Source organism: Hippopotamus amphibius, chromosome 8 (assembly GCF_030028045.1).
Source record: "Hippopotamus amphibius kiboko isolate mHipAmp2 chromosome 8, mHipAmp2.hap2, whole genome shotgun sequence".
Lineage (NCBI taxonomy): Eukaryota > Metazoa > Chordata > Mammalia > Artiodactyla > Hippopotamidae > Hippopotamus > Hippopotamus amphibius.
In genome coordinates this window covers 20,016,305-20,127,367 of record NC_080193.1, presented here as the reverse complement: position 1 = coordinate 20,127,367, position 111,063 = coordinate 20,016,305, and the positions used below count along the sequence as shown (strand labels likewise).

Genomic DNA, 111,063 nt, shown 5'->3' with positions numbered 1-111,063 from the left:
CATTTATAGGAAATGTCCAAAAGAGGCAAATCCATAGAGACAGACAGTAGATGCATGGTCTCCAGGACCTGGGGGAATGGGAGAATAGGATGTGACTGTGTAATGATGGTTTTGGTGTTTTTGTTTGGGGTGATGAAAAAGTTCTGGAACCTGAGAGTGGTGTTGGTTGCACAACTGTGAATGTATTGATAGTTAATGCCACTTTAAATTAGTTAGAATGGTGAATTTTACATTATGTGTATTTTATTACAATAATAAAAAAAATTCACAGTGAGACAATTAGAAAAAAAAAGTTGGAAAAGGTAACCGGGGAAAGGGCCATAAAGGAAAAAGGGTTGAGAAATACTGGGGTAAAGACTAGTTTGTGCTTCAACATATTAAAAATTGGCAGCCTTAAAGCAAATACCTAAATAATACACCTTTTTTTAAAACAGTGAGGGGGAATTCCCTGGCGGTCCGGTGGTTAGGACTCAGCGCTTTCACTGACATGGGCCCGGGTTCAATTCCTAGTGGGGGAACTAAGATCCCATAAGCTGAGTGGTGAGGTCAAAGAAATAAACAAAACAGTGAGGGATCTTGTAGGCCCTTGAGGTAAGCCACCCCCCTTTTCTCTTTCTAACCCAGGATTGGGGTGTGTTTTTCCATAGCCCACAAGGCTTTGAACTTAATCACTGTTTCTTGTCTAACTCTGTGTAACCTGGGAAATTCTAGGTTACCTGGGGTAACAAACGTTATGTAAGCAACCAAAGTAAGTTTGCTCTGGAAACTATCAAGCCTCACGTAGGCCTGAACCATACTGTCTTAAGTCAAGTCCAAATACCATCTGATGGAAGATGCATTCTTACTTTACGTGGCACAAAAAGAATGTGCACCCACTACGGCAAACTTCTTTCTTATCACCTTAAAATTTCAACTGGGGGGCTTCCCTGGTGGCACAATGCTTAAGAATCTGTCTGCCAATGCAGGGGACACAGGTTTGAGCCCTGGTCCGGGAACATCCCACATGCTCCGGTGCAACTAAGCCCGTGCACCACAACTGTTGAGCCCATGTGCCACAACTACTGAGCCTGAGTGCTCCAACTACTAAAGCCTGTGTGCCTAGAGCCCATGCTCCACCACAAGAGAAGCCATCGCACTGCAACGAGGAACAGCCCCTGCTTGCCACAGCTAGACAAAGCTCTCGTGCAGCAATGAAGACCCAACGCAGCCAATAAAAATAAATTAATTAATTAAAAAAATAAAATAAAATAAAATTTCAATTGGTACTTTTAGTCTCGGAGGTTGTTTTTGTTTGTTTTGGTGTCGGGTTTTTAAATTTTCTATGTCACTCTTGTGCATATAAAAAGGAAAACAGAAATCAGTTGATTAATGTCTTCCTGCTTAGAATTTGACTCTTCTGATCACTTTTCAATGCAGTCACACTGAGGTCTGTATTTTTCACTCACCTTCGTCCTCTGTGCCTGGAGAATGCCAGTCACGTGGCATTTCTTTTTTTTTTGGCACACGGGCTTCGTTGCTCCGCGGCATGTGGGATCTTCCTGGAGCTGGGATCGAACCCGTGACCTCTGCATTGGCAGGTGGATTCTTAACCACTGAGCCACCTAGGAAGCCCTCGTGGCATTTCTTAAAAGACTGAAAAGCCATTGGCACTGGGTTCTTCTGCCATCCCAGGAATCATGCAGGGGAGCCTCCTTTGACTCCTCCAATGGGAATGTTGCTAAGCGTGTTTTATCCTCTTCTTGCCTTGCCCCACCTCCAACACCTGGATTCTTAGGAGTGAAAAGAGTGCTCCAACTGTTTACCAGAACCATTGACACCCATCCTGGGCCTCTGAATCCCCACGCTTTTGGGGCTCACCTTCCTGCAGGCAATGTCCATCACTTCAGGACTGCTGCATCCACAAAAGCAACAATTAAAGCACCAGCTATATATGCAGCTTATTGTATGTCAATAATACCTCAATAAAAGTTCTTAAAAAAAAAAAGACACCAGCTATCTATTGTTAGGTACATTCCAAGATGTTAAAATGTGATGAATAACAGGGACTTCCCTGGTGGTCCAGTGGGTAAGACTCTGCACTCCAAATGTAGGGGGCCCAGGTTCAATCCCTGGTTGGGGAACTGGATCCTACCTGCATGCTGTAACTAAGAGTTTGCATGCTGCAACTAAAAGATCCCCCATGCCACAAGGAAGACCCGGTGCAGCCTAAATAAATAAATAAGAATAAATCTTTAAAAAAATGTGATGAAAAGCAAAAGATACATTTAATTTTTTTTTAATTTTTAAATACTAGAGTATCGTTGATTAACAATGTTGTGTTAGTTTCAGGTGTACAGCAAACTGATTCAGTTGCACATGTACATGTATCTATTCTTTTTCAAATTCTTTTCCCATTTAGGTTGTTACATACTATTGAGCAGAGTTCAAAAGATACATCCTTGCTTACCATGATGAAAATGGTATGCCAGGAAAGAGAAGCTCTAGAATCATCCCCATTCTCATGATGCAGCCTCAGTTGGTCACTGCTCTGACTTCTGTCTTCTTTCAGGGTCTCTTGGCTTCTGCCCATCTCCAACAGAGGTGTCTATTTCTTGCATATCTTGGATTCAGACTTCCATAGAGAGCAGACCCGACTGGATCGTTGTCACTGTCCAGCATCTTCCCTGATATGACTGAGGTCTAATAGTCACTATCCAATGGGAGTGGGTTGAATGGTGATCCTCAAAAAGATAAGTTCATGGCTTAATTCCAGAACCTTAACTTGTGAATGTGACCTTATTTGGAAAAAGGGTCTAGCGACTTCTGGCCTCCAGAACTGTCAGAGAATAAATTTCTGTTGTTTTAAAGCACCAAATGGGGACTTCCCTGGTGACTCAGTGGTTAAGAATCCGCCTGCCAACATGACAAATTCGGTGCATGGCAACACGCCATGCAGGTGACATGGGTTCGATCCCTGGTCCAGGAAGATCCCACATGCTGTGGAGTAACTAAGCCCGTGCACCACAACTACAGAGCCTGTGCTCTAGAGCCTGCATGCTGCAACTGCTGAAACCTGTGCACCGCAACCAGAGAAGCCACTGCAATGAGAAGCCTGTGCACTGCAACGAAGAGTAGCCCCCACTGGCCGCAACTAGAGAAAGCCGGCACGCAGCAGCAAAGACCCAATGCAGCCTAAATAAATAAATAAACAAATAAATAAATAAAAAAGATGCCAAAGAGAGAAAGTAAAAAGTAAAATAAGGTTTGAAAGCTAGATAAAAGGTAAACAACAACATAAATCACCGAGTGTGTGGTGATTTGTGACAGCAGCCCCAGGAAACTACTATGCAGTATAGACTGCCTTTTTGAGCAAAGCTCATGTACTAGGTCAGCCCACAGCTGTCAATCAACCAATGGATGACTCCCCTGGGCTGGTCTAGTCAACTGAAGATCAAATGGTGACATGACATGGTACTCAAGCCATGGGCTTCTCTCTCAGCACAGCATAGGTGACACAAGGATTGCAATTTGATGTTTAAAATTTTCCCCACTCTGGCCTTTATGGTCTAAAACAATCCTTTGTTTTCAAACCTAGTATTATTTTTCTCATGAACATTCCGTTGAAAACAAATTAATCCCTAGTATGCTCTAAGCAGTGTCCCTTGAAGCCTGCACTTGGCCTTGCTGGCTAATTGAGGGACTTCAGTGACACTGGCTGATGTCACCACTTTCTCTTAACCACTCATTGCAGGGAACTGCTGTGGTCTTTCCTTGTGTCTATTGTCATGGAGGATCCAGTCAGAATACTCTTCTAAACTTTCATTGTACTTTCATTGTGCTTTTTTTTCCTTCATCACATTTATCACAATGTTGATTTTAAAATGACCTGCATAACCTCAATATTCATAGCAGCATTATTTACAATTACAAAGAAATGGAAGCAACATAAGTGACCACCATCAACAGATGGAAAAGATAAGGATATGATACACACACACACACATACACACACACAATAGAATACTACTCAGCCACAAAAAGGAAAAATATTTGCCATTTGCAGCAACACGCATGGACTTGGAGGGCATTATGCTAAGTGAAATAAGTCAGACAAAGACAAATACTGTATGATATCACCTATAGGTGGAATCGAAGAAATACAACAAAGTAGTGAATATAACAAAAAGGATGGGGATAAAAAAAAAGGATGCAAACTCACAGACACAAAGAACAAACTAGTGGTTAACGGAGGGGAGAGGGAAGGGTGGGGAGGGGAAATACAGGGTTAGGGGAGTCAAAGGTACAAACTATTAGATATGAAATAAGCTACAAGGATACATTGTCCATCAGGGAATATTGCTAATATTTTATAGTAACTATAAATGGAGTATAACCTTTAAAAATTGTGAATCACTATATTGTATACTTGTAACTTATAGCAACTGTACTTCAATTAAAAAGAAAAAGAGAAAAGTAATTATTGATAGGTAAAAAAATAAAAATAAATAAATACAATGATCTGCAGAATTATTTATTTAACCTCAATCTCCTCCACGGTACTGTTAGCTCCATGAGGAGAGGAGCTAAGCTCTCCGGTGTACCATCATCTCCCGACGGCCTTGCCCAGAGCCTGACACACAGTAGGCACACAAGAAATATTTGTGCAATAGACAAAGAAAAGAATTCCATACGGTTTGATGGTGGAGGCAAAGGCAAATCTGGGTACATTAATCAGAACCTATTCTAATGTGTGTGTGTGTGTATATCATATCCTTATCTTTTCCATCTGTTGATGGTCACTTACGTTGCTTCCATTTCTTTACAATTGTAAATAATGCTGCTCTGAACATTAAACAAATGGGAGTTCTCTGAAACACATTCCCAGAGTCTCTGCAAGGAAAACACACCCTGAATCCACCAGGGTCCTTCCTCTAGTAGTTTTTTTAAGAGTTTCCATCTCATACAGGCTTCGTTGTCTGCCATGCTGTTTGTCATAACCCTAGTTCCCACACTTCTTCCTTAAGACAGCTGCTTGCAGAACAGCTGTCTTAAGGAAGACAGTTGTCTAAACAACACCCAAAGGAAAGGCTGCTTGGAAGGTAGAACAGACAAGTTCACACCCTTGAACAGAATACAAATTGCTCTAACAATACGAGGAGGGATGGTTGACAGAGAACTTGCATACCTGCGTCATGGTGTTCACGCTCAGGGTGTCACCACCTTCCGAAAATGGCCCTCTTCCAAATGACAGCGTCCTTCGGAAGTGACTGGGTTCCAGCCCAGCTACAGGGTGTGAATCTTGATTAGTTTTAGCCAACCATGGTGGTCTCACTTTCCTTGCCAAGGCACTGCTGTAGGCGCAGAGATGTGACACAATTCTGACTTATAGGATGTGAGGGGAAGTCTGAGAATGTGTTTCAGAAAATTTCCCAGTAATTCCATTCCTAGGTATATGCCCTGAAGAACTGAAGATCAGTGACTCAAATAAATACATGTACAGGCGTGTTCACAGCAGCACTAGTCACAATAACTAAAAAGGTAGAAACAGCCCAAATGTCCATCAACAGCTGAATGGATACACTAAATGTGGCATATCCACGCAAAGGACTATCAGAAAAAGGAATGAAGTTCTGTTGCATGCTACAGTGTGGGTAGACCTCAAACACATTAGGCTAAGTGAAAAAAGCCACACAAAGAGCCCCATGCTGGGACTTCCCTGATGGCCCAGTGGTTAGGACTCCATGCTTCCACTCCAGGGGGTGAGGGTTCCATCCCCAGTCAGGGAACTAAGATCCTGAATGCCATGCAGCCAAAACAAAACAAAAAAAGGCCCTATATAGTATGATTCCAATTACATGAAATGTCCAGAATAGGCAAATCCTTAAGGACTGAAAGATTAGTGGGTTTCCTAGAAATCAGAGAGGAGGGAACGAGGAGCGGCTGTTTAGTGGGTATGGGCTCTCCTCTGCGGGGTCATGCACATGTTTTGGGACTCGATAGAGGTGGTGGCTGCAAAACGTTGTGAAGGTACTAAATGCCACTGAACTGTGTGCTTTTAAAATGGGTAATTTTATGTTGTGTGAATTTTACCTCAATTAAAAAAAAAAGAAAAAAAGGACCTTTGGAAATTTTTGCCTAAGAATGTAATGTTCAGAGCAGCTGAGTCTTTCTTTTTTTTTTTTTTTTTAATTTCTGGCCGCACCACAGCATGTGGGATCTTAATTCCCCAACCAGGCATGGAATCCATGCCCCCTGCCGTGGAAGCGTGGAAGTCCCAGCTGAGCCCTTTTGTGAGGAGAGACGCTAAGGCCAAGCCAGCACATTAAATGATGGCCAAGTGGAAAGATGGAAAGAACGTGGGCTTGATTACATCACTGGCAAGTTCTGGGAACTCAATATGCGAATTTCTGATTATGCAAGATAGTAAATGCCCTCTTCACTTAAAACAATTTCTAGTTAGGTTTTTTATTACTTGCAGCCAAAAGACCCCAAGGAAGGTTCTGAAAAAGCAAGGAAAAGGTATTGATTTTATCCAAATGGGAGCAAAAATCACAAGACTAACAGTAGTCACATTCATGTGTCTCTCCCTGGAGAGACAAGATAGCATCATGAGTTGCTACAGCTGAAGTGAAAGAAACAAACCTTTTCAGCTTTTAGGTAGACAGTTAATGATAAAGAATTCTGAAGTGCAGTTAATTCTCAGGGTTAAGCAAGAAACGTGTGTGTGATCACCAAGATGAACCCAGGTCTCATACTGTCTCAAGGCAGTCTTAGTATTTCAAAAACAGGATAGGGACTTCCCTGGTGGTAAAGACTCTGTCCTGCAATGCAGGGGACACAGGTTCAGTCCCTGGTCAGGGAACTAAGATCCCACATGCTAAGGGGCAACTAAGCCCATGTGCCACAACTACTGAGTCCACATGCCCTGGAGCCTGCATGCCATAGCCAAAGATCTCGTGTGCCGCAACGAAGACCCGGCACAGCCAAAAAATAAAAACAAATAAATAATCAGCTTAAAAAAACAAAACAAAAAAACCCGGATGGACTAGCTTTAAGTGCAATATTTAAATAGTTATAGAGTTGTGGGCTGAGTACTGCAGGCAAGATGAGATCACTAGCCACGCCACGGAGTTTGTGTGGCTTCTCTAGGGATTTTTTTTTTTTTTTAATTTTTTTGGCTGCCTTGGGTCTTCCTTGCTGCACGGGCTTTCTCTAGTTGCGGCGAGTGGGGGCTACTCTTCATTGAGATTCAAGGGCTTCTTATTGTGGTGGCCTTCTCTTGTTGCAGAGCTCGGGCTCTAGGCTCACAGGCTTCAGTAGTTGCAGCACATAGGCTCAGTAGTTGTGGTGCATGGGCTTAGTTGATCCGCAGCATGTGGGATCTTCCCTGACCGGGGCTCGAACCCGTGTCCCCTGCACTGGCAGGCAGATTCTTAACCACTATACCACCTGGGAAGTCCTTCTCTCCAGATTTGAGAGCTTGGCATTGAGCACTGAAATGTGACCATACGTTGTGGAAAACTCATGCTTTCTCTGTGAGAAATGTCAATTCTATGCGGTGAAGGTGAGCCCTTCCCTTTTCAAGGTCAGGTTGACTTTTCTGCATCACTAGGCTGTGATTGGGAGAAAGCAGAGGAAGATAAGAGGATCCCTCTCCACCTCCTTTCCCTCACTTTTCCATGGTTCTGGAAAGTTCTGGCATAGGCCACCTGTTGGGCTGCACCCGCGGGCCAACAAGCCCTGTGCTTCCCCAGCTTCAAGAGCCCGGAGTCAACAACATATACATCAGTGGTTTAATGGATGCGGGAGCTTACATGTCTGAAGGACGGTCCTAGAGCGACAACCCACCGGGCGCAGCAGAAGACAGGCAGGACATGGTGGAAGTCTTTGCTCGTGGGGGGAGGGGAAGTTACCAATTATAAGGAGAATTGACTCACAGGGGCTCATTAGTTACCAGGGAAACCAGCAGAGGGGCACGCCCCTCACTACCCCCTTGATAAGAACAATCGCTAGCTGGGGCCTGGGGCAAGTACTAGAAAGGTCAGTCCTGTGCGTAGGGTGTGGGTGAAGCAGGCACTGGTCGGGCAGGGGACGGACAGAGAGCAAGAGAACAACCATCTTGAGTGGCCTGACCACACACAACCTTGTACGTTTCCTGCTCTACTCCAATGACAGAAAGCTTTCAGAAAAAGGATAATGCAGCTGGGTGGGCTTTTTTTAAGGGCATTTAAAGGCTAATATTAGACATTAATACTTGAAGTGTGGTTGGATTTGATCGTTTTTTAAATTTGTTTTTTAATTTTATTTTTATTTTATTTATTGGCTGCACTGGGTTTTTGTTGCTGTGCACGGGCTTTCTGTAGTTGAAGAGATCAGGGGCTACTCTTTGTTGTGATGCACAGGCTTCTCATTGTGGTGGCTTCTCTTGTTGCAGAGCACGGGCTCTTGGCGCACAGGTTTCAGTAGTTGCGGAGTGTGGGCTCAGTAGTTGTGGCACACAGGCTTAGTTGCTCCGCAGCATGTGGGATCTTCCTGGACCAGAGATCAAACCCGCATCCCCTGCATTGGCAGGCAGATTCTTAACTGCTGCGCCACCAGCGAAGCCCTGGATTTGGTCTTGTTCTTCCTATATTTCTTGGCATTTAGTCCTAAGTCGTGTAATGTGTAAACTATGAAAATGAGTTGTCGCCTACGGTAAAAACCTGGTTCACAGCTGATGGATTAAGGGAACTAGGTCCTTCGCCCATGCTGATTAAGGTGCTGCATTTGTCTATAAATGTTGCAGGGTCTTAGCCATCATGGAAATGAATTAAGATGTATCCCTCTGAGAATCTCTAATAGGGACATGGAATTACCTTCCTCTCTGTCTTTACATCTTGGTTGTTTTTTTTTCCACTCAGCTGGGAATTCATATATTCAATGGGTCTTATCTCTAAAGAGGTGAGTTGTTTATTCAAGAAGTCTTGAATCGCCTGGAATGTGAGGTATTTCCAAAACAATGAATGTGTGCTTAAATAAAAGGAAGCAAAACACAGAATCCTGCTGACTTTCAGAGGAATGCCAGGATAAGGACATGAGTTAAATCTAAACTACCGCCAAGTCCTTTGGGCTCTGCCTATGAGCCAGCTGCAAAGAAAGGGAAAGGAAAGAGGAATAAAAATTGTTTTTTTGAGACTTGACCTTCTGGTTATTTGTATCCACTTTTGAAAGCTGTTGATTCTTTACCTTTTCTATAAATTCAGTGGGATAATTAAAATGCATATGAGGACTTCCCTGGTGGCGCAGTGGTTAAGAATCCACCTGCCAATGCAGGGGACATGGGTTCAGTCCCTGGTCCGGGAAGATCCCACATGCTGCGGAGCAACTAAGCCCGTGAGCCACAACTACTGAGCCTGCGCTCTAGAGCCCACGAGCCACAACTACTGAAGCCCTGCACACCTGGAGCTCGTCCTTTGCAACAAGAGAGGCCACTGCAGTGAGAGGCCCACACACCACAATGAAGAGTAGCCCCTGCTCGCCACAACTAGAGAAAGCCTGCACACAGCAACAAAGACCCACTGCAGCCATAAATAAATAAATAAATGGGGGGGAAAATACACATGAGATTGGGTAACATGACCAAAACCACAGGATCCAGAGCAGAGGGCTAGGTTCTGGTTTAAAACCCTGAAAAACTCCACCAACGAGGAAAACACAACTGAAACATACATTGTTTACTAGTCAGAATCAGGGATGAAAATAAGTAAAGACTTAGCCATAAAAATCCAAAAGAAGTTGTCATCACCTTTCAAAAGACTATGGTTCCTATATTATTCAGCCCTAAAAAGGAAGGAAATTCTGACATGTGTTACAACAGGATGAACGCAGAGGACATTATGCTGAGTGAAATAAGCCAGTCGCAAAAGGAAAAATACTGTATGATTTCATTTACATGAGGTCCCCAGAGTAGTCAAATTCATAGAGACAGAAGTAGAATTGTGGCTACCAGGGGCTGGGGAAATGGAGAGTTATTGTTTAATGGGGACAGAGTTTTAGTTTTGATACCGAGCAGGGCCCTGTGGGTCTCCTGGGCACAAAGCCTTTCTGTGTCCCCTATTTCTTTGATTATAGGAAAACAGCCTTCGTTCAGCCTCCATGACCTTCCCTGAGTTCCAGTGGGCAGAGTCAAGTAGTTGTTAATCAGTGAAGGAAGGGGATGCATGAGATCTGGGAGAAACAGTCAAGAGCAGTCTTGGGGCAGGTCCTGTTTCCCCATCAACAATACACACACCAATACCTTTGAGCTATTTTGCAGAAGTTGAAGCCCCCTCCAGGTGTGAGAAGTTAATGATGAACGATGGTATGCTGCCCACAAGCATGTAGACCCCAGACCAGTTGGACCTGAAGGTTGGTGACGCTGAGTCCTACTTACTTCACCACTGACCCATCAGAAGAATGCAGGACTGTTACTGCCTTCATCTTTATCGCCTACCCTTGACCACGAGCCCCGACTATAAGACCTCTCCCTAGTCCCCAGAGAGCGGGGCACAGTCCTTGAGGTGCTAGCCTACTCTGTTCCCCCTTTGCCTGGCAAAGTAATAAAGCTATTCCTTTCTACTTCTCCAAAGCTCTGTCTCCATATTTCTATTCGGCATCGGTGAACAGAGGCCAGCTTTTTCTTGGCAACAGTTTTGCAAGATAGAAAATTCTGGAGCTGAATGGTGGGGATGGTTGCCCAAGGATGTTAAAATACTTAATGCCACTGAATTGTATTCTTTAAAATGGTTAAGATGGTAAATTTTTTATGTGTATTTTATCACAATTAATATTTTTCTTTAATGGAAAAAAAAGTAAGAATATTGTTCCTAATCTGTACTGGGAATGTTCTGTGTCTTGATTTGGGTGTTTTATCATTTACATAGGTGCCAACGTTGTCTTTGTGAAAACCCATTGTGATTTCCGTACTTTTCTGTACATTAGTTTACTTCAGTTAAATTTATAAGATGACTGTGGAACTTCCCTGGTGATCCAGTGGTTAGGACTCCAAGCTGTCAGTGTTGAGGGGCTGGGTTTGATCCCTGGTTGGGGAACTAGGGACCTAAAAGCTGTGTGGCACGACCAAAAAAAAAAAAAATTTATAAAGTGATCGTTTCTGATCAGTGGCAAAGTAGAGAGCTCATTGTCACGTAGAGTATATACACTCTGTCTAAAGACAGAAGCAGTAAAATTTGAGGAAGGAGGTTGGAGGGGTTCCAATAGTGTCGTCCCCCCGCCCCCCATCCACAATATTCATGTCCACATGGAACCCGAATGTGACCTTACCTGGAAAAAGTGTCTTCACAGACATAATTAAGATAAGGATTAAGATGAGATCCTATTTAGGATTAGGGTGGGCCCTAAATCCAATGACAAATGTCCTTATAAAAGACAGAAAAGCGGAATTCCCTGGCGGTCCCATGGTTTAGACGCCACGCTTTCACTGCCAGGCTAGTCAGGGAACCAAGATCCCGCAAGCCACATGATGTGGCCAAAAATAAACAAATAAATAAAAGACAGAAGAGGGCAGAGAGACACATGGAGAGGGCCATGGGACGATGGAGATAGAGATTGGAGTGACACTACCACAAGCCAAGGGACACCTGGAGCCACCACAAGCGGGAAGAGGCAAGGGAAGATTTTCCATTAGAGACCTTGGAGGGAATGCGGTCCTGCTGATACCTTAATTTTGGACTTCTGGCCTCCAGAACCCTGAGAGAATAAGTTTCTGATGTTTTAAAGCCCCAGTTAGTGGTCATTTGTTTTGGCAGCCCTAGAAAATGAATACAGAGACATTTGAGGCAAATAGAAGAGAAACTTGAGTGTTCTCCCACTGCCTTTCAAGAGACCTAACCAAGGAGGCTGGATGAAGATGATGTGATCGCATAACTTGGTCACTGGCTTTCATCTTTCTGGTTCTTTCTTCCTTTCTGTCTTTTTTTTTTTTTTTTTTTTTAATTTATCTATTGGCTGCATTGTGTCTTCATTGCTACACTCGGGGTTTCTCTAGTTGTGGTGAGTGGGAGGCTACTCTTCAATGTGGTGTGTGGGCTTCTCATTGTAGTGGTTTCTCTTGTTGTGGACCACAGGCTCTAGGCACACATGCTGCAGTAGTTGTGGCACGTGGGCTCAATAGCTGTGGCTTGCGGGCTCTAGAACGCAGGCTCAGCAGTTGTGGCGCACGGTCTTAGTTGCTCCATGGCATGTGGGATCTTCCCGGACCAGGTATTAAACCCATGTCCCCTGCATTGGCAGGCGGATTCTTAACCACTGCGCCACCAGGGAAGTCCCCCTTTCCCTCTTAAGATCTCTTTCACTCTTCCATACAACCCTCATCACTTAACATTTTCTTTTCGCTCTCGCTAAGCCCAAAATTTAAAATGAAAATATAGAAAAATCCCACCAGTAATCTGGATTGAACCAGAAGCATGGAACTCGCTGAGAATAGGCTACCCACTAATATACTAGCATGCAAAATTCTCTCTCTTTTTTTTTTTGGCCGCACCACACATCTTGTGGAATTTATTTCCTCAACCAGGGATTGAAACCAGGCCCTTGGCAGTGAGAGCACGGAGTCCTAACCACTCAACCACCAGGGAATTCCCCAGAATTTTAATTTTTACATGGTAAACGTATGAATGATTGAACTATTACAATCAACGTTGTATACTGTGGTTGGTTGGTTAAGAGTCATCTTAGAAAGAGAGAGATTGAAGCACCAGCATATGCGTTCATATCATTTGATGACAAAAGTTTTCCTAGATATTCTGGCTGCATATGACCAAAAACATCAGCTACTACAGGGCATGTGATATTATGGGGTGGGAAGAAGAGGAAGAAATTTTGTAAATTACCACTTCTTCTTTTGGGGTATGAAATAGAGTATGGGCTATGAGTAACACATCCTTTCGACAACGTATTAAGTCTATATAAAGAACACCGGAAAAAATAAGTTGACAATAATCCTGGTTTTGAGATCATGCCATTTCTCCTGGTTCATCATATTTTTTCTTTGAATGCAAGGAATATCCTAACACTTCATATGCAGATAGATAATCATATAAATAAGATATTCTCTTAAGTAATTCAAGGAAGTTGGATACTGAGTAAATGTCATGTAAATGTCAAGTAAAATAATGAGAGGGAGTTGGGACTTCCCTGGTGGTCCAGGGGCTGAGTATCCGCACTCCCACAGCAGAGGACCTGGGTTCCATCCCTGGTCAGGGAACTAGATCCCACATGGTGCAAATAAAGACCCCGTGTGCCGCAACTAAGACCTGACCCAGCCCAATAAATAAATAAATATTTTAAAAAAGAATGAGTGGGCGTTAGCTAGGCTAAAAGGGAATGGGAACAAAGACTTGAAACAACATGGTAGGTGCAGAGAATTGCTCCCAGAAACAAGACAGACAGTGGAAAAAATCTGATTATAGAGTCTTAACTGACGTCTTAAGAATGAGTAAGTCAAGGGTTTCCTAGGCGGCGCAGTGGTTAAGAATCCACCTGCCAATGCAGGGGACATGGGTTAGATCCCTGCTCCAGCATGATCCCACATGCCTCAGAGCAACTAAGCCTATGTGCCACAACTATTGAGTCCAAGTGCCACAACTACTAAAGCCCATGCGCCTAGAGCCCATGCTCTGCAACAAGAGAAGCTACGGCCACGAGGAGCCTGCACACCACAACAAAAGAGTAGCCCCTGCTCACTGCAACTAGAGAAAGCCTGCATGCAGTAACGAAGACCCAGCACAGCCAATAAATAAATAAATATATAAATTTATAAAATAAATAAAGTTTAAAAAAAAGAATGAATGTCAATATGTATACATATTGAAAATAATTTTTAAAAAATCCTCAAAAAGTATCATGGTGGTTAAAAAGCTATAGGACATAACAGTATTTTTTATAATAGCCAAAAGGTGGAAACAACCCCAATTTCCATCAGTGGGTAAGCAAAATGTGGCCCAACCTTGCAATGGAATATTATTTCACCATATAAAGGAATGGAGTGCTGATACACGCTACAGCATGGATGAATCTTGCAGCCACAGAAGGCCACATATTGTATGATTCCATTTATAGGAAATGTCCAGAATAGGCAAATCCACAGAAACAGGGAGTAGATTAGTGGTTGCTTGGGGGGGAATAGGGGAATGGTAGCTTAAGGGTATGGAGTTTCTTTTAGAGGTGATGGAAAAATGTTCTAAAATCGACTCTGATCCGGGAAGATTCCCACATGCCAAGGAGCAACAAAGCCCGTGCACCACAACTACTGAGCCTGTGCTCTAGAGCTTGAGAGCCACAACTACTGAGCCTGCATGCTGCAACTACTGAAACCTGCACACCTAGAGCCCATGCTCCACAACAAGAGAAGCCACCTCAATGAGAAGCACATGAGAATCTCTCCCACCAACCAGAAGAGTAGCCCCCTCTCACGGCAACTAGAGAAAGCCCGCGCACAGCAACGAAGATCCAGTACAGCCAATAAATAAATAAATACATGTTTAAAAAATGGATTGTGATGATGGTTGTATATATTTGTGAATATACTCAAAACTATTGAATTGTATACTTTAAATATATGAATTGTATGGTATGTGAACTATATGTCAATAAAGGCTTTTTTTTTCTTTTTTAAGCTGTAGGATTACTTACTAATGGAAAGTCAGTTTAGAGTTTATATTCTTGGGTCCTATGGACATTGGAAGGAGAGTTCAAAGAGAGAAATTGCTCTAGAAATGTCTTCATTTCCTTTAGAAAACATTCAGCCTTGGTTGTTCTAGAAGCACAAACCCTTGTTTTCTGGTTGCTGTTGAATATGTAAAGAGTGCCAGAAAGAAAGAAAAAACCCATTTTGTAGCTCTCTAATCTTTTGTCAAGTTTATGGTAAGATTTAGCTGTTGTGGGTTAAGATTTAGAATTTTGCTCTGCATCTCAGTTGAGATCACATAGCGTGATGGACACTGGATTCTGAGATTTTCAGGTATACTGTGCATTCAGCTCATCCACAAATCTCAAGTCAGGGGTGGGGGAGGAGATAAGCCAGAATGGAAGACAGGATGTTTGTCCTGGCCTTTTTTTCCCCCTTCAACAAGAGTATTGTAAGGTCTCCCACTAGAATGGCTAAAATTAAAAGGACTGATATACGTGCACTCCAATGTTCATTGCAGCACTATTTACAACAGCCAACACATGGAAGCAACCTAAATGTCCATCTACAGAGGAATAGATAAAGAAGATGTGGTACATATAGGCAACAGAATATTACTCAGCCATAAAAAAGAACAAAATAATGCCATTTGCAGCAACATGGATGGACCTAGAGATTATCATACTAAGTGAACTAAGTCAGACACAGGAAGACAAATATCACATGCTATCACTCATATGTGGAATCTAATTTTTAAAAATGATATAAGGGACTTCCCTAGCGGCCCAGTGGTTAAGACTCTGTGCTCCCAGTGCAGGGGGCCTGGGTTTGATCCCTGGTCGGAGAACTAAGATCCCACATGCTGCAACGAAGATCCCAAATGCCAAAACTAAGATCCGGTACAACCCAATAAATAAATAAATAAATTTTAAAAAAATGATACAAGTGAGGGAGATAGGGATTGCTATATATATATTACTAATAAGAAAATAAAATCAAATTGTACACTTTAAATATATGTAGTTTATTGTATGTCAATTATATCTCAATAAAAGTTCTTTAAAAAATGATACAGGTGAGCTTATTTACAAAACAGAAACAGATTTACAGATACAAAAACAAACATATGGTTTCCAAAGGGGAAACAGGGAGGGGAGGGATAAATCAGGAGCTTGGGATTAACATACACACACTACTGTATATAAGACAGGTAATAAACAAGGACCTACCGCATAGCACAGGGAACTATACTCAATATTCTGTGATAACCTGTGAGAGAAAAGAGTCTGAAAAAGAATTAATATATGTATATGTATAACTGAATCACTTTGCTGTACACTGGAAACTAACACAACATTGTAAATCAACTATACTCCAATAAAAATTTTAAAAAATAAAAATAAATACAAAAAATATTAAAATTAAATTAAAATGACCGATGATTCAAAATGTTGTCAAGGATGTAAAGCGATCTCTCTCTCACACATGGCTGATGGGAGTGTAGATGGCAAAACCACTTTGGCAAGACTGTTTGGCAATATTTACTAAAGCACTTCCACTCCCGGAAATACACTCATGGTCAAGTGAGGGCTTCTGTCCACCAAAGACACGTACAGGAGTGTTCAGAGCAGCTTTCTGCATAATTGCCAAAAACTGGTAATAACCCAAATATCTGTCAAGAGTAGAATGGATAGGGCGGTCCAGGGGTTAAGACTCTGTGGTTCCAACGCAGGGGGTGTGGGTTTAATCCCTGATGGGGGATCTAAGATCCTACGTGTCCCTCGGCAAGGCAAAAAAAAAAAAGTAGAATGGATAAATTAACGTATATTAATACAATAGGATACTCACAAGAATGAATTACTACTCTTGCTACACAAAATAATGTAGATGAATCTTATAATGTTGAGTAATGAATTCAGACTAGAGTAGATGCTGTAACAGCCCATTTGTATAAAGTTCAAAACCAGGTAAAGCTAAAATAATCTATGTTGGTAGAGCTCAGAACAGTGGTTATTAATGGGGGGGCGCGCGTATGCTCTGGGAGGGGGCACAAGGTAGTCTTCTGGGGTGCTAGAATGTTCTATATTTTGATTAGTATTATCACTATACAGATGTAGAAATAGGTAAAAAGTAACCCGGTTTTGAACTTGAGTTATGTGCTTTATGGTATGTAAATTATACCTCAATATTACAAGAGTATTGCAAAGTAAAGTTGTCTATCCCAGTGGTTTCCAAAATGGTGTGCACGGGACAGTGCATTGGCTGTAGGAAGAAAGTATTAGAATCTCTATTTCTTCCTCTTTTTTCACTTTGACCATAGTTGATTTACAATATTGTGTTAGTTTCAGGTGTACAGTTTTGGATTCTTTCCCACTACAGGTTATTACAAGATATTGAATAGTGTTCTTATTTCTTCTTTTCAAAAGCTGTACAGAAGGAATATATATTGGGAGTGTGTATTCAAGAGTTTTTACTGGGGCTTCCCAGGTGGCACAGTGGTTAAGAATCCACCTGCCAAAGTAGGGCACATGGGTTTGATCCCTGGGCCAGGAAGATCCCACATGCCGCGGAGCAAACTAAGCCCATGTGCCCCGACTACGGAGCCTGTGCTCTAGAGCCCTCAAGCCACAGCTATTGAGCCCATGTGCCACAATTACTGAAGCCTGCATACCTAGAGCCTGTGCTCCACAACAAGAGAAGCCTCCTCAATGAAAAGCCTGCGCACCTCAAGGAAGAGTAGCCCCCATTCACCACAACTAGAGAAAGCCCGCGCCCAGCAACGAAGACCCAGTGCAGCAAATAAATAAATAAATAAAAATTTTAAAAATTATTTTAAAAAAACTTTTTACTGACAGGCATGCAGTAAAAAAGCTGGGGTGGGGGCGGTGGGCGCTAGTCTATTATACATCAACATTCAAAAAGAAAGAACCGGTTGGTTACCTTAAGCACATCCGTATGCTTACTTGGCTACTTCCATCTGGACAGACATGATTACCAAACTATTTAGTCTTATTCTCTTACTTAAAGATAAGTTGTCAAAAACTACCCAAGGGAGGGGTCCAACGTGTTTACATAAGCACAGGAAGTAGATTCCAAATCTCTGGGCCCCAGAAGAAACAGTAGAAAGAAACACTGACTATCCTACATCTTGTGGGACCAGCTTTTCCATCCCTAGGAAGGGCAAGCAGAGTGCCCCACTAATTAAATTCTCTACTACAACTAGTCAAAGCAATGCTATTGAGCCACCTCATGCCAAGTCAGAGATGATGAAAGACTGCATGACTCATGAAAATTAAATATAGTCTTTACTTATTTAGTTGTTGCTAAATTCCTCTTTTTTTTTTAATGTGTAACAAGTTTCCTTCATTTGTTCCTGTGACCATGAGACATTCAAGGAAGGAAATTTACCCTGAAAAATTAGTAGCTGAAATTCATGCATCTCAGACATACGTATGAAGAGTCTACTACGTGAGGCACGGCTCTGAGGTTTGGGGACAAAATAATGCATAGTGAGACAATCGATAAAGAAGGCAACAAAGATACCTTTGAATAGTTTTGAGAAGGAAGTCCATGCCCTAGCATGTGACTGGGGATGGGAGAGGGTGGCCAGAGAAAAGGGGAGAGTGGTAGGAACTGAGGTTGGAAAGGCAGGTGGGCTGGATTCACTTCTAAGCCATGGTATGGATGGGCAGGTAGCACTGAGTGCTACAGTTTTTATTTATTCTTATTTTTATGTTATTTTATCTTTCTTGAAATATGTAGCACCCCCCAAATTACCAAATTAGTAATTTTCAAAAAGCAGAAATTAGAACTCTTTTATGTTTATACATGTAAACAGAGTTTTAAATGTGATTACATCACAGCACATACTCACTTCCACCATATGACTTTAAATTATGTCAACCCAGAAATGCATTCCATCAATGAGATCCATGTTTTAAACTCAGTGCTTTAAAAAATGTGGCCCTCCACAGGGGGTGCCTTTTTCCGATAGATCTATGGAGAGGAGAATCTTTTTATAGAAAATCTTCCTAGGGAGTGTTGAGGAAAAAAAAATTAATCCATAGTCCATCTAAGTAAGAAATGAAGGGACTTCCCTGGTGGTCCAGTGGTTAAGACTTCACCTTCCAATGCAGGTGGTGCAGGTTCGATCCCTGGTCGGGGAGCTAAGATCCCACATGCCTCTAGACCAAAAAGGCAAAACATAAAAGAAAAATCAGAAGCAAGATTGTAACAAATTGAATAGACTTTAAAAATGGTCCACATCAGAGGAAAAAAAAAAAGTGAAAAGTTTTACTCGAGCCAACCTGAGGATGATAAGCTGGGACATGTCTCAGAGAGCTCTGAGGACTGTTCTGAAGAGGTAAAGGGGGAGGTTAGTATACACGTGATTTTGGTGAAGGGGTACGTGCAGCCAAGCACACATCTTGGTAGAAGGTTGCTGCGAGTCACCGGGAAGAGACATCTTAGTGGTTTTAGTGCTTTTCCAAGTATGGGAAGATGCAAGAAACTGGGTTCACAAAATTCTCTCCTGAAAATATCTATTTGAGGGCCAGTTCTGCCAGTTTTCCCAGGGCACACAGTGACTCATCGCCATCTTTCAGGGTGTATTGTAGGTCAGTGACTACAGCAGCTAATGACTTGATTCTTATAGAATTGGATGGTGGGCATCATTCTTTATAACACCTTCCTTTCAGTCTTAATTGCAACCAAGGTTTGGGAGGCATTTTGTGAACAATTTGTCCCATGGTACTATGAATGCTTGTTCCCAGGTCAGGCGAGCATTTCATTGATGGCCACTCAATGTGCTATTACTGGGCAAGGCCCTGTTAACTGTAACCAAACGCCTCTGGACTACCTGTCCTACTGGTCTGTTATGGTCCAAGAAATGGTTTCTTCTTGTTGCTTCTTCCCATATCTAGATCTACACTGTTACAATCATTCATCTTATAGAACTATATTTTGGATTAAGTCACCTAGTCATCATTAATTTTTTAAAATTAATTAATTAATTTATTGGCTGTGTTGGGTCTTCATTGCTGCACGCAGGTTTTCTTTAGTTGCGGTGAGTGGGGGCTACTCTTCGTTGTGGTGTGTGGGCTCCTCATTGCCGCGGCTTCTCTTGCTGCGGAGCACAGGCTCTAGGCATGTGGGCTTCAGTAGTTGCAGTACGTGGGCTCAATAGTTGTGGCTCACAGGCTCTAAAGTGCAGGCTCAGTAGTTGTGGTGCACAGGCTTAGTTGCTCTGCGGCATGTGGGATCTTCCTAGAGAAGGGATCAAACCCGTGTCCCCTGCATTGGCAGGCAGATTCTTAACCACTGCGCCACTTAGGAAGCCCCATCATTAATTTTATGAGGCCCAGTCACACATTTGGTAATACAAGAAATAATAATCTTGTAAAATAGGCAGAATACAAGAAATATAGCTAGTAATATTAGTAAAGTCATAAGTATTTAAGCTAAGAACTTCCATTAGGTGCGGCCCAGTATCTCCCCAGGTCCTCTGACCAGTCTGTTCTGCATCAATCTTTTTTTTTTTAATATTTAATTTGGCTGCATCAGATCTCAGTTGTGGCACGTGGGCTTAGTTGCCTGTCGCATGTAGACTCTTAGTTCCTCTACCAGAGATTGAACCTACATCCCCTGCATTGGAAGGCGGATTCTTAACCATTGGACCACCAGGGAAGTCCCTGCACCAATCTTTTTTTTTTTTTTTAAGTTTATTTATTGGCCGCATTGGGTCTTCGTTGCTGTGCATGGGCTTGCTCTAGTTGCGGAGAGTGGGGGATACTCTTCGTTGTGGTGCGTGAGCTTCTTATTGTGGTGGCTTCTCTTCTTGCGGAGCATGGGCTCTAGGCGTAAGAGCTTCAGTAGTTGTGGCACATGAGCTCAATAGTTGTGGCTCTCAGGCTCTAGAACGCAGGCTCAGTAGTTATGGCACACGGACTTAGTTGCTCCACAGCATGTGGGATCTTCCCAGACCAGGGATCAAACCCGTGTCCCCTGTATTGGCAGGCAGATTCTCAACCACTGCACCACCAGGGAAGCCCTGTACCAATCTTTCCAAGGGAACCAATATATTGGCATTTTACATAGTGGTCACCAAAGATGTCTGCACATACAAGGCAAGTAGTGGGTCATCGTGACCCTTTATAGGATTGAGAAAGGAATGGTATCTTCTAAGGAGTTACATGGCTCGTGCCAGAAGAAAAATTGAGCTTTCTGACTGAGTGGGTATTTCTGCCATAGGGGAGGTCTGGTTATGGGTAATACAGATGCACAATGCACACTAAAGAGGCCAAAACAGAGAAAAAGTTTCAAATTTTTCGTGTCTTAAAATGTACTTAATTAATTAATTAAATTTTTTTTGTTGTGCCATGCTGCATGTAGGATCTTAGTTCCCCAACCAGGGATGGACCCTGCACCCCCTGCAGTGGAAGTGTGGAGTCTTAAGCACTGGACCACCAGGGAATTCCCATAATGTGAATTTTTATTTCACCAAGATCTTTGTTTCTAATTTGAGCAAAGGTGCCAGCGTGCCTCAGTTGGCAACTTGGATTTTATGTTAAGTGACAGGGGGAGCCAGTAAGAAGTGTGAAGCAGGACATGATGAGATCGGGCTTATGTTTTAAGAATATACTTAGGGAAGGGAATGGAGCGCGGCTGTACGGAGACAATAGTGGAAAAATAAAAATGATCATGGCTAATAAAAATGTAACAAAAAGGACCCTGGCTAATCATGTATTTGAACTTAAATTCAAATATATTTATATTCCAAAAATCTATATCTTTGGCATATCAAAAGCCAACCCGTTACCTATTAGAACTTGCTCTTCCACTAATTTATTTGATGTTTTCTAATCTAAAATTATTTTGGGGACCTCCCTGGTTGCGCAGTGGTTAAGAATCTGCCTGCCAATGCAGGGGACATGGGTTTGATCCCTGGTCTGGGAAGATGGCACATGCCCCAGAGCAACTAAGCCCAAGCACCACAACTACTGAGCCTGCGTGCTGCAACTACTGAAGGCCGTGCTCCTCAAAAAGAGAAGGCACCGCAATGAGAAGCCCGAGCACCACAACGAAGAGTAGCCCCTGCTGATCACAACTAGAGAGAGCCCGTGCACAGCAATGAAGATTCAACACAGTCAAAAAAAACGTTTTTTATTGTATTGAGGGTTAATTGACATATAACATCAGTTTCAGGTGTACAACATGATTCAATATTTGTATATGTGATGAAATGATCACAATAAATCTAGTTAACATCTAGAACTTTATTGTGAACAATGAAAGCAGTGCTAAGACTGGGAGAGAACTCCTTTTTAGCCCAGCTGGAGTCCCCGAAGCGGAAGGTTCATTTCCATTTGTTACCTTCTAGTGCCACCACTTGACCCTTTCATTCCTTGCACATTTGTGCCCAAGAATAGAATCACAGGCTTTTATGTGTGATCTCAGCCTTATAGTTAGTTTTCGTAAGGTTCAATCACATAGATATTAAAGAAATAAAATGTAAATACTGAGACACTATTTTCACCTATCAAATTAGCAAAAAGTTTAAAAAATAAGACTGCCCAACATTGGGAAGCCTACAGTAAAGCAGACATTCATGTTTCTAGTAGGAATAGGCTTCTGTGAAGACCTTTCAAAATGCATGCAGTTTGGCAACTTGCACCTAGTCTGTAAAATGTCCTTTAGGGACTTCCCTGGCAGTGCAGTGATTAGGGCTCTGAGCTTCCACTGCAGGGGGCACGGGTTCAGTCCCTGGTCAGGGAACTAAGATCCTCCAAGCCACACAGCACAGTCAATTCCCTTTGATCTGGTAAATCTGTTCCTGGGAACATATCTTAAGGAAATAACTCCAAATATGGAAAAAGCTTTGTGAAAAATATCGGTGTAAATTTCCAGAAGAGAACAAGTGGGTGACCATCTACACCTCCTGCAACTAGGAGGTTTACAGATGAGGGGATTAAGGCTTTGAGATGTTATATAACTTGTCCAGGATCACACAGCTAGGTGTGTGAGCCAGAGGTTGAACCCCAACTTGTTTTTTACCCAAAAATCCATGATTTTAATCATATTACGCCAAGTTTCCTGTAGAGAAACAATATTTTTCTCAACAGGAAAAAAGAAAGGCAAATGAGTTCTAGTATTATTGAATTCAGTTTATTCACAAGTAGAGCAAAAGACTACATACAAAGGCAGGCTAGAGGTGTGATTAACGTTTCTGTGCGCTGGGTCCCGGCTGTAGGCTTTCAGCTCCACACCGCCCTTCCAGGCCAGCCTCCGTCCTGCCCTGTGCTGCCGGGTGGGGGCTTACAGCCTGCAGACTGCGTCTCCCAGACTCCTTGCCAGATGGCTTGTGTTCAGTCCTGTCATTGCTTGGCACTGGCACGAGAATTAGAAGGTTGCAGAAAGTAAAACACTGCTTCCTTTCCCTTCTGGAGGTGGCTTGGCAGTGGCAGCGCTAGCTGAGGAGCAATGAGGGGAGGAGGCTAGGCCTCCGGAACAGCCGCACCCCCAACTCAGAGGCAAACAGCTTTAAAAAAAAAAGAAAGAAAGAAAGAAAAAAAAATTTATTTATTTGGTTCCGCTGCGTCTTAGTTGCAGCTCACAGGATCCCTAGTGGCAGTTCTAGGGCTTCTTAGCTGTGGAATGCAAACTTTTAGTTGTGGCATGTGTATGGGATCTAGTTCCCTGACCAGAGATCGAACCTGGGCCCCCTGCATTTGGAGTGCGGAGTCTTAACCACTGCACCACCAGGGAAGTCCCCAAAGCAGCTTCTGATGTTAGGGGAACAGCCCCTCCCCTTTAGCTCCTCCAGCACCCCCTCTTCATCCCCCTTTTGTCTTTCAATCCTCTTGACACCTTTGTAACCAATTTCTGATCCTCAATTCTTCTCTGCTTCAACTACCTAGAGAGGTTTCTGTATTTCTGGCTGGCCACTGACGGATATGCTCTGCAGCAAAGATTAAACACATATTTACTAGAATGACATTAAAAAGACTGATATTCTCATCTATATAGGTAGAAGAAATAGGATATAAGTGGTTGCTTTTCTTACGGGGGGAGCAAAATACTTTCCTTCATACAGAGTGCAAAAAATTGATAGTCTCTATAAGTTATACTTGACACTGGGAAACAAAAGATTTATTAATTTGGGATATGAGTTCTTTATGAGACAGTTCTTTTTATTAAGCATCTTAGTTATTACTTCTCGGCAGACATTTGACAATAGCTATTGCATGCAGATTGCACAATTTAAACACTGTAATAAATAGGGTCAGTTAATAGATTCCAAACTTCCTCTTCTTCTTCTTGAAAAAGGCTTTGATGATCTATTATGATCCATTAAGAAAGACCTAAATGGGAAGAAACACAGAAGCATTTTTATGAGTGTCACTTAGTTTTTTAAATAGAAAATGGTTTGATAAACTATAGAACTTAAGACAACTGTATTGCTAAAAATTTACATATGAGATTATTTTGCATTTTAGACAGTAGAACTTAAGACAACTGTATTGCTAAAAATTTACATATGAGATTATTTTGCATTTTAGACAGATATGATTGGAGAAAAACAGATACATTTTAAGGGCCACAAATCTGTCTCCTGAATCAATATTCTTCCTTTTTGAAAAAAGTAACCTATGCCATCGGGCACAACAGACTGGAAGTGAAGGGAAGTTATTATTTTTTTTTTTTTCTCATTTTTATTTATTTATTTTTTGGCACACGGGCTTAGTTGTTCCGTGGCATGTGGGATCTTCCTGGAGCTGGGATCGAACCCGTGACCTCTGCATTGGCAGGCGGATTCTTAACCACTGCGCCACCTAGGAAGCCCTGAAGGGAAGTTATTAATGGATGTTAACAAAATGTAGGCTTATTTTAATACTTCTGATCTGCACCAAGGAAAGAAAAAACCACTAATAACTTAATTACATTTATTAAAACTATGAAAATATGATCAAATTAAAATCTTTAGCTTATATTTAAGTTCAGAACAGGAATAAAAGTGATCTACATGCATATTTTATACACAAAAACATTTGGAAGAATGTATACCAAAATGTTAACAGTGACCTTCTCTCTGGTTACTGAGATTTCAAGTGATCAGTTTTTTTGTGATTATTTTTGTTCTTCCATATTTCTTTTTGTTTTTTTATAGTCAACGTATATGTCTTAGCTAATTAAAGAGGAAGGAATGAAAGCAATGAATATTCAAGCACAACTAATCAATGCCCTTTAAAATTTAGCTTGTCAGGGAATTCCCCGGTGGTCCAGTGGTTAGGACTCAGCGCTTTCACTGCCATGGGCCCGCGTTCAATCCCTGGTTGGGGAACTAAGATCCTGCAAGCCATGCAGTGTGGCCAAAAATAAATAAATACATAAATACATAAATAAACTAGAATTTAGTTTGTCACTTGCTTCTGTAGTAAAAACAAGACTTCATGAGGAGTCGTGATGCTGGAGAGCAGCGAAAAGCCGCGAGGGCCAGATCTGAAAACTGCAGGCCGCCCGGGTGCAGTGCCTGGCCCGAGGCCACGTGGCTGCTTCTCTGCACAGTTGAGAGTGGAACCCAGGCCTCGTGATTCTTGGTCTGGGGCCCTCTCAGACAAAAAGTGAAATATAAAAATACATGCAGTCATGCATAAAAATACATTTATCTCCTGAACAGGTTGGCTTGATTTCAAGACCCTAGACATAGAAATGGTGTCAGGTTAGAACCCATAACTGGGCCAGATTTACCTTCAGAATTTCACCGGGAGTGGCATCTGGTGGTACAGGTTTCCCACAATGCTTGTAATATTCAGTTACAAAGATGGACGCTTCATTTAAACTATGAAATCAGAAAGAAGAGGGGCATGAGGAAAGCGTGGGGGTGATAACTACGTTTGCCATGGTGATGGCTTCACAGCTGTGTACATATATCAAAATTATCACATGAAGTATGTGCAGCTGATTATATATCAATTTTACCTAAAAATATACTACTTGTTCATAAATGACAACCTGCAATTATGGTTGGATCACAAGTGGTAAACAAGCAGAAAGAAATCCACAGCGCGGCACTGAGAAAGGGACCTCTCCCAGGGACTGGCACAGTTAGAAAAAAAGTAGGGATGGACTGGGAAATATTTCAATCCTGACTGAGCTTTCCCTTTCTTCAGTGCCAGCCCATTTCGCCCTTCATTTTACTCTCCAAATCCCCTCCCAACCCTATCTTAGGAAGCTTACTATTTCTAAACTTGTGGGTGCTAAAAAATTAGATGATCAAGCTTAGCAAAAATTATGCTACATACAGCTATCGATTCTCTCTGGTCAGGTGTCTAAGGAGTAGAGTTGTAACGCAGGGTTTTAAAGCAGGACTGTGAGACACCTGTTTTGAGAGTTCAGGCAGCTTGATTGATTGTCTGATTCCAAATTCATGTTCCAAGAGATCTGGTTACAAGACAACTAACCTCTGAGTATGTGATAGTAGCACAGTAGTGACGCTACAACTTAATATTTGGAGCCTTTAATTACAATCAAATAATTATAAAACTATTTGATATTTTTATCCAAAGTAAAGATAGATTTTAAGGAATTTCTACATTAGGTTGTTTTTTAAAAAATTTTATTAACTTACCTTAACTCATTTGCCAAATAGTTCACTAATTCAGTGATGTTGCTGGTATCCATAATAAGTGATTTCAACAGTGGGAAGTATTTTGTCTTTGCCAAAATCCCAAACTCCTTCTTATCTATGATATTATTCAGCACCAGACTTCTAATCTACAGAATGACAGGTGTCACCATATGCAAAATGTGTTAGATGCCACATCCTATTCAATATCAAAACATTTCTGACAAGTAGAAGTTAAATTATCATCACATTGTGACTAAGCCTCCTTTTCGAGGGGGTGGGCATGGGGGAGGGGCACTGCTTTGGTCCATTTCAGCAGACAGTGAATACATTAAAAGTTGCTGCTAAGCACTTTGGGACTTTTTACGAGGAAACCTATTCACAATGACAAGCTTTGAAGGCTACAGATTTTTCACTGAGCACAGCAGTAAACAGGACAGCCTGCTTTTTAAAAATTTACTGAGGCTTTAATGAAAGCAAAATAATTGTATATATTAACAAACAGATTGAGATAGTAAGTTTTCAGCTTAATCTTGGTTTGGGGTAAATTTATTACCTTCTAATATCAAGTTTTTCATAAGAAAAGGGAGAGGAAATTGCCTCTTACTTGATGTGAAAACCCTGCCAGCTGGCCAGTGTTCATATGCTCCTCTAACTGCTGTAAAATGATTTGAGGGTCACAGGAGCCCAGAAAATTCTAGAGAAAAAAATCAAAACATAATGAATGGAAAAGTATAATTACTACTAATTTCTGTCAAACCTGGAAGGTTTTCATTTTTAAATTTGAAATATCTTCAAGCATATCTATTATAGGAAAGACTGCCTCTATCAACAACAACAAAAATTATTGAAATAAAGGAAAAAAGCATTTTACAAATACCTATTTCAACAGCAAAGAGTTGTTCAATAAGCATTTTGTCATTCTAAGTGCCAAAACGAATCTATTTAAATACTGAAACGCTGAAAAGCATCAACGGATGAGTTTAAGAATAGTCAAAAATGAACAAAGTCAAAGATAGGCACAGATGGCTCTGAAAAAATGCAACGAATAGAGCAAGTGACAAGAAAAAAGCATGCGTGTTCGTTTATATAGATCTCTATGTACTGGCTTATCTACCCGTGAGGAAAGAATTGTAAAACATTTCAAAATGCTTTCTTCTATTTATTCTATAGTATAAAGGGGATGGGAGTTATTTTTAAAAGTTCTGTCCTCAGAACGCTCATGGTGCCTTTGTTAGACACCCACACACAACCTGACTCTTCTCCCTTTTATCTCCCACATCTAATCACCAAGTCAAGCTGCATCCTCTCCACCTAGTTCATTTCTGCTGCCACCACCCTACTCTGGGCACTTACCCCTCAAGCTTCCCCTGCATAGCCACAAGGTGGCTGGATACGAATCAAGGGAAATAAATTCCTGTAAAAATGCACTAATTCCCAGGAGTTTCACTTCTCGCCCCCTCTCTCTTCCGATCAAGCCCACGTGGATTATTCCTTCTAGAATACTGCCTGATCATTTCACTTTACTCTTGCAGGAAAATTCACTGTTCCCCACTGATAAAGAATAAACTCCTCTTAAGGCATTCCTCAGACAAACTTCCATCTGACTTTCAGTCTTACCTCCCACTAGACCCCCACACAAATCTTCCACCCCACTCATGCTTTACAGGTTTGGTGAAAAGAAAGTACAGCCTTTTGCAGCGGACATGCAAGCTGAGACCGTCCACATCCTTGGCGGCCCCTGAGGAATAATTTGCAAGATACCTTTATTTCCTGCTGCCTTTTTTCCGAGTGGGGTGTGAGCATTAGACAGGCTAATGCAAAAGCAGGAAGCTCTAACTGGACATACTGCCTGGCCACTCTGATCAGGTCAAGATCATCTGAAACTGGACATCTTCAAGAGAGCACATTAATTAGTTAATAACCTCTCATACTCACTAGATTATACTGGCCTTCCTAGTTTTCCACAGTGGTTACCTGTCTATGCTTTCAATAGTTTTAAACTTTAAAGTGCTGGTGTATAATGTATGCCTAGTAATGAGTAACTCAAGCCTTTTATGACATCCTTCGTGGAATATGACTGGATCTACAGGAACACAGACTTCTGACTGCAGCTATAATTGTCTATACATGGCTGAAGACGGATACTTAGAAAACTCAAAACCTGTGAGACAACACTATGATTTATGGTAGTCACAAAAGGTACTCTATACGTATACTCTATACGTATGTTAAAATGATACAGATTTTAGAGAATGCATATCAAATATAAGTTCCCTAGTAGCACTGCACGTGGAAAGTAGACATTGTAAAAATAATAGATATTTTATTTTCAAATCAAGTGGTATGCTTAACTTCCCAAGAAAAAAGAATGACTCAAAAGGAGCGTTTATTAGAAAGCAATTTTATAAGCAACAAATCTGATTGGGGTGTGTGTAGGAAAACAAATATTTTACTTACTCTAGAACAGCGATGAGACTCTCACAACAATCTGACAGCTGGTTGGGGCTCAAAGGACAGGATGCTGAAAATAAAAATGAACAATAATGTGTCTATGAACACAGCTATAAAATGCTACTGTCAATGTGTCAGGGGAGAAAGGTACCTGAAAGCAGTGGTATCTGAACCACACGCTGCCAGGCTCTGCTGAAGTAGGGAACCTGAGGAAACAAGGATATTGAAGAATCTTGTGAACTTCTTTATTTTGCACTCACAGAAATATATACACTTAGAGCTTATATTCTTTTTGTACCTCAATAATTATTTTACTTTTGATTGAAGCAGAATTGACTGATTATATTAGTTTTGGTGTAGCACATACAGATTCTGTGTTTTTGCAGATTATACTCCATTATGTTATTATAACGACTATAATGCCCTTGATATATGAGATACCCTTGTTGCTTACCTATTTTACACACAGTAGTTTGTATCTCTTAATCCCATACCCCTAATTTGTCCCTCCTCCTTTCCCTATCCCCTTTGGTAACCATTAGTTTGTTTTGTATAACTGTGAGTCTGTTTTAGAGCTCATATTCTTAATGTTAAGATCAAAATCAGAAGTTGATATCTCCCTGTTCTAGATCATCAAGATTCTAGAAGAATTTTCTTCATAACTGTATATTTCAAGATATTAACATATAATCTTGGCTGATTCATTATTATTATGTTTTGCTCTGCAAAATATCCTTATTTATTTATATTTTTAAAAATTGAAGTATAGTTGATTTACAATATTTTGTTGAAACTGTTTCAGGTGTATAGCACAGTGATTCAGTACTTTTACAGTTTATACTCCACTAAAAGTTATATAAGATAATGGCTATTAATTCCTGTGCTTTATACCACATCCTTATTGCTTATTGTTTTATACATAGTAGTTTGTATCTCTTAATCCCATACCCCTAGCGTGCCCCTCCCTGCTTCCCTCTTCCCTCTGGTAACACTTGTTTTCTCTGTCTGCGAGTCTGTTTCTGTTTTATATATATATATATTCATTTGTATTATTTTTTTAGGTTCCACATATAAGTGATATTACACAGTATTTGTCTTTCTCTGACTTTCTTCATTAAGCATAATATTTTTTAGGTCCTTTCATGTTACTGCAAATGGTAAAATTTCACTCTTTGTTTATGGCTGAGTAGTATTCCATCCTTCCTTTCTTTCTATCTATCTATCCATCCATCCATGTATCTATCATCTATCTATCCACCACATCATCTTTATCCATTCATCTGTTGATGGGCATTTAGATTGCTTCCATATCTTTGCTACTGTAAACAGCTATGAACATTGGGGTCTGTGTATTTTTTCATGATTCATTATTGTTGCATTTGGGAAAAAAGTGTCAGAACTCAACTCAGAAAACAAAATTTATACTAAATCTATTATGCGTCAGACATTGTGCTAGAACCATAGGAAAGGGGGAAGGAGAGAAATAATTTCAAGAAGTGAATAAGGCAACACATAAACTTCCATCAATAGGAGAGTGGTTCAGTAATTTATGATATATCTTATTCTATATTTTACAGAATAATTGAGTTAAAAATAATGAAATACCTCCAAAGATTAAACATAGTGTAAGACCCAATAATTCCACTCTTAGGTACACACTCAAGAGAAACAAAAACGTGTGTTCACTTATACACAAATGTTCACAGAGCAGTATTAGTCATAATAACCAAAAAGTGGAACCAACCCGAATACCCACCAAGTGATGAATGGATAAATAAAACGTGGTCTTGCCGTATGATGGAACATTATTTAGCAATAGAAAGGAATGATGCACTGATACATGCGATGATAATGCAGCTGAACCTTGAAAACATTATGGTAAGTGAAAAAGACACAAAAGGCCACATAGTGTAGGACTCCATTGATATGAAATGTCCAGAACAGATAAATTCATAGAGACAGAAAGCAGTCTAGTGGTTATCAGGGGCTGGAGGGAGGGGGGAAGAGGGAACGAATGATCACTGATAGATACATGGTATGTTTTCAGGGTGAAGAAAATGTTCTAGAGTTAGATGGTGGTGATGGTAACACACTTTGTGAATATACCAAAAGCCACCTAACTGTACACTTTAAAAGGGTAATTTTATGTGTGAATTATATCTCAATAAAAAAAAAAAGATCTATATATGCTGATATGAAACAATCTCCAAGATACTATTGTTATGTGAAAAAAAAATACTTTGTCTAGAATGTGATTGCATTTATATGTACAAAAATGAATACACACACACACACAACACACACATGCATGTATACACACACACACATCTGCTTATATGATAATAGGATAGCTCTAGAAGAAAACAGAATAAATTGTCCACAGTAGTCACTTCTGGGGAGATAATTATGAAGGGAAATGGTAAAGGAAAATTTTCATGTTTTATTCAGTATATGTTCTAATTCATTAAACTAAGAATAATTTATATATTTCTATATACACATAAAATAAGTATTACATATATATAGCGATTATGTGTATGAACAACACATGAAATTTAGAAAAGGTGAATAAAACACGATCTTTGACTTTAAGAATTCTCAAAGTGCAAGGGGGCAGTCGAATGTGTGATTAAAATAAATTATACCGTGACCAGTGTTAGAGTTGAGCCAAAGTGTTTTGAGGTCATAAATGAAGATGTGATTCATGAGGCCTGGAGAACTGGGAGAAGTGATCCTCGAGGCCTCTTGGAGGAGGCAACGTCCAAGCTGAGTATTCCGGGTCCAGGCACTATTTTAAAGGAATGGCATCCTGCAGCTTCACTGAGGAGCTGACTACTTAGTTCAGTGTACCCAGCAGCCGCAAGGCCGGAGGGCATAAAGATTAAATTCTATAAAATTTTCTTTAGAAAACTACATACCTGCCATAAAGAACAGATGCTGGAAATGGCTGTTAAAACCTTCCTTAGATAAGGAATCTGAAAAAATAAAACACAAAAGTTCGGAAGACCACCCAAATGGAAAATTCCAATGTGAACTATAGGATTCTTAAACTTTCACAAAGAATATTGGTAAAATTTATCTGCCATGAGGACCGCCAGAGATGGTCAGTTAAAAATTCACACACATCAATGAAATTGAGTAAATTTATGTCAGTTTTGAGTTTGCATTTCCTCTGGCCTAATGCCAAGTTTTTTAAGTTGGGCGTGAAGCCAGTGAGAGTGTTTTCAGCATACATCTGTTCAATAACAGGTATCAGTGCAAAATGTCTAGGAGATGCTGTGTAAAACCTTTAAAATATACTGCAGTCTAGGGCACTGAGTCTTACTTACCATACTGAAGCCAAGAAGCTTTTGCAAGAGTCCATTCCAAAGCTGCAGGTCATAGATTTTGTATTCTAGACAAAGCTCAGTCACCAACCTTACCGCCTGAAGCAGGGGAAAAAAAAAAATCATACTGTTTCAAGACACCAGTAAATCAAACCACCTTTGGAAAAGGTAGGGCAGCTGAAGACAAAACATGCTATAGTCAAGGTGTGTCTATTGTCTAATTTCAATGAAGGCCGTCCTCTCTCTAGGGAAAGAAAAAAAAAAACTATTATTTTTCTTTTTTGCTGTTACGGACTCACACACAGCATCTCAGGCTCCCCCTTCTCCCCTCTTTGTTTCTTTGGTCCTAGAACAGTTGGCCTGTTGGCCCCACACCCTTCCTACCCTGGGCTCCAACTGCCTCAGAGACTACATTCCCACCGGTAACTAGAAGGAAGAGAAACAGCACTCCGTGCACAGGGACAGTCTGTCTAGATGAGGACAGGCAGGCCTTGGGGAGGGATTATAAAAGTATTCCCTCCAGTAGGTAGTGATGGCTTCAGGCCTCAGGCTTTCAGGGAGAGAGGTAAGGGGGCTTCAAAGTTGCCTTGTCACTTGCCAGGACGGGAAAGTCGGGAAGCTCTCAGAGCAGCAGCCCTGTTCAGGAAGCCAGAGTTTCTCTGGTTCTGTCCTTCAGGAGTCTGAGTGGTGGCAGGCAGCTGAGTGAATACAGCACCATCTGAGAAGACGGAAGTCCCCACCATCAGATGACCCAGTGTACATACCATGGATTCGTGGCTGTGGTTTTTCCATAGACCCTTAATCATTCCTTCTTTAGGACTGTTGGAAAATAATTCGTACGTGATGGGGATATTCAGAGCCTCGAATGATGCCAGAAAAGTTATGCATTTCAAATAAGATCTGGAAAACAGAGGCACGTATGGGAATCATCCTCACCCGCCACATTTACGTTTAAGATAAAAGCCAACACTTGGAAATATTGGGCCGGTTTGTTAAATGTCTATTTTAGGCTTCTAAATATAGTCATGAAATATTAGAAAGAAATCAATTTGAACAAGATGAAGAAAACGCTCAGTTTCTAAACATCTCAAGGGAAATAAGATGTTCTTAAAGGCCTGTTTCCCCTTTGCCAGAACGTCAAGGACACTCAAGGCAACAGAACTGTGTTGACACAGCCCGTCTAAAGTGCTCTTCCGAACTAAGGGACTTAAAAGTTATGCTTCCAAAGAGCAATCTGTTTTCTATTAATACAATTTTTAAAATTCCACTTACTTCACTTCTTCAATGGGTTTTTTGAAGAGAGATTCTATAGTTTCCTTGTCAGCCAAATAGAGGAGACACTGCAGGGCTCGCGTTCTGTGGGCGAAAGTGAGCTGGTGCACACCTAAAGTCTGTAAGACCAAAAGAGGTTTGCAGAGCTGCGCCTGCGTGTTGTAGTTGAGTTTCAATCTAGGTAACATGAACCACATCAGTTTTTAAAAGAGTAAAGTCTATGTCTGCCCTTAGGGAGTCAGTGGTTCTTAAAGTGTGTTCCATGGACCCCTGCGTGGGGGCTGGAGGGCTGCTTGCACTCTTTCAGAAAGAAAAGTCAGAACCACTTTCATAACAATACTATATGGTACCTGCCTTTTACACTGTGTTAATATCTGCACTGATGGTGCAAAAGCACTGGTGGGTAAGTGGTAGGAACACCCAACTGCTGTGGCAGCCACTGCACTCTTCACATTTGCAGTATTGAAAACAAAAGAGACGTCCACTTCAGAAGCTTCTTGATGAAGCAATAAGAATTCATTTTATTAAACCTCAACTCCTGAATACATGACTATGAGCTCACATTTGAATACATGTTACTATCACTCAATCAAAATGTATTCATTAATGTTCTACGTGACTAAATGGGAAGTACTCGTAAAGCACACTGCCGTGCAATGGTTATTTCAGGGAAAAGCCCTTGTATGACTGAGCTGGGAGCTGAATCATGCACTTTTCAAAGAACACCATTTGTACTTGAAAGAATGACTATCAGATAAACTACTATGCAAGAAAAAGAAGGGACACCCCCTCCTTGCTGTCAAGGACATACGATCAGCATCTCAGCCTCTCCCCCTTTCTTCCTTCTATCCTTCTATCTACATTTTTACTCCCCTCTGTTCCAACTGCCTCAGAGAGCATTTCTATATGCAAAAGCCTGGAGGAAGGCCAAAGAGGTTGAGTTGCCTTTAGGGATAAGGGAAGGTCATCCCTAGAGTTTAGGGGGGAGGGGGTGTGACAGGTCAGGCAGGGCCTGGAGACCAGGAGGGAGCCTTCTCTCAGGCCAGCTGGTTGGGGCCTCTGGTATTAGGAAGCGGCTGGACCAGAGTGTTAGAACAGTGAACATGGAGGACCCGTGGGGACTGTCAACAGGTGCATCATTCAGTTTGCAAAGCAGGATGTTTCAGAAGCCGGCACTGAAAAGGAACTCGGCAGATACTACAATCCTCGTCTGTAGAGTAAGACGTGCTTTGGGTGAGTACAGAAACGAGCATTATCTTAATCATCTGTCAATGGTAAGTATGCAGGAAAAAACACGTTAAGCTTAGATGCAAAGATGAGCTTTGAATAAGTTTTTAGAGCTTACAGTTGTAGCTGATGTTGCAAAAATGAACAGCATTCTTGAACTATAATCAATTGGACGAGACATAAGGAGATACAGGACTCTGAAAAAAAATACATTTAGATTTTAATTTAGTGATAGATTAGCAAAACAAGAGAACTGTTTTACTGTCCACAGAAAAAGTCATTAGACATCCCAAACACAGGCCTGAAGGGCGATGGGTCAAGGACATTTTTACTTTCCCCTTTAAAGGATACTTCATCTTTTCTTGAGTTCCTTCACAGCTAAAGAAGATAATAAAGACAACAAATGTCAAACCTCAGTCTTCTCTTCTATGAAATGGCTAGTCAACCTCTGATAATTTAAATTTTCTCCAGTTCATAAATTGTAACGCAAATCATAGCTGCAAAGTACATTGAACACTACACATGGAAACTTCAGGTTTAGTTCACAGGACCACGTTAGTGGCATGTTTTAACCTCTGGGCTCAGGGGACTGGCCCCCTCCATAGAAGGGCAAGACAGATCAGGTGTACTGGAGGAGGGAGGGGTGGAGACTTCAGTGGGAAAAGGCAGGAAGTTAGGAAACTGGCATGAAGTACCTTTCGGGATTTCCTTCTTGTGATTCTCTCTCTCTCTAAACAGTTTCCCTCTAAGCCTTTCCATGTGGCTGGTTCAGTCCGGCACTCTAGGAGCTATCTCTTGCTTAGACAAAGGTGCTCCTGCCCTTAAAGGACTAAGCAAGGATGAGGGGATGCCCGGAGGAAAGGAGGCCATGGAGGGGATACTAGGCCAGTTCTGTCCAAACCAGCAAAAATTCTTTTCCAGTGTTTATCTTTCCACATCCTCTCTTACTATCAGATCTCCAGGGCTGATGTAGGGTTGCAGGGCTTCATGAGTGACCTGAGCTACTTTTGGCCCAGACCAGAATGGCAAAAAGCTGGCATGCATGCCACCACTCCCTCTCAGTAATGGGTTACCACGTTTTCTGATCTGAGCACAGATATAGTCTTCTCAAGAGAGCAAGCCACAACCAAACAGACTTAGCGCAGTACGTGACACTGACGTGCCTTTCTAGGTCTCAGTCTTAGGCTAGAAGGGAAACAGGAATCCTAGTGGCCCATATCTGAACCAGCCTAGCTCCCCAGGGAGAGAGAACATGTAGGGGTCTGGGGCCAGAGCCCTAGCTACAGAAGAGTTTTCTTTTGCTTGAGGTACATTCTCTGCTAAAGGTGTTCTAGCAGGAACTCACTGGGGGTTCAGAAACTCTGGATCTTGGTTATTTCTTATTTATTCCACCGAAGACACTTAAACACACTCACAGCCACATTATCAATGAATTGATTCTTCTCAGAGGTTCTGATCCAAGTTATACCAAGAAAGTCTTTCTAAAACCAACATCTAACACATTCATTGGTAAGATTCCTATTGGGCAACAGGACGTAGATAAACATAAGGAAAGGAAGAATACCTTCGTAGTGCTTCATCTTCTTGAAGTTCAAATAATTCTGATGGTGTCTTTGAAAAAGTGAGAAAAAAAAGTTAAAAATTGAAGAAGGTTGGTTGACTATATAAGCTTATGAAAGTCTACTAGATGAAAAAACGCAATATAAAAAAATTATATTTACAGGAGGGGGGTGTAGCTCAGTGGTAGAGTGCGTGCTTAGCATACACGAGGCCCTGGGTTTAACTCCCAACACCTCCATGTTTGATGATAGCAAAAAAAAAAAAAGATTCTTGCTTAAAAAATGGGTTTACTCACATTCATTCAGTCAACAAATAAGTACCGAGCACTCACCACGCACTAGGCATGATTCTGGGCACGTAGGTTGCCTGAGTGAATAAAACAAACATTCCTGTCTGCCTGAAGCTTTCATTCACTGGGTAATTTTTAAAAGGAAAGAACTCCATGAGTTTTACGAGTTGTCCATTAATTCAGTATATATGGGGACTTACAAAGAAATGCATTAGGTGCTATATATATAAACACAGTTCCTGGTCTCAGGGGCTTTCAGTTTAGTGCTCCAGATTTATGCCCAAATTAAAACATGTGGGTTTGAGTCAACCACAGATTCTACGTGGCCTGGATATGCTCCTAACTCCTCTGTTTCCACTGATACACAGTCCTTGCTCTTGGGAAACATTCAAAAAATACTTGTTAAAGTGAATGCCGAGTAATGTAAAAAACACTCGTTGAAAATCTAAGGGGTTCTCTGGGGGCGCAGTGGTTAAGAATCTGCCTGCCAATGCAGGGGACACGGGTTCGAGCCCTGCGCCAGAAAGATCCCACATGCCACAGAGCAACTAAGCCCATGTGCCACAACTACTGAGCCTGTGCTCTAGAGCCCATGAGCCACAACTACTGAGCCCATGTGCTGCAACTACTGAAGCCTGTGCACCTAGAGCCGGTGCTCTGAAACAAGAGAAGCCACCGCACTGCGAAGCCTGCGCACCGCAAGGAAGAGTAGCCCCCGCTCACTGCAACTAGAGAAAGCCCTCGCAGAGCAACAAAGACCCAATGCAGCCAATAAATAAATTAAGTAAATAAATAAATCTTCAAAAAAAAAGAAAAAAAGGAAAATCTAATATCCTATTATACTATTTGTTTATAAATAGAGTTTCTTTTTTCAAGGATATCTGCCTAGGTGGATAGAGGAATTATAGAATCTCCTTTATTAAGTTCTGCCTGAAAACTCAGAAGAAACAGTGCAGAAAATTCTGCAATTTGGATTGCTGAATTCCATCATAAATTTAGATGTTAATGATATTATTTCTAAAAAACTCACATTATGTGCCTCCGTAACTGATACCCTGAAAAGAACACATCACCTATAGAGCATTGCTGCTAAAAATCTATAACCTGAATCTAATCATGAGAAACATCAGTAAACCCAGAATGAGACACTTTACAAACCAAACGGCCTGCACCCTTCAAAAACGTCAAGGTCCCACCACAGATAAAATAGATTCAAGTAAGGATTATCAGTTGAGGCTAAATCAGAGTATATGTAGAGTGCAGGGAAGAATCTGAAGAAGAACAGGATATTACACTGTCTCAAAACATCTCCCCTAATAATTGGAAAAGGAAATGTAATAACTATGTGGTAGAGAAACAGACAACAGCGTAACCAAGTTATCTAAGTTAACATCCCTTAGTAGGGCAAAGAAACATCGTGTGCCTCCAAATGTCATGTCAGACCCTGGGAAGGACATGCTATCACTCTACCCAAAATGCATAACTCCAATCTTATCACAAGGACACAGACAAGCCTAAGTTGAGGGGCACCTGACAAAATAACGGGCCTAAACTGTTCAAAAATGTCAGTGTCATGATAGACAGAAAAATTATGGAAATGTTCTAGAGGAAAAGAGATCAGAGACATGACAGATAAATGTAACATAATCCTGGATTAGATCCTGGTCCCAGAGAAGACAATTGCTATAAAGAACATTATTGGCACAACCGGTTAAATTGTAACATGGACCATAAATTCAAGTATATATACACATATATATGTATTTTATCAATACTCCATAGAAATTGTATCAATATTAAATTATCTCATTATAATCATTATAATGTGGTTAAGTAAGAGAAAATCCTTGTTCTCTGAACTACACACTTAATTCTTAAGGGGTAAAGGGGCATGACATGTAATTTACTCTCAAATCGTTCAGAAAAATGTTGTGGGTAAATATGTTATAGGGAGAGTGATGAACCACATGTGGCAAAATATTAAAAACTGATAGATCTGGGTGAAGGATATACAGGGAATTCTTCTATACTATTCTTGCAACTTTACTGTACCTTTAACATTGTTTCAAAATAAAAAAATAATCACATGAATCTGAGTCTAAGAACAGGCCACTTCTTTTATACAAGAATTCATCTGAGGGACTTCCTAGGCGGCACGGTGGTTAAGAATTCATTTGCCAATGCAGGGCACACGGGTTCGATCCCTGATCCAGGAAGATCCCACATGTGCGGAGCAGCTAAGCCTGTGGGCCACAACTATTGAGCCCATGTGCTGCAACTACTGAAGCCCACACACCTAAAGCCCGTGCTCTGCAACAAGAGAAGCCACTGCACTGAGAGGCCTTCACACTGCAACGAAGAGTAGCCCCAACTCGCTGCAACTAGAGAAAGCCCGTGTGCAGCAACAAAGACCCAATGCAGCCAATAAATAACTTTTTATTTATTTATTTTATTTTATTTTTTTATTTTTATTTTTTGGCACACGGGCTTAGTTGCTCCGTGGCATGTGGGATCTTCCTGGAGCTGGGATCGAACCCGTGACCTCTGCATTGTCAGGCGGATTCTTAACCACTGCGCCACCTAGGAAGCCCAATAAATAATTAATAAATTAAAAAAGAGAAAAGACACAGAATGATGAGAAATAATAAATTGTTTAAAAAAAAGAATTCATCTGAAATGATCAATTAAAAGGTAGAATGTTTCAGCTATATTTCAGTAAAGAAAATACTGGCAAGTTAAAAAAAAAAAGGTAGAATAGCAGCAAAACAATATCTAAAGGAAAAGAAAAAGTAAACAACCCCATTGAAACTCATCAGATAACAGAAGGTACTAAAATGCTCAAACATTGCTTCTAACATTCTGTGCTCCTAATTAGAAGTCACATCATTGCGAGACAGATAATTAGCCTTTGAGAAGAAGCCATTGGCTCGTACTCAACAACAGACACACTCAGAGTGAGCACTTACTTCACCAGGTTTGGCGGACGGGCACAGCCACTTTTCCAACAACATGTCCCAGACTTTCTCCAAATTAATTTCATTGACTTCAGCTATTTCTTTAGCAGCCGCGTGAATATCTAAGGTATTAAAGATAAGGAATTAAAGAAAGAAAATCTCAAGTTTTCAATGCAAGATACCTGGGCATCAAAAGGACTGATCTCCCTGGACAAAAAGATAAAAAGGGTTTTGCCCTCACCAGGATAATCTTTGCCAGATGAATTCTGAATTCTTTCATTTATGCTGGGATGTTCGTACAGACTGACAATGAGATGTGCTGGTTTTCCAATCACTCTTAAATACTCTGCAGTGTTCAGCTTGTGGGCTATGAGCACAGCTTCCGTGCATGACCGCCGGTACTGAATATGAAGCTTCTTCAACAGAGCTTCAGCTTTTTCACGTGTTTCATCCTTTTAAAAAATGCCAAGAGAAAAGAAACTCTTGTTTTCTAAATCTTGAGTGAGACTAAGAATCCATCTTTATCAGTTAAGGTCCTTCTCTGCCTTAGTTACATCCTTAAGTATCTACACCAAGCCTCATCTTTCTCCATTTTAGGCACTCAACCCTTGAAAACACCTATCGCCAGGGTGGGATGAGAAGTGATGCTAGGACAGCACAATTTAAATTAAAAAGAAAGTGGAGCCTGCACCCTAATGTTCATAGCGGCACTACTTACAATAGCCAAGATATGGAAACAACCTAAGTGTCCATCGACAGATGAATGGATAAAGAGGATGTGGTATATATACATAAAGGAATATTACTCGGCCATAAGAATGAAATTTTGCCATTTGCAACAACATGGATAGACCTGTAGAGTATCATGCTTAGTGACATGTCAGACAGAGAAAGATAAATACTGTATGTTACCATTTATATGTGGAGTCTAAAAAATAAAACAAATGAATGAATATAACAAAACAGAAGCAGACTCACAGATATAGAGAACAAGCTAGTGGTTACCAGTGGGGAGAGGGAAGGAGAGGGGCAACATAAGGATAGGGGAATAAGAAGTACAAACCACTATGTATAAAATAAAGAAGCTGCAAGGATATATTGTGCAGCACAAGGAAAATAGCCAATATTTTATAATAACTATAAATGGAGTATAATCTATAAAAATTTTGATTTTTATGTTGTACACCTGAAACTAATATAATCAGCTATACTTCCATTAAAAAGAAAAAAAAAAGAGAAAAAAAAAGAAAGAAAGACGAGCCTTCAATCTTGTAGTTGAGACACACCTGAGATGGGATATTCTGAAGCCACCTCTCGGCTAAATACAGGCAGAATTTCAAACTGGACATTTTGAAGGAACCTAAAGAGATAAAGAAAAGATTTATAAGCAAATCGTAATCCTTTCAAGACAATGTATTTTAGTCAAATTAGACAGTTTTAAAACAATGACAGGAAGGCATAGTCATAGTAAAAAACAATTTAAACAGGACAGAAGGATACAAAGTAGGAAGTATAAGTCCACAGAGGCCCATCTCTTCAGCTTCAGTTCCTATGCCCTAGAGCCTTACACTCCTCCAGAAGTTTTCTCTCTCTCTCTGTGTGTGTGTGTGTGTGTGTGTGTGTGTGTGTGTGTGTGCGCGCGCGCGGATATTTTTTCAAATCAACTACATAGTATTCTATGAATGAGCTTTGTTTTTTTAAACCAGTTCCTGACAAATGAGCATTTAACAAAATTAGTTGTTTTCAACTTTTGCTACAACTAAAAAACATGGTAATAAGTGCCTGTGTTTGTATACTTGTTTGATCATGCGACAACAGCTAAGGATTCACTGACAGGAGGAAGTATTAATTTACACTCAAGCTGAGCAATACCTACGTCTCTGAGCCCCAAGCGAGAAGCACGGTGTGCTGCTTACTTACTTCACGGGTGCTTCTTTAACGCACAGCAGTGCCGCAAGTGAGGAGAGGGGGCACGGAGGTTTCTAAGCTCCCATACTGTTTCTCCTTAAAGATCTGAAAGGAGTACAAGTCCCCAGAACAACACAGCCGGCCATTTTAAGCCCAATTAAAGGAAGAACCCATACCTTCTGGGACGTCCTGGGCCAGACTGATGGCAATGGCGACAGCCCACTCCGGGTTAACTATAGATAATAAGTAGGACTCGATGGTTTGAGTGACCTTAGTTATCTCTTTGTTAATCAGTGTTGAGGATTTCGCTTGTGTTAACTGCAGGAGCTTGGGCTTCAGTTTTTTTTCAAAAACGTGTTTGGCTGTAGACACGTATAGGGTGTCCAAAGAGAACTTCAAAGAAAGGAAAAGTTAAGGCTGACTTATGTGCTCACCTTTAAGGGCTTTACATGAAAGCAGCATAAAATCTTTCTGAATGAATTACAGAATAAAGATATGACTTTTATGACTTTTAACCCATTACCTTCATTAATTTAGAAATTAAGAGCAACGTTGGGAAGGATTCTTCACTGAGTTCTGTAGCTAGAAATGAAACAAAGATGGTATGATTTACCTATGAAGAAGGTTTTTGGTTATTCAGTACAATTCATAAGAAGTTAAAGAACATACAGAGAATTTTCCAGAAGCTCTGTGCTGTGCCGAAGAATATTAGGTGAAAAGGCAGTCTAGTTTGGGCAGCTGATGGCAAAGTTATTATGTGCTCCAACATATACTGATATTCTAGGTCCACTGGAGGGGAAATTCTTCTGTATGACTTCAAATGTTTCAGAAGACTCAATGCCTATATTAAAATAAAAAAGTATTTTCCTGTGAGATTAAACCAATCGTTCAGTGTTTTAAAATCATCTAATTCTATACTATCATACGGTTCCATTCCTGGGACAGTCTTGTTTTCATAAAGATGATCAAAACCTTTTGTAGTGTTTACCTTTAAAACTATTATGCTATTGTTTTAAACCATAACTTTTATGATCATTAAAGAAATTATACTAGGGGAACCCAGTGGAACCCTGTTGTTGGTGGGATGTTTTACAAATGAGAGTTTGGAAGCTCTCTATGCTCTCTTCAAATAGTTTTAGATATATCTCAAAAATACTTGATTTCACTTTAAATACATAGGCAGTAGATCTAAAATTAATCCTTTATATTCTCTCTTAGGTGTATATCTTACATTTTGGGGGCTTATACAGCTTATTATTTATTTATTTATTTTTGGCCACGTGGCTTGCAGGATCTAAGTTCCCCAACCAGGGATTGAACCCAGGCCCTTGGCAATGAAAGCACCACATCCTAACCACTGGACAACCAGGGAAATCCCTGAGGCTTGTATAACTTTTTTTTAAATTAATTAGTTAATTAATTAATTTTATTGGCTGTGTTGGGTCTTTTTTGCTGTGCACGGGCTTTCTTTTTAGTTGCGTTGAGTGGGGGCTACTCTTCGTTGTGGTGCGCGGGCTCCTCATTGCTGTGGCTTCTCTTGTTGCGGAGCACTGGCTCTAGGCACGTGGGCTTCAGTAGTTGCAGCACATGGGCTCAATAGTTGTGGATCATGGGCTCTAAAGCGCAGGCTCAGTAGTTGTGGCACACGGGCTTAGTTGCTCCGTGGCATGTGGGATCTTCCTGGAGCAGGGCTCGAACCCATGTCCCCTGCACTGGCAGGCGGATGCTCAACCACTGCGCCACTTAGGAAGCCCTGCATAACTTTCTGAATCAAACCATTTTCTTTTAATTTTTAAAACCCAATTTAAAAATACATGTAAGTTCCTGTGACCAAAATTTGTAAAAGATAGGAAGTTACTGAAACTACTGAAATAGAATTGAGTCCAGGACCTATCTACTAGTATAGAAAGCTAAATTTGAATCTGGGTCTCACATGCTTTGGGTGTGGTTTTTTTTGCCAGATGACAAATATCTTTGCTTAATTCTTCTAAATCAGTCTTTTAGTGACTTTGTACTCTTGGCCAGATTTAAACTGCCTAGTAGAGCAAAAACTGGATTAAGATAAAACATGGAGGGACTTCCTTGGCTGTGCAGTGGTTAAGAATCCGCCTGCCAACATAGGGCACATGGATTCGATCCTTGGTCCAGGAAGATCCCACATGCTGCAGAGCAACCTGTGTGCCACAACTACTGAGCCTGGACATCACAACTACTGAGTGTGTGCCACAATTACTGAAGCCTGTGCTCCACAACAAGAGAAACCACTGCAATGAGAACCCTGCACACCACAACGAAGAGCAGCCCCTGCTTCCTGCAACTAGAGAAAGCCTGTGCACAGCAATGAAGACCCAACACAACCAATAAAAATAATTATTTAAAGAAAAGATAAAACATGGAGAGCACAAAAACTCTTTTTACTTCTGTATCCCTTTTAAAGGAAAGGAAATAGAGTAAAAAATGTACAGTTTAAAGGGAGCTCAGAGGACAGTCCAGAAAGATACTAATTAACAGTAATTTTTTAAAATGGTCCAAATAAAAACATAATTTTAAAACCTATGATATATTTGTTATACCTGATTAATATTAACGTTGGTTATCTTTTCATCAGCTCTTTCTATGACTTTCAGGACAACTTCGATCATCTCATAGTCATAGGGATCCAACTGTATAAAAACAAGGATACATCAAAACTGGAGAAGACGTTGCCAGGCTGGTCGATGGTTTTATTCAGTTATGTTCATCAGCACAGACTACAAATATAACATCTCAGTGCACTATAATATTAAATTAGATTATTCTTTAAAAAATGAACATTTTCTCATCTCTATAATTAACTATTAGAATAAACATATATGCTTTAAAATGTCTCAAAAGCTATTTTCTAAAAAACCTGTATGAGGCAACGTTGTTTCAATAAAGAGAAATGTTCTTAAGGTACTAAAAACCTAGAAAGATAAACATATCAAAATTATATAATTTTATAAGATTTTTAAATTAAAATTCTATTTCTTCCATTTATGATGGAAAAATTAGAATAGGAGAAAATTGACCTTTCCTTGAAAATGACTTAACTACAAGTGTGGGCCTCTAAGCAAAACCTTTTCAAAGCATTTCATTCCAAATATAACCATATACTAAGATACAAGAGCTAGCTGGGTGGCATCTATATATGCTTATAAAAAGAAAGGAAATATTCTCTTTGTTCTGTTTCTGCCCACACACCATTACTTTAAAAAAAAAATTTTAAATGCCAACTAAATTCACATGAATAACAATACTGAACAAAGTGGGAAGATGATCTCTATAGTACATAGAAATTCTGAGCAAGTCTATATAATTTTTGGCTGAATTACAAGCAAAACACAAAGCTGAAGTATTTCTTGCTGTCTTAGAATTTTATTTCCCCTTCCATTCATCTTCACTCCCCCATCAAACTACCCTTTGACCTAAAGGTTTCAATTCTCAGAAGATCTCCTAAAAAAATAACCAGACAAGAGGGCAAATATGTGTGTATGAAGATATGCACTGTAACAACTTATAATAATGAAATTTACAAACAATTTAAATGTCCATTCATAAAGGCCTGGTTAAATACAGGATGTTTTATCCACATAGTGGAATAATAAATATGTATCTGCTAAAAACGAGAGATGTCTATGTATTGACATGTAAGGAAATATGTTAAATGAAAAAAAGAGAGTAACAAGATAGTATATTTAGTCTAAGATATTCACCAAACTATTAACATTTTTACCTATGGGAGTGGGGTTGTAGGGAAATTTCACTTTTTGATTTATACCTTTCCCTCCAGTTTGATCTTTTTCAAAGAATGTGTACTATTTTTAAAAACCTGGGAAAAGGGGCTATTTTTATTTTAGGGGAAAAGTGCTATATCAAAGTATAATAAAAATACAGAAATCTAAAACTTTTTGAAAATTAATAGTTTACAAAAAATATAGGACTTAACATTTCCAATTTGTTACTATAGATATCTGATTAATTACGGGTAGAAGGGATGTTTGAAACGACTTGATGTATTCATTTCACCATTCACTGACCTTATGCAGAATTCCACTAAGACTGATGACCAAATCTTTTGTGCTTGTCAGGAAAGGAACCATTTCGACGGCTTTGGCCAGGAGTTTGGAACGCTGTTGCTTTATAGATTCTGTGCTTGCGTCTCCCTGGCTCTGGCTGGCATTAGTGTTGTGGAGGAGTGTTTCAATGAACAGCTGAAGAGCTGCATCAGAGTCCAACTGAAATGTGCTGAAATAAGTATTTAATTACACATGAATCTCCCAAAATGCATGCATTTGTACACAGAGTTTCTCACAGAAAACTTAGGTTTGCACTCCCACCACTGAAATCCAGCCCTTCCATTGTCAAGTCTCATAATCAGATCATCTACTTGTTTTCAAAGTTAATTATTGCCTTTTAAAAAATCAGAAGGACTTCCCTGGTGGCACAGTGCTTAAGAATCCGCCTACCAATGCAGGGGACATGGGTTCGATCCCTGGGCTGGGAAAATCCCACGTCTCGGAGCAATTAAGCCCGTGTGCCACAATTACTGAGCCTGTGCTCTAGAGCCCACGAGCCACAACTAAAGAGCTCATGTGTGACAACTACTGAAGCCTGTGCACCTAAAGGCCGTGCTCTGCAACAAGAGAAGCCACTGCACTGAGAAGCCCTCACACCGCAATAAAGAGTAGCCCCAGATCACCACAACTAGAGAAAGCCCATGTGCAGCAACAAAGACCTGATGCAGCCAATAAAGAAAAAGGTATTAAAAATAAAATAAAATATCAGATATTCTTGGTGGGCATATAAACTGGCAGAATCTTGGAAATTTGTAATAAAGTTGAAAATATATATTTATGTCCTTTAATAGAGCAATTATACTTTCCTACACGTCACAAAAGTAGCAAAGACAAACATATAGGATATCCTGCAACAACTGCTTGTAATATTTAAAGACTGGAAAGAATACTCATCAATAAGGGGCTGGTTAAATCACTTATTCAAAGGAATACCATAGAGTTCAGCAGATATGAGGAAGAGCTATATGTCCTAATCTGAGAAGACATTATTTTGTTAGGTGAAGGATACATGCTACAAGATAAGGTACAGTTCTGGTTTTGATAAACTTTTAAAAATGCATGTTAGTAAATGAATAAGGAAAAAAAAAAAAGAACAATATAGGCCAAACTCTCTTAACAGTGATTATCCCTGAGGAGTGGAATTCTGTGGGAATTTGATTTTAATATGTTCCATCCAAATTAGGAAAAGTAGTATCTTTAAAAATTAAGAATCAGGTTAGTATAGACAGATCGACAACTGAAATGCCTTTTAAGCCCTATTACTAAGATAGGGATAGTTTAATCTGCTAGGCAGAATGACTGAGACATCAAGAAGAGCCTTACATATGATAATTTTCAAGTCATTCCCTGAAATTCTAAAGGTCATCTAAATTTATTCAGTGGGACTGCCTGAGGCAAGAGAGTCACCGTCACACAAATAAAAATCATCAACGCCATGTAAGCACAACGATTATGAAATGAGCCTGACATAATTATAGCTATTTAAAATTTCAGAAAGGGGGTCAGTGCCAGAAGACAACAGGCAAAAATCTACCAGGAGTTCAAATTAATAAAGAAGAGGGAGTGTGCGTACCTCGTTCTGGATTTGCAGCAGTCCAAACTGAAGGATGGCATAGTTTTGTTACATTAGAGTGCAGCTATGTCACAGCTAGTTAGAGCTGTGAGCAGCCTACAGTCCCTGACCTGCAGGTCCAGGGTGGTGACAGCCAGGGACATTTCCCCAACACCCACAAGGACAGAGAACTAGATCCCTGTCTGGTGAAGAAAGGCACTAAGCAGCCTCATTATCAAGAACTCAGATTACACCCATCTGCCACAAACCGGATGAGGGTCACAGCACGCTTGGTATTTTAGAAGCAGTCACTTATTATCTGACCTTGTGCAGGGCACCTAATATGGGTTTGTTTCCTCATACATAAATTGGTGATAACATACAATAAAAATTAAATGAGATGATGTGTGAGAAACAGCTTTGAAACTAATAATGGGCCAGCAAATTTAATATCTAAATTTATCAGATAAAACTGAAATGATTGCCAACAAACACATGAAAAGATGCTCAACATCACTAATCACTAGAGAAATGCAAATCAAAACCACAATGAGGTGTCACCTCATACTGGTCAGAATGGCCATCAAAAAATCTAGAAACAATAAATGCTGGAGAGGGTGTGGAGAAAAGGGAACCCTACTGCACTGCTGGTGGGAATGTAAATTGATACAGCCACTACGGAAAACAGTATGGAGGTTCCTTAAAAAACTAAAACTAGAGCTACCATATGACCCAGCAATCCCACTACTGGGCATATATCCAGAGAAAACCAAAATTCAAAAAGATACTTGTACTACAGTGTTCATGGCAGCATTACTTACAATAGCCAGGACATGGAAACAACCTAAATGTCCGTCGACAGATGAATGGATAAAGAAGATGTGGCACATATATACAACAGAATATTACTCAGCCATAAAAAGGAATGAAATTGAGCTATTTGTAGTGAGGTGGATGGACCTAGAGTCTGTCATATAGAGTGAAGTAAATCAGAAAGAGAAAAACAAATACCGTATGCTAACTCATATATATAGAATCTAGAAAAATGGTGCTGATGAACCTAGTGACAGGGCAGGAATAGAGATGCAGACTTGAGGACAGCAGTGGGGGAGGTGAGGGGGTGGGGGAGCTGGGATATAGTGAGAGAGTGGCATTGACATACATACACTACCAAATGTAAAATAAGATGGCTAGTGGGAAGCTGCTACAGAGCACAGGGAGATCAGCTTGATGCTTTGTGACAACCTAGAGGGGTGGGATAGGGAAGGTGGGAGGGAGGCTCATGAGGGAGGGGATATGGGGATATATGTACCCACAAAGCTGATTCACTTTGTCGTACAGCAGAAATTAACACAATACTGTAAAGAAATTATACTCTGGTAAAGATTAAAAAAAAAACAAAAACAAAAAACAAAATGAAACAAAAGAAACAACTGAGGTATAAATTACAAATCATTTGAGCCTCCTAATCACAATAAGCTGTATCTATAAATAATAGTCTTACTTTTTTAAGTTATTTAAAAAAAATTCTCCCTAAATCATACTTTTCACTACTTTTTAATTTAAGATCACCCTGCCCCTAAGTTGATCTGATTTAGAAGTTTAACTGCTCAGAAGAATACTCCCAAAATTCCCTGATCAGGTGAATCATCTGGAGCTCCTGTTAAGACCAGATTCCTGGGCCTCAGCGCAGACCCGCCAAGTCAGAACCAACAGAGGGATGCAGGAATCTGTATTTTTAACCAAGTGCCTGAGGTGATGCTTATCATGAGGCAAGTTGGGGAAACGCTAAACAGTGAATTAAAAAGGTGATATCATAAGAGAATTTAATCTGGTTTGGATTTACTCAGTTTGGGTTTGAGAGAAAGAAATCAGAAGTCATGGGCCACATGTAATAATCACTCCTATCACTGCGTTCTTGCATCGGCGTTACCAGTTTGCTAAGCTAACAGCAAAAATACCACTGAAATGTAAAGAATTACCTGCAATATTCCAGAATGAGGCTTGTGTCCATATCTATATTCTCCACAAGAGCTTTGATGAGGTCTTTCTTGGTGAGAAAATGTTGCCTGAAAACTGGCTGGAAAGAAATCTAGAAATAAAAAGAGCAAAACAAAACCCCTGCTAAACTGAAATGTATCAGAATAAGGGCACCATTGCGACGCGCCCTTTAACTATCCATTTTTACAGAGAAACATGTTTCTATAGCTCCTCCCAACTTTTACTTTTATCACACTACTTAACTCGACCATCGCTTTGAAATTTCAGGCATATTTGGCTAGAGGTCCAAAATCTCTCTTAGTCACACCTAACCCCTGGCTCTTCGTTGGTAAAGTATGGTAGTCAGCAACAAATAGTCCTGTTCCTGCACAGGAACGAGGCTTCAAAATGTACACTATTTCTACAGAGGTTACACTCCCGATAAATCAACTATTTGCAAATAAAGTAAGGGCCGGGACTTCCCTGGTGGCACAGTGGTTAAGAACCCGCCTGTGAATGCAGCAGACATGGGTTCGATCCCTGCTATAGGAAGAACCCACATGCTTCACAGCAACAAAGCCCATGTGCCACAACTACTGAGCCCGTGCACCTAGAGCCCGTGCTCTGCAATAAGAGAGCCACTGCACTGAGAAGCCCACTCATCACACTGAAGAGTAGCCCCCGCTCTCTGCAACTAGAGAAAGCCCACGCACAGCAACGAGGACCCAATGCAGCCATAAATAAATAAATGAATGAAAGAATGAATAAATAAATAAAAGGTCAAAAAAAAAAAAGAAAAAGAAAAAGAAGGGCCACTTACTTCTTCCTGGTAGGAGTTTCTGAAGCTTAGTACACTTGTACACACATTTTAATATTATCTTTAACCAAACAGCACAAAAAAAAAGTATGAGGCTAAAGGGTAGGCTTGGAATACCTTAAATGTCAATTAATACTAGATACATTCCTATAATGAGAAGGCTAAGCAGCTGAAATGTCAAGCCTCTTCTAATTTCCTTAAAAATATAGTAAAAAGAAAATGAGGCAAAAGGTCCTTATTTCTTTGAAAGCACCAATGTCTGTACTTAATGTAACTAAAACTTATGAGTCAGTTTATATATAACCTCCCCAAAAGTAAAGGATAATGAGTTCTTTGTTTTAAATTTTCCAACTGGGTAGTTATCAGAATGGATGAAACTTCATGGCACTTGAAGGATACTCACACCAAGTTTACTAAGACGAATACCCCACTGGGCATCAGTACTGAGTTCACAGAACTTAAGCTCCATTTCTATTTCCTGATAGAGACTGGCTAGCTGAGAGCCCACCAGAGATATTGCCTAAAAAATTAAAAGAGAATTAAAATTCAATTGCAAATAGAATATGTTCTAATACTTTTTATCCAAAACCCAACAATAAAAACCATAATCTTTCTTTAGCAGATGGAATGTTACATATTGCTTTGTACACCGTTATTACTTATACAATACTTAGGTAATTCAGCTTTTAGTGTGATGCCATAAGTTTAGTCTGGATTTCTTTCATAAGAAAAGGCCAAATTTGAGCTATAAATTACAAGTAAAATCCCCATAAAGGGCAAATTTTAAAACAAACAACATCAAAGACAAGTTCTCCATCTGCTAAACTTGTCCTGCGAAAAAGAACTGGCTCATGGGTCTAAGGTTTCCAATACACTAGAGTAAGTATCAGCAGTGAGGTTCTATGGCTGCACGCAGATTTAAGAAATAAAAAATAGAGTCCTCTCGGTTGAGCAATGCTTGGGACCTGAATATACATTCACTGGTGTGTCATTAGTTAAGGAAGGGCTGGTAGAAACCATGTGAGTTAGCTTGATGTTTCTTCTGCTTCATCTTTAAGGTCTTGTGGCATAGCCAATTTTATTTCTTCCCCTGAAGCTTTCATAGTTCAAGAACAGAAGGTGTGATTCTTTAGGTCATACCAATATTTTGTCGTAATTCTGCCACGCTTTATCTATGAGCTTCCAGAGATTTTCAAAGACTTCTTTTTGTGGTAAGAGAGTGCAGTAGCCCAACGCCAAGTCAAGATCCACCAGGCGACAATTAAATACCTGTGGGAAGAGAGCATCCGGAAAAGCAAATTCCTCACAATCAAAACAGATTTTAGTCTCTGAAGGCTGATTTGTACTCAATTTACGTTTAGGCCCTATGAAAGAGCAAGCGTTTCACGAAAAGTTACAGTAAAATAGTTCCAACCTGTTTGCTTAGTTTTCACGTCTTTTATCATTATTACAAATTTAAGGAGAGAAACTCTAACAAGTGCTATGTGACACAGAACCCTTACCTTCTCTCCTGGATGACTACTCCATCACTTCTCTTCAAGTCCCTGACGTCCCCTCCCCCTCCTTACTCTTACCCTCAGCAAGAAATCAGAAGCAACCAGGAGAGAGAAAGAAAAAAAAAGAGCTTACCACAAACACATACTCACTTTGTACAAGAGTGTTGTGGCATTTCTCCTGATAAACGTAACAGCTTTCTCTTTCAGTTCCATAACAACATGCCTGGATTTCACTAATGTGGCCTCTCCTAACAGCTTTTAGAAAAGAACAAAAGAATCCTCAGCTCCACTTCTATGCATTGTTCTGAAAACTCTTCTTAAATATTAAGGAACTTTAAAAATTCATCATTATATGCAAAAAGTATTGACATTTAATCTATAATGACAGGAAACTGGGGCTTTTGACTGGGAAAGGACAAAAGGGAACCTTTTAAAATACTCGGTACCTTGATTGTGGTGTTGGCAAATACATTGGTTGATATACTTAAAATACATGCATTTTAATTTTGAAAGTTATAAAGTTTATTTTTTTAATTGGCATTTAGTAAATATTAATAGAGTAGTATCAATAAAAAATGAACGCAACTCCCTCTGAGACCAGCTTCATAAGGAAGTTATCAACAGGTAGTCTGTCTTCTAGAATCTTTTCAATGATGCTGTTAGGTAATAATAATAATTATTCAGGCCCCCAGTAAAACAAATAGCATATCAATAGTTTTGACCCAATGTGGTCACAGGGCTTGGAGTAAGAGGACTTACCATTGCAACCAAAAACCTTACTTACTTTACCTCCCTAAATCTGAGTTTTCTCTTTTGCAAGGTGGAGTCTCTCAGGTTTGTTGTAAATATTAGGTAAAAAAATTGTGTGCAAGCACCTTGAACTATACCTGAATCTTTGTAGATGTTCAACAGATAATTCATAAATTTGACAAATTACCCATTTCCTTACTACAAAGCCAAATAGGAAAATATGGGCGCTAAATTCCTTTGTTTGGCAGTGCTTTTGTAACTATATTTGTGCGAAGTGAAAGTATTTGTTCTCAAAACTGTACCTTGTCACTCAAGCTGGCATTCATGAAGTTTGACACAGAGTGCTGAAGACAGGTACCAAATGAACCAACTACAAATTTTAGGGCCAGCTCCCATTGGCTAGATTCCTGAAGGTTCTGAAGCAAGGCAGAGATGGAATTGATAATAGGTGACATAAGGCTGTCTCCTGTGAAATGATAAAAGAATTTTACTTGAGTAAAAGTATTTTAATATTTAGATTTTTTTAAAACAAAGAAAGACCATATTTGGAAATTATTTGCAAGGATAGCCTACTTCAATGCAGGTAATGGTCATAGAATTGATCTCAAAGTTAGTAAATTTAAGAGTTAACGGGCTTCCTACGTGGCGCAGTGGTTGAGAATCTGCCTGCCAATGCAGGGGACATGGGTTTGATCCCTGCTCCAGGAAGATCCCACATGCCGAGGAGCAACTAAGCCCGTGAGCCACAACTATTGAGCCCATGTGCTGCAACTACTGAAGCCCACGCGCCTAGAGCTCATGCTCTGCAACAGGAGAAGCCATGGCAATGAGGAGCCCACGCACCACAATGAAGAGCAGCCCCCGCTCACTGCAGCTAAAAAAAAGCCTGCACGCAGCAACAAAGACCCAACACAGTCAATAAATTAAAAAAAAAAACTTAAAAAATAATAATAATTTTTTAAAAAAAGAGTTAACATGAGGATTGATCTAAACCAGAAAATAGCTAACTACATGGATACTGAGGGACTTTGATTGTAACTTGCCTATTTTGAGAAGCTTAAATCATTAGCTGAAGAAAACACATTTCTCTACTTGGAAGACCAAAATTTATGAACAGATTCATAAAAGTTAACACTGTAAGCCAAATGACCCACTCTCCTGACCTTCTAGAAGAGTAACAATGCAACAGTAATAACTAAGAAACTACACTAAGGACATTATATCAGATTCATGTTCAGGATTTCAAGAAATTTCTGTGTTGGCGTATTTATACAATCATAATACAACGGTCATATGCTTCTGATGTCAAGTACCTTCACTGATGGAGCAGTATGGTAAACTTGTAGAATCCAAGGGATATTTCTTGCTTTCTACAAAAGAGAATAAATTCAATAGAGCACACAGTCCCAGAGATACTTTAATAATGTGCTCTCATCAAATGATGTTCTAAAGCAACCTGCTACTTAAAAAAAAACAAAAACCAAAAACTTTAGTATACATGCAGAAGAATACACATCCAGACCAAGACACATAACACTAGTCCCATTGCCCCCTTCCAGTCAACCCCCCAAGGGTAACCACTACCCTGATTTCCAACAGCATGGCCTCCTTATAGCCCAACCTTGTATGAGGGTGAGTCAAAAATTGTCTACACGCTGACTGTAGCATTTATAGAAGTTTTAATGTAACCAGAGTACAGATAATTTTTGACCCACCCTTGCACTTTACACTTTGTGTAAATGAAATCATGCAATATGTATTCTCTTGTTCCTAGCTTCATTTGTTCAGGATTATGCCTACAAGATTCACCCATGTTACTGTGTGTTGTTCTAGTTCCAGGCCTCTACAGTCTAAACTTGGACGAAGCGGAAGTACACAGGAAAAAAACAACACCAGTGAGATTTACCAGCTAGAGGCACAAGTGATGAAATCAATTCATAGATGACAGGGAGCACCATCTGTGACTCAAGGACTATCCCGTCTTCACTGAAGAAGTCACAGTAAGACCACTCCTCATATGGGTCTTTATAAGTTCCAAAAGAGGTCTAAACACCAAAGCAACACAGAAAAGACACAGATAAGGTCACTCCGGGACACAGGTACCCTCTTCACCAAGCAGAATCCAGAGTCAGGTCTATTAGAGCCAAACGCAGTTCTGATGGTCAGATACAACCGTGTAGTCTGTTTCTTCTGGTCTATGGCTTAAAATAATGCCGCTTTAAAATTAAATTGTTGGGGACTTCCTAGGTGGTGCAGTGGTCAAGAATCCGCCTGCAAGTGCAGGGGACACGGGTTCGAGCCCTGCTCTGGGAAGATTCCCACATGCCACATAGCAACTAAAGCCCCTGTGCCACAACTATTGAGCCTGCTCTCTAGGGCCCGTGAGCCACAACTATTGAGCCCGTGTGCCACAACTACTGAAGCCCATGCGCCTAGAGCCCGTGCTCCGCAACAAAAGAAGCCATTGCAATGAGGAGCCCGTACACCACAACAAAGAATAGCCCCCGCTTGCCACAATTAGAGATAAGCCCGTGTGCAGCAACGAAGAGCCAACGCAGCCAATAAACAAGTTAAATAAATTTATTTTAAAAAAAAATTAAATTGTCATTTAGGGAATTCCCTGGTGGTCCAGTGGTTAGGATTTAGCACTTTCACTGTGGGGGCCAGGGTTCGATCCCTGGTTGGGGAACTAAGATCCCGCAAGCTGCGCAGCCAAGAATAAAAAAAATTAGAAAAAAAATAAATTATTACTCTGGACAATGTCCAGAGATGCCTTGTTTGAGGCCCAATGTTTCAAAAGACAGTGTAAATTAAAGCTAATAAATGTGACTAGAAAAGAGAAGTGGTCTCATGCCCTTAAGTAGTTCTCTGGTCTAGAATAAGAAAATATAAGAGGTAGAGTCAGTATTTTTATAAACTATGCAAGTGATTTAAAAGTGGTGTATAATGGATTGGGGAGGGGTTTTGTTTAAGGAAAAGAAATTCAAAGCAATTTACTTTCATGAGAATTCCACAGTCATCCATTTGGCACTGTCTGGAAAGCTCTACTGCCATTAAAGTATATTTACAGAGTTCTAAGGCATCTAGCAAAAAATCTGGAAGAAAATGGAGAAAAATCATTAAACTAATATTTTATGTGTTTAGAATAACAAAAACAATCTTTTAATAATTACCATTCAAGTCTAAGGTAGGTCACAAAATAGAGAGAAAGGTTTCCACACAGCTTTGACTACCCTAAATAACACAGGTCAACATTTGTCTTAAGCGTGACTGGAAAGTAAGATCAGATATGGGGAGGGAAGGGATTTCACAGTCCTCTGAAAGTGAATATTGTCAACTTCCATTGACATGTTCAATGTCCATCAGAAATGACATTGTTAATTTTGGAAATATTTTAAAACAGTAATCCCCATGGAAATTCAATTATAGGTGTCCCTTTGTGAAAAGGGATAACAATTGCTTCTCTCCCTACTGCAGTGTCCAACTGTATGGAGACAGCATCAGACAGACAAGTACAAAAGGAAGCAGAGAATATAAAACTATGTAGATTATACATCTTGTCACCTGGACTGCAGATGGTGGCAGCCTGGCACGCTAGATCATGTATCTCGGAAGGAAGATTTAGTCCTGCGGGGATTGTCATTGGAACGCCGTTAGTCAACATCTGACAAAGCTTCTGACACGTCAGGAACAGCAACTTCCCAGTGTCGGTGCTGCAGTGATACTTAAACAAGTCTCTTTGGAAGAGAGGAAGTGTCAGAAGTTAGAATACTCATGTGGAATGCAGATGCATTTGCCTTTCCTGGATTAATAAAGAACCGCTAACAACATTTACAATGTCTTTAAATGTTTTCATGGTATACAGCGTGCTTCGTTTTTTAACTTGCTTGGGATACTGTTAATTGTTGCAGTGCAAGGTGACCTCAACTCAATGGTTTGGTTACATGACTATGCGGGGTTAGTTACTCAGTGTCTATGCCACCACTTTCTGACCCAGACATCCAAAATAGGCTTTCAGGGTGAGAAATCAGGAATCACTTCAGTGGAAGTGAAAGGGCCACCAGCCCTATTCTCATCACCGAAAAAATAAGCAAAGCCTGTGCTGCTTTCTGATGAGCTGTGTGATTGGGGGACCCGGAACTCACTTGCATTTTCTCAGCGCCCCTTCCACGTTCCCATCATTCAAGGCCCTCAAGGTCAGCTCGGCCTCCAGCTCTTGCCTGGACACCTGCAGGGTTAGTGCTTGTCGATGCAGCTTGGACTCGGTGCTCAGCCTCTTCACCTCGGCAGTCGCGGGCTCTACTGGCCTCCGGGGTTTGTGTTTGGTCTGTGCGACTTGGTGAGCTTTAATGTGCTGTTCCCGGAGCTCTGCTACCAGCGAACTATTGCTGTAATCTTCAAATGGAAGAAAGACCTCAAAGTTCTCCTGCAGCAAGGCAAGCGAGACAAAGCCACCACGTCTGCTCATTTCACATGCGGTTGAAAATCATCAGTGTGTCTCAAACCTCTCTTTATCACCTGTCTCCTTTGTAAATTAAGAATTTAAGACTCCATATTTCAAAAGTAATTATATAAAGGTTGGAAAAAGGGAAAATATCACTTTAACCCAGGGTTTTCTCAAGTTCGGCACTGCTGATGTTTCGGGGCCTGGTAATTCTGTTGTGGTAATTCTGCCCTCACCCTAACCCTAACCCTGAACAGGAGGAGGGAGGGATGAATTATTAGGTTTGTGTGATTCTACCCTGATGGCTTGAAGAAGCCAGCTTTGCTCTTTTCTGTAATAACTCCTGATTGGCTGCTAACTCCAGACCTAGAATTTATTTTTCTGTCGCAATAAAAAAAAAAAGTCCTACTGAAGCCCAGGGAAGGACACCAAAAGGTAGTGGGAGTAAGTGGGAGGATTAAGACCTTTTTCTTTGACATCACACTTTAGAGCAGGGTTTCCCAATCTGCTGGATGATTCTTTGCCGCAGGGGCTGCCTGTGCACAGGAGGACGTTTAGCAACATCCCTGGCCTTTCCCCACTAGACCTGGCACAAGGAACGGTCCATGAATGGTAGCATGACAAATAAACACGACTTTGCCTAGATCAAAACCATTGCTTTAAATTACCTGTAACTTTCAAATTTAAGAAGAACCTGGAGAAGTTAACTTATGCTGACTCCTGGGTGCTTTACATGAAGACAGCTGTTGTTTAATATGGAAGGTCTCCAACTTTTGGGTTGTATCACCTCTTTACATTTTTAAAAATTGAAGACCCCAAAAAACTTTTTAAGAAGGTATCTATCAATATTTACCATATCAGAAATTAAAAGGAAAAATTTAAAATACAAGCGCATATAAAAGTGCACAAACCAGACTTTCTAGGTGGCACAGTGGTTAAGAGTCCACCTGCCAATGCAGGGGACACGGGTTTGATCCTTGCCCCAGGAAGATACCACATGCCACGGAGCAACTAAGCCCGTGAGCCACAACTATTGAGCCTGCACTCTAGAGCCCATGTGCCACAACTACTGAAGCCCACACACCTAGAACCTGTGCTCTTCAACAAGAGAAGCCACTGCAATGAGGAGCCTGTGCACCACAATGAAGAGTAGCCCCCGCTTGACGCAACTAGAGAAAGCCTTTGTGCAGCAACGAAGACCCAATGCAGCCAATAAATAAATAAATAAATAAAATTTTTTAAAAAATGCACATACAATCAGCCTTTAGAGCGATGATATTATCATGTCATGAAGCCTCTGAAAATGCACTATACTCTCATGAGAGAATACAGATGCAAAAAACAAATAATTTCTTATTTTTGCTGTAAATATATTTTTAATCTCATGGATTCCCTGAAAGGGTCTCAGAGACCCTTGGGATCTCATGGGCTATACTTTGAGAAATAGTGGTACAATAAACTGTGAAAAGTTATTTCTTCTTTACACACTTTGAGATAATACAGTTGAGAGTTAAATCTGCCTGTGTGTTAATTTCAGGTTTTCACAAAGAGATCCTCACATCTACCCAATTTCCTATTTGATGAAACTTATCAGTTAACCCTGATAGCCCTTCTATTTACAAAATCTTTTCACATTAGGAAGGCCCTGGAGCCAAAATAAAATTAATTTCAAACTTCAAATGTGAAGACAATCACTTCAAAGTTAACAGAAATTGATTTTCAAGAAAAAGTGAATTCCCTAGGGACTTCTCTGGTGGTCCAGTGGTAAAGAATCCAATTTCCAATGCAGAGGATGCAGGTTCAATTCCTGTCAGGGAACTAAGATCCCACATACCTCGGGGCAACTGAGCCCACGCACCTCAACTAGAGAGCCCATGTGCTGCAAACTACAGCACCCATGTGCTCTGGAGCCCATGTGCCACAACTACAGAGAGAAAACCCACACACTACAATTAGAGAGAAGCCCGTGCACTGCAATGAAAGATCCTACCTGCCACAATGAAGATCCTTCGTGTCACAACTAAGACCCAATGCAGCCAAAAAAAGAAAAATAAATTAAAAAAAAAAAAGTGAATTGCCTAGAATGAAACTATATAGAAAAAAACTTAAGACATTATGAAGTAGACAGTAATCTTTTGGGCCAGTTTCTATAGACAACTCACTGTCTTTCACAATATTTTGAGACACTGTGGTGCCTTAGTTTCCTCATCTATAAAGGAGAATGATAACAGTACCCTCTGTGGGGAGCTACTGTGACAATTAAATAACACATGCGAAGCCCCTGGAATGATGTCTAGTACATGGTAAGGACTGAATAAATGACAGCTCTGTTAACCACCAATCAGGGCCATCGGAGTTAAATAAATAATCTATAAAGATACTTTAAGCCAAACTAGATTTTCAAAAAGGCATAAACTAGAATACAACTGAAAAAGAGAGAGCAGTTCCTTAAAAAGCTAAACATAGAATTACCATATGATGCAGCAATTCCTCTCCTGGGTATATACCCAAAGGAATTGAAAGCAGGAACTTAACAGATTTTTGTACATCCATGTTCAATGCAGCATTATTCACAGTAACCCAAAGTGGAAACAACCCAAGTGTCCATCAAGAGATAAATAAACAAAAATGTGGTAGAGCCATACAGTGGAATACTATTCAGCCAGAGAAAGGAAGCAAGTTCTATACATCCTACAACATGGATAAAACTTAAAAATACTATACTAAGTAAAAAAAATGGCAAGACACAAAAGGACAGATGTTTTATGATTCCACTAATATGAAGTTTACAGAATAGGCAATTTTATAGAGATAAAAAGTAGATTAGAGGTTACCAGGGGCTGCAGGCAGAGAAGAATGAGGAGTTATTACTGAACCAGTGCAAAATTTCTACTTGAGGTGCTGAAAAGTAGATACTGGTTAAGGTTATAGTTGTACCATACTGTGAATGGAGTCAATACCACTGAATTGTATATTGAAAAATGGTTAAAATGGCAAATTTTACATTTTGTGTACTTTACCACAATTTAATCAATAATGCAATACACGAAAACCCAATGAATTAAGTGAAAAACACTTCAAATGGATGAAATGTATGGTAAGTGAATTACATCACATTAAAGCTGCTTTAAAAAAGTGAAAGAGGGAAAACCAGTATATCTAAAGTCCCTGAAGGCTAGTGCAGAAAATTTTAAGAAGGAATTGATCATCTATGTCAAATGCACTTATTAGTCAAGTAATAATGTTCAACATGGCTTAACATCTTTACCTGTAAGCTCACAACAGTTTTGAATTGTTTCAAGCTTTCTTCCCATTCATCCTTCTTCTGCAGATTGTCTGTAATTAAATTTTTTAAAGTTATAGCAAACATCCAAATTCTGATATTATCTAAATATCTAAATATTGATATTACATTAAAATTTTAATTCACATTGGTTTTCTGATCTCAAGTCTCCAGTAGTTCTTTTCAGATTCTGACAGAAGACAGTTTAAGTACAAAAAGAAATTTTCTGAAATGAATTCCATATTTTTTTCCCCAAGAGAATTACTTTGTTAATTGTTTTAAATACAAGGTTAAATGTTTTATCCCCCCAATCATAACCAAATGATAAGTGAGCAGTGTGAGTAAAAAGTGCAAGGCACCAAAGAAATCTAGTCCAGCATTAAACAGTCACTGAAGCATAAACACAAATGATGAGTTGATCTTAGATGCCTCTGCTCTTACACTACTAATCAAAAGAATAAGGCAAGGAAGCCTCTCCATGAAGAAACATGTGTGGAATCAAAAAAGACAATCAGAGCCAGGAAGACTGTGGGTTAGGATGGGAGATGTCATTGATGCCCCCTTCTGAAAAGGGTCAGCTTTAGAACTAAACCAAGATGAGGGAATAGAGATGGAAACTACCTTTCTGAATGTCGCACAGTATTTTAAGAAGATCTACTGATGTCTTCGCTACAGACAGTCTCCATGCCTTGTCCTAAAAAGAAAAATGCAAAATGAAGTCCATTTCATGTATTTGCCATTGTATATGTAGTGCATATATAGACAAATACATAAGAAGCATGGAATCAGAATAAACAATAAAAATGGCTGTAGAGTTGAGAGGCCTGTGTTATAGGGAGTTGGACAGCCAAGGAATGGATCACAATTGAATAACATATAAGCTACACATGAAAAATACCCATATGGACTCTTGGATATATGATTTAGAAATACCACAGAATATGCAAATCTCCTTAATTACCTTTCAAGCTACACTATAATTAACAGACATTTGGGTTTTGTTTTGTTTTTTTAACAGCTTTTACTTATTATTTGAGAAAACATCTGGAAAAGATCTCTGGGACATCCCTGGTGGTGCAGTGGTTAAGAATCAGCCTGACAATGCAGGGGACACGGGTTTGATCCCTGCTCCAGGAAGATCCCACATGCCTCGGAGCAACTAAGCCCATGCACCACAACTACTGAGCCTGTGCTATAGAGCCTGTGAGCCACAACTATTAAGCCCATGTGCCACAACTACTGAAGCCCATGCACCTAGAGCCCATGCTCCGAAACAAGAGAAGCCACTGCACTGAGAAGCCCTCACACAGCAACAAAGAGGAGCCCCCAATCGCCACAACTAGAGAAAGCCCGTGTGCAGTAACAAAGACCCAATGCAGCCAATAAATAAGTAAATAAATTTATATTTTAAAAAAATCTCTGGAAAAGTTAAAAAAAAATAATTAACTTGTTTAGTATAAAAATCAGTCAGAAGTCTAAGAAATAATCATTATTCTCAAGATTAAAAAAAGAATTTTTTTTTAAAAGATGAGAAAAACCAAAAAGGGAAAAGCTTTAATTGAAAGACATGGTATGCATAAAAGCTTAGTAAGGGCAGGGTCCGTACAAAGTACTCAGACATTTTGACTATGGGTTGCAGCTGAAGCTGGTGGTTGAGAACACAGACACTGGTTTTAGAGTTTGAAATGAGGCTCTGCCCCTTTCCAAATACCCTTGGGAAAGTCACTAGTTTTAAAGTTTTAGTTTCTAAACTCAATCAATAAGGAGCTAACAATAGGGCCCCCTTCACAACTTTGTTCACAACTTTACTGTGAGGAAGAAACGGACAATCCACTGGAGGTATTTAACCTAATGCCTAGTGAACAACGAGAGTTTAATAAATTTAGGTGTTAAAAAAAAAATTTTCCCTAAAGGTAAAAAAGTATTGAAGTGGACCACTGAGAGAGGCCGGGAAGTAAATATCTCCAAAGGTTTAAAACACTCAACTATGTGACTTTCCTGGTGGCACAGTGGTTAAGACTCTGAGCTCCCAATGCAGGGGGCCCGGGTTCGATCCCTGGTCAGGGAACTAGATCCCACATGCAGGCCGCAACTAAGAGTTCGTATGCCACAACTAAGACCAGGGGTGACCAACCAACCAAATAAATAAATAAACGAAAAAAAACACAAGAGAAATTAGAAAATATTAAAAAATAATAATAAAAAAAATAAAAAAACTCAACTACCCTGGATACATTAGGTTTTTGGTCCCTTATCTCTTTAAGGTGAATTAGCTCTCTGGAAACTGTTTCTAAGTTTCAACATTCTATTCTCAGATTAGATTTAGGTTGGTTCTGTGGCTGACACTACTTGATCCACTACTTGATCGTAATAACTGTGTCCCATATGATGCAAAACATTGTTTCCACTCCAAGGTGTTATGGACAACTCTTTATGTAAAACAGAGACTTCAATTAATCCTTCTGATCTGCAGATCCTAGATAGTATTCAGTGTGGGCTCAAAGCCTCTGCTCCAAAGCAGCCGTATTCATTTTTTTTCCTGTATGGTAAATTTTCTATATAGTAAACAGGAAATTTACTATTAGGTCATTCGAGCAGTAAGAAGGGCAAATACTCATATTTGTAAGTCTGTCTTTTTTATCCTACTGACAAATATCCATAGAAATTGGATTTATCTACATTTTTTTAGTGAAAAATCTCACCTCATTAGAATCATCTGGTTCTTCCTGTAATGCCAGCTGTGCCCATATGATTACTCTTTCTGCAGTTTTCTGAGCTTCAGCAGGAGGCAAAGATCTCAACAGAAGGATACAGTCTTCACCCTATAAACAGAGTTTGAAAGGAAGAAAAAAACAGCTGGTACCTGCAAAGGATGATTTGGATTTACCTCTTACTTTTCTATTTAAATATGAAGAGACATCATTTTGAAAAATAGACAATTGTTCCATGGTTTAAAAATCTGAAAATTCTGTTTTGAATGACAGCAAACATAAAAAGTAAATTAAAATACTACCCTCTGTACTTTGTAGTTCTTATGTATGCCTATAGTTTTAGAAGTATATAAAAATAAAGACAATCAAAAACACAAGAAGAAAACCCACATCCTATTCTGGAAACAAAGGGTCCTACATCATATATAAAACAAAGTCTGAGTTCAGTTAACTACCGAAGACTGAGTTAACTAACTACCAAAGACTATGAAAGCTCATTAGGTATTCACAAAACACTTAAAAACAAACAAACAAACAAAAACTATAGATACAGGCCAATCTAATGTCCAATGTTGGTATAACTTTGTGCTTGTCTATTTGGATAATTTGATAGTTAAATCTTTAAAAACTCAAAACAAAGAAACTATATAAAAGTACAACATAAAGCTTTCACACCTGTTCTCTATCAATCAAGTCAATAATCCTGAGACTGTAGATTTCATCTTTAGGCAACATATATGCTTCGGCCACCTTTAAAGCATCTTCTAAAGAAGATGGGACATCTTGTTTGAGAATGTATCTGACCACTCTCTGAAATAGAGACAATACATATTTCTTTGTCATGCAATCTCACAGAGAACCCAGAAATCATTTGTTTATATAATTAAAACAATGCAGCAAAAACTAAACTGTATGAAAAATTAAAACATGATTTGTATTCTGAATTTAATGACAGTCCTTGCTCCCTTCTTTTTTCCCCCTTAGCTTTACCGAGGTTTAATTGACAAATAAAAATTATATATATTTAAGGTATATAACGTGATGGTGTCATATACTCCTTTAGCTTCTTAATATACTAACTGTTGTCTTTACTACTCTAATAACCAAACACAATTCATATCCTATCTAACAAAACGAAAGTAGTGAGGAACCTAGCTCTGTTAATCTTTAAGAATATAAAATCTGGTTAAATTTCCATGTTGTTCTAGAAGTGGAACAAAGGTGTTAAAAGATTCTTCAATTGCTGTACTTACCATTATTTCCTTGTTTAAGAGATTCACCTCCCTTATTCCATAGCCTCGTAGCAGTTTTTTCATTTCCATTAGTTTGTAACTTTCCTGTAACAACTTGACTCTAAAAGTAAATTTATTGATATTAATATGGACTGTCTTTTTTATGAAATACTAAGGGACACAGTAAAGGATAGGAAAACATATATGAATTTCAACTCAAAACATGAAGTTTATCCAACACCAAAAAAGATGTTTGGTAGACTGTAATCTTACTTGGGATGGTCCATCTCTAAGTGCTGTTTCACCAGCTGTTCCACAGCTGCACTCCAGGGGACCACTGCTGCATACATTATCTTGAGCACAGCATCAAATATGAGCTACAAAGACACACACACCGACAGTGAAGAGCCCTCGGATTGACTTTTCATGCAAATTAATGACGCAGCCTCATCTACAGTAGGGGTCTTGTGTCTATTGGATGGAAGCTTGAAAATATTTCACATTCTGACTGCAAAAGCATATATTTCTCCCAGTAGTCACACACAAAGGGCAATTTTATTATTTAGAAAAATTCAGAAGAGAATTTTCTCTGCTGAAAGGTATGTCATATAGCTCTATTACTTTGTATAGTCCCTGTGTTTAAAAATATTCTCCAGGGGCTTCCCTGATGGTGCAGTGGTTAAGAATCCGCCTGCCAATGGAGGGGACACAGGTTCGATCCCTAGGCTGGGAAGATCTCACATGCAGTAGAGCAACTAAGCCTGTGCACCACAACTACTGAGCCCGAGTGCACAACTACTGAAGCTCAGAGCCCATGTTCTGCAACAAAGAGTAGCCCTGACTTGCCACAACTAGAGAAAGCCCATGAGCAGCAACAAAGACTCAATGCAGCCAATAAAAACAAATTTATTTCAAAAAGTAAATAAAATAAAATTTAAAAAAAATAATTAAATTAAAAATATTCTCCATCATTTTGTTCACATTTTATAATGGTGGCTAATAACGTGAATTCAAAATAAAGGTGTATGATAAACAAAAAATGTCTCTGTTTGTAAGACCATAGAAACACCTGGAAATGTATGCATCCAGTTGTCCATTTATTTCTGGGGGTGGGAATGAGAAGACTTTTTTTAATTTTCATAACAAAAAAGGATTATGGGTGGCTTTTATTTTCTTTTTATTTTTTTTCTTTTTACACAAATTCTCCCTAACAAATATGTTGCTTTTGTGACCAGAAAAAAAAGTTTTAAGAAAGGATGCAGTGCTCAAAAGGAAAATCTATATGATCATTATTTACTTACGTCTGTGTCAGATAAACATCCTATGACTGCCATAGCTTTTGCTTCCCAAGCTGTATCAAAGAGTGAGGTGAACTTTGAGCTGCATCTCTTCAATAAATCCTAAAACGGGACAAACATTTTTTTTTTATTTAAAAATCTCACTAAAACACACACACACATATAAATATAGATAAACAGCTTTTATGGATGTGTAAAAAACTAAAAACTTCTACTTAGCCATGAATGTTGAACAATGGTCAACAAGTGCAAAATTGCCAAAACTTTGGCCTTTGGTTTTATGTGGTATAGAAACTTTGTTCATATTCCTATTATTTCACAACAACCATTTGGAGAAAGTCCTAACATTATCCCATTGTGCTTAAGGGTACCAGTCAATTAGCAGCGGAGTTAACCCACATTCTTAACCAATATAATATGCTGCTCAAATCATAATGGTAAAACATGACATTCCTTAAAGCGTTAAACATTTAATACACTGACATGCTGCAAAGATCCAGAAAAAAAGACTAGAGCTAAAGAAGAAGTCACCTCTATATATAGAAGGAGAAGTTCCTCTTCCTGCAAGTCATGTTCCCTCATGTAAACTCTTATAAACTTCTTGAAGACAGAAGGAATAAGCTCGGGGGCCAGCACTTTATCAAACATTCGGAATACAATGGTAGTTTTATCCTCCTAGATGTCGAAATAAAGATGGTGTAAATGCAAACTCTAGCTGTGCTGGCTATGATAAAATAATAGTAATCCTGATAAATTCAGACTTTTACCTTCTCAAAATCAGAGAGGGTCAATCTGCAGTTGTATTTCCTATGCAGTGTGATTAACTCTCGCAGGTTATTTACCAAAGTCCTTAACTGACATACTTCCTCCATATTTTGATAATCCTTATAAAACAAAAGTAATGAAGTTGTTAAAGATGTGAAATAAAAGTGTGAGAGGGAAATACAAATAAGAGGAAATCTGCAACTTATGCCTTTAAATTTTGTAGACGTTTAACTAAAATTAACTAGTACAAGTTAACAGATCAGAATCCAACAGAAATCTAAAAGAAATTTTCTTAAAAAAATAGAAAAAACTATAAATATTAGTGTAATATTTTTTCAGAACCCCAATATACTTAGGTACACAAACATCATGTAAATGGTTCTCAATGTTCCACACATATAGATCATGACTGGATATAAAGCGATGACATTTCCTAAAGTTACATACAAGAAATAGAATTTTCAATTGATAAAAGGCAATTAGGAAAAAGACAAAGTAGTGTTTTATAGCAAAAGGAAAAGCTCTTCTGTGGAGAAACATATCTAGTGATCAATATACATTATATATTATAACATATATTGATTATCAATATACTGCTTGAAACAAGCAGAAAAAATTGCCATCTTCTTAGCAGCACATAATCAGTAAGTATAATTAATAACAAGAATCAGCTATTATCAGAAAGCAGGAGGAAATTTGTTATTTATTTTTGGGCGTCAGAAACTTAAAGAATAAATGTAATTTCATAATGTATGTATGATGTTACAACAAGTCATACCTTCCGGTCCTTAAGTACTCTATACTTCAGAGTTGAGATTATACTGAGATGTCTCAATATGTTAGTTTATAAACTAAATTATGGTATTCCAACAAATTTTTTTAAAATACAAGAATATGCTTTTTTTTTTCAATAAAATGAATGCCTTCTAGATTTTAGAAATCTGAAGGGAAAAATAAATGAACTTAAGAAATTTAGAAGGCAAATAATAAATTCAGTTCATTAACCTCAAATTAACATCATATGTAACTTCAATATTCCTGATCTTAGTTCTCTATCTAGCATTGCTATTTTTTTCAGTCAGTCAGAAAGTTTCAGATTTTTTTCAATTTGATCTTTTAAAAAATTCTTTTGGTACTTAAGCCATTATGACTGTTGGAATGTCTAAGAAATGCAATCAAAACTGGAAGTAGTTTACTACTTTAAATAAAAGAAGTAAACCTGATTGATACAGACTTTGAAAACTAATCCTAATACATTATTAAGTTTTGCCCTTTTAAAGGACTATGAGGGACCTCCCTGGTGGTGCAGTGGTTGAGAATTCACCTGCCAATGCAGGGACACAGGTTACACCCCGGTCCAGGAAGATTCCACATGCTGTGGAGCAACTAAGTCCGTGCGCCACAACTACTGAGCCTGTGCTCTAGAGCCTGCAAGCCACAACTACTGAAGCCTGTGCACCTAGAGCCCGTGCTCCTCAACAAGAGAAGCCTCTGCACTGAGAAGCCCTCACAACACAACGAAGAGTAGCCCCCGCTCGCCACAACTAGAGAAAGCCCATGCGCAGCAACAAAGACCCAAAGCAGCCAAAAAAATAAATAAAATTTTAAAATATATAAATAAAATAAATAAAAATTTTAAAAAAGGACTATGAAATGCTAATAATGCATACAATCCTAACTAGACTACTTAGGAGTATGTTTTTATATATTGTTGCCCTTTTGGTTGGCTCAATAGAGAAAAACAATGCATTAAGATAGGTCGAAGTGCTAACAGAAACATAAGGAAGAAAAAAAGCTAATTTTCCCTTTTGCGGATTTTAAAAGTACACAACAAAAGAACATACAAAAAGAATATTTAAGAAGTAAATATATGTCTAAATACACACAAACCCTTCAATCTAAGTTAAATGTTTTATTACTAAAAATTTGTTTTTCATATCATACCAAGGAACTCCAATACCAAGAGGACGCCAATCCCAACGCATCTGGTTTTTCTGCTGTAAAAAATACCTCTGCCAGTTGAAGCCCATTTTCTGGCCAGTTTGCCTTTAAAAAAATATTAGAGAGACCATTTAAAATAATGTTTTATGCCATAGGGAGTACTGGAAATATCTTTTCAGTGCTAATTATACTGATGTTACCTTATCAGTTAGTTCAAGGTTCCTGGCTGCTTGCTCCAACCATTTTGCAAGAATTTTCTGAAATAGATATATCATATAAAGTATTGGTACAAATAGATAATCACTGAAATAATTTAAAACCTCCATGACAGTCTTTCAAAAGAGACACTAAAATGAACTAACTAGGGTTAGCATGACTTAATCTCCAAAGATACAATGTAAAAAACAAAATAGAATCATCAAGAGTGGAAACACTGACGGCAACTTACCTGTCCCTCAGGTACAGCCCTTCTCACAAATGGGATCACATCATTTTTAAGCCACGGACAAAGCTTTTCCAAAGAGACTGGTGTAGAAATTGAGTTGAGCAAGTTCTCAAGCATTTTCACATCAAATCTGCTTTCAAAGTTTGCCTAAATCATACAGAGTGAGAAACTAAGATTTATCTGACAAATTTAAACTTGATAGCCTCCCAAGAGGGAAAGACCTATTAGGAAGCCATTTCAAGAACTATCTTACTGGGACTTCACTGGTGGCACAGTGGTTAAGAATCCGCCTGCCAGTGCAGGGGACACGTGTTTGATCCCTGGTCTAGGAAGATCCCACATGCCGTGGAGCAACTGAGCCTCCGAACCACAACTACGGAGGCCCATGTGCCTAGAGGCTGTGCTCTGCAACAAGAGAAGCCACCGCACTGAGAAGCCTGTGCACCACAACGAAGAGTAGCCCCCGCTCACCACAACTAGAGAAAGCCCGCACGCAGCAACAGAAACCCAACACAGACAAAAAAAATAAAAAGAGGGAAAGAAATATTTTACTGATTTAATAATGACCCCTAAAGGTGATTTACTCTGTACAAATGCTTTGAGTTGGTAGCCACAAATTCCATGAAACCTCATCGCAGTGAGTACTAGTTAATAAATCAGAGGCAGAGCAACGGGCCGAGATGACATTCTAAGGAAAACTTCACTGGAGGTGACAGTACAAACCCTTTAATAGCATCGCACTCAGATACTGCTCTTCGGACCTAACATTCTATATCAATACTAAGGAGATTGAGAGCTGCGACTGTAATGGGCAACCCATTACCACAACCTGAGCTGCAACAGGACTACCCTCTTCACCAATCCAACATAAAAAAGCCCATCAATAAACTGCTTAAGAAAATGTTACCTCTTGAGCTAAGTTTAGGAGCTAACTAGACTCTGAATGATAAGTTCCTATTTTATCTTTATAATATTTCCTCTGAGTTTATATCATCAGAGGATAGTTTTCAAACCATCTAAAAACACCCCACTGCCCTGTCACTCCTGCCACCCTATTAGTTTCCAACACTGATTCAATCACCTCGCACAGGAGCTATAAAGCCATTAAAAAAAAAAAGGCAAAACAAATTACCTGATGTCTCAGCCAAAGGTACTGTGCACAAACAAGGTTTCCTTCTCTTAGCTGTAAAAAAATATCCTTAAGGTCATCTTCATTACTCAGAAATTCAATCCAAGAACTACCACTACAAAGTCAAAGAGAGGGAAGTTAGTAGTCAAAAAATAGATACCAAGGTTATACGTTACAAGTGGATATCATTATGCATTTTAACTAGGTTTTTTTTTTCTTCAAAGAGTTAAAAAAAAAAAAACACTCAAAGATTATACAGTGAAAAGTAAGTTTCCTTCTTATCCCAGATCTATAGAACTCCTGTATCTCCCCCAGAAGCCATACCTCTTCTTGTAGGTCCATCTTGAGATAATCACTACATATACAAGCAACCATTTTTAATTTTAAAATGAATGAGTGTTTTACATATACTATTTGTACTTAAAGAAATTCATTTTATATCATCTTGGCACTTGTACCAAATGAGCACATATAGACATTACTCTTTTTAAGGACTACATACTACTCCATGGCATGGATTTACTGTAATTTAACTACATCCCCACGGTTGAACATTAGCATTATTTCCAGTCTTTTGCTATAACCAACAATGCTGTAGTGACTACCTAGTCCTAATTAAAGCTCAGAAACAGATGATGAATACTTCCTTAAAATGATAAAAAGACAAAACCCTATAAGCCTGTATCATACTTAAATGATAAAACAAAATAAGCATTTTCACCAATATCAGGAACAAGAGAAGGATGCCTATTTACCACCATTATTTAATAATGTTCTACAAGTACCAGTCAATGAAATTAGGCAACAAAAAAAAAAAAGAGGAAAAAATGAAGCAAAATTATCATTATTTGCATATATAATTATATATTCAGAAAAAACAAGATCGATTGAAATAGTACTACAAGTAAAAAAGGAATTCAACAAGGTAGCTGGTTTGAAAGTAATTTAAAAAAAAACAATATTTTCTATATCATTTTGAAAATATGATGGAGAAAAGTCACATTTATAATAGTAGGGGGAGAAAAAAAATCAAATTGTATAGTTTAAATACATGCAGTTTACTCTATGTCAATTATATCTCAATAAAAGTTCTTAAAAAACAGTAACAATAGTAGGGGGACTTCCCTGGTGGTGCAGTGGTTAAGAATCTGCCTGCCAATGAAGGGGACACGGGTTCAAGTCCTGGGCAGGGAAGATCCCACATGCTGTGGAGCAACTAAGCCCGTGTGTCACAACCACTGAGCCTGCACTCTGGAGCCCAAGAGCCACAACTACTGATCCCATGTGTCACAACTACTGCAGCCCTCGCACCTAGAGCCCATACTCCACAAGAGAAGCCACTGCACTGAGAAGACCTCGCACTGCAAGGAACAGTACCCCCAGCTCTCCACAACAAGAAAGCCATGTGCAGTAACGAAGACCCAACACAGCTGAAAATAAATAAATAATATAATAGTAGGAAGAAAGATAAAATCAACAAAAAAATTGTACAAAATCTACATGAAGACAACTGATACCACTCAGGAATATAATAAAAAGGACAGAATGAGTAGGAAGACACATACTGTCCTTAAATACTGATATGAAGATTTGATATTGTAAAGATACTGGTTCTTCCCAAATTGATCTTAGGTCCAGCACATTCCCAATAAAAATAAATAATAAAAAATCCAATAAAAATAAGATTTTAAAAAAACTGGATAAGATGATTCTGACTCAAAGTGCCATATAGAAAGAAGAAGCCCCCCAAATTCTGAAAAATAAGAGAAGTATGGTAGGACTACTCTACCACTTAATAGGACACTTTAAAGCCACAGTAATTAAAACTCTTTGATACTGGTGAATGAACAGAGAGATGAGATCAAGTGAATACAATTATATTCCAGAAACTTAGATACAAGTGATAATTTTAGCATGAGATTAAGGTAACATTTCAATCAGCAGTGAAAAGGTGGAATGTTTAATGATAGTATTGGGATAGCACAAGGAAAAAAATAAAGCTTCCTTCATTGTTAGTTTATCATGATAAATAAACTTGTCTTATCTTTAAGGTAACTATATCTGGTATTTGTCAATAATGATATTCTTGGTGCACATATTAGTATATCTAATAGGATTAATTTCCAGAAGTGAATTGCTAAAGCAAAGGTACATGCATTTAAATCTGCCTTCCAAATGTATTAATTCCAATGGATGATATAGGAGGTGCCTAAAGCTTAGCAGGAAAGATAACATTTTCCATCATTCAACCTCTTAGAAACACAAATTCATTCAAAGCAATGCAGTATCTTTTATGACATTCCAAACTTAAATCTAATTCATAATCTAGAAATTAAAAACAGGGAATCAGGACTTCCTAGGTGACACAGTGGTTGAGAGTCTGTCTGCCAATGCGGGGGACATGGGTTCAATTCCTGCTCCGGAAGGATCCCACATGCTTCGGAGCAACTAAGCCTGTGCACCACAACTACTGAGCCTGTGTTATGCAACTACTGAAGCCCACGTGCCTAGAGCCCATGCTCCACAACAAGAGAGGCAACCATAGTGAGGAGCCTGCGCACCGCAAGGAAGAGTAGCCCCCGCTCGCCACACTAGAGAAAGCCCTCATGCAGCAACGAAGACCCAATGCAGCCAATAAATAAATAAATAAATTTATTTTTTAAAAAATGAGGAATGTACACACCTGAATTTTTCTCGTCCAAATGCTCCATAAAAAGTAGTCAACTTTGCATGAGCCCTTAGCACCTAAAAAGAAATAACTTGATAGTCTGAAGGTTGTGTGCAATAATATCAAGATAAAAAACTCAAAAAATTAGGCACGCTGTTTCAGAAGTCTTACACACACTCTCATTTTATCTCACATTACAGGTCAATTCCCATAAATATGACTGCCTTTATTTAGTGCAAAACAAAACAAAACTTGGAATAACGGGAACATTTCCAACCACACTCAATGCAATAAAACTGCAAAGAAGAGAAAGGTATTTGTACATTAATTGTAGGTGCCTTTCAAAATCAATTAGTTTTCCCACTGACTTATAAATATGCCCTTATGGTAAAAACTAGCTGGATTATACTAAACATTTACTTTGAGATAAGAGTTAAAAAACATATAGATGGTCTCTGACATGCAATGGTTCAACTTAAGATTTTTCGACTTTACGATGGTGGAAAGGCGATACACATTCAGTAGACACCATACTTTGAGTTTTGATCTTTTCCTGGGGTAGTGATAATACACAGAGGATGATACCCTCTCGTGATTCTGGGCAGCAGCAAGGAGCCACAGCTCCCAGGCAGCCACATGATCACAGACAACAACTAAGACCCTGCACGACCGAATAAGTAAATAAATATTTAAGAATACATAAATAAATACATACATACATACATATATACATACATAAAATAAAATAGGCTTTGAGTGAGATGATTTTACCCAACTCTAGGCTAAAATAAGTGCTCTGAGCACATTTAAGGTAGGTGAGGCCAAGCTATGGTGTTCAGTAGGTTAGGTGTATTAAGTGAAATTTTGATTTACGATATTTTTGACTTAAGAATGGGTTGGTCAGGATGTAACCCCATCGTAAGCTGAGGGAGATTTGTATGTTCATGTGCACACACGTATTTTTGGCACCACCATGACGACCACCACAGTTAACAATTATTTGAGATAGCAGGAACTGTGCAAAACGATTTACAAGAAATATTTCACTTGACCTCAAAATAACCCTGTAAGTACTATTATTGTTCCCATTTTGCAATAAGGAAAAAAATGTATTAAAATAACTTGCTCTTGAATTCAAAAGTATATTGTAACAGTACATCCACCCCCAAATTAACCTGTAAATCTAATGTAATTACCTCTTTTAAGCCATCAGAATAGACAAGAACAGTTTTATCTTCTTTCTTCAAAAGCTAAGATGGATAAGAAACATGGTTAGAATATCGGCTATATTAGGTTTTTCATGAAAGAAGATGGATTTTCTGTGAATTAAAGGAAAAAAATCATCTTTAAAAATTAAATTGCACTGAACTGAGATGAACAATGAACAATAAAAAAGCTACATATCTTAAAAATAATGCATTTTATGAAAACAGCTCACATTTTGCTTATCTGTTACACCTTGATTTTAAGTAATATAACGAGCAATGACCTTAATTCAAAGGTCTGGGAGGGGAACAACCTGTAGCAAAAATGGCATCATTTGGAACAGCAAAAAAATACACTTTAAAAAGATCTGTGAAGGAAAAAGAATTCAGTTTTTTGCAAGTTATTTCTTTTGCATAAAACAGACTAACATGTACAAACATTAGAAACACTTACCCTGGTTTTGGCATAATTTAGCATTTCCTGGGTTGTTTCATAGGTTATCCACTGAGCCTCCAAGCAGTAATTCACCACAAATTCATCATCCTGTTTCATAAATACCAGATTTGGTAAGGCAACGAAATGTTGATCAATCCATGAATGTGAATATTCTAGTATATGACAGGGAAAACACACCTGGATTTTATGTAGATTTGCCTTAGCTTCATCTACAAGTTTCTGCCATTCGGTCTGCTCACTAGTGTCCAGAGAACTCAAAGCTAGTTTCTCCAATATATCATTTGACTTTACTTTGTAAACAAGCTGTAATATAAACATGCCACATCAAGAAACTTGAAGCAAAATAATGCCTGTGAATAACTTCTTATGCTGCATGATGAAACAAATGTGAATATTCATGTGGTTCAAGAACAAGCATTAAAGAAGCATTAGATAACTGGAAGGTAATCCAAATTACAAAGAGTTATGGAAACCATTTCTACTGAGTCCTCACTAAATGTGACCAGGGATGCAATAAGAGCTTTACGTGAATTATCTCAGTTAATTCTCACAACAGCCTATGTGAGCATTTGGGCCTCATCATAACCCTGTGGGGTAGATACTAAGATCCCTATTTTACGATTGAGAAAACTGAAGCTCAAGAGAGGGTAAGTAATGTGTCTGAAATTATGTTGTTCAAAAGTGAATGGAGCTGGTTTTTAGAAGATGACCACACGATTATGTCTCATGTCTAGTTTTCTGAGTCTATCAAAGGTTCTTCAAAAGCTAGAAACAGCCTGAGTTAGATAAAGCCAAAATTTCAGGATGCTTTTTTATAAACAAAATACTACTTTGACATGGGCTCTCTGGTTCCAAAAGCTAAACATGACATGAAAGAGCAGTTTCTCTAGTTGTGCGTCTCCACTCCCTAAAAACACCTTTCACTGGTTTTAATTTTTTGCTTCATTCTCGCTTTTTAAAAATTAGTTGTGGGGCTTCCCTGGTGGCACAGCGGTTGAGAATCCACCTGGCAATGCAGGGGACGTGGGGCTCGAGCCCTGCTCCAGGAAGATCCCACCTGCCACGGAGCAACTAAGTCCGTGCACCACAACTATTGAGCCTGCACTCTAGAGCCCGTGAACCACAACTACTGAGCCCATGTGCTGCAACTACTGAAGCCCACTTGCCTAGAGCTCGTGCTCTGCAACAAGAGAAGCCAACAAAATGACGAGCCCGTGCACCACAATGAAAAGTAGCCCCTGCTCTCCACAACTAGAGAAAGCCAGTGTGCAGCAACAAAGATCCAACGCAGCCAATAAATAAAATGGATTAAAAAAATAAATAAAAATAAAAATTAGTTATGAGACTTTCAGATGTTCAAAAAGGTAATAATATAATAAATACTCATGTACTTATCACCTAAATTAAAAAAAATAAAGCACATTACTAATATAGTTTAAGATCCCTTTCTCTTTTTCCAAATATATCATCCTCCTACCCTGAACCAGAAGTATCCATTATTCTAACTTTGGTGCTTGCTACCCCACTAATTTATTTATACCTTTACTCATATATTTCTAAACAACCTACAGAATTGTTAAAATGCTACTCTTTTTTAAACCTGTTTGTTTTACATTGAAGTATGGTTGATCCCCATTGTTGTGTTAGTTTCAGGGTATAGCAAAGTAATTCAGTACATAGACATGTATCTATTCTTTTTCAAATTCTTTTCCTATTTAGGTTGTTACATAATATAAAATGTTACATTTTTAAAACAACACACACATGGGTACCCACTACCCACTTAGGAAATACTAGTTCTTCATTACCATCAGGCTTCATCCTTCACTAACTTCCAGGATTTTTTAAGGGATATCAGTGAATTCCTAATCACCAAATCCAACAGATAACTTTCATTTTTTATACTCGATTTTATTGCTAGTATTTGCAACTGCTGACCACTCCCCACTAAACTGTTTGTTTGCTTGCTTGTTTGTTTTTTGGCCACACCTCATGGCTTGTGGGATCTTAGTTCCCCAACCAGGGATTGAACCCAGGCTCTTGGCAGTCCTAACCACTGAACTACCAGGGAATTCTCCCTTGGCTTCTTTGCCTCTGTATCACATCCTCAGATCTCTTCTTACTCTACACATTCCCCTTGAGTGGTCTGAGACATTTCCCTGGTGTTACCTAAGTCTAGATTCAGCTCAGATCGCTCTCCAACTTCCTATCAGACAGCCTCATTTTATAAGACCCCTTATATGCAATTTTTATAAAGCAGAACCCTTCACCTTTTACCCCTAATCTGCAATTCTACACATATTCCTCATTTTAAGTAATGCCATCACATTCCAATTAGTATGCTGAGCCAGAGTCCTGCTAGTCCGTCCCTGACGTTTGTGCCCCCTCATGTTTGATCACCGAGCTCACTGCTTCTACCTCCTATACACCTCTTTCGTCAGACCTTCCCTCCTGTACATCTCCACCTCACTGCACTGGCTCAGTCTTTCAACTGGTCTATGCACCTCGAGGTTTGCCCTTTTCCAAACAATTTCCCATCTTTACAAAATGACAACCTAATCAAGACATTCTCCAGCTTAAAATTCTCAGTAGCTCCCCATCACCTGCAGAATAAGACCTAAATCCTTTGCAGTGCACACAAAAGGCTCTGATCCTCTCCTTCTCCATCATCTCCTTTTCCTTCTAGGCACATATAACCTACAGCCTAGTCCTATCTGATTACTAGGAGTTCCTGGAAGCATCACCAGCCTCCCTCACTTTCTTCCTGTATTCCAATACCTAGAATTCCCTTCCTCTCCCAGGACTATCTTCATTATCTGACATAAAATTACCTCCTCCATGAGGTCTTCCCACCCTACTTTAAGGGTCAATAATCTCCTTTGAATCCCTACTCTACTTCAGTCATATCTTAATCACAGGCCTGACCACACATATTTGTCTCCCCAGCCTCTAGTACATGAAGAAATGCTTTCAATGAATGAATGAACACATGAATAATTACCTCGACATCTAGCCCAAACTGAAGGGCAAAACTCTCGGCTTCAGCAAATCTGTGTTTGTGAAGTAACCGACTCAATCTGATAAATTGAAAGAAATTTCAGTAAAGTTTCTATTAACCAGGGAATTCAAGTTTTCCATTAAGGGCTAAGGCTTAGAAGAAAATGAGAAGTTACCTGTTTTCTGGTAAAGCTTCTGTAAGACATCTGAGTACTAAAACAGAGACTGAGTCTTCAGAGAGTCTGAAAAAAGAATTTTAATACTGACATTTGCCATTTAATGTTAGTAAGTAAATTTTAACTTTGCTGTTATTTAATGACTTATCTGATTAAAAAAAAAAAACAAAACACAACCGGGACTTCCTAGGTGGCGCAGTGGTTGGGAATCTGCCTGCCACTGCAGGGGACACGGGTTTGAGCCCCGCTCTGGGAAGATCCCACATGCTGCGGAGCAACTAAGCCCGTGCGCCACAACTACTGAGCCTGTGCTCTAGAGCCTATGAGTCGCAACTATTGAGCCCGTGTGCCGCAACTATTGAAGTCCAGTTGCCTAGAGCCCGTCTCCACAGCAAGAGAAACCACTGCAATGAGGAGCCCCCACACCACAATGAAGAGCAGGCCCCACTCTCAGCAACTAGAGAAAGCCCATGTGCAGCAATGAAGACCCAACACAGCCAATAAATAAATAAAATAAATAAATTTATTAAAACAACAACAACAAAAAAACATGACCTACTTTGGATCATTTTTGCAAATTCCTTCCAGAAGGTATATGGTATCCTACAATAATAGCAAAAACATGTTTAAAACTGAAAAACAGAATTAATTTACTTTATAGTTACTAGAGTAATCAACTGATTTAGGCAGAAGTTATTCAAGGATGGATTCTAAAACTACTGAGAAAAACTGCTGAGGCAAAGGATATTCCTGCAGTCTCAAAATAACACCACAGAAATTAGTTACTAATTACAAAGGGGAAAATGCACCTCTACAATGGAGAAATCTGGCAGAATTGCTTTAACCAAGTGATCAAATTTAACAATACCAATAACAGGACAAGTGGACATGAGCCTCTTAATGTGATCGCAGTTAGGACACAGTATCACCTATGCAGGATTCTTGCCAAAAAACTTAGCACAAATCTAATCATGACAAGACAGATCCAAATAGAGGGACGTCCTACCACACAACCGGCTAAGACTCGAAAAACGTCAATGTCTGGACAAAAAAAGACTACGGAAGTTTCAGAGATTAAAGTGGACTTCCATGTGATCATGACAACAAAATTCAATTTGTGATGCCTGACTGAATCCTGGGTCAGGAGGAAAAAAAAGAAAGTTCTTAAGTAACTGGCACAATTGGTAAAATTTGAATTTGGATGGCATATTCCGTAACAGTATTGCGTTAATGTTAAATTCTACGGGTGTGATAACTTTGTTTTAAAAGAACGGCCTTATTCTCAGGAGACACCTGCTAAATCAGGGGTGAGGGGCCATGATGTCTGCAGGTAATTTCTAAATGGTCTGGAAAAATACAGTGTGTGCATATAAGAAATAAAACAAATGTAGTAAAAAAAATGTTTTTAAGATCACAGTTAAAAAATAAGTAATAACCTCCCCCAAATTAACAATCATCTGTATTTACGGTGGAGACATAAGAAAATTGAATAAGCAATTGACTGATGTTTTATTTGATGAATTTTCTTTTCTTCTTTTTAAATGAAGACTGACCTCCTGCAGATGTATTTGAGGCCCTCCAATAACAATAAATACGGTTTGCCTGAGCTCTATCCAGGTATTCCACTAGGTTCCGCTCATGCTTACCTTAGTATTCTTAATTTTTTTTATTATAAAAAAAAATACATCAAAATATACATCAACTTACTGTGCTAATTCCTGTTTGGACCAGAGAAGAAACACTAGATACTTCCAAAGAATACAGTATTTCCATCATAGGTAATGAATAGACTGCGAGGTTTTTCATCTAAGAAAAATAGGACAGCAATTACTTTCTTAGGTCAATACAAACCTATGAGCACAAGACAGCACTTCACAATCCAGGGCATAGATGAAAACACTTGATACAAAGTTCAATGCAAAAAATAAGTAAATTTGTTACTGTATTATTTACATGTTACATATAAAACTAAGTTCTATCCCACCTTCTAAATCTGTTAAATGAAAATCCACATACCTGGAGTCCATTCTATAATTTGTATTTAAGGCAAATGTAATTCCTTAGTGCCAGAACTACATAAGGATCAGTATAATAAACATCTTCTTGTGGAGATTTTTATTCCTGAAATGCTCCAATTAAAATGTGGAGCTGAGATTTATACCATTTTTTTTTAAATGAGAAAAAAGCGCTCTGCAGGGTTATTTCTGATCTGTCAAGTACCTGAGTGAACTAACAGCTAATATGCTGTGAGCACTACTTAACAACTAGTACTTCTGTATTAATGTTATTTCTAACACATAATATGGACAAATGTGAAACAAATTTTCCAATACCTTCTTATTAGCAGTAGTTGTCAGAGCTACTAATTTGAGGTTTGTAATCCCTTGCCTGAAAGCGAAAAGAAGGTTTAAGTGACTCAAATAAGCCAACTGCTAGATATAAGCCAAGTCAAAGTGACATTCCTATCTAAAAGTTAAAATCAATTCACAGAGAAGATCCCAAACTTGACTTCTGAACGTCTGTGGCCCAGGCTGACACTCTTTCTTTTTCTGTTTTTAAAAATATTTATTTATTTATTTATTTATTTAGGCTGTACTGAGGCTTTGTTGCTGTGTGAGGGCTTTCTCTAGTTGTGGAGACTGGGGGCTACTCTTCGTTGTGGTGTAGTGGCTTCTCTTGTTGCAGAGCATGGGCTCTAGACATGTGGGCTTCAGTAGTTGCAGCACACAGGTTCAGCAGTTGTGGCACACGGGCTTAGTTGCTCTGAGGCATGTGGGATCTTCCCTGCCCAAGGATCGAACCTGTGTCCCCTGCATTGGCAGGTAGATTTGTAACTACTGCGCCACCAAGGAAATCCCTTGACACTCTTTCTAACACATTCACTTGGAGGTTTTGGTGTTGCCTGTTTGTTCTCAATGAATTTGGCTAACAATGAAATGGTCCTTACCCTGTCAGTCTGTTCACAGTGTTATAAGGAATGATCTGAACTGAACCAGGCAAGAAACTTGGTTCTAACAGAAGGGAAATTGGACTTCTCTGGTGGCTAGGTGGTTAAGAATCTGCCTGCCCATGCAGGGGACACAGGTTTGATCCCTGGGCTGGGAAGATCCCACATACCTCGGAGCAACTAAGCCTGTACGCCACAACCACTGAGCCTGTGCTCTAGAGCCCGCAAGCCACAACTACTGAGTCCACATGCCAAAACTACTGAAGCCCGCATGCCTAGAGCCCGTGCTCTGAAACAAGAGCAGCCACCACAATAAGAAGCCCGTGCACCACAACGAAGAGTGGCTCCCGCTCACTGCAACTAGAGAAAGCCCACACATAGCAACAGAGATTCAGTGCAGCCAATAAATGAGTAAATAAACATTAAAAAAAAAAATAAAAGGGAAATCAATATGAGCATCATAACGTACCACGTGACTGAGGAAGGTGAATCTGCTTCTGTGGTGAGAAGAAACCCTTCCACATGAAGGGAGGGCCAGTTCCAGATGGGAGTTAGGGTGTAAATATCCCATAAGCTCAGCACGTTCTGCAAGAGACATTTTACTAATAGGTCCTCTTAACGACTTAAAAACTTACATTTCGGAATCTATCTTTTGACATGTAACTGAAATAAAGCACATTACACAAGATAGTAATCCACCCCAGCTAAAGTCCTTGTCTGTGTTAAGTTCAACAACATTTCTGTTGTTAAACATAATATCTCATGAAAACACTTAAGGGGAAGTATCAGAAACATACGTTGGTGTCAAGAACAAAAAGTAGATTGTCTATCAGCTGGAACTTCTTTGCACCTACAAAAAAGAAAGCAAGGTATGTAAGGAGTATGCTTCTGAGTTACATATAGCCATGTTTAAAACAGTAAACTAACACAGAAAGGCAGAACTACACTTAAACAAGAAGTTCCCATTTATTCCCTCTCCTCTGCTTTTTTGGATGACCACTAAACGTAAAACCTCCCGAAATGAAGAGTAACAATTGCAACATGCCAAAAAGTCAAATCTGTGGACAATCATCAGACTAAGCTTGTTCCCAAGAATTGTTTGGTAAAATGGCCCATAGGCCAGACAGTGTATTGACGTGAAGACAATCGCTTACAATTACCAAAAGTAGTTACATTCACTGATTTTACCTTCAATAATCTCTGCATCAATAACACTCTTAATGGTCATCCCTTTCCTAGAGGAATCTGGTTCCCATGCTGAGAATGCACAATTACCAGTTCCCTACAGAAGTGAAAACAGTGTATCAGTTACAAACTTGGTTTTAGATCTGAATTCTCCTCCAAGTAGAAACATCTAAGTTGTACATGTGACTAATTTCAAAATATATTTATATATTCAAGCCCAGCGAGCTTTTACCACCCAGTTCCTCTCTTAGTTTCCAACAGAATAGAATGGGAAGAACAGTGAACTCCTGCTGTGTACTGTTATCACATGAACATTTAATAAGGAGCAGGCAGATTCAGGCAACTCACTCTAGAGACATCAGGTAAGCTTCAAGACCCCCTCTCGCATCATGAGATAAATATAACCTTTGATGAAGTATTTTCATTAAAATAACTACTAATATTTGAAAAAAATTCATAAATATTTGTTTCAAATTATTTGAAACCCCAACGTAATACTGAACTAGATACACAAAATGGGGAAAAGTGACAGCTTAACATATAAATTTGACAAGTAAAAATGTTGTAAATGCTGTAATAATATAATTTATATAGAATCTTTGCCTACTCCTTGAATATAATATTAGATGTTTTGTTTGCTATTGCTTTTGCCTGCACTCATAACTGAAAAACATGCTATGAATTGGGAGAGTGGGCTTGCCATATATACATTACTAATAAGAAAAAAATATCAAATTGTACACTTTAAATATATGCAGTTTATCATATGTCAATTGTACCTCAATAACAGTTCTTAAAAAAGAAAAAAAAAGACATGCTAAATGTCAGGTGGAGATTAGTGAAAATAAAGATGCAATATTTTTTCCAACGTGGGAAGTTAGTTTTACTAATTGAGTTAATCTTATGACCTTAATTTTTATAATTTCCCTGTTGCTGTTATACACTACAAATTAATTCACAATTTTACCAAAACTATATTTTAATGAAGAAACATTTCAGAAAAAAGAACCCAAAATTTTATTAAAAAAAAAAAAGAATTACCCCAGTTATCACAGGGATTTTGCTTGCTAAATCACCAGTCACAAGATTGAGACAACCAAGGGTATGATAATTTTCAGTAGAAATAAAACTGGACTTGATTTGTCCTTGTAACTGCAAGATTTAAAAAATAAGAATGTTATATATACGCTCCATCGTCCAAAATCCTTGGAAAGAATGATAAAAACAATTTAAATCAAGTTATAAATGTATTCTTAAATGGGAATGTTATTAAAATGTTTCCTCATGCTAATTCCCAAAATAACAACCATTAGACAATTACACAGAAACACTTTCCTAAACTGACAATAAATCTAAGTTTCAAGAAGACAATGTGGTTTTGACTTCTTACCTTTTTTGCTGTATCGAAGTCTACCTTTTCAATCGCTGCATGAAAAAGAGAAAGTAGGCAAAATTTATACTATAACCTATAAAATATATACAAGTCTCACCTTTTGTGTCAAGGTGAAATTACATACAATCTAGTGAGAAGAACTCTGGTCAGAAATTAATAAGGTGCTGGTGACTTTTCAGTTTTGCCCTTGACCAATGAAATAAACTTTGATGACATGTCGTACTCAGGGCACCAGATGGGCTGCCTCAAGGTCCCTACAGTGTCTCTCCACACCTTAGCTTACCAGGGTTCTTCTTGCTGAGAGGGTCTTCTTGCCGCTCCAGCTCTCCTGTTCAGGCTTTGAAGTCCTACCTGTCAAGTCTTCATCACTCTGCACTCCCTCTCAGGAGGGCTGCTTCACTTGCCTGGCTCCTTCGTTAAACTATAGGGAGCCAGGTTTCTTAAATCTCATGGTATCCTCAGGACCTGGTGCATTCTCAGCACACAGTAGATCTTTAAAAAAATATTTGTTGAATACATGCTTGGAATCAGTTCCTCAGTCTCTGCCAGCTCAGGGGGCTGTACAGTCCACACCACTCACTTAGCACACACTCTAGATTACTGCCCTGTATTGTTAACACTTACATAATCATTTCAGTTTCCAGGTTCATTCATTCCACCAAAAAGCATTTATTACTATGCTAGTGTATCTCCTGTCTCCCCAGCTAAGTTGTAAAGTCCTTAAGGCTATAAATAAATACTACTTCAGATTCTGTTGCAGCCATAACTGTGGACAATGAGTATATCACAAATACTTAAAAGTACACCAATATCATAGAATGTAGTTAAACTAAAACATTTTTAAAGAGACTACTTTAAAATTTACCTGGAAAACTAATAAGAAATATTGTTGCAAATCAGTAACAAGAAAATACATTACTTACCTTGTTGAATTTTTACAAGCTGAAGGTTTGTAATCCAAAAAAATCCATTGTTTGTAAGAAGCAGCATATAGTAGGTACCTATTAAAATAAAATCAAGCCAGCTTCTTCAAAAGACACTTGGATATAAAATTTAAACCAGGGTCTGGATCTAGCTTAAAAGTATGTCCACTTGCTCATTTAAAGTCTAATAATCAAATAATACAGTAATAATACAGTGTATTTACAAAGAATTGGTAAGTTATTTGCAAAAACAATGTTAACTTCTTTGAAACTTTTATAAACCAAACTTCATTTGCCAGAAAAAAAAAAATCTCAGATACATCAAAATAAATTAAGGTCCAGTTAACATTTGTGAAAAAGAAATATCATAAATATGCTGAAACCCATAAGAACATTTTAAAAGAATATTATGTCTCCTTGATAATCTCAGAACTGTAAAGTTTGGGATATTATATTTAAGAAGAGTACATTTAAGCCTCTGAAAAGAGCTAAAATGAAAAACTTGTTTTTTAAAATAATGTTAATCGCATCCTTAGAAAGTTTGTGCACCACAACGAAGAGTAGCCCTGCTCGCTACAACTAGAGAAAGCCTGCATGCAGCAATGAAGACTCAACGCAGCCAATAAATAAATAAATATATGTAGTTTAAATATATGCAGTTGGGACTTCCCTGGTGGCACAGCAGTTAAGAATCTGCCTGCCAATGCAGGGGATACAGGTTCGATCCCTGGGCTGGGAGGATCCCACATGCCGTGGAGCAACTAAGCCCATGTGCCACAACTACGGAGCCTGTGCTCTAGAGCCCGAGAGCCACAACTACTGAAGCCCGAGCGTGCCTAGAGCCTGTGCTCTGCAACAAAAGAAGCCACCACGATAAGAAATCCAGCACCACAACGAAGAGTAGTGCTCACTCACCACAACTACAGAAAGCCCATGCGCAGCAATGAAGACCCAATGCAGCCCCAAAAATAAAATAAATAAATAATAAAATAAATCTTTAAAAAATAAATAAATATATGCAGTTTATTGTATGTCAATTGTATCTCAATAGAAGTTCTTAAAGAAAAAAAAGAAAAAGAAAAAAAAATTAAGAACACTTACCTTCATTTGAACTATCTTTATCAATAACAAGAGTCCGGTAAGTACACTGATTTTCATCATTTGCTTTCTGAACAAAAGCCTAATTGCAAATTAATTTCAAATAATAAGGTTAAACCCAGAAAAATACAATCAAGGATTATATTCTTTAAGCTCTAGGGTTATCAATTATCATTAGCAATAATTCTGCCTATACTCCAAACATTTTAGTTTTAAAATAGGAAACTATTTTGGACAAGTATACTATCTTCAAACCATAATTTTTCAATTTTGCATTTATTTCATACGTTTTGTGGATGAAAAATGTTGCCTGCCGTACCAGCAAAGGATGCTGTGGCCATCCAGCCACAAGGGAACTCAGGATGGTGATAAACAGGCTGTTGGCTACCAAGCCCTCAGCCACTGCAGCTACTCCCAACTGTGCACCCTGAGGGGACTCAGGATAGAAAAGCACAGGATACAGGCCCTAGATAGCAAAGGTATATATCAAAGGAATAATTTCAATGAGCCCAGACCCTTGCATCTTCCCATACACAGAAAACGCTATATTCATTAACCTGATATATCTGGTTTTCTTTAATTAACCGTAAGCTTTTGATGTTCTGACTACCTGGTCTATCTTGCAAAACTCCTATATATCCTGGCTCCTCCCTTACCTCTTCAGAGCAGTCCCTCATAGCTATCTGAGAGGCTGTCTCCCAGGCTTGAAGTTCTCAGAAAGTCTGCCCAATAAAACATAATTCTCAACTTTTAGATTGTGCATCTTTTTTCAGACAGTTTCTAAGGTATGATTCTTAAATTCAGTGTAAAGATACATGATTCTTTTAAAACACAAATCAAGTAATGCTTTGCTAGAGTTCTAGCCGTCTAAGAGATAATTTAGAATTTAAATAACGAAGATGAAAAACATCACGAGGTCTTACGTTGGTGAGTAATGTTTTCTTTGATGGTACATGAATAAGGTGTAAGTTGCCACTTCTCTCCCCAACCAAAAGAAACTTTCCTTCTTGACACAGGCCAACCACATCCACTTCAGTATCTGAAAATTTCAAATCAAAGTTACAAACTTCCTTCGAAAATGTTTATTTTCAATACAAAAAACTGCAAATTTTGTTATTAAATATTTCAGGAAAGTAGTGATTAATGTAAAAACGAATGCTACTGACTCTTAGTCAACAAATATTTGCTGGGAACTTAGTATCTGCTAAGCATTGTTCTAGACCTTTTGAGAATAATAACAAGTCCCACCTCCATGGAGCTCAAATTCTAAGGCAGAAATAGGTGATAAACAGTCAGCATAGTAATCAAATTGTATGACACACACAAAGGTGATAAATTCTCTGGAAACAAAGAAAAAGTAGAGCAGGGAAAGAGAGCTCAGAAGAGCCCTGCAGTATTAACTAGGGTGCTCAGGCAAGCCCCCTTTGATAAGGTGAGATCTGAACAAAGACTTGAAGGAGGTAAGGAAGTTATTATTTGCACAGTAGCAAGAAGGCCAGGGGGAATGACATGGAGACCAAGAGGGGAAGACTAGGAGATAAAAGCAGTAACATATAAATCGCTTATAACTAAAATCATTCAGCAGCAATAGCTTTATACAAAAGTATTATATGTAAACACAGCCTCGCATTTCATTGGTTAAACAGTGAATCTCGTGGACCCATTAGGGTAGATACAGTAAGAATCCACAAAATATGGGCTTCTCTCCTGCACACTGTGATCAATTCTGTTCTCACGTGCATACCTTCTGATTCCTTTTCATCTATGTTCTTTTTAAAAATAATGAAGTTTCAGCTGTTCTTATGCAAACACTTCAACAACCATCTTTCTCTCAAAATTTCAGAAGTTTCACAATATTATCATCTATTTTCCAGCATAATCACTGACTTGTCTGTCCCTTAACTTTCTCTTAAGTCCATATTTGCATATATATCCTTAAAGCCCTTTAACTCAATAAAGAATTAATTCATAAGTACTTTTTAAAACTTCTTATAGTGCTAAAAGTATTCAAATATCTGCTGATGATATTGAAATTATGTTCAAGTTTCAGGAACTTAAACATAATTGGGCTCAACTGTTTTCTACAGTATTGTAATACAAAAGCCACGCAAGTCAATTGTTGCCTTGCATGTATGTTTTTCCTCAGACTTACTGAGAGAAGGGATCATCTCAGTATCTGGTACTCAGCACAAGGCACTCAAGATTAATTTCTTGAAATCAGCCTGATTTCGAGTCTTATAAATAATGGAGTAAAGAAAAGGTAATGCTGTAGAAATTGGTGGCAAGATATAGTTGACTTCCACTTATTTTACTGCATTACATACCAAATATAAGATGCAATTGAAGCAATCTACAAATACTGTCCAACAGTATCACTGATTGGTCTGCTACAATAATAAACCCATCACTTAAGCTGCATGCTTGTATTTTTGGATTTAATGAGACCTGTAGGAGGGAAAAGCAGGACTAAAATAAAACAGTTTTACACACAGTTAATATTTTCCAGTAGTATCACCATATTCCCAAGTACCCAAGTTTAAAACTTCACTTGACAGGCCTTTTTTCTTTATCCCATATATTTAATTAGTCCAGCTTTAAAAAAAAAAAATTTGTTTATTTGGCTGCACCAGGTCTTGATTGTGGCATGTGGGATCTAGTTTCCTAACCAGGGATTGAACCTGTGCCCCCTACACTGGAAGCACAGAGACTTAACCACTAGAAGCCAGCAGGCATTAACATAAATGAATGACCCAATACTGGCATAAAGTCTCAGTGTCTAGGATATCACAGGGAGGGGGATTGTGAACTGGAGGACACCAGGCCCCACATAAACTAAAGAGAGCAGAGTCAGCCAGGTGAATGTCCTGTGGAAATGTGACTCTGGCATGGCCACAGCTTCCAATTCACCAAGAAAATTTGGATCCCTATGTGAGATACTCTAATTTTTAAATATTGGTAGCTAAGTCAACATTTTAAAAAACACTATGCAAGCCAAATATGAATCTCCAGTTTGTAGCTTATATTGATTAGAGCTTCCCACACACATGTATCTTGAAGCAGTTGGACAGCTTAGTAGCTGAGTAATCTCAGGCAGATGTCTCAACTGACTCTCTGGTAGAACAGGAATAATAATAATAATACCTACAACACTGGCTGGTATGGAGATTCAAAGAATTAATTCATGTAAAGGGCTTAGAAAAGAACCTTGCCTGTAGCATACGCTCAGTAATCTTATTCTTCTCTGACAAACTAAGCCAATCAACTCATTTTATGCCTGTTTCAACGGTCACCTTCTGCAGGTGTAACTTTTTTTTTTTTTTTTTCTTTGACTTAAAACAGCACAAATTTATTCTCTGAAAGTTCTGTAGATTAGAAGGTTGACATAGGTCTCACTGAGTTAATGCAGGTGTAACTTTTGAAAACTACATTCTGATCCCTCTTACACTCTTAACTTGCTTCTTCAACTAGTGAAAACTTACACCAAGCACTGCAAAGAAGAAGCTGTGCTACACCCCCTAGGGATCTACCCAGGCTATTTTCTCTACCTGGACTGCTCTTCCCCCTCTTCTTCTTCCTCTTCTTTTTAAAAAAAATTAATTAATTAATTTATTGGCTGAATTGGGTCTTCATTGCTGCACGTGGGCTTTCTCTAGTTGCAGCAACCAGGGGCTACTCTTTGTTGTGGTGCTCGGGCTTCTCATGGTGGCTTCTCTTGCTGTGGAGCACAGGCTCTAGGCGCGAGGGCTTTAGTAGTTGCAGCATGTGGACTCAGTAGTTGTGACCCATGGGTTCTAGAGCCCAGGCTCAGTAGTTGTGGTGTACGGGCTTAGCTGCTCCGCAGCATGTGGGATCTTCCAGGACCAGGGCTTGAACCTATGTCCCCTGCATTGTCAGGCAGATCCTTAAACACTGCGCCACCAGGGAAGTGCCCCCCACCCCTTCTTTCTGACTTTTTTTTTTTTTTTTTGCCATGCCGGAAGGCTTGTGGGATTTTAGTTCCCTGACCAAGGATCGAACCCAGGCCCTTGGCAGTGAGAGCTCGGATTCCTAACCACTGGACTGAAAGGGAATTCCCAAGACTTTATTTTTTAAGAGCAGTTTTAGGTTCACAGCAAAATTGAAAGGAAACTATAGAGATTTCTCACATACCCCTTGCTCCACATATGCACAGCCTCCCACATTATTAACAATCCCTCACCAGAGGATACATTTGTTGCAATTGGTAAACCTACATTGACACATTATAATCTCCCAAAGTCCCTGGTTTACATTAAGGCTCACCCTTGGTGTTGTACATTCTCTCAACAAATGTAGAATGACATGCATCTAGCATTATGGACTCATACAGAGTATTTTCTCTACCTCTGTGCTCTGTCTATTCAACCTTCCCTCCAACCCCCAAACCCTGGCAACCATCAATCTTTTCAGTGTCTTTTCATTTTCCAGCATGTCATATAGTTGGAATCAATTTTTCAGGTTGTTTACTCCTTGTGTGAGTTTTAGCATATTGTGTCTTTCAAGGAATTGATCCAGTTCATTAGGTTATCAAATTTGTGAGCGTAGAGATGTTCCCACTATTCCTTGATTATTCTTTTAACGTCCATAGAATCTATGGTGATGCTCCCTCTTTCATTTCTGATATTAGTAATTTGTGTCCTCCCTCTTTTTTTTTTCCCTTAGTTATCCTGGCAAATGGCTTATAGATTTTATTCATCTTTTCAAAGAACTAGCTTTTGGTTTCAGTGATTTTCTCTATTGATTTCCTATTTGCAATTTCATTAATTTTTGCTTTCGTTATTTTTTTTTTAATATTTTATTTATTTATGTATTTGGCTGCACTGGATCTTAGTTGTGGCACACAGGATCTTTGTTGCTCTGCACAGAGGATCTTTACTTATGGCATTTGAACTCTTAGTTGCAGCATGTGGGATCTAGTTCCCTGACCAGGGATCGAACCAGGGCCCCCTTCATTGGGAGTGAGGAACCTTATCCAGTGGACCACCAAGGAAGTCCCTTTCTTGTTATTTTTTTTCTTCTGCTTACTTTGGATTTAATTTACTCTTCTTTTTCTAGGGTTTCCCCCCTCCTCTGCACTGTATGGCATGTGGAATCTTAGCTCCCCTACCAGTGATCGAACAAGTGCCCCCTGCATTGGAAGCACGGATTCTTAACCATCAGACCACCAGGAAAGTCCATCTTCTTTTTCTAGTTTCCTAACTGGAAACTTAGATTATCGATTTTAGATCTTTCTTCTTTTCTAATATATGCATTCAATTCCTCTCTAAGCACTGCTTTTGCTGTATTCCACATATTTTGGTAAACTGTACTTTCATTTTACCCTCTTTTTCTTAAGGCCCAAGTCAGGTGCTAGTTTTTGAAATGCTCCTTAAATCGTCCCAACCCACAGTGAGCTCTCCATCTCTGAATTGCTACCACATTTACTGTCTGTACCATTCATTTGGTATCTGGCATATACTGACGTGCACAGCTAAATAGGTATCTTTTATTGCTTGTGTCCTGTCTGCCTAACTTTGAGGAAAGATCCTAAAAAGAAGAGATAATGTTACCTTACCAAGGGCCTAGCATGCGTCGTGAACATAGCATCTGCTACAAGTAATGCCCCAAGCCAATAACAGATGGAATTTTAGTTCTTAATTGAATTAAAAGCTCAATACACACTATTATTCTTCAACAGGTGCCCTCAGAGATCAAGAAGGGCCTGGGCCACTTCCATATTCTAAGGCTGCTGGTAATATTAAAAAACAAAGATATAACACTTTCGTATTATGGAACTTACGGTATTCTTTATACTTTTGCCTTTAACAAATAAACAATTTAACACCTAAGAATACAGTACAATTTATTTGTATTATTCATAAAATTTATAAATTCTGTGATTTATAAATGCCACAAGGCAGTACAGGCTGACAATAGGATACAAGCTGCATAAAGAACGATTTTTTTAAAGGTTGCCCTGTGTCTTTGAACGCTCATTTGAAGAACATTCAAAAGCCTACATTAGAGGCCTTTTATGAATAAGGTCCCTAGAGAAGGCCCTGCCTTTCTAGCTCTAGAAAATACAATTCTTGTCTCTTCTCCCTTTCTTTTAAACTTTTTTTCTTAATTAGAGAATTAAACATTACATTAACTCACTATGGCAAGTAGATGAATCCTGGGCTATAATATTGTGACATAAGCTCATTTGTACTTTCTCAAAAAAAAAAGTTTTGTTTACAATGATCATCAAAATTTTATCAAAAGCAAATTGAGGAAGAAAATTAAAGATAAAAACTAACAGTAATACTTTCCATAGAAGGCAGGGAATAAGGCTTCAAGCCTGGTGTGAGAATAATGGAGCAGTTATTAACAGAAGAAAGTTAAAATATAGAAAGAAATTCATGGAAAGGATTGGATAATCTCAGCCTCAGCAGAGTGCTTAACTCAGGGGTAGAGAATGAGAAGAGCCTGGATCAGGGAGGGGCACCAGGGGATTGCTTCAATTCTATCGGTGCACATTCTTTGCATCATTTTATATACATCTGTATGTCTAAAATGTCAAGAGGAGCTATGAAAAGTTCAGGTTTGGAATACTGACCTTAAGATGATGCAGAGGGAGTTCAGATGGAAATTTCCAGTAACCTGATACCGAACTTTGATTCCGAGAAAGGACTATACTCATCTATTAAACATCCACTGTGTGACTACTAGTGTTACTAAACTCTCAGTAAAAATTTTGTGAATGGGGACTTCCCTGGTGGAGCAGCAGTTAAGAATCCGCCTGCCAATGCGGGGGACACAGGTATGAGCCACAGTCTGGGAAGATCCCATATGCCGCGGAACAACTAAGCCCATGAGCCACAACCACTGAGCCTGCGCTCTAGAGCCCACAAGCCACAAGTACTGAGTCCATGCTCCACAACTACTGAAGCCCGCGTGCCTAGAGCCTGTGCTCCACAATAAGAGAAGCTACCGCAATGAGAAGCCTGCGCACTGCAACGAAGAGTAGCCCTACTCTCCATAACTACACAAAGCCCGCACGCAACAATGAAAACCCAGCACAGCCAATAAATAAAAATAAATAAATAAAATTTAAAAAACAATTTTGTGAATGAAAACAGTCAGCGTCATAACCGTTACCTTTTCAGAGGAGATCTTTGCTAGTAAATCTACTTGATATAAAGCACTTCCATGTTCTTTTCTTGAACCAACACTTAGGTACCCACTTCCTGTATCATCATTTGTTAGCAGCTCAATATCATTCCACATGTTTCAGAGATTGTTTTCCTGGATCAGGAATCACTGCCTTGCCTGTGACAACAAGTAAAATTAGACCAAATTATATTGTTGCATAGACTCCAGTTATTGAGAAATGAAAAGGCTTTATCAAAAAAATATATATACACACACACACATATACATCAATAAATAAAGACTTCACTGTCTTTGTGTTATTTCTGTGGTCACCAGACACTTTGGATCAATAAGATAAATGGAACCAGAGCTATGATTATCACTAAAGAAGAACATATTGGTATAGGGACACAAGCAAAAAATTCTGATTTTACCAATGTGTCCTAGAGCTTATAGTATTTTGTATGCCTAGTTGAAATTATAACAAGTTTTCTTTTGAAAAAGACCTTTAACCAGTACAGCAATAAATACTGAAGGCTCTGAAGTCAGACTGCCTGGGATATCTTAGGATGGTAAGGTTCATTCGTATTTCGACTATTGTTACACAATAAATGAAAATCTTAAGGAGAGGAGGAGAAAAATGGACTAGTTTTCTGACTGGATCAAAGAGTATATTTGTAACTTTAGGAATCACTTAAGTATCTCATCAGCAAGGACTTACATAATTCATTTCACTGGGTCTGGGTGGGCATAGAATACTAAAATGAAAAACAGTCCTTGGATCAAGACTAGTGGAGAACAATAACCAAATAATTACAGTTGTTTTGACGAGTGCTCACAGAAATATGTTTTTAAATCTTTGGAAGGTACAGTACAGGGAAGAAGTGATCTTTGACTTGGTGCTCTTTCACATTTACTAACCTGTTGTCCTTAAGCAAGTAATGGAACCTCTCTGTTCCTCAATTCTCATCTATAAAATAGGAATACAGCTGTCTATAGCTGGAAAGGTCACTATGCATTTCAAACATTCACAAAACAATGCTTGGTTCATGGCAAGCACTCAATTTAAATGTTATCTAATTCACTATTGTTATTCATGGAATTAGGTACAATTTGGGCTAGAAATTTAAGGTTACAGGAGCTTTTTAAAAATACAAAGAGATGCGTATAAAAACAGATGATTGAACTTGGTGTACCCCCCCAAAAATAATTAATAAATAAATAAAATTAAAATTAAAAAAAAAATACAAAGAGAGTTCTTACCAGGAGTGTAAGCAAGGGCAGAAAAACAAAGCGTGTTAGAATAGACAATAATTTTAGTGGCTGCATTGGGTGGGAGTAGGGAGGAGATTAAGACAGGCTGAAGGGAATACTTTTATGGGTCTCAGTGTCCCACATCTGTAAAAATGGAGAAATATTATCAGCCTCCCAGGTCTGTCACACTCACTCATTTGACAAACGTTTACTGAATGCCTACTGTGTGCCAGGCAGTGTTCTAAGAGCTGGGAAGAAGATAGAAAAGGTCTTTGTCATTATGAAATTTATATTCTCATAGGAAGGGTAGACAGAAATAAACAAGGTACTGAGTGCGCAAGATAGTTTGAATACACTACTCATTTAATCTGCACAACAACCCATTTTACAGCTGAGAAACATGAGCTGGGGACTAAGTAAACGGCCAAGGTCGCCTAAGGCGAATTAATGACGTAGCTAGACAAGGCTCAAATTCATACCAGTTATTAATTGTTATATTGCCTACCTACGAATAAATAAGTAAACACAATTACAAATAGTGCTCAAATGAATGGGGGGGGAGAGGCGCATAAGTGGGACCTGTTTGGAAAGGGAAAGAGATGACATCTGAGCTGGGACCAGAATAGCAAGAAGCAAAGCTCAGGGAGACAAGACAGGCCGAGTATCAAAGGCTGAGAGGGTGGAATGAGTTTGGGGCGGCGGCCAGGCCGTTGTAAGAACGAGAAAGTGAGGGCGCTAAACGAACAGGTGGAGCCAATGAATCCTTGATTACAAGATTGGGTTTCATCCTCAGTGCTAGGGAGCTAAAGATACTAAGCAAATCAGTGACGCGATGTGATTAACGATTTGCGATTACTCTGGCTTCCCTGAGTGAACAGATTAACGAATTAACGAAATGAAACAGTTTCAGTTAGGCCTCCATGCGTAAATGCTCTCAGCTGGACACCAGGGCCAGCAAGAACCCACTCCAAACTCTTTCCCGCCAGCGTCTTGAGGGGAAAACATCCCGAACTGAGCTGAGGCCTCAGCTACTTCGAACTAAACCCACCCCCAACACCCTAGAGCAGCGCGGCTTCCCCTCCTCACCTGCAACTGAAGAAACTAAAGAGAAACACTCAAGTTTACCGCACCCCTTTCCGGGCTCCCACAGCCGCTCCTAGCCTTTAGGGGCCAAGCCACAAATTTAAATTGGCGGGAGAACACCAAGCCCAACCCCTTTTACGGCGGCCAGCGGAGGCCAAAATTGCTTTAGAATCGAAATAGGAAGTCGCCCCACCCTAAATTCTATCCATTCTGAGATCCAGGCTGCGCATTCTAGTGTGTGTTCTTGGCCCCGCCCCCCTCCCCCGCCTTACACGCCTCCGTCAAAAGAACAACCAATCACCGTCGAACCGCGTTGCTACAGAAACTCTTATCACCACCCTTTTTCCTCCCAGCAAGCCTTGCGACGCGCCGGGCCTCATCCTCTTTGTGCCATCCGGGTCTCTCGGACGAGCGGTTCAGTCTGTGGCGAAGCGTCCGGGTGGCCGGTACTGTGGAAAGGGGCAAGTGGAGGCGCCGCTGTAGCGGCCAGGACTCTGGACTATGGCGGTAGGTGCCGAATCTGTGTGTAAAGTCAGGGATGTTTTTCTGCCGATCTCCAAAGAAGGGATGAACGGCTCTCAGGGCCGTTGTCTGAGCTTGTGTGTGGACAAAATGGCGCCGCGGCCTTCTTTTGCGCCCGCCATCATGGCTGTCTGCTGTAGGGAGGGGGAAATAAGGCGGTGTCGATGGGGGTGGGGAGCCGCAGGGAGTGTCTTTTTTCCAGAACTTTCCTGTTCCTTTTCCCATCGCTGTGTAGCTTTTGGTCCACAGAACTGACTCCTGCTTCGCTTACTCACTCTGCTTAGTGATTTATGTTGAATTTCGTTAGGGCTGGGGTATTTATCTTCGCGATGGGAAAGGACGGGGAAAGAGAGAACAGGGATCAGGGGTCGTTTCTGAAAAGTATTGGGTCAAAAAGGCAGTGCCTGTAAGGGGAAGAACGTGAGAAGAGAGCAGTCTTGTAGCGATTATTTTGCCTGCGCTCAGTGAGATGATTCTAGTTGCATAATTTCGATTAATGTTGGCTCTCTGTAAACCTTAGTTTAATCCTTAGTAAGCAGCTAGGGAACATGTTTCCGGGAGGGAGTAAAAATTCGGCTTAATAGGAGACTTTGGAACTACGAATTCTGACTGGTGGTCGGTTTCCGAAGGGGCTCTTGATGTAATCATTTTGAAGTCTTCGAGAAACAGTCGAGGTCTATCATTGGCATTGTTTCTTTACATGTAAGAGTCCTTCATTGGCCAGTTTAATTTGCAAAGAAAACTGCAGTTCTTAAATATCTCTTCTGAAAAATCGGCCTGCTTTGGATATAAGACGTCCAATCCTGATGGATCGCATTATTGTAATTACTTCGTTTTAGTTATTCGGTTAAAAGAAAAATGCAGGCGTTTTGCATTCTTTTCCAGTGACTAAAACGTTGTATTTTCTCGTTTTCGAAAATAAATAGGACTATCATACATAACGAAAAACTTGTAGTTTTTTGATGCTTATCGTTGGGGTATCTGGGATTAGAAGTCGTTATCTGCCCCCCACCCCCACCCCATGCCTAATTGATTTGATCTAGAACTGATTTTTTGGTAACCGATTTAGAACCGGTTTCAAACAGTCGGCAGGCTGTTGTGATATTTGTGCAAAAAATTGATTTAGTATTTTCTTTTGTTTAAAGTGTTTTGGGCCTCTTAATCTACTTGAAAGATTAGTATTGTTTTACTTGGGCTCATATATATAAAAAAAACTATTCGAATATTTGTTTCTGCAGTACCTTGCTCAATAAAAAGACGATCCCCTCGAGATGTGGCCTAGTATTAAGTCCAATGTGCCCTCTTTGCACTGGAAAAAGATCCGCATACTGTGTTTTGAGTGTCTTTGGGGTTTTAAAAAAGCTGTAAATTTTAAGAAACCAAGGTGTTTTTCTAATATAGCAAATGCTAGAGTGAAGGGCATTTTTTGCAGTTAGCATTTAAGATGTACATATAGCTCATACTAAATTGAAATGTTACATATTTTCAGAAAAGTTTTAATACTCAGTTGATTTTATTTGGATATTTTTGTTATGCTACTATAAAATATTCTCAAGGAAATAAAAGCTTTGGGTGGGCTAAGTGGCCACCTATTATTCATATCTGTTTTAGTGATACTCATATCTGTTTGTTGTTGTCCTGTAGTATATTTTACAAATGAAAGTGGCTGTTTGGTGTAAGTTATTAGCCCGTATTACAGAGTGCCTTCCCTTAAGTCAAGGGCGTTTTACTAAGTGTAACTTTACCAACACACAGCACACCATAGATCTGTCAGAAATAATCCTTAAGAATAGTGATGAGACTTCCCTGGTGGTCCGGTGGTTAAGACTCCGTGCTTCCATTGCAGGGGGCACCAATCCGGGAACTAAGATCCCACATACCTTGCGGTGCGGCCAAAACAAGAATAGTGATGAGAACAAGAATAAAAGAAAGCAACCAGTGTTGTGAAAATCAGAATCATCTTTAGTTTTGTGATAGAGTATTATCATGTATTAATATTAGACAGCAAAGAGAGTACCATCTTAGGTGAGTCAGCTCATGTTGCTAGATCTCATCGGTGAAATGAGAAAGTTGAGCTTGATTGTAAGGGATGAGAGCCTTTCGGCACAAAAATTTTATGATTACAGAAATCACCCATACATAGAGAAGTATGTAACTGGAATGAGCCTCCCCAGTAGTTTGGTGCTTCCTCCTGTTTCTTTATTGGTTTTTTGGTAACATTGTTAGAGGCTTAAGACACAGTGTGTCTTTCATCCTAACTAATCTGCAAATCCTTTCCTTTCAGTTTATTTTATTCCTGAAGTCTACCGTCGAGTTAGGTGCATTTTTGACCCTCAAAATAGTTGTTGAAATAATGCAACTTCTCACACTTAATTTGTTAAAATACTCCCCATTTATTTTACTTGGTGTCTGTTTTCTGGACTAATCTTTCTAAGGGAAGAAGTTTATTATCATGTGATTATTCAACCTGCCGAAGAAGTATAGTAATCCACTGTTTATCCAGTCCAGATTTTTTTCTGTAAAGAGCAAGTTAGTAAATATTTTAGGCATTGTGGACCACATACAGCATACAGTCTCTGTCACACTCTTTGCTTGCTTGTTTTAACAACCCTTTTAAAAATGTAAAGTCATTCTTAGCTCAAGGGCCATACTTTGCCAACTCATGTCCTAAATAATCAAGTACCCAGACATATTGATTATTCCCTCTCTGGTCAGATGGGTCACCACCGTCCACCTTCCACATATTACTGAAACTTGTTGTCCCTGCCTTTTATCAGAATCTGACTCAGGGGAAACATTAAGGTTCTAGTTTCTCCTTGAAACTTTTTTTTCTATGACTCATTCAAATCGATTTCATGAGGGAAAGAGTGTGTACTCTTGAGTGTTGTTTTACTTCTTTTTAAAGTTTATATTGTGATAACTCATAAAATGCTTTAAAGCAGAAACAACTTACTGTTCCCATAGCCCAGAGCATATGTGAGGAGAGGCAGACCATATTTTGCAGCAGCACTGTGCCAAGGGGCTTTCATTAAAGAGGGTTAATGAAATTAAGATTGGGTTCTCAGATAGGTAAGTTAATTTTCTGCTTTTTCTTTTATACTATTCTGGAAGCATTCTCTTTGCTTTTTAAGATTTTACAGTCTTCAGTTTTTTTAATCTTTAACAGCTCATTTAAAATGCCTCTTTAATGTATGCCAATTTAAAATACAAGTATTGGTAAAGTCAACTAAATGCATAAACAGATCTGAAAAAAACTATTTTCTCTGCTTGAATATTTATTGGAAATACTTGGAAACCTTACTTTCCCCTTCCCCCATTGTTTTGAAAGTTATAAAAATAATGATTAAAAAAATTAAAATTATATACATCCAATTACACGTGCCTCTTTGATATTGGGTTAGTCATTTCAATTTATTCAGGCCTACTTACCAAGTACAAAGCATATTTAGCTACTTGGAAATCAGCTGTTCTGATCTCTTGATTTTCTTTATTTTTTTAATTTTGTAAAACTCTAGGATAACTGTCTTTCCTCTCCCTTGCTCTTTTAAGAAATTGGAAACATTTTAAATGCAATTATGAATTTACAACCATTTATCTCTAAACTTTTAGGCTAGTGATACAGAACGAGATGGACTAGCCCCAGAAAAAACATCCCCCGATAGAGATAAGAAAAAAGAGCAGTCCGATGTATCTGTTTCTCCTAGAGCCTCAAAACATCATTATTCGAGATCCCGATCAAGGTCAAGAGAAAGAAAGCGAAAGTCAGGTATGTATAAGACATTAGTTTACTGATATAATATGTGTTCTTCCAATTGAGAAATGGATAGTGAAAAATGCATTGGTAATTTTCTGGAGTGTTTTTCAATTACGAGGAGTACAGATGTCCTAATAAATTTTATAACCTGTCAAAGACAAAATGTATGCTTAAATTTGTGTCGTAATAACTATTATTTGCCCTCAGATGTTTAAATTTTATCCTTTCAACATAGGCAAAACAGTTATTTTGAAAGATATAGTCTGGGCAGTGGTATATTCTGAACTTGTTTTAACATCTTTGACATAAGTTACAATAACATTTTTAACCTTGGTTTTCTTTATAACTTAATGTTAGAATATTCCTGAAAGCAAGAGTTTTAGAGTTTGAAATGCTCGTTATTTGTTGACATTTTTTTTTAACTAGCCTGATGTGGCATAGAAAGCATGGTATTACTAATGAGTCAGTACTTAATGAAGTAGTTAAATGAGAAGTAGAATAGAAATGAGTTTAAAAGTTTCAAGACTTGGGCTCTCATTACTTTTCTTTTGCACCCACAGATAGTCATCTACAAAGTGGTTCAAATGTAACTTTTATCTGTATGTTTGAAACTACAGTATCATAACTGCTTCTTAATGGGAATTTTTCTAAACTGTAACATTCTTTTCACTACTTGCAAGGCACCAAATGTAATTCAACCTGTTTGTTTTCTCTTGCATTCTTTGCTCCTATTGTTCTTAATTGTTTTCCTCTAATAAGACGCTTTACAAAGTTTGCTATGTAATAGGAAGCAAGATGGACTGGACAGAATGTTTTGTAAAACATTAAGAATCTGTGACCACCTAAAAGACAGTGTCTGTCTGTCTTGTGTCATGGAACATGGACTTGTGGATCTTTTTTGCTACTTACTTGATTATATTCTGATTTGCTCAGCTTGCTTGATTTGTTTCAAATACATGAAGCATTACTGTAGTAGAATAATCCCACCCTGCCATAGAAAATAGGCATTAGAGGATGACTAGTAAATAGGCTCTTTAGTTAGTCAAGTGGCCAGAAATGTTCTTTGTGTGAGTTTTGGAATTTGTGTTTGAGATGTTTCTATACCATTATTTATGGTGAATATTTGTGTGTTCACAGATAATGAAGGAAGAAAACACAGGAGCCGGAGCAGAAGCAAAGAGGTAATTAACACTTTGTAGTGAATAGGCACTTTAAAATACTTGTAAAATATCTGGTAGAAATGTTTGTGTGAATATATGATATTGTCAAGGTAAGTACCAAAACTTGAAATTTAAAAGGTTTAATTGAGTTATAAAATAAGCATGATTTGGATTCATCATTTTTCAAGAAGATAGTTGTTTATATGAAAAATTCATTCAAAAACTATTAATGTTATGTTATGAAAATAGTCACAATAAAAATTTCATATGAAGAATATAGTTGGTTTTTTTAGGCCTGTCACACAGAGCTTCCATTAACCTGAGGTCCCGAGTCTCTTTATGCCTGACAGCTGCTCAGGATTTTTAAATAGCAATCTCTTTAAGTAGCAGTACTCTAGATATCTCTGGGCTACTTTTTCTTTATGGAAGATAACGAGTTCTTTTCATTAGTAAACTAGTTCGATTTCCTAATAGTAGTATTGAATTTTGAAATAAAAGTGTCAGTGAGGGATAGCTGGAAAGGTGGCGGTGATGCAAAACTTGAGAATAAAGAAAGACAGCAGCTATATTGCAGAGGAGTTAACTTGCCCATCTGAGAAGACAAGGAATGAGCCAACAAAGGAAGAGCAGAAGTAGCAGCCAAAAAGGGAGGAGAAGAGTCTCATGGGGGCTGGGCAAGGGACTCCTTAAACAACTGTATGCAGGGACTTCACCTCTTCCCCTAATGGAAGCTCTGTTAAATTTTAATTTAGGAGAGTTTTTGTGAAAATGACTATTTTGTTTAGCTCACATGATAACATTTCTATAATAAATCATACTCAGCGTGCTAATGCGCGAAGAGACTGAACTGAAGACGCTGCAGACTCAGATAGCAAAATAATAAGCCTACTTCATGATAAGGTAACTATTAGTCATTCAAACTCCTATTTCCCTTAAGTGTATCTTAAATCAGTTAAGGGTTTTAATGTTTTTTTTTTTTTAAAAAAAAATAATAGTAATGTTATGTTTGGAAAACTGCTTTGAAATAAACTCTTAATAAAACTTTTGCAAGCTTAACCACTTAAAGCTTTTCCAGTTTGCCACCATATGGCAAAATCAAGGAAATAGTCTTTTATAAGCTCATATAGAGAACTGGCATTGAAACTAAAATTTAGCTGTGTCTCCAGGTCTCTTATTTTTTTACAAAACAGTAAATTACATACTATGATCCTTTTCAGATGTATCATCATGCATGTGCCAAAATGTTTGACCAAGTTTTTTTGTTTTTAAGAAAAGTTTATCTTGAGTGGAAGGCAATATGTTAAGGTCTATCTTGGGAACTATGAGATAGATAAGTGTCCTATTGTGGAAAACGGTGGCCTGGGTGTCAGAAGAACGTGGGGTCTGGGTTCAACTCTCCTAATATGTAGCTTTGTAACTGTAGATCTTAATTTGGTCATGTAAATGTAAGGGGCATTAGAGGATCCAAGTTTCCTTCCAGCTTTAAAATTGCGAATCTGAAATGTCCAGGATTTTAAGCTTTAGCTACAAGTTGTATTTGACAAATCTTAATGTGGGGAAATCTGATGTTTAGCATTTCCTAATTCAGTATGTGAGTATAGGATGGAGACTTGATCATACAATTAATTTAGCTCAGTCTCTGAATGCATATGTTGTGAGACCAAAAGCCTTGGTTTTTGTAATCCTTCAGAATATTGGGGGAGTATGTATTATATAATGGTATAAGGATTAATTGTCGTACCTAGTTTGATTTCATAAAAATTAAAACAGATATGGTTGCCATTTTCTACCCTAGGTACATGAAATGTAATAGAACTCCAAGCCTGTTGGGATATTGCAAGATGAAAAGTGATTGCTTCACAGTTTAGACATTGGGAGAAAAATCAAGAACCGTCTTTAAGAAAGGATGTGGCAGTATAGCTATAAAAAGGACACTTAACTCTGCGTGAAGTAATTTGAAGTTGCAGAAAATATTAGTACTTAGATTAATTTTACTTAGCTACCTAATTGGAAATGCATTTTCTGGTGCATTTCCTTGTGTCCTTATCTTTGTTTTTGTTAACTTTTAAAACTTAATATTATGTACTCTGGACTTAGAAATAGTTGTATATACACACGTCTGTTTCTCTAAAAGATTTGTTGGAAAATTTAAAAAATTTTGATACATGTGTACTTCCCTTTTAGATAAAAGAAACATCAGGGATTCCTCTTTTTCTAAGTAATGGTTTTTCAATATTATTTAACATTGAAAGGTATTGTTTTGATTGTGGTATTGAAGTATTTGGGGGTGGAAACTGCATTTGGGGCTTTATAAAGAAAAAGTAAAATTAGTAATATACATCTGCAACATTTGGGTGATGTGAAATTAGCTCTTGTTTTTATATTGCCACACACTCCTAAGGTTACTAATGTTGCATCACAACATTTTTGCTACTGATACCCATACTAACTCTCTTTGTTGCACTATTTTCCTGAAAGAACCAACTTCTTCTTAAAACAGGCAAGAAGACATGAATCCAAAGATAAATCCTCTAAGAAACACAAGTCTGAGGAACATAATGACAAAGAACATTCTTCTGATAAAGGAAGAGAGCGGCTAAATTCATCTGAAAATGGTGAGGACAGACACAAACGCAAAGAAAGAAAGTCATCAAGAGGCAGAAGTCATTCAAGGTCTAGGTCTCGTGAAAGGTAAGTAGTTTTTCATAAGTTAATGCCTTCTAAACAACTCCTAAATTGCATGAAGGTTTGCATTAACAGAGCAACACCCAAAAAAATCTTAGTTAGAAAATTGGTATTTTTGACTTTCTGATTTGTTGGTCGCTTACAGTGGAAAAGATTATTGCTGAAGTGTGTTTGTATAGTTTGCCAACATCACAATCCTTTTGCATTGCTGGTGCAGGACTTGTTTGCTGCTAAACTCTAATCTAGGTTTTCTTTAGGTATAGCTTAAAAGATTTTTGAGAAACTGGGTCATCGTTCAAATTTTTATGGCATTTTTGTTGTGTTTTAAGAAGCCAATGTTTAACACATTTTGGGGATTTCTGTGGGGAATATGTGTGTGGTATTAGGTTTGGTCAAAAATTTTCAGTAGTGCAATAACTTGAATTGTTATTCATAGAAATAGTTTGGTAAGGCAATAGACTTTAAACTATTAAACAGAATCTTAAGTTGGGGTAGGAAACATTGCATTTTTGACATGTTATCACTTAAAGCATCATCAAGTAAGAACAAAGATCTATTTTTTGTTATAACTTCCTCAATTATCCTTGCTATACACAACAGAGAGTAGTTTATTGCCTGTCTTAACCGCATATGCTATAGGTGATTAGTTCATAATGTCTATAATTGCAGACACAACTCTAAGTAACTACAAATTTGTGTACTTTAATTTTAGGCGTCATCGTAGTAGAAGCAGAGAGCGGAAGAAGTCAAGATCCAGGAGTAGGGAGCGGAAGAAGTCGAGATCCAGAAGCAGAGAGAGGAAGAAATCACGATCCAGAAGCCGGGAGAGAAAACGTCGGATCCGATCTCGTTCCCGCTCAAGATCAAGACACAGGCATAGGAGTAGAAGCAGGAGTCGGACAAGGAGTAGAAGTCGGTAGGTATTCATCATCTTGAATAAAATCAAATGGGCCCTTCACAGGATCTGTTAGGTCAGGCTTAGGTGAAGTAACTTGCCCAAGAAGGCTAATAGCATACAGTTCTTTTTTTTTTTTTTTTTTAAATAACTTATTGGAGTATAGTTGCTTTGCAGTGTTGCAAAGTGAATCAGCTGTACGTAAATGTATACATATATCCCCTCTTTTTTGGATTTCCTTTCCATTTAGGTCACCACAGAGCACTGAGTAGAGTTCTCTGAGCTATACAGTAGGTTCTCATTAGTTGCCCAGTTTATACATGGTATCAATAGTATGTATATGTCAATCCTGATCTCCTAATTCATCCCATCCCCCTCATACAGTTTTGAAATAGTAAAGCTAGGACCTGGTCCCAAATGCATCTGAAAGCACAGTTAATACATATGCTTAATCCACCTGGTTGTATGCTCTCAGACATTCAAAAAAATGAGCTTAGAAATTCAAATTTGTCTTGATTGGAAGGAGACTTTGTTGAGACAGGAAGTATAATAAAGAGCATTTAATTATAAATATTCAGACCCCAAAAAAATAAAATAAAATAATTAAAAAAAAAAAAAAAAAGATAAATATTCAGAGACTTCCCTGGTGGCGCAGTGGTTAAGAATCCTCCTGTCAATGCAGGACATTGGGACATAGGTTCGATCCCTAAGCCGGGAAGATCCCACATGCGGCAGAGCGGCAAAGCCTGTGTGCCACTACTACTGAGCCTGCGCTCTAGAGCCAGTGCTCCCCAAGAGAAGCCGCAACAACGAAGAGTAGCCTGCACTGGCTGCATCTAGAGAAAGCCCGTGCACGGCAACGAAGACCCAACACAGTGAATAAATAAATTTATTTTTAAAAAAAATTCAGAATATGTTTATTTTCTGCTAATAAGACAGTTATTAATAGTGTAATATATCTATATTCACAGATACTGGTGTTAAAGTTAATAGGAAAGCTTCTTTGTTAATTTATTGTTCCTTAAGTCAGACAGTCTATAAAAGAATGAAATATAGGTAGAAGTGGACCTACACTTACAATAACTTGGTTTGTCACTTGTTTGATCATTTTTTCAGTTTTTAATCAGTGGTTTTAGTATGTAATAGTTGCCTAATTTGAACTTTGCCAGTTTAGGAGATTTAATCAATCTAAAGTAAACGGTAATTTCACCAGTAATTATTGTTGTTTTTGTTTGTTATAAATCATTATTTGGGCCATTCAGGTCATTATTTATGGCATTTCTAGTTTTAACTACTGATACTTTTTAATCTGATTGATGCCTATTTTTAATTTTTCTAATTTTATTTTAGTGATTTATATTTTGTATTTTTGAAAACACAAATTCATTGTATATTAGAATACGAAGACCATTTAACCTATCATTCCCACTGCTAGGAATTTATCCTGCATATTGACCTACACAAGTGTAAAATGATTAACGTGTGCAAGTCTAGCCTTTGCAACATTGGGTGTAATAGCAAAAGATTGGAAACACCCTACATGTCCATCTGAAACAGGGATGGTTAAGTGAATCTATAGAAACTAGTCTTACACGCAGGGAACTTGGGGTGCATATGGAAGGTGTAGGACAGAGGTTGAAGGGAAAGGGTTCAGAATACAGTTCCTATACCAGTTTAATTTTTATTGAACTGTGTAAATATAATTGATTTTGATTCAACAAAGTGATTATTTATTGGCTATACTGAGACATACAAAATATGATTTATTCAAGAGATAGAAAGAAGAGAATTGAAAAACCAAGAAGATTTAGCAGAAGTTTAAGCCGAACTCCTAGCCCCCCTCCCTTCAGAGGCAGAAACACAGCAATGGATGCACAAGAAGCTTTAGCTAGGAGGTGCGTATATTTTTTATTTGGTACATTTTTTCTCCTTTTCTTCTTGAAGTAGATACTCAGTTGTGTGGAACCAAATGAATGCTTTCAGTCAGAGGGTAATTCATGTAATTAAATCTAGCCATGACTGCTGTGGCACTTTTGTGATGCAGAACTAACGTAAGTGGTTTGTGAATTCTCATCTTAAAAATTTGCTTATTTGCACAACTGGAAAGAGTATTTTTTCAACAGTTTCTCTTTTTTCTTCATGATTGATTTTTCTCAAATCTAACCTCGTGAATATTTTCAGTTTGCAATTGGAACTTTTTTAAAAATCTTAAATCTGACCTAAGAACTCTTAATTTTGCACCTAAAACTGCTTTGTCTTTACTTTCTTTGTTCTTCCTTATGAAAAGTCTCTGAAACAATAAGTAGAATTCTGTCAATAGATTTCTTAGTTTGAAGGTAGCAAATAATAAGCCAGTTTATTTGATCTGAAAAATTTTTCTGCTGTGATAGCATAGGAAGATCGTTGTATTTTTAAATTTTCTAATGTTTCAGAGATGGGTGATTGTGGGAACACACACAGCAGGGCTGTCTGAGATCTGCAAAACCATTGAAAAAACTGCCTCATAGAGGCAAGAAGTAAAAATCCAAGCCCTTGTTTGCAGGTTTTCCCATATTCTGAAAACTAAAATCTTTTGATTTTGATTTTTTTTTTCTTTATGAAATTGAGTTTGTATTTTTTTTTTCATTACAAAAATACAGTTATCACAATGTAACCTGATGGGCTGCGGCCCTGCGAACCCAGCCTGGCAGAAACTCCAGCTGAGCAGCAGCAGCAAAGGTGTGAGCTCACCCCTTCTTCATTCCATTCACCTTGGTGAATGGTGTTGATTCCAAACCTGCAATGGCCATTTAAAATATGCAACCAGTATTTGTCAGTCACTCTTTCTGAAACTAAAATCAACAGAATTAGGAAATAATTTTCTGTAATATCAGAACTAATTTATAAAGAGTGGTCCATTAATTTTGATCATGAATTTTTTTAAGCCCTAAAGTTTATTCTTACTTACTCTTAAGTTCATTGTGTTTTAATTTTGGGATTTTATTAAAGTCGAATCCATAGTATCTAAAATTTTGGCTTAGTTTACTTAGTGATTTTCAGATGGCAATACACGAAATGGTCCAATTTCAGAATACCAGATTATTCTTTGGCTACCTTGACGTTTGAAGGGTGGTTATTTGTTGGTAAACTACAGTATGTACGTAGACCTTTTTTTTGTTGTTGCTTTTTTGTTTTAAAATAAGGACAGAATTTTAGAATTGCTAAGTATTTATGAACCTACATTTTAACGTTATTCCTAATCAGAAACTTTTGTTTCCAAGGACAAATTGAAGGCTCCGTACTACATGTCTTTCTTTCATTTGTGCTCAGTAGAAGGGAACAAAATTACAGATTCTTATATTCCTTTTATGAAAATTTCAGCAATTGTTAAAGCAAATGCCAATTTTCTACTACTGTATTTTACCCAGAGTGCCCATTGCTCCCCTCCCCCAAAAAACTTTTTCCCCAATCCTTGCCCCATTATATACCATGTTAAAGGAGGGAGGGTGTGTTGTTTAACTTGATTGGTAAATCAAGGAATCCTCGAAAGAAACGGGATCTCTTTAAGGAACTCATTGTGAAGATAACATTTACTTACGATTTGCTGTATACCAGATAGATACCTACTTGACAGCACATTTCGTTTAGTATGCGTGTTCATTAGTGAGTTCAGTGTGAACCAGAATTCGTTTTTATTTTGTTTGGGGATCAATTTGTGTTTCCAGTTCCCTTGCTAATAATAAATTTCTTTACCTCCTCAAATTAATTTTCTAATACTGAGTTTTTTCCCTCCATTTTACTAGATTATAGAGAGTGGCAGTTAGGGTTTGCTCGTCCTTTTTAAATTTTAATTTTGGGTTTTTAATCTTTGTTAATTTAGAGACTAATAAAGTCGGTTTAAATATAAAAATCATCTGCATGTTTTGATTGGCCTAATCCTGTATCAGCCTTCCTTAAGAAGCATTTAGGTAATTTTGTAAATTATTGCATGTAACGTAAGATTTACTCAACTCTCAGTATGTTTTCTCAGTGTCTCAATTTGCAAGATTTAATTTTATTTTCCTCCTGTAACCAGCACTGATGAAGATTGAATAATTTTTCTCTCTTAACCATTCTCTGTGGTAACTGTATATAAAAGTTACTAGAGTTGTTGGCTATCCAGTGAATTTAAAAATGTTTAAAACCAATATTGAAATATTATTTGTGACTGTTACCATCTTAAGAATGATTCCTTTTCCCCCCCACATGCAGATAGCAATTTGGGGCAGATATTAAATTTATTTAAAATATAAATGAAGTGTCTTATATCTACACATGTATACATATAGAGGTAAATGTTGGCTTTATATTGTTATTTTTTATTTATTTAAATTGTCTTTGACAGGTTGGAAAGGGCAAAGAAATTACAAGAACAGCGAGAAAAGGAAATGGTTGAAAAACAAAAACAACAGGAAATAGCTGCAGGTAATTTTTTTTCTTTCAGGGAAGTGTGGCATTTTTTGGTAAAACATTTGGAAAGTTCAAAAAAAGTAGTAGGAAAATCACATATGATCCCTTCTTCCCATCAGTCTGCTATAGATGTCTTTTTTAAAAATTTAATTATTGAATTGTGAACATGTTATTTTTAGTGTTACTTTCCTACCTCATAAAATTTGTTGCATTGTGTTTCTGATTTGGTCAATGTAGATAATTTTGACAAGTAAATAGTGACTGTTCTTGTTCATGTAGCACTTTAGCCATCACTGCATATGTCTTTTAGTTATGATTTTGGAAATGCAGTTTATTAAAGATGGTGAACTGAACTGGAGTATGTATTATATCTTACTGTTTAGGAAATCAAGGTTTTAGACATAACACAGATACACTGCCTGTGGTTGATTTAAAGGTGATCAGAGAGAGTTTGTATGAAATGTAATCTGGAAGGTGGAAGTACCAGGGCTGGCACTTAACTTTTATAGGTCTGTGTTAAGTATGCATGTAATACCTGTTGAATAGTTTTAAATGTTTCTTGTGAGTTTCAAATGAGATGTTGTGAAATCATTTTGTGAGCTATAAAGACCTGTACAGATGAGAGTCAATTTATTAAAAGTTAAGCTGCAGTCACCATAGTTCATTTCCATTGAAATCATATACCTTTTCCCTGTTTGCAGGATTCTCTTTACCCTCAGAGAAGTAAATGAAGTTTAGTGTATGTTACGAATCACATACAGAAATGTCTTACTGATGACTACATTAAATGTTTGCTTTATAAATGTTGTTTTATAAGCTTAGCAGTCATTTTTTTATTTAGTTGAAAATATTCTGCCTTTTTGCAGATTAATAGCTCTATTATATATAAATAATGTATTACTGTAAATTAGGAGGTTTGTTTTGGTGAAAATCCATACTTATATCCTCTTCAGCAGCTGCAGCTACCGGAGGTTCTGTTCTCAATGTTGCTGCCCTGTTGGCATCAGGAACACAAGTAACTCCTCAGATAGCTATGGCAGCTCAGATGGCAGCCTTGCAGGCTAAAGCTTTGGCAGAGACCGGAATAGCTGTACCTAGCTATTACAACCCAGCAGCTGTGAATCCAATGAAATTTGCTGAGCAAGAGAAAAAAAGGAAGATGCTTTGGCAAGGCAAGAAAGAAGGCGTAAGTTCTCTTATTCCCCTCTGTCATTGATTCCTAAGCTTAGAAAAACAAATTTGGATTGGAAAAGTTTAGTTTGGGTTTATCTTCTGAGAGTCTGACTGCAGTAGTCTGACTGACTAATGCTGAAGAAAGAAATGCAGTCTAATTAAGTCAAGCTTTCAAAGAAAACCAGTATTTGCCCATACATTTATTAAGGGGAAAGAGTTTGTTCCTTAACTTAGATTTTTTCATATTAAGATGATTATAAAGTCCATTGACGGAATGCCATAAATGCTATTGTTTTTTTTACTTAGACTATATTATTAGAAAATTTAGTATCCTAATAGAAGAACTTAAGTATTACATATCCTAAAAGTTCATTGTTTCTTAACAGGACAAATCCCAGTCTGCTGAAATATGGGAGAAATTGAATTTTGGAAATAAGGACCAAAATGTCAAGTTTAGAAAATTAATGGGTATTAAGGTGAGTTGTACACTTTGCAGTAAAATTCATGTTAATTTATATTTTTAGGGTAACATTGGTTCTCAGCTGAAATGTTATTTCAGTGATGTCATCTCTGGGTGCTTTTAGTGCTTTTTCAAGCACTAAATTAACCAATAAATTATCATTAGTCAACAATACAAATTGTTAAATTTGATTAAAACATTTGTTGAGGGACTTCCTTCGTGGTCCAGTGGTTAAGACTCTGCACCTCCATTGCAGGGGGCATAGGAACTAGGATCCTACATGCTGTGTGGCACAGCCCCCCCCAAAAAATTCGTTGATTATTGCTGAGTGTTTATGCCTTAGGTGAACCTTGTTCAAGATCATACGCTTCTCTTAAATAAAAATGAAATTATAAAAAGAAATTAATTTGCTTTTTTAAAATGCCCATTTAAGGTTAACTGTACTTGGTGTGGGTTGGACTTTAATTTTTTCAAGAAGAATTTTTGAAGAAGGTGTGGAAAGTTGGTTTTTCGCTGAATAACATGTAAAATATACAGATACAGTATTAGGTTTTATACAGTAACCTGGTAAGGTCCACAAATGTTCGAATATTGGTTATTAGTAAGGGAGTTGATTTTTCATTGAAGGGATATTTAGTTTAAACTCCATCCCCATTCGCTGCTTTACTTTTCTCCTAGACATGTATTTACACGTTGTCTGGCATGTTCTACATGTTCTTCATGTCCACTGAATGAAGCTGATTTTGTTATATCCTGCTCTATCCCAGTACCTAGAATGAACATTGCCTTGAATTCCATAGGTGCTGACTAAATGAATGGAAGCTGAGTGAGGTCAGATATGTACCACAAAAATGTGATCTACCAGTACTTTTAAGTGAGAGAAGCACTTTTTATTCCTAGGTGAATTTAATAGTATGTTTTATATCTGTTATTTAGAGTGAAGATGAAGCTGGATGTAGCTCCGTTGATGAAGAAAGTTACAAGACATTGAAACAGCAGGAAGAAGTATTCAGAAATCTAGATGCTCAGTATGAAATGGCAAGATCACAGACCCATACACAAAGAGGAATGGGATTGGGTTTCACATCATCAATGCGAGGAATGGATGCAGTTTGAAGAAGATCACACTTTATATCTGGGACTTTTATAGACTTCTGGTTCCGGTGTCAGATCCTTGTCCACCAAACAGCTAGTATTCTAGCTTGCATGGATGTTGCATTGACTTTAATTTATTGAAAAATATGATTTTTTTGTAAATATCAGATCAGTGATACTGGTGTTAGTGTTGTAATCAGGTTAAACCCACTTCCATTAAACTTGACAGGACTATAGAAAGGACAATATTTTTTAGTTCATGAATTCTACTTTTCAAAGATATAAAAGCTGCAGGTGGGATAAAATCTCATACATGGAATTTTGGTGTTCGCTGTCTTGTGTACTTTTGTACTTAACCTTGTACAGTTATTTTCATCTCTTGAAACATGAAAGAAATGTTATGTAGATGTTCTTTAGAAGATCTGGCCATTTGGTACATAATCCAGCACAAGTAAGCTGGGTGGTGATGATAATAAAAATGGTTTTCTCAAAATTGGTGTTAAGTTACCTGGAATTCTTATTTGAATTTGTTTTATGGTTTCTGTAGCATTTTGCAATTCCTATTATAAGACACTGGCTAGAAATTCCTCTTTTTTTTTTTTTTTTTTTTTTAAGAACAATTAACTGTTATAGGCAATACCATGGTGAGCAAAAATGTAAAAGGAAGTTGGGAGGAGTGAAAAAGCTTATTAAAAGAATACTGTTTTCCTCTCATAAGGGACAGGAGTGGTATGCAGTATTTGTTAAATATTCCATGTTATTCAGGAAATAGATTAATACATTAAAGGGATGTAAGCACTTTTAATAAAGTGCCTTATATTGACAAGTTCTTTGTATGCCCTTTCCTCATCCCTTTTGAATTCTTCTGTAGCCTAAAGTACTAGAACAGTAGAAAACCACTTTGTGACTAAATTGAATAAATTTAGGGCATAGATTTGGTGGAAGAAGGGGACTACAGAACTTGTATTTCATTTGCTGTCATTATAGCAAATTCATAGTTTTTAGCTTTCCCTGGAAAAATTCTTTGGAAAACATTTCCACATGTCCCACAACATGAGGGAAGACTGCTTAATGTGTTGTAAATGTGTAGTTTTCCCCGAGTACAGTAATTATAGGGAGAGATGGCTCTTCATGCTTCAGTGACAAAGTGACAAAGTCAAGTTTCTAGGGAAATAAC

At 38.5% G+C, this 111,063-nt stretch overlaps 2 protein-coding genes and 2 non-coding genes across 14 annotated transcripts; 3 read left to right on the top strand and 1 right to left on the bottom strand.

Moving 5' to 3' along the window:
• Positions 1-2,047: 2,047 nt before the first annotated feature.
• On the top strand, positions 2,048-2,120 carry TRNAW-CCA (transfer RNA tryptophan (anticodon CCA)). Its single transcript has one exon. It is a non-coding gene; the product is annotated as a tRNA-Trp (tRNA).
• A 19,700-nt stretch (positions 2,121-21,820) lies between these two features.
• Positions 21,821-93,786, bottom strand: KNTC1 (kinetochore associated 1). Of its 7 annotated transcripts, none has more exons than XM_057746381.1 (65): positions 93,718-93,786; positions 92,299-92,347; positions 91,384-91,554; positions 86,571-86,691; positions 85,170-85,285; positions 84,250-84,328; positions 83,149-83,226; positions 82,223-82,257; positions 81,874-81,984; positions 80,836-80,929; positions 80,445-80,497; positions 80,117-80,232; positions 79,034-79,088; positions 78,408-78,506; positions 77,260-77,303; positions 76,701-76,766; positions 76,529-76,604; positions 73,705-73,830; positions 73,525-73,614; positions 73,062-73,115; positions 71,881-71,942; positions 69,201-69,312; positions 68,072-68,215; positions 67,824-67,880; positions 67,627-67,728; positions 65,685-65,801; positions 65,449-65,592; positions 64,921-65,019; positions 63,893-63,996; positions 63,641-63,740; positions 63,063-63,197; positions 62,379-62,498; positions 60,298-60,370; positions 59,662-59,729; positions 56,095-56,375; positions 55,514-55,686; positions 54,947-55,044; positions 53,856-53,994; positions 53,263-53,319; positions 52,252-52,415; positions 51,350-51,454; positions 50,844-50,972; positions 50,107-50,223; positions 48,889-48,998; positions 45,316-45,523; positions 43,831-43,920; positions 41,927-42,098; positions 41,781-41,839; positions 41,434-41,650; positions 40,636-40,709; positions 39,591-39,801; positions 39,362-39,471; positions 36,111-36,157; positions 34,665-34,743; positions 33,320-33,438; positions 32,812-32,947; positions 32,051-32,146; positions 31,640-31,696; positions 28,873-28,927; positions 28,728-28,791; positions 28,032-28,161; positions 26,875-26,964; positions 26,271-26,416; positions 25,391-25,481; positions 21,821-24,003 (listed from the first exon to the last, which is right to left on the bottom strand). In XM_057746381.1, exons 3-65 carry the CDS (start codon positions 91,510-91,512, stop codon positions 23,983-23,985), a joined length of 6,624 nt encoding a protein of 2,207 aa, XP_057602364.1. In that variant the 5' UTR covers positions 91,513-91,554; positions 92,299-92,347; positions 93,718-93,786; the 3' UTR covers positions 21,821-23,982. The 7 variants fall into 7 exon arrangements, with proteins under 7 accessions (XP_057602364.1, XP_057602367.1, XP_057602365.1 ...); XM_057746384.1 differs by having other exon boundaries at positions 67,693-67,728; XM_057746382.1 differs by lacking the exon at positions 92,299-92,347 and having other exon boundaries at positions 93,718-93,779.
• On the top strand, positions 36,273-36,344 carry TRNAA-AGC (transfer RNA alanine (anticodon AGC)). The gene has a single exon. It is a non-coding gene; the product is annotated as a tRNA-Ala (tRNA).
• Positions 93,787-94,072: 286 nt separating the features above from the next.
• On the top strand, positions 94,073-110,705 carry RSRC2 (arginine and serine rich coiled-coil 2). Of its 5 annotated transcripts, none has more exons than XM_057745513.1 (12): positions 94,083-94,221; positions 97,201-97,305; positions 97,846-98,002; positions 99,128-99,171; positions 99,973-100,050; positions 101,629-101,841; positions 102,548-102,751; positions 104,503-104,625; positions 107,094-107,173; positions 108,115-108,344; positions 108,718-108,807; positions 109,728-110,379. In XM_057745513.1, the coding sequence occupies exons 5-12, from the start codon at positions 100,043-100,045 to the stop codon at positions 109,905-109,907; spliced, it is 1,128 nt and encodes a 375-aa protein (XP_057601496.1). In that variant the 5' UTR covers positions 94,083-94,221; positions 97,201-97,305; positions 97,846-98,002; positions 99,128-99,171; positions 99,973-100,042; the 3' UTR covers positions 109,908-110,379. The 5 variants fall into 5 exon arrangements, with proteins under 5 accessions (XP_057601492.1, XP_057601493.1, XP_057601496.1 ...); XM_057745511.1 differs by having other exon boundaries at positions 94,084-94,221; positions 108,112-108,344; XM_057745509.1 differs by lacking the exons at positions 97,201-97,305; positions 99,973-100,050 and having other exon boundaries at positions 94,073-94,221; positions 101,651-101,841; positions 108,112-108,344; positions 109,728-110,705.
• The last annotated feature ends 358 nt before the right edge of the window (positions 110,706-111,063 follow it).

Bases quoted from the DNA above. Each gene is read 5' to 3' on its own strand.
- KNTC1 (XM_057746381.1), bottom strand. From the start codon at position 91,512: ATGTGGAATGATATTGAGCTGCTAACAAATGATGATACAGGAAGTGGG. The intron at 42,099-43,830 runs GTATAACAAATA...ATTTTAATATAG, and splicing joins CCAACGTTAATATTAATCAG to GCATTGAGTCTTCTGAAACA. The intron at 31,697-32,050 runs GTAAGTAAGACT...TTATTTTTTCAG, and splicing joins AGCTTCTTGGCTTCAGTATG to ATTCCTTATCTAAGGAAGGT.
- RSRC2 (XM_057745509.1), top strand. The intron at 99,172-101,650 runs GTAATTAACACT...TTCTTAAAACAG, and splicing joins GCCGGAGCAGAAGCAAAGAG to GCAAGAAGACATGAATCCAA. The intron at 101,842-102,547 runs GTAAGTAGTTTT...CTTTAATTTTAG, and splicing joins AGGTCTAGGTCTCGTGAAAG to GCGTCATCGTAGTAGAAGCA.